Raw genomic sequence first — 120,407 nt, forward strand, 5'->3', positions numbered from 1 at the left:
GAAGAATACCTCTTCCAAGTGTTCAAGGATAATGGATATCCAAAGAACTGGGTCAGGAGATGCCTACAGGAACAGCATCAGAAAGATTCTACATGCCCCGACACGCTCATCACGCTACCCTGCATCAGGAACACGTCAGAACTGACCACAAGACTTCTCCGACCACTGGGCATCAGAGTGGCACACAAACCCACGTCAACCCTACGACAGGTGCTCACCCAAACTAAAGGCCAACTACCCGCCACGGACAGGACCAATGTCATCTACAAGGTCCCCTGCAGAGACTGTGAGAAACACTACATCGGGCAAACAGGAAGAAAACTAACAACAAGAGTACCTGAACACCAACTGGCGACAAAAAGACACGACCAATACTCACTCATCTCAATCCACATGGACAAGGAGAACCACAACTTCGACTGGGACAACACCACGATCCTGAGATAGGATAAGCAGAGACATGCGTGAGAATTCCTGGAAGCATGGCACTCCACAAAGCAGGCTATTGATAAACACATTGAACTCGACCCCATATACATTCCACTGCGGAGGAAACCCGGAAGTGAGGCAACCCATCGCAACGGACCCCAGAGTTTAAAAACCTGGTGGCAAAACACACCGACGCTTCATCACAGGCGGCATTGAGGATGTTACCCAGCATGGTAATGAAATGTCTGCTGAACATCAAACCAGCTCAGCAAGCCAACTGACCTCGCTTTATAATACTTTGGTTAGGCCACACCAAGAGTATTGCGCTCAATTCTGTTCGCCACATTATAGGAAGGATGTGGAGGCTTTGGAGAGGGTGCGGAAGGGGTTTATCAGGTTGCTGCCTGGATTAGAGAGTATGAGCTATAAAGAGAGGCTAGAAAAACTTGGATTGTTTTCTCTGGAGCAGGGGAGGAAGAGGCGAGACTTGATAGAATTCTATAAAATTATGTGATGTATAGATAGAGTTGACAGTCTGATTTTTTTTTCCCCAGAGTTGAAACATCTAAAACTAGGGAGAATGCATATAAGATGAGAAAGGGAAAAGCTCAAAGGAGATGTGAGGGTCAAGAGTTTTACACAGAGAGTGGTGGGAGTCTGGAATGCACTGCCAGGGATGATTTTGGAGGCAGATACAATAGGGGTGTTTAAGAGAATTGTAGATAAGCACATGAATATGTAAGGAATGGAGGGATATGGACCAAGGGCAGGCAGAAAGGATTGAGCATTTGGCACAGCATTGTGGGCTGAAGGGCCTGCTCCTGTGCTGTACAGCTCTATGTTCTGAAAGTAAACTACAGCCTGCCTTTTCAAGGCCATATACACTGCTTCCTCCTCACTCAGGAAAGCCCAGTTTCTTCGACATTATGCCCCTTCTGAGATGGTTGAGCCTAAAGCCCGTCATCAATAGTCATTCCAGGTGCCTGAACCATCCAGGACTAATACAGCATGGAAAATTTTTCCAGACATGCTCGGAGTGGAGGACAGGTATATTCTTGCAGAATAAGCTGTTCCTAGACTACAAACAGGTACAATGTTGACCAATATCCCATAATGCGCAACAGTTACAGAAGGCTTCTTTCAGGTACAACATGAGGGCCAATATCTCCTTTAAAAAGGGTAATGGAACTAAAATTCTTTTCTCCATGGCACCTTTGTGCAAGACATAGCCAGGCAGGTTTAGAAGGCTCTCTCACTTCTGTCCTCCATTATCACTATAGCTACAGTACATGCTTCCACACTTTTTGGTCACATTTTATAGTGAGATACATTCTGCCAGAATCTGCAATGAAGAATAATGCATCCTAAAACTGTACTCTCAATCTAGCAGCTCTGCAAACTCAAGTCTCACAAGACCCATTCCCTCGTACTTTCAGAGATAGGTCGCAGAGGTTGGCTCATAAACATTCATTGTTTCAGGCCAGCACCCAAGAGATTTGGATCGCACGCCTCTGAAACGCATCTCCTCAGCTCTTCCTCCTGGGGTTTCTGAGTGAACATTTACACAATCAGAATGCAGCACCCCTTTGATAAATGTGGCAGTCACCCGAGCTGCCACCTACAGCCTCTCTCTTGCATAATGCTCACAGTTTCAACTTCAGTTCCCCATTCCTGTAGTTCACCATAGCAGAGAACTGGCATTCAGGAAGATTGTAATGATGGTGCTGAGGAGGTGAATCAGAGCTGTTCATTGTGATTCATGGGAACACCAAGACTGTGCAGGCTAACACTGACGTGGAAGAGGACATTCAACGTCAGGTTCAATTAGGAGTTACTTCGATTGATTTCTCTGCCACCAATTCTTCTCCTTTAGCCCCTGAATTGCTTACTTTCTTCCCTACCAGGAGCTAGTATGATAGGAACTAAATTGTGAGAAACAAAAGAACAGTAGAAATAGGAGCAGAAGCAGGCCATTCAGCCCTTCAGCCCTTCAACCTGCTCACCTGCCATTTCAACTGTTTCAACAAGATCATGATTGGTCTGTCCCAGGCTTTAAAGTATCTTTCATTCTGGCTCCTCATAGCCATTAACTCCCTGCAATTTCAAAAATATACCTATTTCCTCTCTGAAATATTTTCAGCGATCTAGCCTCTGTAACTCTCTGAGATGAGAATTCCAGAATTCACTCCCTCTGGAAGAAGAAATTCTTTCCCGTCACAATATTAAGTAAGTATCATTAAAGAATGGTACTGAACAGAGTGCGATCATCGGCAAACATCCCCACTTCTGAGTAACTCACTTCTCGACTTTCCAAAGCCTGTTGACTATCTACCAGGCGCTAGTCAGGAGTGTGATGGAATACTCGCGCCTTGCCTGGACGAGTGCTGCTCCAACAACACTCAAGAAGCTCTACCTCCATAAACATCCACTTCTTCCACCATCAACGCTTAGTAGAAGCATCTAGAAGAGGCACTGCAGAAACTCACCAATTCTTAGACAGCACCTTCCAAACTCACAACAACTTCCATCTAGAAGGACAAAGGCAGCAGATACATGGGAACACAACCACTTTCAAGTGCTCCTCCAAGCGACTCACCAAGCATATCACCTTTCTTTCAGTCACTGGATCAAAATGCTGGAAATCCTTCCCTAAGGGCATTGTGGGTCAACCTACAACACATGGACTCCAGCAGTTCAAGATGACAGCTCACCATCATCTTCTCAAGGGCAGCTAGGGATGGGCAATAAATGCTGACCCATATCTCACAATAAATTCTTTAAAAATCTGCTGGATTCCGCCTGATATCCAGTGACATGCCCAATGCCTCCACTATCTCCTCTAATTTCTTTCAAATCTTTTGATGCAGGCCATCAGGTCCTGGTGACTTGTCTGTCTTTAGTCCCTATAGTTTTTCAAATACTTTGTCCCTTGTGATAGAAATGGCTACAAGATTGTTACTCCAATTATCTTGCTTATCTATTATCTTTGTGATGTTCATAGTGACCTCCACTGTGAAGACTAATGCAAAACATTAGCTTAAATTACCTGTCATTTCTCTGTTCCACAATATCAATTCCCCAGTTGCATCCTCCAAGAGTGTCCCTTTCTTTTTACATATCCATTGGATCTGTTTGTTTTAATATAGTACTTCTTTTCAATTCATTTCATTAACAAATTTTCCCCATCTTTTAGGTGTCATCTGCTGTTGGTTCCTAAAAAAAAACCCAATCCTTTAGCCTACCACTAAACATCACTGCTTTGTATGCCCTTATTTTTGAATGAAGGGACAATAAGCCTGGGTGCCAAGTCAGCAAAAACAAATGACGGATGGATGGAAAGAAAACCATTCTACACAAAGACTAAGCACAGCTGGAGCAATGACCTAACACTATAGGCATTTCTTCTTTCAGATTTAAGAGTAGGTGTGTAGCTTGGGAATAGGAACCATGTATTTCTGGCATTGCAAACGTCATGTTTTATGTTGCAATGTGAACTAAATTAATTTGTCTACACAAGTTGCTAGGTGCTAGATGCTTTCTAATCAACCTGTTTGAAGGTGTTATGACACACCTCTGGGTAGATGAGACTTGAACCCAGGATCCCTGTCTCAGAGCTAGGGACAGTACCACTACATTCAAGAGCCCCACTGTGCATTACTTGCACTTTGATATCGCCCAGCTCCATTTAATTATGAGGAAGCACAATCACACATGAACCACTGCATACACCACCCACAGCAATTCTATTGAATGAGATCAACACCTAATTGCATATTGACGTTTTAAACATAGACACTTGCATTGCTATAGCACCTGTCATGACCACAGGACATCACAAACAGTCAATTAGGCAAATATGTAGGATGGGAGTGGAGGAAATGCACCAACCAAGTGTTATGACTGTGTGAGGATGAATGATAATCAAGACCCACTTACTCCAAAGTCACACCATTGGCATAAATATTGATTCATTTACCAAAACAGCAAATCAGTCTGCTTTTTGCATTCTCTATCACCCAGAATAAAAGAAACATCAACTAGGCTTCTTTAATTAGCTTGAGAATACGCTATTTGTTATGATAAGTACCTAAGCTGTGATCTACAAATAAAACTAAATCTCCTCAATCCCATGTACACAGACATTCATACAAACACTGAAAAATGAATCTTTACATAGATCATGGGCTTTTAAAATATGTAAATGCAAAGATGAGAAAAGAAAACTTCCCAACGATCAAAGTCCAGAAAGAAAAGATAAAATATGAAACAAAAAAATTGCTGGAGAAGCTCAGCAGGTCTGGTGGCATCTGTGGAGAGAGAAACAGAGATAACAGTTCATGCTCAGTGGCCGTTTGTCAGAACCGAATAAAATGTGACAACGCTTCATATCCACTGAAATTTCCTGTTGACAAAGCAGACAGGTATAGCTTCATGGTAATTGGTCAGCTCTGATCCTAATCAACTTGGATTTGAGTTTTTGAGAATCGGTCACAATGGATGACTTCCACTTTCACCAGGCAGTCAGAAATACTGGACTTTGGGAAACTCTTAAGTTCCCAGGGTCTTCTCTTAAAAAACAGGAAAGAGACTGCAGCTTCTGGGTCTCTTCTTTGCTCATTGATTTCTAGTTCTGCAGAAGACAATTCTAAAGCCTGAGCTGCTATAGCAACCATATGGACAGGCCCCTGGCTGTAATAAATGCAAGGTGTTACATTTTAGTTAGACAAACCAGGGCAGGATTTATACCATTAGTGGTAGTGCCGTGGGGAGTGATGTCAATCAGATGGACCTAGGGTGTGGATACATAGTCCTTGAGAGTGACATCAGAGGTAGACAGTGTGGTGATGACGTTGTTTGGTATGTTTGCCTTCATTGGTCAGAACATTGAGCATAGGAATTAGGTCATCATATTACACTGTACAAGACATCAGTGAGGCCACTTTTGGAGTACTTTGGGCAGTTTTGATCATCTATTATAGGAGGAATATTATTATATTGGAAAAGGTACAGAAAAGATTTAGAAGGACTCTACTGGGGCTAGAGGGTTTGAGATATAAGGAGAGGCTGGATAGGTTGGGAGTTTTTTCACTGGATCACAGGAGGCTGAGGGGTGACCGTATAGACATTTATAAAATCACGAGGGGTATAGATAAGGTGAAAAACAAAGGTCTTCTCCCGAGGGTAGGGAGTTCAAAACTAGTTTTAAGGTGAAAGAGGAAAGGTTTAAAAGTGACCTGAGGGACAATTTTTTCACACAGAGGGTGTTGCATGTGTGGAATGAACTGCCAGAGGAAGTGGTCAAGGCAGGTACAATTACAACATTTAGAAGACACATGGACAGATATGTGAACAGGAAAGGTTTAGAGGGAGAGATAATGGGAACTGCAGATGCTGGAGAATCCAAGATAATAAAGTGTAAAGCTGGATGAACACAGCAGGCCCAGCAGCATCTCAGGAGCACAAAAGCTGACGTTTCGGGCCTAGACCCTTCATCAGAGAGGACGAAATGCCCTCTCTGATGAAGGGTTTAGGCCCGAAACGTCAGCTTTTGTGCTCCTGAGATGCTGCTTGGCCTGCTGTGTTCATCCAGCTTCATGCTTGATTATCAAGGTTTAGACGGTTATGGGCCAAATGCAGGCAAGTGGGATTAGTTTTGTTTGGGAAACTTTGGCATGGAGGAGTTGGACTGATGGGTCTATTTCTCTGCTGTGTGGTTCTATGACTCGCAAAGTCCATTTTTTTTAGTAAGTGCCACATTAAACCTCATTTCTTATCTGCTTTAAATCTATTCTTTTCTGCTCCCTCAAAGGCATTTGATTCCCCAGCAAGCAGCAGCTGCCTTACTGGACCTAAATTTTTCAATTCCCTAAGCAAAGCTCACATACTGCTGAAGGCAATTCCCAGAGATCCCATGATGTGTTCAATCTAGAAAATTGTCCAAATAATTCCATCTCTTCCACCTTCCTTCACTTTATTTTTAAATATAGAATCTTAATTGATGAATTTTCAATGCGTCTCAGTTACTGAATGTATAAATAATCTGTTTTAATGATAAGATTATGAAGTGGGTAGTGAACTTCTGATCTTCAAAGTGGTGCAGTGTGACCTTTCACATCTACCTGAGAGAACAAAGCCTCAATTAAATGTCTAATTAAATGTACATTTGGACGAGCATAGATTGTATGCTTTAGCAAGAGTCAGGCTGTGCAATGGTCATACCCCTGCCTCTGGGCTAGAAGGTCTAGTTCCAAGTCCCAATTACCCTGGAGAAGTGCCTGAACAAATAGATTAGATTAGATTTGGCTCCCTACAGTGTGGAAACAGGCCCTTCGGCCCAACAAATCCACACTGCCCCTTGGACCATCCCACCCAGACCCATCCCCCTATAACCCACACACCCCTGAACACTACAGGCAATTTAGCATGGCCAATCCACCTAGCCTGCACATCTTTGGACTGTGGGAGGAAACCGGAGCACCCGGAGGAAACCCACGCAGACACTGGGAGAATGTGCAAACTCCACATAAACAGTTACCCGAGGCTGGAATCGACCCCGGGTCCCGAGCGCTGTGAGGCTGCAGTGCTAACCACTGAGCCACCGAAGGCGGATCAAGATAGATTAAACATAATTTAAATTGCATGTTTATGTCACTTCGGTGGGACTATTACCCACAACCTTTTGATTCAGGTATAGGAGAAATAACAACCGAGCCACAGTTAACACTGCTTCTTACAAAGTTCTAAATAGCCTAAAGTTGTTGACTTGTTCTCGTTAGATGTTTCATCACCATACTGGGCGACATCATCAGGGGAGCCTCTAATGAAGCAATGTTATTGTACTCTGCTTGGAATTTATACTATCTGGTCCGTTATGGTGAGTACTGTCATTTCCAGCTTTGATTTGTATGGGTTTGTATATAGGGTCCAATTCTATGTGTTTGTTGATTGCATTATGGTTAGGAGGGGAAAACCTGGGAATGCCTGGTGAAACCTACTGAAAAATGCAAGATAAATAATTGTGATTTAAGGAACAGCTGTTGGACATGGAAACTCATTGTATAAGTTCTTGGAAATCAAACAGTTCATAGTTTCCACACAATGCAACGGGTCAGATTTTGCTGCTGACTTATCTCCTTCCCTGCTAATGATGGCAATCCGCCGCTGTTAAGAGACTTTCCTCATTATTGCTGTTGACATCTTTCTCCTGAAAGTAGTGAGTGAAACAACTTAACGTTTCCTTTCAAAAATCATATGAAGTCAGTGGGAAGATTAAAGACAGAGTAAACTAAAATCATAATTGGAAAAGTGACAAGGTTGAGGAGCCGAGCAGTGAGCTAGGTAAAAACAAGCAGTGCATTAGGAAAGGAGGAGATAGAGAGAAATGGGGCCATTTCTGAAGAAGGATCCCCACCTGGAACATCAACTTTCCTGCTCCTCTGATGCTGCCCGCCCTGCTGTGTTCTTCCAGCTCCACACTGTGTTAGCCCAGACTCCAGCATCAGCAGTTCCAACTATCTCAGAGGAATATTGTGCCTGGGAAATAGGGGTCAATAAACAGGGACACAGTATTCAGGAAAGGAGCAGGAGGATTAGAGGATTGAGGATGAGGGTGTCAGCATCTGGAACACACTGCCTAAAAGGATAGTAAAGGTGGGAATCATCCAGACATTTGAATGACAATTGGGGAGGCGATGGCCTAGTGGTGTTATCGCTGGGCTGTTCATCCAGAGACCCAGATAGTGTTCTGGGGACCTGGGTTCGAATCCCACCATGGCAGTTGGTGGAATTTAAATTCAATAAAAACATCTGGAATTAAGAATCTAATGATGACCATGAATCCGTTGTCGATTGTCATGGCGGGGAGGAAAATCTATCTGGTTCACTAATGGCCTTTAGGGGACTGAAACTACCATCCTTATCTGGTGTGGTCTACATGTGACTCCAGGTCCACAGCAATGTGGTTGACTCTGAACTGCCTCTGTGCAATTAAGGATGAATGCTGCCTAGCCAGCGACGCCCTCATCCTATGAATGAATAAAAAAAGAACTATGTAGATGAGTACTCAAAATGCCATAACATACAAGGTTGTTGGAAGATGGGAATTAGAATGGATGCATGATTTATGACTGACATGGAAACGATGGTCCTCTTTCCATGCTGTAAAAAGTCTATGGTTCTATTGAAGTTAAATAGTGACTTAGGTGATATTGGAGAAAAGCAGAAATAAGGATGAAACTGAAGACACTGCATTGAATCTAGGAAGAATTTACAACCAAATAGATGAATTACTAACACGGGCAGAAACGAGTGTCTTTGGCCCAGTGCAGACCGGAACATAGGACTCAGGAGCAGGAGAGGCAATTTGGACCTTCTAGTTTGCAGCTCCACTCTCCTATCTACCCTCCCAGAAGGCCCTCATGCCCCGCTCCCACCCCCACCCCCTGTATCTTTGAATACCTTAACATTCAAAATTGCACCTAACTCAGCTTTGAACACTGTGTACACCACCTTCTGAAGAGGATTCCATACTTTAACAACCTCCTGTAACATACTGCCCCTCATTTCTGTCTTAGCCTGTATCTTCATTTTTTAAACTAAGTGCTTTGTTTTAGTCTCCCCCACTAGAGGATGGCCAAAAATTCAGACTCCAAAGGGCATGCCCATCAGTAATTAACTTCTAGTTGTCAGTGTCAATGTCTTAGTTTCTTTATTTATTGTCATGTGTAAAAGAGTGAAAAGTATTGTACGGTGTTGCTACTCATTGGCCCCATCTTAAAACACAGAAAAATAAACCAAAACATGACACAAAGACAGAAAAATAAAGAAGTAGTGTTTAACTTTACAGACTTTCTTGTTAAGTGCTCCACCATGCGACATCAATAAGCCCCCTTCTCTGAACCAATGGTACAAGAGTCACCACACTTTGGTGCCATCTTGCCTTTGCTGCCATCCTAACCATGAAGAGTCCTTGCTGGACCTTGCCAATGCAGATGCCACCAATGTTGCTGGGTACCATACAGGCCCAAACCCACCTCCACTGCCAACGTGTGTCCGCTTTGGGTTCACCACACCGATGCAACCGCTACCGATGCCACCAGGTCTTGTACTGGGCCCAAACTCACCTCCACCATCGCCTCTGTGAATCTGAACTGGATGGTGATGCTGCCTGGAACCCAAATTCATCTCCACCGCCATGGGTCAGCACCAGGACAGCCTCCTCAATACAGAAGCTCTGGACTCACTTCAAGTCCACACTGGGCCCACTCACCAACCACCACAAAACTACACTGGGACCACTCACCAACCACCATGGGACCACACTGGGCCCACTCACCAACCACCACAAGGCCACACTGGGCCCACTCACCAACCATCACAAGGCCACACTGGGACCACTCACCAACCACCACGGGACCACACTGGGCCCACTCACCAACCACCACAAGGCCACACTGGGCCCACTCACCAACCACCACAAGGCCACACTGGGCCCACTGGCCAACCACCATGACACTACACTGGGCCCACTCACCAACCACCACAAGGCCACACTGGGCCCACTCACCAACCATCACAAGGCCACACTGGGCCCACTCACCAACCATCACAAGGCCACATTAGGCCCACTGGCCAACCACCACAAGGCCACACTGGGCCCACTGGCCAACCACCATGAGACCACACTGGGCCTACTCACCAACCACCACAAGGCCACACTGGGCCCTCTCGCCAACCACCACGGGACCACACTGGGCATACTCACTGCCATCAATCCTGTCACTGCAAACAAGCTCTTCAACAAGAGGTAAGTAAAAGAAAAGAAAAAAGAAAAGAGAAAAAAAATGAAAGAAATGGAAAGGTAAGTGGTTGGAGTAGATGAGCCCCAGGATCAGGGTCTATCATTTTCATATCTCATTTGCATGTGACATAACAATGAAGGATACCGTGCAAGTCATACGGAGAGAGCAAGAACTGCAGAGGCTGGAGTCAGAGTCGAAACAGTGTGGAGCTGGAGGAACACAGCAGGCCAGGCAACATCAGAGGAGCAGAACAGTCAATGTTTCAGACCTAGACCCTTCATCAGGACTGGGGAGGAGGAAGGGAGCTGGGAAATAAATTGAGGGAAGGCTGTAGGGTGGTGGGAAGGTAGGTGGGATGGCAATAGGTGGATGCAGGTAGGGGCAGTGGGGATTGGTCAGTGGGAAGGGTGGGGCAGATAGGTGGGGAAGAAGATGGACAGATTGTGACAGGCCAAGGAGGCGGGGATGCGAGAGAATGAGGCCAGGGGTGGGGAGATTGTAAAACTGTGTGAATTTCATGCTTAGGCCATCAGGCTGTAGGCTCCCAAGTCGGAATATGAAGTGTTGCTCCTCCAGTTTGCATGTGGCATCACCGTGGCACTGGAGGCGGCCCAGAATGGACATTTCACCCGGGGAGTGGGAGAGGGAATTAAAATGGTTGGCAATCGGAAGATGGTGTTGATTGTGGTGTACAGAGCGCGGGTACTCCGCAAATCTATCACTAAGTCTACGTTTGGTCTCACCGATGTAGAAGAGACCACATTCAGGAGTAACAGATACAGTAGACCAGGTGGGAGGATTATATGTTTATTGAGATCTGTCTCCTGGTTAAATTTTAAAGACAAAATAAAGGTACAAAGTTGATATGGAGCAGTGTTTTTAGAGCAGTAAGGCTGGACCTTTTTCTGGGTTTGTAGATTAAGTTCCAAGGATAGCCTTTAGTAGAGTGATGTGTTCTTCCTGTCAGATGTGGGAGATTAGGGAAAGTTCCATGTTACTGATAGCTATGTCTGCAGAAAGTGTGTTTGGTTGCGATTCCCATTGTATTGCAAGGATCGGATGGAGCAGCAGCAGTTAGAGGAAGTGTGGAATTTACAGGAGCTGGGGCTGTGATGGATGGCAGTTGCAGAAAGGGAGCTAAACCACAGGTACAGTCAGGGTTACCTCCAGGAAAGGTAGGAGAGAGAGGGAGGCAGGTAGTGCAGGAGTGTCCTGTGGCTATCCACATCACAAACAAGTGTGCTGTTTTGCAAAATGTAGGGAGTTACGGACTGTCAGGGGAATGTAGCACGGACAGCCGGGATTCTGGTACCAAGACTGGCTCTAATGTAATGAGGGGTATGTCAGGTTCCAAGTGGTCGATTGTGATAGGGGTCTCTGTAGTCAGAGGCACAGACAGATGTTTCTGTGGCCAACAGTGAGGCATCAAAATGGTGTGTTGCCTCCCTGGTGTCAGGATCAAGGCCATCTCGGAGACGGTGCAGAATATTCTCAAAGGGGACCTGCAGGGCTTTGTTATACGTAATGGAACAAATGACACTGGACAAGAAAAGGATGAGGTTCTCAGGGAGTTAGACAGGAATTTAAAAAGGATGTCCTCAAGAGTGGTAATACCCAGGTTACTCCCGGTGCCATAAGTTAGTGAGGATAGGAATAGGAGGATAGCGCAGATGAATGTGTGGCTGAGGAGCTGGTGCAGGGAAGAAGGATTCACATTTTTGGATCTTTGGAATGTCTCCTGGGGTAGTAGTGACCGTATAGGAAGGACGGATTGCACCTGAATCGGAAGGAGACTAATATACTGTGGGGAGATTTACTCAAGGTACCTGGGAGTGTTTAAACTAGCAAGGTGTGTGAGACCCAGACAGACAGTGAGAAAAGAGATGAGTCTGACGCTGGTGCAGTTGGGAAAAGGAGCAAGACAAACAGTCAGGGCAGGCAGGAACAAAGGAGGACTGATAAATGTAACTGCATTTATTTCAGTGCAAGAGGCCTAACAGTTAAGGCAGATGAACACAGGGCATGGTTGGGAACATGGGACTGGGATATCATAGCTATTACAAAGATGTGGCTCAGGGATGGACAGGACTGGCAGCTTAATGCTCCAGGGTACAGATGCAAGATGAAGGATATGGGGTTCTAGTTGGCATTTTTGGCCAGGGATGACATTACTGCAGTACTAAGGGAGGGTATTCCTGGGAATACATCCAGGGAAGTTACTTAAGTGGTACTGAGAAGTAAGAGAAGGATGATCACCTTATTGGGATCGTACTATAGACTCTAGCAACCCCCCGCCCCGCCCAAGCCCACCACCCCCAACCAGAGCAGTCACCAGAAAATTGAGAAACAAGTTTGTGAGGAGGTCGTAGTTATCTGGGAGAATAAGATGGTGGTTCTGGTAGGAGTTTTTAACTTTCCAAACGTAGACTGCGAGTGCCATGGTGTTAAGGGCCAGGAAAGGATGGAGATTGAGAGGAATTTGTTAAGTGCCAATAAAATAAATTTCTGATCCAGTATGTGGATGTATCTACTAGAGAAGGAGTAAAACTTGACCTACTCGTGGGAAATAAGGCAGGTGACTGAGGTGTCAGGCGGCACTGACCATAACTCTATTCATTTCAAAATGTTGGTGGAAAAGGATAGACTGGATCTAAAAGTTAAAGTTCTAAATTCAAGGAAGGCCAATTTTGATGGTATTAGGCAAGAACTTTCAGAAGTTGATTGGGAGCGGATATGCTTAGGGAAAGCTAGAAAATGGGAAAGCTTCAAAAATGAGATAACGAGAATCCAGAGACAGTATGTTCCTGATTGGGTGAAGGGCAAAGCTGTTAGTTGTAGGAAATGCTGGATGACTAGAGAAGTTGAGGCTTTGATCACAAATAAGAAGGAAGCATTTGTCAAGTATAGACAGCAGAGATCAAATGAATCCCTGGAAGAGTATAAGGGCAGTAGAAGTATACTTAAGAGGGAAGTCAGAGGAAAAAAAGGGGACATGAGATAGCTTTGACAAATAGGGTTAAGGAAAATTCAAAGGGATTCTACAAACACATTAAGGACAAAAGAATGATGAGAGAGAGAATAGGGACCCTTGAATATCGACCAGGTCACCTAGGTGTGGAACCACAGGAGATGGGGGAGATACTAATTGAGTATTTTACATCAATGTTTACTGCGGAGAAGGATATGGAAGATACAGGACATGGGGAAATAAATAGCGACATCTTGAAAACTGTCCATGTTGCAGAGGAGGAGGTGCTGGACATCTTAAAGGTGGATAAATCCCTGGGACATGATCAAGTGTATCCTAGATCTCATGGGAAACTAGGGATGTGATTTTTGTCCCCTTGCTGAGATATTTGTGTCAGCGATAGCCATCGTTAAGGTGCCGGAACATTGGAGGTTGGCTAACATTGTGTCACTATTTAAGAATGGTGGTAAGGAAAAACCAGGGAACTATAGACCAGTGAGCCTGACATTGGTGGTGGACAAGTTGTTGGAGGGAATCCTGAGGGACAGAATTTACATGTATATGGAAAGGCAAGGACTGATTAGGGATAGTCAACATGGCTTTGAGCATGGGAAATCATGTCTTACTAACTTGATTGGGAGTTTTGAAGAAGTAACAAAGAGGATTGTTGAGGGCAGAGCAGTTGATGTTGTCTATATGGACTTCATTAAGGCATTCAACAAGGTTTCTCATGGTAGACTGCTTAGCAAGATTAGATTGTTTTTCTATTCACTGTGGGATGTGGGTGTCGCTGACTGGCCAGTATTTCTTGCCCATCCCTAGTTGTTCTTGAGAAGGTGGTGGTGAGCTGCCTTCTTGAACCGCTGCAGTCCATCATCTGCTGCCCTTGTCCTTCTAGATGGAAATGGATGTGGGTTTAGAAGGTGCTGTCTAAGGGTCTTTGGCGAATTTCTGCACTGAGTGTAAGTGGTGGAGGGATTGGATACTTGTGGATGTAGTGCCAATCAAGCGGGCTGCTGTGACCTGGATGGTGTCAAGTTTCTTGAGTGTTGTTCAGGCTGCACTCTTCCAGGCAAGTGGGGAATATTCCATCACACTCCTGACTTGTGCCTTGTAGATGGTAGACAGGCTTTGAAGAGTCAGGAGGTGAATTACTTGCTGCAGTATTCTTATCTTCAGGCCTGCTCTTGTAGCCGGTGTGTTTATGTGGTGAGTCCAGTTGAGTTTCTGGTTAATGATAACCCCCAGGATGTTGATAGTGAGGGGATTCAGTGATGGTAACACCATTCAATGTCAAGGGGCGGTGGTCAAATTGTCTCTTATTGGTGATGGTCATAACCTGGCATTTGTGTGGTGTGAATGTCTCTTGCACTTGTCAGCCCAAGCCTTGGTATTGCCCAGATCTTATTGCATTTGAACACAGGCTGCTTCAGTATCTGAGATTAGATTAGATTAGATTCCCTACAGTGTGCAAACGGGCCCTTCGGCCCAACAAGTCCACACCGCCCCTTGAAGCATCCCACTCTATAACCCACACTCCCCTGAGCACTACGGGCAATTTAGCATGGCCAATCCACCTAGCCTGCACATCTTTGGACTGTGGAAGGAAACTGGAGCATCCGGAGGAAACCCACGCAGACACGGGGAGAATGTGCAAACTCTGCACAGACGGTCACCCGAGGCTGGAATCGAACCCGGGTCCCTGGCACTGTGAGGCTGCAGTGCTAACCACTGAGCCACCGTGCCGTTCAGGAGTCACAAATGATGCTGAACATTGTGCAATCATCGGCGAACTTCCCCACTTCTGATCTTATGATGGAGGGAAGACAATTGATGAAGCAGCTAAAGACGGTTGGGCCTAGGGGTCTACCCTGATGAACTCCTGCAGAGATGTCCTGGAGCTGAGGCGATTAACCTCCAACAACCACCACCATCTTCCTATGTGTAAGGTATGAGTCCAACCACTGGAGCACTTTCCCCCTGATACCCACTGATTCCAGTTTTGCTCAGGCTTCTTGATGCCACACTCGGTCAAATGCAGCCTTGATGTCAAGGGCTGTCACTCTTACCTTACCTCTGGAATTTACCTCTTTTGTCCTTGTTTAAACCAAAACTGTAATGAGGTCAGGAGCTGAGTGGCCCTGGCCGAACCCAAACTGGGTGTCGCTGAGCAGGTTATTGCTGAGCAGGTGCTGTTTGATAGCGCTGTTACTGACACCTTCCATCACTTTACTGATGATCAAGAGTAGGCTGATGGGGCAGTAATTAGCTGGGTTGGATTTGTCCTGCTTTTTGTGTACAGGACATATTGGGCAATTTTCCACATTGTCAGGTAGATAGCGGTGTTGTAACTGTATTGGAACAGCTTGGCTAGGGGACAGGCAGTTCTGGGGCACAAGTCTTCAGTACTGTTGCCGGAATGTTGTCAGGGCCCATAGCCGTTGCAGTAACCAGTGTCTCCAACTGCTTCTCGATTTTACATGGAGTGAATCAAATTGGCTGAAGACTGGTATCTATAATGCTGGGGACCACTGGATCAGGCTGAGCTGGATCATCCACTCGGCACTTCTGGCTGAAGACTGCTGCAAATACTTCAGCCTTATCTTTTACATTGATGTGCTGGGCTCTTCCATCATTGAAGATGGGGATATTTGTGGAGCCTCGTCCTCCAGTGAGTTGTTTAATTGACCTATCTGCTCTACTATCCACCTTCTATCACTGCCTCCCCCTGTCTCTGTTTATTTCAGAGCCCCCTTCCCCTCCCCCATTTCTGAAGACTCGATACGTCAGCTTTCCTGCTCCTCTGATGCTGCCTGGTCTGCTGTGTTCCTCCAGCTCCCACACATTGTTATTCTCAAATATATAATTCCCTCCTCGCGCCATCTGCCTCTTGTAGTCACTCTGCGACTCCCTCGTCCGCTCCACACTCCCCACTCACCCCACCACCCCCCAGTATCTTTCCCTGCAACTACAGAAAGTCCACACCTGCCCTAAACCTCCCCCCTCACCTCCAATCAAGGCACTAAACAAACCTTTCATATCAGACAGGGCATCACCTGCACATCCGCCAACTTAGTTTACTGTATCCACTGCTGCCAATGTGGGCCTTCTCTACATCAGTGAGACAAAGCATAAACTTGGAGACCATTTTGTAGAGCATCTGCACTCTGTATGTGACAAACAACAACACCTTCCAGTCATCAACCATTTTAACTCCCCCTCCCAGTCCCTAGTGACACGTCCATCCTGGGCCTCCTCCAGGGTCACAAAAACACCACCCGCAAACGGGAGGAGTAGCACCTCATATTCTTCCTCGGTAGCCTACAGACTGATGGTCTGAACATAGAATTCACCAGTTTTAAAATCTCCCCACCCCGGCCTCATCCCTTGTCCAACACTCCCCCTCATTACCACCTCCTTGACCTGACACAACCTTTCCATCTTCTCTCCCACTCATCCGCCCCTCCCACCTCACTGGCCAATCCACACCACTCCCTACCCGCACTCACCTATCGCCATCCCACCTATCTTCCCCAGCCCCACCCCTCCTCTCTCTATTTCTGAGCTCTCTTCACCCTCCATTAAACATCAACTTTCCTGCTCATCCGATGCTGCCTGGCCTGCTGTGTTCCACCAGCTCCACACTGTGTTATAACAAAGTGTGGAGCTGGATTAACACAGCAGGCCAAGCAGCATTTCAGGACCACAAAAGCTGACGTTTTGGGTCTAGACCCTTCATCAGAAATGGGGGATGGGGAGAGGATTCTGAAATAAATAGGGAGAGAGGGGGAGGCGGACCGAAGATGGATAGAGGAGAAGATAGGTGGAGAGGACAGTAGGGGTAGGGAGGTAGGGAGGGGATTGGTCAGTCCGGGGTGGATGGGCAGGTCAAGGGGGCGGGATGAGGTTAGAAGGTAGGAAATGGAGGTGCGGCTTGAGGTGGGAGAGGGGATAGGTGAGAGGAATAACAGGTTAGGGAGGCGGGGAAGAGCTGGGCTGGTTTTGGGATGCAGTGGGGGGAGGGGAGATTTTGAAGTTGGTGAAATCCACATTGATACCATTAGGCTGCAGGGTTCCCAAGCGGAATATGAGTTGCTGTTCCTGCAACCTATGGGTGGCATCATTATGACACTGCAGGAGGCCCAGGATGGACATGTCGTCTGAGGAATGGGAGGGCGAGTGAAAATGGTTTGCGACTGGGAGTTGCAGTTGTTTATTGCGAACCGAGCGGAGGTGTTCTGCAAAGCGGTCCCCAAGCCTCCGCTTGGTTTCCCCAATGTAGAGGAAGCCACACCGGGTTCAATGGATACAGTATACCACATTGGCAGATGTGCAGGTGAACCTCTGCTTAATATGGAAAGTCATCTTGGGACCTGGGATGGGGTGAGGGAGGAGGTGTGGGGCAGGTGTAGCATTTCCTGCGTTTGCAGGGTAAGGTGCCGGGTGTGGTGGGGTTGGAGGGGAGTGTGGAGCAGACAAGGGAGTCACGGAGAGAGTGATCTCTCCGGAAGGCAGAAAAGGATGGGGTGGGAAAAATGTCTTTAGTGGTGGAGTCGGATTGTAGATGATGGAAGTGTCGGAGGATGAGGCGTTGTACCCGGAGGTTGGTGGGGTGGTATGTGAGGACGAGGGGGAATTCTCTTTTGGTGGTTATTGCGGGGAAGGGGTATGAGGGATGAGTTGCAGGAAATGCGGGAGACACGGTCGTGGGCGTTCTCGACCGCTGCAGGGAGGTGTTGCGGTCCTTAAAGAACGAGGACATCTGGGATGTGCAGGAGTGGAATGCCTCATCCTGGGAGCAGATGCGGCGGAGGCGGAGGAATTGGGAATAGGGGATGGAATTTTTGCAGGAATGTGGGCTGGAGGAGGTGTATTCCAGGTAGCTGTGGGAGTCGGTGGGCTTGAAATGGACATCGGTTTGTAGGTGGTAGTGCCTCTGATTCCAACATCTGTAGTTCCTGCTATTCCAACAGGTTTATTTGAAAACACATGAGCCTATGTGTGTGTTTGCTTTGTTGTAAAATTTCCTATGGGTTTAACAACTTCTGGTGTTGCATTGCCCCAGGTAACAAGATGAAAGTGCACTGTTGTCAAAGGTAAAGTCTTTTTGTTACAGCTGGATATTCTCTCTTAATCCTTTTTTGAGCTGACTGCTGATTTATTTGCTTTTATGCAATGATTTTATTACTTTATTACTGGTTGTAGCTTACTGGGTACCAGTTGTGAATCCAGCTCTAAAACTGCGATGTGACCAATTGTCTAGTCTCTAATCTGCTGTTTTTTTTTAAAGAAGCGAATTTTTTTTGTTGATATGGTGCAGGAGGTTGCATTCAATAAAATTAAGAAGAGATGGGATCCTTTTTTCTTCTCAAATTGGAAAGCATTGAACACTGTATACTCTGTAGCCTCAAGTTTAAACTGTAGAATTTAAGTTGTCATTTTTCAGAGCCCGAAATCAGACAGGGGGTGGGATTAAGCTGTGGTCACATGGGGATAGGGGATGGCTTTGGAAGCAAATATTTTGTAAATCATGTCCAGTTAGTTTCCAACATGTGGGAAAATAGCCAATGTAATTGCCTTCAATTACAATGCCATTGATGAATTTGCCATTATTAACCCGAGGGTTACTAATGCGTAGGAACTGACTGAGCCAGCCAGATAAACTGCCTGCAACAGCAGGTCAGAGGTTAGGAATTCTGTGGTGAGTAACTCTCCGCTGTCTCCCCAAAAGCCTTGATGTGGAGGTGCTAGTGTCGGACTGCCATGGACAAGGTCAGAAATGACATGACGCTAGGTGATATTCCAACAGGTTTATTTGAAAACACAAGCTTTCTGAGCCTCACTCCTTCTTCAGGTGTTAGTGACAGTATGGCCTTCAACTTTTTACTTGTAAATCCTGTGAATGATACTACCTCTCTCATTAACACCTGAAGGAGGAGAGAGGCTATAAAAGCTTGTGTTTTCAAATAAACCTGTTGGACTATAACCTAGTGTTGTGACATTTCTGACTTTCCCCAAAAGCCTGCCCACCAACTACAAGGCACACAGTCAGAAGATTGCTGAAATACTTTCTATCTGCCTGCAGTTCCTACAGCACCCAAGAAACCCTACACCATCGAGGATGAAGCAGCCCAGTTGATTGACACTCCCTTCGACTTACAGAGGCAGTCAGTGTACACCATCTGAAAGGTGCACAGCAGTGACTCACTAAGGATCCTCTGACAACATTTTCAATCCTAAAACCTTTGCCACCAGCAGGGTAAGGGCTGCAGATGCATGGGATCACCTGCACATGCAAGTTTCACTACAAGCCACACTCCATCCTCACTTGGACGTATGTCTCCGAACTTTCACTGTCACTGGGTCAAAATCCTGGAGCTCTCTTCCTGTCAGCACTGTGGGTGACCCTACATCCAAGGACTGTAGCAGTTCAAGAAGGCAGCTCACCCCTACCTTCTCAAGGGGAGATAGGCTTGGGCCATAACATGTTGGCCACCAGCAACGTCTACGCCCCACAAGCAAACAAAATTATGGACCAGACTAGACCCTCTCAAAATATATTAACAAGACCCTAAATTTTTCTTATTTTAAAAGGTAAATGTGAGGTCTTGTGTTCCAGATGCAATTTGATTCATCAAACAATTCAATATTGAGCAAAACACAATTTATTCAAGCAACATAATTATAATACACCAAAAGAAAGAAGAACTTGAAATAACTTAACTCTGCTGGAAAATGTAATAGAATAATAGATTATTTTACTACTAAACAGCAACATCCCATAAACACACTCTTGGCAGATTCAGAAAAGAGATTGTCTCACATGCAGTTCTCTAACACAAGAGGAAATAACATCAATAGACAATTCTGAGAAAGAGAACTCCAGATTTCAGCCTTAACCAAGAGAGGGAATAAAAAAAACAGCTTTCACTTCTTCAAGACCTCAATGGTAACAGTTGAAAGCTAAACCTAAAATCCCTGCTTCTATGGGTGGGAGCTTGACCACACCCATTCAGGCTGCTTCTATTGTTCCAGCTTTTAAAAAAAGCACAATGCATCACAAGGTATTTTCTCAGCCTGCTTGTTACCTGTCCTCCAAGCTTTCTCTAAAAGAAACCAAGACAAAACACACTTCTTAAAGTCACAGCATTGTCATATTCTGTTCATGGAGAACAGTTCCCCACTTCTCCAAACTTTTCTCGTGTCTAAAATTTCTCATCCTTGAATCCAGTCTTGGGAACCTCTCCTGCACTCTTGCAATACATTTCTAATGGGGAGCCCAGAACTATATAAAGTACCCCAACTAATGTCTAACTTGTGTCTTATACAAGCTCAAAGTACCCTCCTTGATCTTGTACTTTATGCCCATATTTATAAACATCAGGATAAAATATGCTTTATTAACTTCTCCGTCCACCACCAATTTCAATGATTGGTATGTGTGTATACCAAGGTCCTTTATAAACATTGCCTGTCCATATTGTTCTTACCAAAATGCATTATCTCACACTACTTCTCAAACATTTTTTTCCACCTATCTGTCCACTCCACCAACTTGTTTACTGTTTACTTCTTATCGTCTGCAATCTTTGAAAATTGTCCCCTGTACCCCAAGATTTGGAATTCTCCAGTCCTCTGTCACCTCCTCTGAGTCTCCAGAAGACTGATATACAATGGCCAGTGGCTGTACAACTTCTATTCTCACTTCCTTTAATGCCCTTGAATGCATCTTATCCAGTCCTGTTGGTTGTAAACTTCAAGTGTTAAAAGTCTATCCAATACTTCTGCCTTACTAATTTTGAAAATTTTTAGTGACAGAGTTTCTTCATCTGTTACCAGGACCGAGATAGAATCCACCTCCTTGGTAAAGGCAGATGCAAAGTGTTCATCAAGACCTCAGGTATGTAAGAGATAATGGGCACCCGAAGGTTGCAGGAACAGCAACTCATATTCCACTTGGGAACCCTGCAGCCCAATGGTATCAATGTGGACTTCACAAGCTTCAAAATCTCCCCTTCCCCCACCGCATCCCACAACCAGCCCAGTTCGTCCCCTCCCCCCACTGCATCCCACACCCAGCCCAGCTCTTCCCCTCCACCCACTGCATCCCAAAACCAGTCCAACCTGTCTCTGCCTCCCTAACCTGTTCTTCCTCTCACCCATCCCTTCCTCCCACCTCAAGCCGCACCTCCATTTCCAACCTAATAACCTCATCCCACCTCCTTGACCTGTCCGTCTTCCCTGGACTGACCTATCCCCTCCCTTCCTCCCCACCTACACTGTCTCCACCTATCTTCTTTTCTCTCCATCTTCGGTCCGCCTCCCCCTCTCTCCCTATTTATTCCAGAACCCTCTCCCCATCCCCCTCTCTGAAGAAGGGTCTAGGCCCAAAACGTCAGCTTTTGTGCTCCTGAGATGCTGCTTGGCCTGTTGTGTTCATCCTGCTCCACACTTTGTTATCTCAGGTATGTCCTTGGCTTTAAGTGTAAATTCCCTTTTTAGTCCCTAACTGGTTCTCCCCTTTCTTTTACCACTTTTGGGAATTCACCTTTGGATTGCATTTTGTCCTTTACGATTGTCATTTGAAAGCTTACGATACAAAATCCACTGCCTCCTAAATGTTCCTTTACTGACTCTTGGCCTGCTTGGTCCACCTCATTTCCAAAAGCCAGATCCAAACGTGCGTCATTTCTTGTTGGACTGGGCACATAATGCAGTAGGAAATTCCCTGAACATTATCCAGGAACATTTTCACCTCTCCACCCATTATGCCACCATTGTCCCACTCTACATTTTGGTTGTTTTAATCCCCCATTATAATTATTAATAATGTTTGGTTCCCTTCATAGATTTCCTGCAGATTTGTTCCCTTAGATCTCCCTACTAGTTAGTGGTCTATATATTACAACAAGAATATGTTTGCACTCTAGACTTTAATTTGAACTAAATTAATTCTGTTATTGAATCTCTGTGAGCTTCCCTTTTTCTTGCACTGCAATGTTCTTCTTAAACAATATGGCCTTCCCCATGCTCCCACTTATCCTTCCTTTCTCCTTTTGGTTTCCTTCAGACTTAATTCTCTGCATTATTGATTTACACACTTTGTGCAAATTGGGAATGCACTTTACACCACAATTCATTTCCATCAGTTCTCTTTGTCTTTTATAACTCCATGGATAACCTAAGATCTTGTTAAACATCAAGATATATTGGAACTGTCATTAAGTCAGCAAATTACTTTGATTTGCAAGTGATATTTTTATATCACACTTGCACTGCAGCTGACTACATCATTGTTAATGGACATTCATTAAACCTAGCCTTTCCTCCTTTAAACCCAGCCACAGATGTCTGCTCACCATCCATAGAGAATTTAATCCCCATTGCAGGTCCTGAGGCAGAGCTGCCTGCTCTGTAGGAGGGTTGTGATAGTTAGCAAACATCCTTTGAATTAATTATTAAAAACTGACAATATACAGCAAAATTAGAAAAACCCTTAATTATTTTCCTTAATAGTATCTTTCAGTTTACTTGTTAGCTATTGTTGGGCAACTTTTCCACGGACCTTTTTAATTCTGTTAGGGTATGTAGATTAATTAGGATTTTTGAAATATTAGAGTCATCGGTCCAATTCATCCACGCTGACCAGATATCCTAAATTAATTTGCAAGCATTTAGCCCATATCCCTCAAAACTGTTCCAGCTCATATTGTGTTGTGTGGCACTATCGCCATGCGAAATGGGACAGACTTTGCACAGGCCTAGCAACTCAAGGCTGTGGGCCATCAACAGCAGCAGTGTTGTACTCCAGCACAATCGAACCTCATGACCCAGCATATCCCTCAGCCATTGCCATCAAGCCAAGGGATAGACAATGGTTCAATGGAGACTACAGGAGGGCATGCCAGGAGCAGCACCAGGTATACCTGAAGATGAGATATCAACCAGGTGAAGCCACCAAACAGGACTACTTGCATCCCGAACAGTGAAGCAGCAAGTGATAGACAGAGCTAAGCGATCCCACAACCAACAGGTCAGATCTAAACTCTGCAGTCCTATCACACCCAGTGGTGGGTGAAGGAGTCCAACACCTCCCCACAGCCCTACAGCACCTTCCCCTGCAACTGGTGAAGGGGCAACACTTGCACATTTACCTCCTCCCTCCCCAGTATCCAAGGGCCCAAACATACCTTCCAGGTGAAGCAACACTTCACCTGCATTTCCCAGAATCTAGTCTACTGCATTCGCTGCTCACAGTGTGATCTCCTCTACACTGGGGAAACAAAGCGTAGACTTGGCATCCGCTTCGCAGAACATCTACGTTCCGCTCGCACAAAAGACTCTGAACTACCTGTTGCCTGCCACTTCAACACACCACCTTGCTTCCTGGTCAACATCTCTGTCTCTGGCTTGCTCGTGTTCCAGTGAAGCCCAGCGCAAGCTGGAGGAATAACACCTCATCTTCTGCTTGGGGACCCTACAGCTCTCCAGACTCAATGTTGAGTTCAATAATTTTAGGGCCTAAACTCTGCCATGTCCCAGCCCCCCATCCCACACACCAGGCCTTGTTACCACACAGCCTGCCATTACACACCCCCTGTTGTTAGTCACTAACAGTCCCCATTAACCACTATTCACCCTCCCAGCCTGATCATTAGCAAATCCTTTGTCTGTCCATCTGTCTTTCTCACTCTCTTTGGGATCTATCCTATCGTTTACTCCCTACCCCACCCACCTCCCTATTTTCTGTACATAAACTGACATTTTCCCAGCCACCATCAGTTCTGAGGAAGGGTCATCGGGTCACCAAAACATTAACTCTGTTTTCTCCTTCACAGACCTGCTGAGCTTTTCCAGCAACTTCGTTTTTGTTCCAGATTTACAGCATCTGCGGTATTTTTGGTTTTTAATTGGAAGCTGAGTCACTTTTACAGACAGATGGACCAAATGTATTTTTCTGACAATGGTTTCATAGTTATTGTTAGATTCTTCATTCCAGATTTTTATTGAATTCAATCTCCGTCATCTGCCATAGTGGGATTCAAACCCAGGTCTCCAGAACCTTACCTGAATCTCTGCATTGATAGTCTAGAGGTAACACCACTATCATGCCTACATCCCATAGATGAATAATTAAAAGAAGACAGCTTTGTGCAGGCAGACATTATTAAAATTACCCCAAAATTTCCTGAAATACCTAGAAAGTGAAAAAGACTAATATCAGCCAGATCTCTTGCTCCCCTGTGTTATCCTGTCACAAAAATAAAATACTGCTGACTCTGGAAATTCAAAATAAAATCAGAAAATGCCAGAAAACACATACTAGGTTCCACAGCCTCTTGGATGAAGGAACCATTTCACGTCAATGACCCACCCTTGCTGGAAAAGTGCGCAGATATTTACATCTCATAAGAAAAATTAAACTCATGAAGGATGACCGCAGGACTTCCTGTGACGCCATAGCCTAGTCTAAGACATTTTTGACCAAAGACAACTGGTTGTGTAAAAATATATTGGATCATTACGAAAGGAGTGCTTGGGTGAAAACAAAAACTTTTACACAAAGGAGTGAAACATTATCAGGGGCTGGCGGGAATGTGGAGTAAGCCATGATCTTATTAGAACATAGGACATAGAAAAGTACAGCACAGTACAGGACCTTCGGCCCACGATGTTGTGCCGTGGAATAATCCTAATCCAAAAATAAAGTAACCCAACCTACATTCCCCTCAATTCACTGCTGTCCATGTGCATGTCCAGCAGTCGCTTAAATGTCACTAATGACTCCGCTTCCACGACTACCACTGGCAAACTATTCCATGCGCATGAATGGCAGTACAGGCTCAAAAGGCCGAGTGGCCTACTTCTGCTGTGAATTCATTTTTTCAGATGTTGCCACACTACAGGGGAGGTGATGGTGTCGTGGTATTATCGCTAGACTTTAACCAGAGACCCACGCAATGTTCTTTATTTTTCTATTCATTTGTGGGATGTGGGCATCGCTGGCTGGCCAGCAGTTCTTGCCCTAGTTGCCCTTGAGAAGGTGGTGGCGAGCTCCCTTCTTGAACCTGCTGTGGGTTGACCCACAATGCCATTAGGAAGGAAATTCCAGGATTTTGACCCAGCAACAGTAAAGGAACGGTGATATATTTCCAAGTCAGGAAAGTGAGTGACTTGGAGATGGTGGTGTTCCCATATGACTGTTGCCCTCGTCCTTCTAGATGGAAGTTTTGTGGGTTTTGAAGGTGCTGCCTGAGGATCTTTGGTGAATTTCTGCGGTGAGCATTGGTGGTGGAGGGAGTGGATGCTTGTGGATGTAGTACCAATCAAGCGGGCTGCTTTGTCCTGGATGGTGTCAAGCTTCTTGAGTGTTGTTGGGGCTGCACTCATCCAGGCAAGAGGGGAGTATTCCATCACATTCCTGACTTGTGCCTTGTAGATGGTGGACAGGCTTTGAGGAGTCAGGAGGTGAGTTACTCACCATAGTATTCGTAGCTTCTGGCCTGCTCTTATAGCCACTGTGTTTATGTGGTGGGTCCATTTGAGTTTCTGGTCAATGATAACCCCCAGGATGTTGATAGTCAGGTATTCATTGATGGTAACACCATTCAATGTCTAGGAATGGTGGTTAGATTTTCTCTTATTCGTGATGATCATAGCCTGGCATTTGTGTGGCATGAATGTCACTTGCCACTTGTCTCCACAAGCCTGGATATTGTCCAGATCTGAGATAATAGGAACTGCAGATGCTGGAGAATCCGAGATAACAAGGTGTGGAGATGGATTAACACAGCAGGCCAAGCAGCATCTTAGGAGCAGGAAAGCTGATGCTTCGGGCCTAGACCTGTCATCAGAAAAAAAACGATCTTGTTGCATTTGAACATGGACTGCTTCAGTTTCTGAGGAGTCACAAATGGTGCTGAACAGTGTGCAACATCAGCAAACATCCCCACTTCTGACCTTATTGATGAAGCAGCTGAAGATGGTTGGGCTGAGGACACTTCCCTGAGGAACTCCTGCAGAGATGTCCTGGAGCTGAGATGATTTACCTCCAACAACCACCACCATCTTCCTATGTGTAAGGTATGAGTCCAACTACCAGAGGGTTTGCCCCCGAAACCCACTGATCCCAGTTTTGCTCAGGCTCCTTGATGCCACACTCGGCCAAATGCAGCCTTGATGTCAAGGGCTGTCACTCTCACCTTACCTCTGGAATTCAAGTCATCTGCCCATGTTTGAACCAGGGCCGTAATGAGGTCAGGAGCTGAGTGGCCCTGGCAGAACTCAAACTGGGCATCGCTGAGCAGGTTATTGCTGAGCAGGTGCCTGCTTGATAGCGCTGTTGATGACATTTTCCATCACTTTACTGATGATTGAGAGTAGGCTGATGGGGTGGTAATTGACCGGGTTGGATTTGTCCTGCTTTTTGTGTACAGGACAGTGGGGGATATGCCAGGCCATGACATCACGTTATGCTGTAGTACAATTCTGCTTCTGTTGATGGAAAACCAGCCCAGCCTGTCTCGGCTTCCCTAACCTGTTCTTCCTCTCACCCATCCCTTCCTCCCACCTCAGGCCGCACCTCCATTTCCTACCTACCACCTCATCCCGCCTCCTTGACCTGTCCGTCTTCCCTGGACTGACCTATCCCCTCTCCACCTCCTCACCACCTATCTTCTTTTCTCTCCATCTTCGGTCCGCCTCCCGCTCTCTACCTATTTATTCCAGAACCCTCTCCCCATCCCCCTCTCTGATGAAAGGTCTAGGCCCGAAACGTCAGCTTTTGTGCTCCTGAAATGTTGCTTGGCCTGCTGTGTTCATCCAGCTCCACTTTATTATCTTAGATTCTCCAGCATCTGTAGTTCCCATTATCACTGACATAGTAAAGCAGATGGGTTTTTCCAACAATCAGCAATAATTTCATGGTGATCAGTAAATTCTTAACTCCAGACTTTTTGAAAAAATTAATGAATTCAAATTACACCATCTGCCATGGTGGGATTCAAACCCAGGTCTGCACCCTCCAGTTGCGAACCATTTCAACTCCCCCTCCCATTCTTTCGATGACATGTCCATCATGGGCCTCCTGCAGTGCCACAATGATGCCACCCGAAGGTTGCTTGGGAACCCTGCAGCCCAATGGTATCAATGTGGACTTCACCAGCTTCAACATCTCCCCTTCCCCCACCGCATCCCAAAACCAGCCCAGTTCTTCCCCTCCCCCCACTGCATCACAAAACCAGCCCAACTCTTCCCCGCCTCCCTAACCTGTTCCTCCTCTCACCCATCCCCTCCTGTCACCTCAAGCCGCACCTCCATTTCCCACCTACCAACCTCATCCTGCCTCCTTGACCTGTCCATCCTCCCCAGACTGACCTATCCCCTCCCTACCTCCCCACCTATACTCTCCTCTCCACCTATCTTTTCCTCTATCCATCTTTGGTCCGCCTCCCCCTCTCTCCCTATTTATTTGAGAACCCTCGCCCCATCCCCCTCTCTGATGAAGGGTCAGGGCACAAAACATCAGCTTTTGCGCTCCTGAGATGCTGCTTGGCCTGCTGTGTTCATCCAGCCTCACACTTTGTTATCCCCAGAACATTAGCTGGGTTTCTGGATTAATAGTCTAGCGATAATACCACTGGCCATCGCCCACCATAGAAACTGGGATTCAAATCTGTGATGGCAGATGGTGGAAACTGAATTCATTTTTTAAAAAATCTGGAATTGACTGAAATCTGAAACAATGACCATAAAATTATTGGTGAGTATTCAGAAAAATCCATCTGATTCACTGGCAGCCTTTGGGGAAAGAAACTGCCATCGTTACCTGTTCTGGCCCACATTTGACTCGAGACACACAGTAACACGGTTACTCCAGGGCAACTAGAGATCGGCAATAAATACTGTCTTAGCCAATGACAACCATATCCCATGACTAAAGAAGATGACCGCAAAATTAATTTCATTCCCTGCCTAGGAAAATATTGTCACCTCATTGGAGCTCAAAAACAACGTACACCCAACTTTAGATTTAGCCAGGAAATTAGTTTTGGAACAATAAAGTGAAATGCTTTGAACAAGAAATAAATAATTTTAAACAATCCTGGTCTAGTTTTAACTTTCTGTGGTGGCTCAGTGGTTAGCACTGCTGCCTCTCACTGCCAGGGACCCGGGTTCGTCTCCTGCCTCAGGTGATTGACTGTGGAGTGTATATGTTCTCCCCCGTCTGCATGCTCCACTTTCTCTCAGTTCGAAAACGTGCGGATAAGGTGGCTTGGCTAAGCTACAGTGTCGAGGTGAGTGCAGTCTACGTAGATTAACCATGGGAAATGTAGGGTTGCAGGGATGGATCTGGATGGGATGCTCTTGGGAGAGTTAGTATGGACTCAATGGTTTGAATGACCATAAGACATAGGAGTGGAAGTAAGGCCATTTCGGCCATCAAGTCCACTTCGCCATTTAATCATGGCTGATGAGCATTTCAACTCCATTTCCCAGCGCTCTCCCCGTAGCTGTTAATTCCTTGTGATATCAAGAATTTATCGATCTCTGCCTTGAAGACATTTAACGACCCGGCCTCCACTGCACTCCGTGGCAATGAATTCCACAGGCCCACCACACTGTGGCTGAAGAAATGTCTCATTTCCGTTTTAAATTTACCCCCTCTAATTTTAAGGCTGTGCCCACGGGTCCTAGTCTCCCCGCCTAACGGAAACAACTTCTCAGCGTTCACGTTTTCTAAGCCATACATTATCTTGTAAGTTTCTATTAGATCTCCCCTCAACGTTCTAAACTCTAATGAACACAATCCCAGGATCCTCAGCCATTCATCATACGTTAAGCCTACCATTCCAGGGATCATCCGTGTGGATCTCCGTTGGACACGCTCCAGTGCCAGTATGTCCTTCCTGAGGTGTGGGGCCCAAAATTGGACACAGTATTCTAAATGGGGCCTAACTAGAGCTTTATAAAGTCTCAATATGGTTGTAGGGATTCTATAAACTGGTACCACAGTGATTAATTGGTCATTACACACCCACCTGAGTTACTTTCTGTTGATTTCTAAAAGAGAGCTTCTTTAAATAGTCTGTTCCTGTTAATTCACAAGCTTCTATGACAATACAGTGCCCTTTATAATTGGATGGCCCAATGGACATTCCAGCCAATGAAATTCTTTTTTAATATAGTTTCTGTTGTAAATTAGGAAGGCAATAGCCAATTTTCTCCCCGGAAATAGTAACATGATAATGGCCAGGTAATCGGTTTTCAGTGATGCTGATTCAGGGACAAATGGTACTCAGGGCATTAGAGAGAATTTCCTGCTCTTTTCCAAAATAGAATCTAAGCAAAAATAAAGAAAGTTATGTAATGGGACACATCCCATCTCATCAGCAAAAGAAAGCAAATGTTTGTGTGTGATAAAGACAACTAAGCTAATACTTCCTGCTATTACAGGAATGATCTGAAGTTCTCTTTGCACAGAACAGGCCTGTATTTCACGCTGAAAGGTTTTAAGAGATTTACACAGCTTTTAAAGGGTGAGTTCCAGATTGAATCAAAGTTTTGCTGTGACAATAGTTACAATGCAACTTGATAAGAAGTTTTCAAGTTAAGGTGAATAGGGGAGATGGAAAAATTATTACGAATGCCAAGACTAAGCAAAACAGGCTAAACACCAGAACTTGTAGGGGTAAAATTCAAAAACTGAAAAAAAAAACTGATATTGGGTCAATCGTTAATTTTTTAAAACAAGATTGATAAACCATATTATCCAATAGTAGTACATGCTAGACCAAAGGCACCTATCTGGCCACAGATCAGTCATGGTCTGTTGAACTGCAGAACAGGCTCCAAAAATTTAATTACCTATTCCTGTCCTATATGGGCATCTATTGTAAACAAGACCTATACGTTCAGGTACATAGTTCTTTGAAACTGGAGTCATAGTTAGACAGGGTGGTAAGGAGGCGTTTGGCACCCCCTGCCTTCACTGTTCAGGCCTTTTGAGTGTAGGAGTTGGGGCACCATGTTGAGGTTGAACAGGACATTGGTGAGGCCTCTTCTGGAGTTCTGGTCACCCTGTTATAGGAAGGATATTATTAAACTGGAGTTCAGAAAAAATTTACCAGGATATTGCTGTGAAAAGAGGGTTTAAATTTTAAAAGTAGGTTGGGATTCTTTTTTCCCCCCAGGTGTGTAGATAAGGTGAATAGAAAAGTTATTTTCCCTAAGGTGGGGGAGTTCAAAACTAGGGAGCATATTTTAAGGTGAGAGGAGAAAGATGTTATTAAAAAGGACATGAGGGGCAACCTTTTTTTCTAAAAAAAAAAGTTCACGTATGAAATGATGTGCCAGAGGATGTGGTGGATGCAGGTACAATTACATTTAAAGGCATTTGGAGGGATAAAGGCCAAACACAGGCAGATGGGGTTAGTTTGGTTTGGGAGCATGGTCAATGTGGGCTACTGGGGCTGCTTCCATATTGTATGATGCCATAAGATGCACGAAAGAATCTAAATTATTCATTGATTATAAAGCCCATTGTAACATTCAACGGACGTGATAGGGTGCTACCTTAATGGTTGCTAAGGTAGTAGCAATGGGCCTTCACCGTGGACCACTCAAAATTTGTTAAAACCAAACGGTCTACTGCATCACTTCAGAAAGCAGTTAAGAATCAATTATATCAATATGAAACTAAAGTCAGAACAATTCTTGAACAAATTTACAGCATTGTTCCATGTTTCACAATTTTTATTCATGACTTTCAGATATTTTTATACGGTCAATTTGGGATGGATGAGAATGCACAACTGGTATAAGCACTTGATTGCTAAGTCCACTGAGATAAAAGCAAATGCAGAGAATTCTCAAATTTGATGTGACCTTACGGTTTGACTCGCATCCCTGATCTTTTTTTTTCTTTCATAGCTGTCAAATTAACCTTAAATTGCTGTTGCCTATTTACTATCCCAGATTGAGGAAACAATCCTCCTTTCGTGTTAATTCTGTTGCCCTGGCCTGAGGTTGGGAGGCCAGTATCACTAGGTCTTCCAGAGATAATTCTGTCTTTGTATGATGGCATAGATTTGCCATGAGTATTATGACTATCCATTATAACTTTCATTTTTATTACATTTAGATATTGAATTTTGCTGAATGCATAATATTTAATATCAAACACCCAAAGTCAAATTCACCCTCGCTGTTGAGTATGTTTGCAGGGCACTGAGCGAAAGGAAGTGAATCTGAGTCACCTACTTGGCTACATGTGAAATACTGTACACACCCATATCCTGAAAACAAACTGTTTTCTGAAAAAAACACTGCTTACAACATGTAGTCGTGAGAACAGCTGCTGTGTTGTTCACAACTTTCTCAGGTTCATCAGTTGGTGCCTGCATCTGGCCTCTTTGAAACCTAAGTCCAATTTCTCTCACCTGTTTATGCAGGAGGCTTCAGTTCAAGGGTCTTGCAGAGTTATTTCCACCTCCCTGTAAGATTTCATAGTCCAATGAATGTGGAGTGTTACATCTTCTTAATGTGGTGAGATACTGCTCTTCAACTTTCTCTGAAGAGAGCTGTGGGCCAATATGCGATCAGCATTGTTTGCAGAGCACGGTAAATTCCAAGTCAAATTTAACCCTACATCAGATAACTCATCAATAAGAAGTGACTCTCACAACCCAATTAATTAAATAGCCCTATGACTGCCACTGACCATAAACTGAACTAGCCATATCAACCTATTCCCAATTCCTCCGCCTCCGCCGCATCTGCTCCCACGATAAGACATTCCACTCCCGCACATCCAGATGTCCAAGTTCTTTAAGGACCGCAACTTCCCCCCCACGGTGATTGAGAACGCCCTTGACCGCGTCTCCCGCATTTCCCGCGACACATCCCTCACACCCCGCCCCCGCCACAACCGCCCCACGAGGATCCCCCTCGTTCTCACACACCACCCTACCAACCTCCGGATACAACGCATTATCCTCCGACACTTCCGCCATTTACAATCCGACCCCACCACCCAAGACATTTTTCCATCCCCACCCCTGTCTGCTTTCCGGAGAGACCACTCTCTCCGTGACTCCCTTGTTCGCTCCACACTGCCCTCCAACCCCACCACACCCGGCACCTTCCCCTGCAACCGCAGGAAATGCTACACTTGTCCCCACACCTCCTCCCTCACCCCCATCCCAGGCCCCAAGATGACATTCCACATTAAGCAGAGGTTCACCTGCACATCTGCCAATGTGGTATACTGCATCCACTGTACCCGGTGCGGCTTTCTCTACATTGGGGAAACCAAGCGGAGGCTTGGGGACCACTTTGCAGAACACCTCCGCTCAGTTCGCAACAAACAACTGCACCTCCCAGTCGCAAACCATTTCCACTCCCCCTCCCATTCTCTTGATGACATGTCCATCATGGGCCTCCTGCACTGCCACCATGATGCCACCCGAAGGTTGCAGGAACAGCAACTCATATTCCGCCTGGGAACCCTGCAGCCATATGGTATCAATGTGGACTTCACCAGTTTCAAAATCTCCCCTTCCCCCACTGCATCCCTCAACCAGCCCAGTTCATCCCCTCCCCCCACTGCACCACACAACCAGCCCAGCTCTTCCCCCCCACCCACTGCATCCCAAAACCAGTCCAACCTGTCTCTGCCTCCCTAACCGGTTCTTCCTCTCACCCATCCCTTCCTCCCACCCCAAGCCGCACCCCCAGCTACCTACTAACCTCATCCCACCTCCTTGACCTGTCCGTCTTCCCTGGACTGACCTATCCCCTCCCTACCTCCCCACCTACACCCTCTCCACCTATCTTCTTTACTCTCCATCTTCGGTCCGCCTCCCCCTCTCTCCCTATTTATTCCAGTTCCCTCCCCCCATCCCCCTCTCTGATGAAGGGTCTAGGCCCGAAACGTCAGCTTTTGTGCTCCTGAGATGCTGCTTGGCCTGCTGTGTTCATCCAGCCTCACATTTTATTATCTTGGAATCTCCAGCATCTGCAGTTCCCATTATCTCTAGCCATATCAATACAGTGGCTACAAGATCAGCTCAGGATAGAAATTCTGGGGCTAGTAACTCACATCCTGACTCCCCAAAATTTGTCTAAGTATATGGTACAAGGCAACAGCATGCTTTGCTTACTTTCCCCTTTTACAAGATAGTACCATATTCCTCAAACACCACCATTACTGTAATTTAAACTCCCATTTGCATGTTCTTTTCTCCCAAATCACTGGGAACAGGTAAAGCAATCCACTCCGCCTCTTAGATGGCAGCTCTGAAAGCAGCCGAGAACAAGTGGCCAGTATAAAGTGAGAATAAAATCACCGTCCACTACCTTAAACTATCCTCATTGTATCCTCCTTATTACACATAGAATCTACACACAGAAAATGCATGACAATGTCAAACATTTCAAATGGGAGCATGGCTTGATTTCACTCATTTAGCAAGCAGGTTAGTTGTTTGTTCGACATTCTACTTGCTGTGCAGAAAGTGGTTGAAACACTAAGTCACTCCACTTCAAGCACATGTGCAACACGAAGGATATTTGGGCTGTGATATGGGAGCTACATCAAGTTGAATCCTTTAGGGACTGGAATATCAAGTGCACATTTCAATCAACAACAACAGAAAACACTTTTAATTTTAAGACATAATTGGTACTACTTTGTACAACGATTAACTAAAACAGGACTATTCACATTTAGAAACAGCCTAATGTCACCAATACCAAGAAGGCGAAAGGATAACTTGTAACAAAAAGAACAACAAAATTAAGAGGTGCTTTACACTGTAACTTCCAACTCGCATATACATCTACACACTGCGGCAAAACTGATCACACTGCAGAATTTTATACAAAGTACATGTTTTTAAAAAGTTCTCAGCAATGTTCATTTGTCCCTCCTGCAATCATTATTTGTTTTCAGATTATCCGTGGGACTGATGCTCTGTTTATCATCAATCCTCGAACGTTTAGCATCTGGGGACTTGCATGAAGAATCATAGGAAGGAGAAGGTCTCTCTAAAACATAAAACAGTGTTTAATTTATAAAATGTAGTTTTGCTCAACTAAACTATACACAAATATTGGATAGGGACCGAAGGCTACATAATTGCTATGCCTCAACAAGTTGAGTAACCCAGCAACACACTGTTCAAGGTCAAAAAATTTAGAAAAGAGTGGTCACTTCAGAGAACCAGGTGAGCAGTCTGCACCAGCAGAGCCATCCTGCAAAGAGACAATGGCCTCAAGGTCGTGGAGAATCCTCAAAAATAACATTTATTCACACAAATGTTTTATTTGCACATTTTATTTGGACATACCTTTTGCTGAAACCACCAGTGTCTTCCAGCAGCTGTTAAAACAAACTGCTTCAGCAGCAATTTGGATTAGTAGAACATCTCTGAAATGATCCAAGGTCCTCCCTACAGAAAGTGTAAGTGGAGTGGAGGATCATCAGATCAGCCATGATCTCACTGACTGATGCAGAAGGGCTGAATGGCCTGCCTCTGACCCTGCAGCTTACACTGCCTGGAGGGCTTCAGGCAGTATTCATTTATCCACATCTAATTACTCAAAACATGCATTTCACCAAATTTCTCCGACCAACACAAATTTGTTGCACCAAATCCTCCTCTGCTTGTCCTTAGTCACACAGCAGAACAAAACACCAGCTACACTGCAGGATCTTACTGCCTACAGGAATCCTGACCACAGCCTGATCTTATTCTCATTTGAAATACACTCAAGCTCATCACAGCAGCAAACAGCAATCCTGGGTTCAAACATTTCTCCTTTCGTGGCTGAGGCCAATGGTGCCAGTCACACTGTGCCACCACCCAGCCGAGAGTGGCTCAGCAGCGAAAACCAGAGAGTGAAACTGAATATAACCAAAAGAAAACCAGAGAATGCTGGAGAAACTTAGCAAGTCAAGCAGCATCTGTGCAGGCAGCATTTATTGCCCATCCCGAATTGCCCAGAGGGCAGTTAAGAGTCAAACACATTACTATGGGTCTGCAGTCACATGCAGGCCAGATCAGGTAAGGATGGCAGTTTCCTTCCCTAAAGGACATTAGTGAACCAAATGGGTTCTTCTGACAATCTACAATGGATTCACAGTCATCATTAGATTCTTAATTCCACATATTTATTGAATTCAAATTCCAGCACGTGCTGAGACGGGATTCGAACCTGGGTCCCCAGGTTAACAGTCCAGCAATAATATCACTAGGCCATTGCCTCCCATTTTATTTTGGTTCATCATCAGCGATAGTCTCCTACCAGGTGGTGGGGATGTTTGATCTCCTCAGTGATGCTTTAAGGACATTCCTGAAGTGTTTCCCCATTCTTTCTAAGGCACTGACTATACCCTATTGTTCATTTACTAGCATTGCAATGACTATTACCCACCCTTCTGAGTCTCAAAGTCAGTATCAGAAAAAGTTTTTATTTTCCAAACATTAAAAATAGCAAGTAAATATAATTACGTAACTGGATGTGAGCGCTATCAGGAACTGTTCATGGTCTGTCCTCAAACACTAATGAAAATAGTGAGCTCCAAATCCAATAAACTATTCCAATAGAATACAGATTCCACATGTATTTCACAGAAGACTAATAAGACAGAAATAGTAGGGAAACTGAACTACTCAAATGTTAACTGGAGAAGTTCTGGTGTGCAAGGTAGGGAGAGAGTAAAATTGTAAAATCAATCAAGGAAAAATTTTTCAGCTATTACATAGAAAGCCTTACAAGGGAAGGGACAGCTCTGGAACTAATATTCGTGAGTGAGAGGGTGGGAGAGAGCGGGCAAGAGAAAGGACGAGAATGCAGAGGATATAATTAGGAAATCTGTCAATTACAGGAAAATTGAGACATGGATAGCCATAAATTGCAGGAGAATATAGTAGGGCCGATCAGGGATAGCATAGGGAACTTGTGTGTGGAGCCTGAGGAGGTAGGGGAAGCCCTAAATGAGTTTTTTGCTTCTGTCTTTACGAAAGAATCGAACTGTGTAGTGAATGAAACCTTTGAAGAGCAGGTGTGCATGCTGGAATGGATAGAGATAGAGGAAGCTGATGTACTGAAAATTTTGTCAAACATTAAGATTGACAAGTCGCCAGGCCCGGATCAGATTTGTCCTCGGCTGCTTTGGGAAGCGAGAAATGCAATTGCTTCGCCACTTGCGAAGATCTTTGCATCCTCGCTCTCCACTGGAGTCGTACCTGAGGACTGGAGAGAGGCAAATGTAATTCCTCTCTTCAAGAAAGGAAATAGGGAAATCCCCGGCAATTATAGACCGGTAAGTCTCACGTCTGTCGTCTGCAAGGTGTTAGAAAGGATTCTGAGGGATAAGATTTATGACCATCTGGAAGAGCATGGCTTGATCAAATACAGTCAACACGGCTTTGTGAGGGGTAGGTCATGCCTTACAAACCTTATCGAGTTTTTTGAGGATGTGACTAGTAAGGTTGATGAGGGTCGAGCTGTGGATGTGGTGTATATGGACTTCAGTAAGGCATTTGATAAGGTTCCCCATGGAAGGCTCATTCAGAAGGTCAGGAGGAATGGGATACAGGGGAACTTAGCTGCTTGGATACAGAATTGGCTGGCCAACAGAAGACAGCGTGTGGTAGTAGAAGGAAAATATTCTGCCTGGAAGTCAGTGGTGAGTGGGGTTCCACAGGGCTCTGTCCTTGGGCCTCTACTGTTTGTAATTTTTATTAATGACTTGGACGAGGGAATTGAAGGATGGGTCAGCAAGTTTGCAGACGACACAAAGGTCGGAGGTGTCGTTGACAGTGTAGAGGGCTGTTGTAGGCTGCAGCGGGACATTGACAGGATGCAGAGATGGGCTGAGAGGTGGCAGATGGAGTTCAACCTGGATAAATGCGAGGTGATGCATTTTGGAAGGTCGAATCTGAAAGCTGAGTACAGGATTAAGGATAGGATTCTTGGCAGCGTGGAGGAACAGAGGGATCTTGGTGTGCAGATACATAGATCCCTTAAAATGGCCACCCAAGTGGACAGGGTTGTTAAGAAAGCATATGGTGTTTTGGCTTTCATTAACAGGGGGATTGAGTTTAAGAGTCGTGAGATCTTGTTGCAGCTCTATAAAACTTTGGTTAGACCGCACTTGGAATACTGCGTCCAGTTCTGGGCGCCCTATTATAGGAAAGATGTGGATGCTTTGGAGAGGGTTCAGAGGAGGTTTACCAGGATGCTGCCTGGACTGGAGGGCTTATCTTATGAAGAGAGGTTGACTGAGCTCGGTCTCTTTTCATTGGAGAAAAGGAGGAGGAGAGGGGACCTAATTGAGGTATACAAGATAATGAGAGGCATAGATAGAGTCGATAGCCAGAGACTATTTCCCAGGGCAGAAATGGCTAGCACGAGGGGTCATAGTTTTAAGCTGGTTGGTGGAAAGTATAGAGGGGATGTCAGAGGCAGGTTCTTTACGCAGAGAGTTGTGAGAGCATGGAATGCGTTGCCAGCAGCAGTTGTGGAAGCAAGGTCATTGGGGTCATTTAAGAGACTGCTGGACATGCATATGGTCACAGAAATTTGAGGGTGCATCCATGAGGATCAATGGTCGGCACAACATTGTGGGCTGAAGGGCCTGTTCTGTGCTGTACTGTTCTATGTTCTATGTTCTAATATCTATGAACTGGTCACGTAGGCAGAGCAGTGACAAAAGGAACTCATCCAGAAAAAGAGTGAAGTAATGCACTTCACAGGGTGTAACAAGAACAGAGATTACACAATGAAAGGTGGGACCCTGGTAATTACTGAAGATCAAGGGGCCTTGGTGACCAGGTGGATAAGGTACTTACCAGCAGAAATGGGACACTTGACCTATAACAGTGATGGAACCGAATAGAAGAGCAAGATGGTTATACTGAAACCATATAGGCCACATGGTTCCGGTCATATTATAGGAAGGATGTAACTGCATTAGAGAGGATACACAGAAAATTTACCAGGATGCTACCTAGACTGAGTTATGAGGAAAGATTGGCTACAGTGGGATTGGGTTTCTTTGTTCAGCAAAGGTTGGGCGGGGTGGAGGGGGGTGTTGTCCTGCTAGAGGTGTACAAGATTATGAGGGGGACAGACAGGATGGACAGGAAAGCTCATTTTCCATTGCTGGATAGGTCAATAAGCAGGGAACAAAGATTTCTATCTTTTCTCTTAAATCCACGGAGAGTTGAGGAGAAATGTTATCACTCAAGCGTGAGGGGAGTCTGGAACTCACTGCCTAAAATATGGTCGAGTCAAAAACTCTAGTAGCATTTAAGCAGTATTTAGATCTTCACTTGTGTTACCATAACCTTCACGGCTATGGGCCAAGAGCTGGAAAATGGGAATTATGGCAGTCAGATCTTTATTGACCTGCGCAGACACAAATCGGCCAAATGGCCTCCTTCGCAATGTAACTCTCGATGAGTCACTCTGGCCAACAGAAACTAGCTTCCATCGGAGACACAAACACACCTTCATCTGCTGGACTTATATTGTCGCCTCAGCCTTTCTTAATTCATGTTACTGCTTTCAATCTCAAAAAATGTGAACAAGACTGATGAAGAACAAGGCTCAAATTTGGTTAATTGACGGTCAGATAGCACATACTCACCGTGTGCTATTTTTTCTGCTTGGGTTGTGGCTGGTGTCGATGTCACCTGGGAAGAACTTGAGTTCAGAGCAGTCAGCGAGATTCGCCTAGAAAAAGCCCCAAAACAGCTTGTTACTCAAAGTCCCCAATCACACAAAGGATAGGATACCCAAGGCATTGCAGCACAAAATTCACACAACTGTAAGACCAAATTCCCTGCTCTCGTCAGCTTCCAAGCAAGGGCCAGCTACATACAAGCATGGGAGATGGAATTCCTCCCGTGTAAACATGCAAAATGGAAAAGAGCAGATTGTCATCTTTTTTACACTCGACCTGGTTTTCCTTTCTCACTGACCACAAATGACTAGAAAATGTGGCAGACTATAAGCCAGGCTGCCAAGGTATTACCTCCTGCTTGGTGCTACTGATCAAGGTGATTTCAGTCTCTAACATTAACTTATTCAGTAGGCTGGCCACTTAATATTGTCACATCATCGACTCTATGACAAGGCTAAATTAATCAGAACGTATATAATGTTAAAACTGGCAAGCAGTGAACAGAATTAATGCAGCTTAACTGAACAGCTTTTAAAAACCACCCATCAATTAAACCTGTCGTCAACTTCAATGGCACATCCAATGGGCAAAAGCTGCTGGCCTTACTTCTAAAGTAGATGAGCAATTGTTAGCTCAGGTCTGACCCTTTGATAATAGTCTAGGTTAACCCTCACTCAGTAGTCTGCATGGATCCTGTTGAGAAATCAGAAATGTAAATACTAACATAATCCAAACTGGCATAGCAGCAGGACAAGCCAAACATTGTATCAATAATTCTTGGGCACAGACTGGTCAGAAAGAGTGTGATAAGTTATTTTTCAGTGTGTTTGTATTGCATGTGCTACACACAGCTGCTCTCTGGCCAGTTAGCAGCATGATCATGATGCCCTATTAGCACAGTTATACTCTTTGCAGTGAGTTCTGTGTCCCCTGACTCTATATGCAGTCTTCATGTGGTGTGGAGTGCTTAAAACAGCAGGCGGCACCGTTCTATTTCAACATGAGATGTTGAGTAAGGTGTGTTCCTGTCTCTGATGGATTGTTTGCTCCCAGGCAGTTTTTCCACCTCAACAGCAACACACAATGTGAGCAATGTACAGCACCACCATTTCTTTAATCCTTTGATGGAAGTTAACAGCTCAGCCATTTGTTGCCCACCCCTAACTGCCCTTGAAGAGGAGACAGTGATCTAACCACTTCAGCCCACGTGGTGTTGTGTTGTTACTCCTGTAGTGCTGTCAAGTAGGGAGTTTCAGATTTTTGATCCAGTAGCAGTGAAAGAAGAGTAGCATATTTGCAAGTCAGGACAGTGTGCTGCCCTATGGAGGGCTCCCTGCCAGAGGTGCTGTTTCCATATATCTCTTTCTCTGAGTGGTACAGGTAATGAATTTGCAAGGCGTCATCTCAAGATTTGAAGGAAGTTTGGTGAGCTACTGCCATGTGTATAGTTTATTGTGCACTCTGTCATCAGTAATGGAAGCAGTGAACGTTAGTACCTCTCCTACTCTCGAGCCTCCAAATTCTGGCTTTTCTTCCGAAACCAACCTCACATTTGGACCCACTCGTGACTTCCCTCTCCTGGACTTCCATTTCCCACTCACTGCCTAGATTTAATCCAAATTTTCAGCTCCACTTTGTGGGGAAGTGAGAGTCTCAACGGCTCAGAGGTGCCATGGCTTTTACAATCCAAGGTTTCTTTTTCTCCTAATGACTGTCAAAGCTGCTGCTGCTGCCTCACTGTTCTCCCCCCAAAGTTCTCACAAACAGTGAGTGTTCAAGAGAAGAAACGTTTTTAAAAAGCTGTTTCATTTACCCATTTTTGAATGCAGGAGTTTAACAACATAAATCATTTCAGCTTAGGAGCTTCCGATGTTCTAATTTTTTTTCCCCTGAAACAGAAGGTCCACAAAATCCAACTGCATGTTTAACTCTGGTTTTCATCAGCACCAATATCTCATCTAATGCTGTGACTTTCAGGAACACAACCACAAGTGAGGTCTTAGTATATCTGAAGAATGGCGAATGATGCTGAACACTGTTCTCTGATCATCGCATACCAACAGTTCTAACTGCGTAACAGAAGGAAGGTCATTGATGAGGCTGCTGAAGATGGTGGGGTCTAGAACACTACCCTAAAAATCTCCTGCAGACACACCCTGGCATTGAAATGACTAGCCTCCAACAACTATCCTTCTTAATGCCAGACATAATTTCAGACAGCAGGAAGTTTTAGATACAAATGTTTTGCGAAGGAGGCATACCTGGGTGATCCTCCATGTTACTGGGTAGATGTTAGTGTTGCAGTAGGAATAGATTGGCAAGGATGCCACTAGTTCTGGAGCACAACTCTGCTGTACTATTGTCAGAATGTTGTCAGGGCCCACAACCCATGCAGTGCCCATTGCCTCAGCCATTTTTGATGTCACATGGAGTGGAGGTGGTGGAGATGGATCATTCAACTAATACTTCAGTCTGGTGTTTTGCACTGATGTATCAGGTTTCCCCCTTCATCCTGCTAGATGTTTAATTGTCTACCGCCATTCACAATTAGATGTACCAGAGTTTAGATCTGATCGCTTAGTGTGGGATTGCCTTGCCCTATCTGTTGCTGAAGCGTGCAGCTTCCATAGTTGAGAACACAAAGATGTCCTACGTTCAGCTTAATTGTGTTGACACCCCATTTTTACATCTGCCTGGTTCAGCTCCTGATATGCAAGGGATGATCCTTTGGTTTGATGGTAATGGCAAGGGGGGAGATATGCCAGGACACAAGGTTACATTTCTGCAGCGAATAACTGTCATGAAAATATAAATAGATGTGATCATTTATTTATTCATCATTTTCAAGAATTTCCCCTTCCTGGACTGGAGGGAGCAGGCTGGAAATCTGAAAATCTTTCATTGCAGTTCTACCAGTGACTGTCATAGAGGCTATCACTGGACTCCATGAGGTATCTGGCCTTGAAAAACCTTCTCATTAAAAAAATGTCAGGTGTGGACATTAATATTCACTTAACATTTAAGAGTTATATTTTACTTTTCAAATATCTGAAATCACCTTAAGCTTTTTCTGAACCAACTGCAAGCTAAGAGGGGCAACCATTGGAGCGATTAAGGAATTGACAGTAGATGTGAGGTTCAACTTTACCTGGGCACAGGGGCTTTGCTGGGTTTGCTCCAGGCCTCCAACGTACTCAAGGTGATCCTCCGGGGCTGAGAAGCCTTGCTGCCCTGTACAACAGTATCTGACAAGGATGGGGAGGCTTTGGTTGCGATGGGAGTACCGGGCACCTCTTTCGCAGGGGGTGTCGCTGCACTGAGCATGTTTGGCTGAGCAAGGGCAGAATGGTCCTGCTGATCCACAGTCCGAGCAGTGGCGCCGCTCTCGGTCAGTTTTGGGGTGCCAGCAGATAGCCGGTTTGCTTGGCCCTTTTTCAGTCTTTTCTCCGAGATGCCAGGACTCTGGATGGAGAGCACTGGCTTTTCTTTCAAAGGTACACCCAATTCATCTTTCTCGAATGTGACAAAGGAACAATATCCATCTGTGGATGATATAGTGAGGAACATCCCATCTCGTGACCTATTTGAAAGGATACATGTGACACAATTCAGCAAGGATTCCTGAAACTTTACTCAGAAGTAGTCTATTTGAAACATTCACAGTTCAGCGAAGGGGAGGCAAAACTGCAAACATCTCCATTTAGACACATCGGGACAACTCGGACCATCAAGTAAAAGCTGCAAACAAGCATCCCAAAATAGCAACATATTCCACTCAAATAAATATTTACAATCTCAGTAATATATCCCTGACCAATTTCATTACTTAAGCTCTAATTACAAGAAGCATTCTCATTTGGTCCAGTGGGATTAGATTAGATTAGATTAGATTAGATTAGATTCCCTACAGTGTGGAAACAGGCCCTTCGGCCCAACAAGTCCACACTGCCCTTTGGAGCATCCCACCCAGACCCAGCCCCCTATAACCCGCACACCCCTGAACACTATGGGCAATTTATCATGGCCGATCCACCTAGCCTGCTCATCTTTGGACTGTGGGAGGAAACTGGAGCACCCGGAGGAAACCCACACAGACATGGGGAGAATGTGCAAACTCCACACGAACAGTTACCCAAGGCCGGAATCGACTTTGGGTCCCTAGCGCTGTGAGGCTGCAGTGCTAACCACTGAGTCACCGTGCCGGATGTTCACACTGATAGCGGATCAAGCTGATGTAATGAGAGGTTGGCATAGCACAAGGTTGGGGCTCACCACATTACAGTACTATCAGCACACAGTTTAAGAGCAGGGAAGTTATGCTGGAACTGTTAAAAAAAATGTTGTTTAGACCACGTCTAGAGTATAGTGTGCAATTCTGGAATCCACGTTATAGGAAAGATGGTACTGCCCTTAAGAGGGTTCAGAGGAGGTTTTACTATAGACCTTTATGACTTTCTGACTAACACAGCTATTTTCCCCACAATCAGCAGCTCCAAGTCCTTTATGGACAGAAATACGGTAACTAAATTAACTGCAGACAAGTCATCTAAGGCCACAGATTATATTAGATGTCAAAATGGGACTTACAGGATCTGAAAGCAGGTTAACCACACTTTAACAGTTGAAGATGGATGCCCCACCAGATGTTGCTTGGCAGAAGACAACCGGTAAATAGGGATTCAGGAGGGCAATATTCCAACTTAAAATGAAAGGCATTGGGATTTCTTCCCAACAATGTACAATCTTATACAATGATTCCTAAGAATTACGATTGTCCTTTTTTTTTCAACATTGCTTTGGAATCCCAGTCCTTAGGGCAAGTGGTGACTCACATTAATGAGGACTCTCACATCATTCAATCTTCATTCCTAATAACAAACCTTCCATTTTCGCAAAACAGCACATACAAAATATATTCAAATTATGGTCATAAGTTTACTAAGATGGCTTATTCTTAAAACAAAAAATTTATTTAGCATATTTAACATCTACATTTGACAAAATAATCAGCAGGTGTGATTTGATCCACAGAAAACAACTTGTGTATTTCCTGGTATAAACATGGTTAACTATTTAGCATTATTAGGCCACTTCTTTTTGCCTCTCGTCACAAACATTAAGCAACATTTAGGTGAAAATCTTAGAGATGGATGCTATTTGCCTGAACAATATTTTAAACATGCCAATCTGCCAGGTCACACAGGTACAACTTCAAAGTTATGCAAATTAAGAATGGGTCATCAATCAGCAGATGCTTTATACTCAGATACAAAAGAGACACACAGACACACGTTTAAACCTAAGTAATGAATAGCCTCAAGAACAGACAATGTGCACAGGCAATACAGAGGTAGACAAAGCTTAAACATAACTATACTTAAATCAGAACAAAACAGCTCAACCTCACAGGTGTAAAGTCCAAAGCGGAACAGTGCATTAGTGGAACTAATCTAGTTGCCAATTGAAGCCGAGACACTACCCTAATTTAAAATTGCTGAATTGCAACAATGGAAGGTTGGTTATCAGGAACAAATAAGATTGAATGATAAGAAAGTCCTCATGAATGTGAATCACCACTTGTCATAAGGACTGGGATTCCAAAGCAATGTGTACACAATGGAAAATTCAAAGCAAGCACATTTAGGGATCTTCCTTTGTAAATCTTTTCTTACCAGGTTATATCACTCAGGGTGTGATAATGGATATTTGAGATATAACCAAAGGGCATAGTCTGTTGAGTGTCATACAAGAGAACGGAATCTTCTGAAGCTACAGCAAACACCAGCCGATATGGCAACTTAAAAATATTCATCTTCTTATGTGACTCATCTAAATATGAAATCAAAACTTGAATTAAGATTCTTTTGGGGAGGGTACAACAATTATTATAACAGATAAAAAGACAGTTTCGATTGTATTAAGACACAATCTAAGAAGCATTCTACTTCAATAGGACACAGCAGCTAGCTCAACTGAGAAACAGAAAATACCAATGAACGCTTCAGTCAAGCCCAAGTTCAGATGAAGGTCTGAACCAGAAAAGAAAAAAACAAAACAAAATCTCTCTTCCATATCCGTTGTTGAATTTACAAATCCTATTATTTTACTTTAATCTTTCCAAAAATATTGCTTGTTCATTAGTATCCATGCTCTTCCTGTATACATTATTGTAACAAAAATAATGACATTGAAAACCTTCCATTATATAAAGTCAGAAAATAGGAGCACTAGGCCATTTGGCCAGTAAACTTTCTCTTCCATTCACTACAACCACAACTGAGCATCCAAATCAATAACCTGTTCCTGTTTCTCCCCATACCATATGATCCCTTTGGCCCCAAGAACTATATCTCACTCCTTCCTGAAAACATACATTGTTTTGGCCTCAACTGCTTCCTGTGGCAGAAAATTCCATAGGCTCAAAACTCAGTGCGTGAAGAAATTTCTCTTCATGTCAGTCCTAAGTGGCCTACTCTTAGACTGTGACCCACTGGTTCTGGGCTCCAAGGTCACTGGGAACATTCTCCCTGCATTTACCTTGTTTAGTACAGTCAGAATTTTATAGGTTTCTATGATAACACCTCTCATTCTTTTAAACTCCAGTAAAACATAATCCTAACTAATCTGGTCTCTCTTCATACATCAGTCGTGCCATCCCAGGAATCAGTCTGGTAAACCCTACGTTAAGCAAATGAAAAAGATATTTTTTGAAGCATCTCTGCTTGTACGCGTCAGGACGTGTCAGGAAAATGCCTATTCGAGGAGAAAAGCAGCAGTTACACTGCATCAGAAAAGGTACTGATTGGTTGGCAAGTGGACTCTGATTGTAAGAAACATTACCATGGAAAATACACCTATTAATGCTGCTTGACAGTTAAGTACCACTCTTTCTTTAAATTTTAACCCAGGCAACAGCCTGGCTAGCAAACGTTCTTCAGAGATAGTAAGAACTGCCGATGCTGGAGTCAGAGGTAACAGTGTGGAGCTGAAGGAACACAGCAGGCCAGGCAGCAACAGAGGAGCAGAAAAGCTGATGTTTCAGGTCAGGGCCCTTCTTCAGAATCTGATGTTACCTATTTTTGCTGGGTTGAAATGGGAGCAGTGCATGCACGTTCTGTCTGTCTGTAAAGAACAGGGCCCTGTGCATTAATATATGTAGCTTCTAGTACTGCCGCACAGTCTGATTTTCAAACAATTTTAGGTTGTTAAAGCAATTCTTCACACATTCAGGATTATTTACCAAATGTTGTCCGACTGCAAGATTACATTTGATATTAGATACTGGAAGCGTGAACTAGGTTGGAATCATTCAGTACTGTACTTGTAACCAGCCAAAGGGACAGTCTGCTTGATTTTGAAATGTATGGCCTACTTAGCTCATCACACCAGCACTAAAATTCATATATCACACTCATTTCATTTGTCAGATAAGCAGATTTTCTTTTTGGGTTTTAGTGCAGCATCCAGTTACTGATGAACAGCATTCATGTTGGTACTGCATAGTAGCAACGTGAAACAGCTCACTTCACTGTTGATCAAACATCCAAGATCCCTCACCCATCCAGAGTGACTGAGATACACTAGATCCAGGATCAGGAGGGACTGCTGAGGGACAGTCCAGGAGTTTGCTTGATGTGCAGTGAGAAACCTGATTGGGGTGTCCATTATCCAATAGAGTGGCTTTGATACACTATATTTCAGCATCAAACATGCATGACAATCAAATGGTACAGATTTATGAGATTTTCAGTGAACACAATCTTATAGCACGTGAAACTGAGCTATGTTTTTCGAGGGAGAATACTTGAGTCGAAAATTTCTCTCAAACTGTGCATCATCAGTATTGAATATTCAAACGATTTGACATCTGACCTGACCATATTTTATAATTACAACCTCTTGTTAAATGGTTCGTCACATTAATTAATTAAGTGTTCCTCTCTCGCTCTCTCCTTGAGGCACACTGCTCTTAACAACAGCTCTCCTGTAGAGTGTCAGCACTGAACAAAACCATACATTTTCTGTTCATATTTGACAAGAAAACAAGATCTTTCCAGTTCTCTTTGTTTTTGTCAAACAGTGTTAGCCTCAAATTACAAGCTCAGCCACATATCAGTGTCATAAACTTGATGTGAGGCCACTACTAAGTGGCAGCAGTGACAAAAACGTAGGGATAACTTCATCTTATCTGAAGTGCTCTCGGATAACTTTATGAATATAGTTACCAAAATGCAAATCTTCCCTACCCTTACATACTGTGATTATAGGGACAGGACTTCAGGAAACAAAATTAGTCAGGGCACTTTGTCTGACTATCACTAAATGACCTACTCCCCACCACGAGTATAACATGCGGGGAAGGAAGTGGCAGACACTGAATCCCACCTTCATCTGTCAGAGACATTACCTAAGGAGTATGTACTTGAAGCAGAGCTGGTCATTAGGCCAAACATCAGGAAAGAAGAGTGCTACTCCTAATTAAATGACAAAGGGCCATATCTTCCTCAAGGAGATCAGCCATCACTGCTGTGGCCCAGGAGATAGCTCATGACAGAGGATGTAAAAATATCCTGGTTTATCTGGACCTCTTTCAGACTCTTTCTGGACCAAAGTTCAGGGAGTAAATGTTATGCCTGGAAACTGGTGATTCATTGAGTTGGAGGTCAAGGGTAAAACATGACACTATGAAATGATTTAAATATGCCAGTTTTCTCTGGAGCCAACAGGAAGTAAGATTTAAGCTAGTTAACACAGGTAGTAAACTTACCCTGGAGTAGAGGACCTTCGAAGTACAGACAGCACCACTACAGATCATCTGTTGAGCATCTCAAAATTTAACAGCATTCTCCATCAGCAAAGTAAGGCAATAGTTTACCCATGACCCTTTGTAAAGTTCAGTATATACAAACTCAAGAAACACTGATACAGTTATCAGGGTGAAAGTCATCACAGTATACAGATGAGAGCAGATTGGTATCTGTTTGACATTTTGACCAAATTTTATTTCCTTCGACGTCAAGGGAAACAGAAGTTCAGCTGCCGGTTTGGTGCTGCTGTCCGAGATGAATTTAGTTCACTGACTTTAATCTATTGAGTTAGTTGGTCACTTAGTATCATCATATTGTCAGCTTCATGAAGTTTATCCTAAATTTCTCTCACCAATTTACATCAATCTTATACACTGATCTCAACTGCAACTTCAAAATCAACATGCAATTAATTCTGAATTACATGGGAATAACTGAACTGCCTATTTGTAAATTCTGTTTTGCTTTAATATTCAATGTGTAAATACTGGAAATGATTTGCAACTTATTAAACAATGATCAGTGCATGACTTTTGTTTTCCAACCTTCTTCAACCAGGGCCCAGATTAACACAGTCAGTACACAATAGTTCGTAAAAGTCTTGATGGGAAATCAGGAATGTAAATGCAAATATAATCCAGGCTGGGACTGATGTGACAGTTCGTAGCTGGGCACAATTAGATTCAGGGCAGAAAGTCTTAGGCATTCCTGGATGACAGGCACAGAGTCCTGCAGCACGGAGGCAGGCCCATTGGCCCAAACTGGTCCATGCCAACCAAAATGTCTATCCATGTTAAGCCCATTTTGCTGCACTTGGCTGATATCTTTCTAAACTTTTCCTATCCATGTATTTGACCAAATAGATAAAGGACTCACTTAAAGCCTTCGATAATTATTCCCAATTTCAGTGCTCCTATCAATTGGATGGCATGGCGATGCCTCTTGTCGAGTTGTACACATGATATAATAGATAACTAACAAGAGGAGATTCTTGACACCAATCAGATCATCTCTCTGCATGAATAAGACTAGACAGGACAAAAGAAAAGCACTGAGGCAGCGGCAGTAAAGAGAAATAATTAAACTCCATGCTCCTTGACAGCTGTTATACATCATCAGATTCAATGTCAACAAGTGTTCACACCACTGCATCAGACTCACCTTCGACCTTTGGTTGCCTTAGCTCAAAAAATACCGGGCAGCAGCGAACAGCCAGAGTAGCTTTAGCAGGACAAGGTAGATGGGCTATGGGCCTTCAAATAAAAGATACACCGGTGAAGATAACTCGCAAATTTCACACAAGTATTTAACATTGTAATAATACAGGAAAGGTCCTACCTTTTCAGATTTTTCCTGGAAAACACATAGGTTGTGTTTGTAACGTTCTCTCCAGCTTCAACACAACCAGCTGAAAGAGGAGTCACAGAGTCAATAAGAAGGTGCTGCGCAGCCACATATGCAAACATGAAACACAAAACCCAAACAAACAACAATGGGAACGCATCTGGAAGGGATTGGGGTGTGATTTTCAGATAGGTCTATAGATCAGAACCAGATCCAATTAAAAATTGAAGCCAATTTCTGCTTCTATATCAGCAGTTAATTGAAACAGCAGCCACAATGTCCCCAAAACAGATACAGATCGGAAAAGTCTTGCTTAGTTACCAGTGTGGAATGAGGCCATTTGGTCCACACTGACCTTCCTAACAGCATCACACCCAGATTTGGACCCTTCACCCTATCCCCATACTACACTTCCCTTTGCTATTCCACGTAGTCTGCACAGCCCTGAACACTACGGGCAATTTCGCATGGCCAATCCACCTAACTTGCACACCTTTGGACAGTGGGAGGAAACCGGAGCACCCGGAGTCAACCCATGCTGAAACAGGGAGAATGTGCAAACTCCACACAGACACCAAGTCTGGAACCAAGCCCAGGTTGCTGGTGCCATGAGGCAGTAGCGCTAACCACTGAGCCACCGGGAATGTCTTCCTGAATCATTCTCACAAACTGAAGTAATTGCACAAAACTACCACCGTTGGCTTCGAGTTATGGGAATAAACACTGGGGAAAGTGGGAAAAGAAAAGTGACAGATATTTCCACAAAACAGAAAGTCATCGAGTCAGTTTTCGGAACCGATAAACTCATCCTTGAAAGAAACAAACAGCAGCACAGTTTTCATTTCAAAAACTCCTCTCATCCAACCACTTCTATGTTTTAATGTCGGCCTTCCAAACAGGGCATCAAATTTAAAATCATTGTTTAATTCTTTGTAACTTTAATAATAATGGCAATACTCAATTCAACCAAAGATTAGATTGGTTGCTGTTTAAATATTTATTCAATTGCAGAGAATGTACCACGGGGAGCAAGCTCAGCAAAGCAGAAAATAAACAGTCTGTGTTTCTGGATTGCTGCAAAACAACTGTTTTAATAGCGGCTATACATAAATATTAGCACAGCATTTCATGGGGACATTGGTATGGGATTACAGTTCCATATGAACTAAACTCCAGAGGCACTTTACAGCTGGAATAACAGCAGATACTAGCTCACCTAGAAGTTACATCCCAGCAAGAACTAACACACACAAAGCTAAGCATCTAGGCAGAGCAGTAGTTTGGAGCAGATAATGATTCTTTCAGCACAAAACCCATTTCAGACATAACCAAAGAAACTCCACCTCTGTAAGCACATTAAGTGATACATTTCTGAACTTCAGGGCTGAGCTAAGACACAATAAACTAACAAAGTAGAAATACTACAAACTTCTTTTTATTATCCATCACCTATGAGACCTCGGATATGCCAGTTGATCAAATATTCTGGATAATCAAGAGGTCTACATCATCAAGTAAAAATACAAACTAAATATAATGCGGGAGGTATACACGTCATTGTTTACTTTATTTACAACATAAATTACAAATAATAACATAACTTTGCCTGAGATAAAACTTACCAGGAGGGAGCTTTCTCACTCGAGCCTTTAACTGACTACTTGGGCATTGCAGAGATCGCAATCATACAGTGAGCTTTTGGTATTGGAAGTATTTAGTTATTGCTGGTTTATCAATAGTTCTGGCTCGAGGTGCCGTTTAAAACAAAGCTTGTTGTAGTTTTGCTTTACTTGATGTCCCTAGAACTTCAGGACATCTCAAACCAGTTCCACTTTAAACCAAACCAATTCCTACTGTACAGGAATCTAATTTCTGTGGGACATTGCTATGCATTTTAACAGATACTTAGACATAAAATGTAACTGCGACATTAATCTTCAGAAAAAAATTCAACTATTAATGCATTCGAACATTAACTCAAACAAACAATAGCATGCAAATTGTGATTATTTCAGATTAAACATTTGGCCAATTATTTTCATCAGCCTTCTGTGCTCATTCCAAATGTACATACTATTCCCAGGAAAGACCAGCATGTTTTTGCTTGGCACAGACACAAAGGAACACTAACATTCAAGGGCTGTCCTTGGAGTGGATCCTTCTCCGAGCGCAGTGGTTGTTTTTTTTTAAGTATACTGGATGTCTACTCAGCAACAGCAGCAGAATTCTAACACTTGGCAATGAAGACATCTTCCAAACATTTGCAGCTACCTGGACAGATTTCTCAGAAGCAGCAACAAGGTCCAGGAGATGTGCAAGATTATTAATTTTGAAACCGTTATTATGCAGTCCTTAGAGAGCACAATATTTGCTCTCACTCATGTAGGAGATATTGTTTGTTTAATAAACCATTCCCACCCCCTTCAAGTAACATGATAATATTTCACTGAAACACAAGTAACCTACTCTGGTACTACACATCGGAGAAAAAAAAAACTTCTTTCTTTACAAAGTCAATTTACTCATCCAATGCTGTCCACCCCGACCAAGGCAGGCACCAAATCAAGAATATTTCTGCATATTTTCAACTGCAAACATCCACTGAATCTCCTCTTCATCTGTTAAACGCACATCGGACTTTACTCAATGCCTGCAGGGAAGGGACAGTCTCTGCTGTTGTTTGACATGGATTTGTGCAGGACACTCTTTATTCTCTTAAATCATTCTTCAGCAACATTTTCACAGAATTCTGCGGAAGCCCGGGTTCTCCATTTGTAGCGATTGTCTGAAACAATGGCACCATAGCACGTATCTCCTAATACCACACAGCAAAGTACTACAGTGCCCTTCTCCTTGTTTGTTGGAAAAGGAATGATCTGTGACTGATTTGTGAGCATCATCTACTTGAGTGATGTGCAGAAGTTTGCTCCTGGCTGTAGTTTGATACCAAACTCAAAAGGAGACCTCGAGCAGTAACATAACGGAGCAATCACTGAACCACAGTGATCAGAATGCAGTGCCCCCTTGAAACTAGCCTATCCCTGATCTCTCAATTCTAAAGCCAAGTTTTGTTAACGACGCAAAAGTAAGTTCAACTTGGTTTTGTACAACTGGACTCGAGAATGTACATTCAAAACAGTTCCCACCAACAGGCATGAACAGAAATTAAAACGTCCTCTCAAAAACAAGCTCCTAGTTTAAATTAGCAACAAGACAGCAAACAAAAAATACCAATCCTATTACAGGGAACCTTATTCAAACACATACAAGAGCCAGTTTGCAAGGCTTCAACCCCTCTGCTGAGCGTCATGTCCTGAACAAACAGCTCAGATAATCAGACACTGAGATCAAACCACTCCATTTGTGAAAAGTACCTGCTTTTAACTGAAACCAGAAGGGCTTCCTCTTGCATCAGATTGTCCAAACCATGGAAACCTCATGGGGCTCCAAACTAAGATATTTCAACATCACATTGAATCTGACAATGCGTCTCAGGCTAGGCCTAGAACAGGGCAGGGCGTGGGCAATGTCAATGGCGGATGTAGAATGTGTAATCTATGGAGTGTGTCCAATGCCTGACCCATTCATCACAATAACTGGCAAATTAAAAAGTTCACAATTGACACCAGCAAGGAGCTCGATACTGGTGTTTGGTATGTCCTTAGGAAGCCAGGGAAAGCGGGATGTAAAACCAGCAATAGAACCCATATTTGTGCAGATGAAGCATAGGCTATTCCTGTCCCAGATTCACCCTCTAAATTCAGGTTGTGAGGTTCAGTAAACAGCTCAGAGAATCAGACACTGAGATCAAACCACTCCATTTGTGAAAGTCCCTGCTTTTACAGAAACCAAAAGGACTTCCTCTCACAACAATTTTCCAAACCATGGAAACCTCATGAGCTCCAAATCCTGTTTTGCATCCAAAGAACAACTTAAAAGCACAGCGACAAGTACACCACAGTGTTCCATCCTGTTCTAAATTTATGTACCCATGAACCTACGGTAAGGTATTTCTGGCATCATTCCTCTCACTAGTCTTAATGGTTTGTTAGAATAACTTGACAAAGTCTGACGTGGTATTTCAAGGTGAGTTTATCTACACCAGTTCATATCTTCTATAATTCTACAGGGTCTTTTCTCTATCAAGCTAAGACTGAACAGCATCAGTCTCCCAAGTCTTTGCTCATACATGTTAGGATTGAAACTCAGAAACTCTTATTGCTTCTCAACATGCCTTGTCTAACTCACTGAAAAAACTCAAGATAACCTATGGTTTTACTGTGATAGTTTCTAACTATTCTCTGTTGACACAAAATTCAACAATCTATTAAACATTGTCTCTCACAGTGATTTAACATCTATCACAAGAAAACTTTGTTTGAACTTTGGCTGAATCTACATCATATGTAATGTGCAAGGACCTTGTCAATATGTTGTATCCTGTGCTCCCTCAGCAAAAAGTGCACAGCAACCCGTAGTTACCATGAACTGTCCTGTTTAAGGTAATACAGCTGTAATGTGGTCCCACATGTTGAAATAAACACACAACAGCAGAAAGGAGGAGGATCGCTTGTATTCCACAATTAACTCTTCTTACTTTTATTGCACTGATTTAACCAAGTGTTAATTTTATACTTTTTGTTTTCAGTTTTTGCCTGCTTCATACTTTAGTTCCACCCCTATTTTCTGTGAACTTGACTAGTTTAACTGGGCACCCTAATCAGGAATATACAGGGTCTCCTGACCAATCCATGAACATCCCACTCAGACCCTCTCACTTAAACAATCACTCTCTCTCATCAATTAACTCACCATTTTCTTTCTTGAGCCAATTTCACATTCAACTGTTGCTTCTCTTGAAGCTTCCATTTTAGAGGTGGTGGTTGTTTTAATGGTCACGTCACTGGAATCATAATTTGTGATCATGGGTTCAAATCTTAACATGGTAATTGACGAAATTTGAATTCAGTAAAATTCTGGAACTAAAATGATGAGCATGCTACCGCAATCACGTGTCATAAAAGCTCATCTGGTTCACTAATGTCCTTTATTTAGAATCCCTACAGTGTGGAAACAGGCCCTTCAGCCCAACAAGTCCACACCGAACCTTGGAGTATCCCACCCAGACCCATCCCCCTAAAGCCCACCTAATCTACATCTCCATGAACACTACAGCCAATTTAGCACGGTCAATCCACCTAACCTGCACATCTTTGGACTGTGGGAGGAAACCCACGCAGACATGGGAAGAATGTGCAAACTCCACACAGACCGTCGCGTAAGGCTGGAATTGAACCCAGATCCCTGGCACTGTGAGGCAGCAGTGCTAACCACTGAGACACAGTGCCGCCCCTTTAGGAAAGGAAATCTGCTAACCTTACCCAGTTTGGCTTACAGGTGTCTCCAGACCTAGAGAAATAGTCTGACATTTGATTTATTACTGTCACATGTACCTGGGTACAGTGAAAAGTTTTGTTTTATGTACAGTATAGGCAGGTCATGCTATACACAGTGCATTAGGGTAATATAACACAGAGTGAGGAATACATTGCAACGGCTGCAGAGATGCACAGAGTAAGATCAACATTAAATCTGAAATTTGAGGGGCCCATTCAGAAGTCTAATAAAAGCAGAGAAGATGCTGTTCTTGAATCTATTCATACACATATACAAACTTTTATATGTCCCGCTCAATGGAAGGTGGTGGAAGAGAGCATTACCAGGGTGGAAGGAGTTTTCGATTATGTTGACTGCTTTCCCAAAAGAGCAGGAAATATAGATGGACAATTCCAGACAATTAGGAATGGCAATAAATTAGCAATAAATGCTGGCCTTGCCAATGACCCCCATATCCCAATAAACAAAATTCCTCTCAAATCTCCACATCTTCACTTTAAGTAACAACACCCTTTTCAAGGGCACATGGGATTTTTATCCAATTGCTCTCTGACAGGATTCCTTACATTTGTTCTTGATAATCACTTCTATATTTTACGACAATGCTAATTTTAAGACGATGATCAGTCATTGCCAAGATTAGAACCATCTTGCATTCTTGAACCAGAGTGCTATCCTTTTTTGCTAATCTGCCTTCAACAACCATCGACTTTCTCAAGATGTCTGCTGGCACTATACCTGACCTCGAGAAGGAAACATACCCTCCATCAGAATCCAACGACTAACACTGCTCTGATGGCATCTGTTTTTGTTACATTGGCTGTCTTGGAAATGCTTATTGCAAGAAAATAAGATTGGTAATTCAAACATTTCTCAGCTTCCATTGTCTGTCCCTCGCAAAGGGGACAGTGCTACCACCTGCTGGTTGCTGCAAGTTTTGTAACATCAGCAGCAGAGCTTACACAAAGGTTCTTATCGTGGCATCATGTGACTGATACATCAGACTGTAGATATACTGCAGGGAACTCTGGGAGTGCAAGTTGGGACAGGGTGAGGCAACAGCTTTAGAGGAGCGTAACTCAGATCAATAAGTTGAAGGATACGTGTGGTTTAGAAAACAATTTGCATAGACTTTTGAAAGGGTATCTGAATTCTACAGCTTTGTGATTCAAAGCAGTTTTTTAACACTTCAATCCACAACTGAAACCACTTGTGATTAAGAGTTCTACACCAGTTAGCTAACGTTTTAAAAATCAATTCTCTCCTTTGAAATCACTGGAGAGTGACATACCAACAACGTGTGATAAAGTGTAGAACTGGATGAACACAGCAGGCCAAGCAGTGTCATAGGAGCAGGAGAGCTGATGTTTTGGGCCTAGACCCTTCTTGAGAAACCGGTCTAGGCCCAAAACGTCAGCTTTCCTGCTCTTATGACGCTGCTCGGCCTGCTGTGTTCATCCAGCTCTACACCTTGTTATCTCGGAGTCTCCAGCATCTGCAGTTCCTACCATCTCTACCAGCAACTTGTAGCAGTTCCCACATGCAGACTGCACTGGAAAAGGCAGGGAGAGGCAGTCAAGTAATATATTCCCCCAAAATGCAGAAATGTCCAGTCTACAAGCCAGATCATTAGGGGCTCCTCTGGTAGAGTGGTAGCATACCTACCTCTGAGGTAGGAGGCCTAGGTTTTATCTCTGAACAAGTTAGAGAGTCAGAGTTGTACAGCACAGAATCAGACCAGTCGGTCCAACTTGCTCATATCAACCAGATTTCCTAAATTATTCCGGTTCCATTTACCAGCATTTGGCCCATACCACTCTGATCCCTTCCTATTCATGTACCCATCCAGATGCCTTTTAAATGTTGTAATTGACCAGCCTCCACCACTTCCTCCGGTAGCTTGTTCCATACACACACCACCCTCCGCATGAAAAATGTTGCCCCTCAGGTCCCTTTTAAATCTTTCCCCTTTCACCTTAAACCCATGACCTCGAGTTTTGCACTCTCCCACCCTGGGGAAAAGAGCTTGACTATTCACTACAACACCTGCTTTTGGAGCGATCTGCAAATTCACTAACCTTGCCTCCGGTATTCATATCCAGATCATTTATAAAAATGACGAAACGCAGTGGGCCCAGCACACCGCTGGTCACAGGCCTCCAGTCTAAAAATAAACTCTCTACCTCACTGTGTCTTCTACCTTCAAGTCAATTGTGTATCCAGCTGGCCAGCTTCCCCTGGATCCCACATGATCTAACCTTACCAACTAGTCTACCATGTGGAACTTTGTCGAATGCCTCACTGAAATCTAAATAGATAGTGTCTACCATTCTTCTTTCAATCAATCAATCTTCTTTGTCACCTCTTCAAAAAACACAATCAAATTTGAGAGACATGATTTTTCAAACACAAAGCAATTGAAGGCTCTCTCTAATCAGTTGATTGGAAAGCATCCACAACACAGATCACTGAAGTGCTGTCAGAAACTGAAGTCCTGAATTACTTTTCTCCTCCTGCCCTCAAAAGTATCAGAGCAACCATTACTGTTGCCTTGGCTAAGATCAAGTATCTCACTGCTGACCAGGGAGGCATGGAAACCAGGGCTTTCCAACTCTGATGCACCTCTATCACTGACTCATCAAGTTCCTCAACTTTGCTGTCCAAAAGAGAAAACAGAGTTAAGTTACACTGGACGTGAAAACAAACCTGTAAATATCACCACTTTTTCTGAAACAAATGCTTGGGTATTTCCCATATATCCTAAAACCAATATTTTAAAATTGCTGAAGATCATCAAAATAAACACAAGGATTCCAAAAGTTTAAACTCTCTCAACAATTCATACCACAGGAAGAAGTGGTGCTGTTTGTCTGGCAAGAGGAATTTTGACAGCCTGAGAGGTCACTGCGGAGAAAGGAAGTAGGGAAATTACTGGTTCCACAAGTTCTCAGGTGAAATCAAAATGGCCCGGCCATCACTCTACGGAAGAAGGATCAAAGCATCAGAAATCTGCTTACCTGGAATGAGCAGCAAAGAGCCATCTGGTGTGAAGGTGAGTCGGCGGAAAAAAGACTTCATGCCATCATCATGAAACATTCGATAACTCTTGGTCTGTCATCAGTTCAAAATATGAAATACGAAGGAATGAGTTCTAATTCCAGCAATTGAGTGCTCCGAAGTTTCCATATTTCACAATTGCAACAGGATTCCTACTCACAAAGATTCACTTTAAGCACACGAGTGGACAGCTAGTAAGTGGAGACCGGGTTAAATAGAATACAAAAAAAAAAGGTTCAAAAGGTTTCTTTGGATTCTTCTGCAGGCAGAAAGGAAGGTGGAAAATCACAGTGTAACAGTACAGAATTAGCTAGGGACACAGCAGGTTGAAGGTATCACAGTCATGAATATGGCTGCAAAAGCCATGATGGGCAGTGAGAGAGGTAAGCTATGAGTTGCAAATTACTGCGCACTGCAAAGTAGGTTATGTCACTCTGCCATCAGCCTTGTACCAACCGTCACTTGCAGCCAACCCCCTCGTGTCAGGGATTGCTACAGCTCAGCTGTAACTGGAGCAGAACATTCCATTCAGCCCGACTCGTCATCCCAGAAAGGGTCGGTCAATGGGCAATTTTTGCTGCTTGGCTGCCACACGAGCTTGCAGTGATGAAAAGCAAGCAACTGAAACTACGGAATACGAAACTCACCACGGCAGGTAGCAAATTACTCCGAAGGAATTTCTTTTAAGAACAAACTTTTGCTTTTCCTTTCCATCTCCAACTTCCTCTCTCTCAATTCGATCTTACTAAAAAGTGAGATGCTCAGAGCTTTTTGTTTTTGACCTGATGGTCAAACACAAGGATACCAAGTCTCACACTACCACAACAATTTACACAAGAGAACAGGTGGGTGAACTCCGGTAGACTGAAAATTTCCACAGAGATAGCAGAGAACTTAATCTACTCTTTACTCTCTATTCCTTTCAATACTTTGTGTTTCTTCCTCAATCACTAAGTTTTGCTGACAGTGAGAAAGACCCAATCTTAAAGGGGACTCCCAGTTACCCTCCAAACGTCTACCTGAAAATAACATGATTCGAAACGTGAGGCAAACAACATCCGATTCACACTATATGCCACAAGCTGCACAGCTCCCACTGTTCCTGGAGTGTAGAGGGGTACACTGAAGCTGAAGAAGCAACGAGCAATGCTGGAGCAAATCACACTGACAGGCAAGGACAAGGCCACAACTAAACTCGTAAACAAGGCTGTAAAGCATAAGATACAGCAACAGAATTAGGCTATTTGGCCCATCAGGTCTGCTCTGCCAATCAATCATGGCTGACATGTTTCTCAACCTCATCCTCCAGCCTTTTACTGGAACCCTGGATGCACTTACTCATCAAGTCCCTGACTGTGTCTTAAAAGCACTCATGGCCTCCAAACCTTCTGTGGTAATGAGTTCCAGAGATTCACCACTCTTTAGCCGAACAAATTCCCTATCTCAGTTCTAAAGAGCCATCCCTTCACTCTGGGGCTATGTCCTCGGGTTCTAGACTTCTTCTGTGGAAATATCTTCTCCACATCCACTCTGTCCAGGCCTCTCAATATTGTGTAAATTTCAATCAGATTCCCCCCTCATCCTTCTCAACTCCATCAAGTACAGACCCAAGCTCCTCATAAGACAAGCCCTTCATCCTGTGAATCATCCTTGAGGACCTCCTCCAATGCCACCATATCCTTCCTGGGATACAGGGCCCAAAACTGCTCACAATATTCCAAATGGAGTCTGACCAGAGCCTTATACAATCTCAGCAGTATATCCCTGCTCTGATATTCTAGTCCTCTTGAAAGAATGCTAATATTGCATCTGCATTTCTAACTGCCAAGTGAACCCGTATGTTCATCTTAAGAAAATCCTGAAGTAGGACTAAGCCCCTTTGTGCTTCAGATTTCCGAAATCTTTCCTCATTTATGCCTCAATTCTTCTGAACAAAGTGCATAACCTCACACTTTCCAACACTGAACTGCAGTCAGTTCCTTTCCCACTCTCCTAGCCTGTCCAAGACCTTCCGTAGCCATCCTGCTCCCCCAACACTAATCGGTCCCTCCACCTATCTTTGCGTCATCTGTAAACTGAGCAACAACCCTCAGCTCCTTCATCTAGATCAGAAATGTATAACGTGAATAGTAATGTTGACTGTTATTCTCACATGGGCTGTAGCAACTGCTGGCAGTGGCAGGATTTCTTCACAGGTGACCTTTCCACCTTTGCAGCATTGTGCTGACAAAAGGATGTAATCAGTTTCAAACAGGCGAGGCAGGGCAGAACAGGATAGAACAAAAGGTTTATGATGGAGTGGAAGTCAGGGAGCAATGAAAGAGCTGGTGGGACAGAGTCAAATGGTGCAGTAAAGTGGCAAATAAAGGCGTGTCTGAATGACGTGGGAATGGCCGGGCATGAACAGCTGCTGCCCAACAATGTGACAGAAACTGCAGTAAAATTAAAACCAACAAAGCAAAAGGAAACAAAATACGGGGCAGTTTACAGTGTGAAATTGGTGAACTGAATGGTGAGTCTGGAAGGCTGAGAAGTGACTAACTGAATGGTGAGGTGCTGCTTCGCAAGCTTACATTGAACTTCACCAAAATTGTGCAACGGGCCAAGGGCAGAGATATCGGTGTGATAGCAAGGTGAAGAATTAACAAGACTCGCAACTGCCAGTTTGTGCTGGGCCAACGGTTGGGGTCTTCCACTAAGTAGCATTTAACCTGAAGAAGGGGGTCACTGAACATGAAACATTAACTCTGCTGTCTCTCTACAGACGCTGCCAGGCCTGCCAAGTACAATTTAACTTGCATTTGATCTGTCTGACAGACAGCAGATCACATTGTGAGCAGCATTTACGAAATTAAAAATAATTACACACAAGTAACCCTATAATTTGGAGGGAGTGTTTGGACAAAGAGAAGCCAGGAGGGAAAAGGATAGGTGTCACAGTGGACATGAGATACTTTGGGAAGAGCAGGCACACCGGGAGATGTTTAAGGAATGAACTAGGCAGGCACAGGAGAAGCAATCCCTGCAGAATGCTGACAAAGGAGCGGAGAGAAGGATGCATTCAACAGCGGAATCATACTGGATGTGGTAGGTGTGATCAAATGTAATTTGTTGGCCATGAAAGGCTGGCAAGGACAGCAGGAACCCTACCAAGATTCTGATAGGAAAAAGGGTGCGAACAAAAGATCAGCAAATGGGACAAATACAGTCAAGGGTCCTGTCAATGATGATTAGGAGGAATCCTTTGATGATGTAGAAGGAACATATCAGATGGGCTGCATCATCAAAAACAATGCCATGAAGACAGAGAAACTGGGAAAACGGGTCAACACCTCATCTTTTAATTAGACATTTTATGGTCTTCAGGATCCAATGCAGACATTTTCAAACCATAACCGTTCACCCCATTGTGTGTCTTTTATCTGTGCTGACATTGAAGAAATGCTTGTTGTCCCCCTTGCTCTCGGGTAGCACCTGTTCAGCATCGTGCCCCACACACATACCCCTCCTATAAACACACATCTTTAGTTTTGTACTTGTCCCATGACTAATCCTTTTTGCCCTGCACCAATTCTTTCATTTTTCCACTCATCTTCCACCATATCACTGACTTCCTTTTATGTCCGAACCTATTACATTTTCTGAACTTTTGCAGTTTCAGCTCACAACTCCATGAGCTGAAATGTCAGCATTGTTGCTTGCTTGACCTGTTCCGTATTTCCAGCATTTTCTCTTTTTAAACTCATTACCTGCAACCTCCGCAATATTTTGCTTTTGCATGGTGTGAATCACGTGTCTACTTTAGACAGATGGGAACCCAACATGTTCCTATAACCTCAATTCTTGCGTCTTTGGACCAATGATGGGAAAGGGAAACTGGCTCCAGAATGGCCAACCAGAAGCTGAAATCTCAAAATTATTTTATATCACAGGAAAGATATATTAAAGTTAATTATCAAAGACCGATAAACCTAAATACAGTATCCCAGTTTGCAAGTGGCAGGCCAACACGTTTTGATAAAGCGGCTTGATACTTCTATAGCACCGTTCACCAATTCCAGGCATCTCAAAGCACTTTACAGAAAAAGTGCTTTTGAAATACCATGATTGTCAAGCTATGGTAAATGAGGACAGTACCTTTATGCACAGAAACATCCCACAACAGAGATGAAAGCCACAAAATCTATTTTCCTTACTCTTGATAGTTGGCAAACAGAGAATACTAAACTTGCTGCCACAGCTTGTCAAAATAGTATATCAGGGCTTCTTTTACTTTGACTAGAGAAGGCAGGTAAGATTTCAGTTTCAAGTCTCATCTGGAGGGTGGCATCTTCCACAGTGGCCACCCCCAGAAGGAGAATTTGTTCAGACCCAGCAACTCGTCCATTGGAAGTGATAGGCTGCAGTGCTAGCTTTCTGCCATGAGAGGTCAATGCAGGCACAGAGCTGTCAGCCACGGGGCTCATGGTTAAAAAGCAGGTTGTGTTAACATTCAAATAATCCCCTGAATTTGCAGGTTTGATGAAGTTCACTAAAAAAACCCAAGAAAAGATCTACATTTATAAAAGCAGTTTTCTAAAGCACTTGACAGCTGAGATGAAGTACTTCTTGAAGTGTTGTTAGTGCTGTTGTGTGGGACTTGCTGAAAGCAAACTCCTGCAAACAAGGTGAAAATGAGCGGGGATAGTAGGAACTGCCGAGGCTGGAGAATCTGAGATAACAAGGTGTAGAGTTGGATGAACACAGCAGGCAAAGCAGCATCAGAGGAGTAGGAAGGGTGATGTTTCGGGTCTGGACCCTTCTTCAGAAATGGGGGAGAGGAAGGGGATTCTGAAATAAAGTGAGAGGGAGGGAAGCGGATGGAAGATGGATAAAGAACCAGATAGGTGGGAGACGGACAGGTCAAGGAGGTGGAGATGGAGCCAGTAAGGGTGAGTGTAGGTGGGGAGTTGGGACGGGAGTTGGTCAGTCAAGGGAAGACGGACAGGTCAAGGAGGTGGAGATGGAGCCAGTAAGGGTGAGTGTAGGTGGGGAGTTAGGATGGGAGTTGGTCAGTCAAGGGAAGACGGACAGGTCAAGGAGGTGGGGGATGAGGCTGGTAGGTAAGAGGTGGGGGGTGGGTGTTGAGGTGAGAGAGCAGCTAGGTGGGAGAAAAGACAGACAGGTCAAGGAGGTGGGGACGAGCTGGGCTGGTTGTGGGATGCAGTGGGGGGAGGGGACGAACTGGGCTGGTTTTGGGATGCAGTGGGGGAAGGGGAGATTTTGAAGCTGGTGAAGTCCACGTTGATACCATTGGGCTGCAGGGTTCCCAAGCGGAATATGAGTTGCTGTTCCTGCAACCTTCGGGTGGCATCATTGTGGCACTGCAGGAGGCCCAGGATGGACATGTCGTCCAAGGAGTGGGAGGGGGAGTTGAAACGGTTCACGACTGGGAGATGCAGTCATTTGTCGCGAACCGAGTATAGGTGCTCCACAAAGTGGCTTCCAAGCCTCCGCTTGGTTTCCCCGACATAGAAGGAACCACAACGGGAACAGCGGATACAATATACCATGTTGGCAAATATGCAGGTTGTTAAACATCTGTTTATGTGGAAGTTTTTCTTATGCTGGGAACCTGTCTTCATCATACCAACTGTGGTGAGGAAAGGGAGATTAACTCCTCTATTCTCCTCTGAACTACTGCCAGGGGTGGGGGGGGGGGGGGGGGGGGGGGAAGAGTATTTTGCATCCACCTGAAAAGACTGAGAGGAAATCACATTCACATCTTGTCCAAAAAAAAAACCACCACTTCAGCCAGTGTGGTATTTCATGGGACCCGTGGTCTTTCAATTCAGTGTTGATTCTCACCAATGGAGCTGCGGGTGTTAATACTTACCTACAGCTAGTGTCATTGCAGAGTCACTGAGTCGAGCGTTTCCCAAAGCTGGGAACTGCCGACAAACACAGTCGGAATTTTCACTGGGGCTCCCAATCTCCCAGCATCGATTCGGCAAAAACTCCAAAGAAATGGCCAGTAACACCAAATCATCTGGGACCTCTGCCTAAGTCAGGTTAGAAGAGTGACCTCAGGAATCAGAGGTGTTACGCATCCAACAATGAAGGGATGGACAGACATATGGCTTCATAATAAGACAGGATTGCACCCAGCATAGTCTCAGCTGGTGCCATACAGAAGAGAGTGGCAGAAAGAAAGGAAAACATATTGCTAAAAGCTTTGGCCATCATTCCCAAGGCTCTACAGGATAGTTATAAACAGTCCACCTCTCTTGCAGTATTGCTTACCTCCCCTTCACAACCAGATGACATCTTGCTGACATTAAATGCCACCCGCCTGGTCTGTGTGCTATACACCCGCATAACCCTGTGAAACAAAATACAAAGTGACACTTTAAATACCTCGCATTTGTTCAGAGATTGATTAGAACTACAATGCTGCTATGTACATAATGAGAATGCAATTCCTGTTCGATTGTATAGGCTTCCATAAGATGTGGGACACTGAATCAGGCCATTTCAGCCCAACCACTCCATGCTAATGTTTAGCATCCAATCATACCTCCTCCAATCGTCCTCAATTAAATCTAATATCGTAATCGTCCATTCTCCCTCATTTCCTTTAAATGTATCAATGTAATTCTTGTGGTTGCAAGTTTCACATTTTCACCATTCTTTGAGTGCAAAAGCTTCCTGTGAATTCCGGATTGATTTCTTGGTGACTATCCTACATGGATGACCTTAAATTTATGATTTTCCCCACAAAAAGGAACTATTTCTCTATAACCGCTCAATCAAAACCTCACAATTTTAGATATATTTTCCTCCTGGGGAAGAGATTCAGATTGATCCTTTCCTGAAGTACATACCCATACATGTCCAGGATCAGGCAAATTAAATAAAATGAACATATTGAAACCACATTCGCAAGCAGCAAAAACAAAAAATGATATCAAACAGCACATAACATAAATTTGTTTAGATAATTGCCAAAATTAATTAACATTAATTAACTCCTCTTTGAAATTTAGTTTAGTCTGCCATCAGAATATATAATTATGGAAATACATGGTCATTAACAATGAAAAAAATTAACAATGTACTGTAAACCAAAGCTAACCAGATAATGGGACTCTAGGGAAAATTGTCTAATGTTTTACCTGTACTCCTCATTTAGAAACCTATTGGACATTGCCTTCGGCCACTGGATCGAAGGTCTGCGCTGCCTGAATAAATTAGCTGTTCGCTCTAAACCCACTTTTTAGCATCTTATCTGTGGCTTTGCAAGTCATAGCATTTCAGGTGCACATCCAGGTTCCTTTTACATGTGAAGGCAGCTTCAGCTTCAACTACCGAACTGGGCAGTGAATTCCAGACACTCACCATTCTCTGGGCTTTTCTTCATGTCCCCTCTAACCCTTCTATCAATCATATCAAGTCTGTAATCCCCGAGAACAGAATTCTCTGCTGGGGGACACAGATCTCCTCTGTCCACTTTGTCCAGGACGCTCTTGTTCACCTCCATTAAGATAGCCATCAGCTCCTCTGTAACTAAAGCAGACCCTAACATTTCCAACCTTCCCCCATACCTACAATTTTCACACCCTGGCAACATACTCCTCCTGCACTGTCTCTGCAACAATTATGCCCTTCCTGGAATGTGGTGACCGGACCTGTATACAAAAATCCCAGATGTGGCTGAACCATAACATTCCAGCATTACATCTGGTCAGAGAGTCATGGGCATGCACAGCACAGAAACAGACCCTTCAGTCCAATGCATCCACGTCGACCATATATCCTAAACTGATCAAGTCCCCAGCATTTGGCTAATACATCTCTAAGCCCTTCCTATTCATGTACACATCCAGACACATCTTAAATGTTGTAGCCCCCACCATTTCCTCTGGCAGCTCATTCCATACAAGCACCATCCTCTGTGTGACAAGGTTACCCCTCAAGTCTCTTTTAAATCTTTCTTCTCACCTTAAACCTATGCCTATTAGTTTCAGGCTACCCCACTCTGGGAAAAAGACCTTGGCTCCTTGCCCTATCTATGTGGCTCATGGCTTTATTAACCCCTATAAGGTCACCCCTCAGCCTCTGACACTCCAGGGAAAATAGCCCCAGCCTATTCAGCCTCTCCCTACAGCTCAAACCCTCCAGTCCCAGCTACTTCCTTGTAAATTTTTCTGCATCCTCTCCAGTTTAGCAACATCCTTCTTATAGCAGGGAGACCATAATTGTACACAGTATACTAAAAGTCTTCATTCGATACCTTATCAAACAAAGAAAAGCTTCCATATGCTTTCTTCATCATCATGTGTACTGTGCCATCTCCTTCAGGGCCATGTGGACACATTCCCAGGTCTCTCATTTCTTCTGCCCCATCTCAATCCCTCCATATATTTTGTGTTCCCTCCCTTTGCTAGCCACCCCAATCCATAATACATTACTCTGGATTTACTTCTGTTTGCTCCTTATCCACCCACTCAACTAAACCACTGATATCATGTTGCCAACCTTTTCATTACCTGGTTAATTACTGTGCCTTCTGCATAATTTGCAACCACGACTCCCAAAGCTAAATCTAAACCTAAACCTAAAACTGAATCTGTGGAAGACCACAGGAAACTGATGTCTATTCACAAAACAACATTGTTTCCTGTTACTGAACCTATGATCCAACTCACCACATTCCCCTGTCTCCCACAGTCTTTAGATTTTCTCAACAATGTGGGACCTTGTCAAACACCTTACTGAAATCCATGTAGGCAACATCCATTGCACTACCCTCACTGATGCTCCACATTATTTCCTCAGAAAATTCAGTTAGTAAGGCACAAGCTTCCTTCAACCGAACTCTGGAGCTCCCTCGATCACAGCTCTGTGAAAATGGGTTGCAGCAGTCAAGAGAGCAGCTGTCTCTTTCTCAAGGGAACCGAGGTGCCAGGAAGACAAAATATGACCAATAGCCCACCAAAAAATAAATAAAAACTCAAGAGGACATTTTGAACAAGCTGGATCAACTCCCAAATGTAAATGTAAAAATTATTAGAAATTTACTTCTAAGGAGAATAGTGTTGAAACTTTCAGTCACCTTACCGATCACAACTGAGTGTGGCAATGTATTGCCCCAGAGGGTCCCAAGTCACACCTTGTACATAGCTCTTGTGTTCATTGAAGATTGACAGCTTTACGCCTGAAAATATTGAAACAACCACTTGGAATACAAAGTAATAATTCAGCGCTTGTATAAAGTAATAAGTTTTACAATCGCAGCAATCATTTCAAGTGGAGTTTTAGAATTAACACACTGTAACTATGTACTGATCGTATGGTTTCAAGCCTGAGATACATTTTGAGCACATATATTAGGGAAACTCAGGGCATAACAAAAACAACAGCAGGCCCTTCAGCCTGAAGCTGCTTCATCACTCAGGAAGATCACGGTTGATCCCATTACAACCTCTAATCTACCTTCCTGCATTTCCCTGATAACCTTTCACCACAAGAAGGGTCACCGGACCCAAAAATGTTAACTCTGCTTTCTCCTTCATAGATGCTGCCAGACCTGCTGAGCTTTTCCAGCAATTTTGTTTTTGTTCCCGATTCACAGCATCTGCAGTTCTTTTGGTTTTTATTCAGAATCTATCTCCCTCTGCTTTATAAGTATGCAAAACCTCTACTTCTACCAACGTTTCAGGAAGAGAGTTGCAAAGACGCTCAAACCTCAGATTAAGCAAATGCTTTTTTCTAAGTGGGTGACCCCTGATGTTTGAATGTTTGAAACTGATACGCACCCCCACAGTTCTGAAGAAGGGTTACCAGACTCAAAACATTAACTCTGCTTTCTCTCCACCTGTGCTGCCAGAACTGCTGAGTTTCTCTAACCATTTGTTTTTTGAGTCAGATCTCCAGTATCCACATTGCTTTGCTTCATATCATTATCCCCCAGTATCTCCCATCTAGGACTATTATGAGTCCTAGGCTCCAAGAGGAAACATCCTCGTTGCCTCAGGATCTTATGTACGTCTCAAACAAGTTACTAGTCAGAGCTTTCAAGACCTTCAGGACACTATACCCAAAGTGCAACATATAATTTTCACACAGCCAGTTCTTCATCAAAAACATCTTGTCAGGACATGTCAATGAGGAGGGGCAGTGAATCATCCAAACACAAGTAAAGAAACAATATGTTAATTAATGTGTGCCATGAAGGAAAAGTTGCATGATCGATTTGTTACTTCTGACTTTCATTCAGCAAATCTGTCACTGCAGCAGGCAGTGAAGGTAGCCACTGGAGCGCTGTAACTCACTCAGTGATAATCAGAACTGCCGATGCTACAGTCTGAGATAACACAGAATGGAGCTGGAGGAACACAGCAGGCCAGGCAGCATCAGAGGAGCAGGGAAGCTGATGTTTCGAGTCGGGATCTTCTTCAGAAATGGAAATTAAAACTAAAAATCTGGAATTACGACTCTAATGATGACTGTAAATGCAGAAAGCAGTTTCTGAAGAAGGGTCCCAACCCGAAACATCAGCTTTCCTGTTTCTCTGCTGCTGCCTGGCCTGCTGTGTTCCTTCATCTCCACACTATGTTACCAATGAAGTGCTGGCCTTCATAATGACAGGATTCAAATATAGGAGCAGGGATATCTCCCTGCAATTATACAGGGCCTTGGTGAGACCACGCCTGGAGTATCATGTGCAGTTTTGGTCTTGTTTTCTGAGGAAGGATGCTGGAGCTAAGGAGGGAGAGCAACTAAGGTTTACCAGTCTGATTCCCGGGATGGCAGGTCTATGGTGACAAGGAGAGGCAGATCAGTTTAGGTATTTTTTTTAAAAATTCATTCATAGGATGCAGGTGTCACTGGCTAGACCAGCATTTATTGCCCATCCCAGAGGACTGTTAGGAGTCAACCTCACTGCTGCGTGTCTGGAGTCACATGTAGACCAGACTAGATGGCAGTTTCCTTCCTTAAAGGACATTAGCAAACAAGATGGGTTTTTCCAACAATCGACAATGCATTTATGGTCATCATCTGAGTCGTAATTCCAGATTTTTAATTTTAATTTCCAGATTTACAGTAGAATGGGGATTCTTCACACAAATCTATAAAATTCTAAGGAGGACTAAACAGGGTAACACAGGAAGGATGCTCTCAAAGTCCAGGAGATCCCAAACCAGTGGTCACAGTAAGAGAAAGAAGAGAGGAGCAGGAGGAAGTGGTATCACAGCTTCTGGTGAGCATTCCATTTGGTGAGGTCCAGAAATTTCACCTGTTACTGTACTTAGTGCTACGTAAATTTAATAAGTGCATATTCACCTTTATTAACGTCCCACATGATGGCAGTGTTATCAACTGATCCGGATACCATGTAATTTCCATCAAGCGTCCAGCAGATATCATACACATCCTCTATGTGTCCCCTGCCAATAACATTCACGCATAACAAAGGATGTTCAGGAGAACAAATTATGGGCAAATCAAAACAAGATTTAAACAGTCGTAAGAAAAATTCTTCATCTTGAACATCAGGACCAAATCCCCCACCCTCGGGCCTGTAACCCCACATCTAGCACAGCCAATCCACGTGCACACCTTTGCACTGTAGGGGGAAACTGGAGTAACGACAGGAAATCCACACATACACAGGGAGAACGTGCAAACTCCACACTGCAGCTGGTGGAGCTTGGATTGAGTTAACACATCTGGAATTGCAAATTGGTCTCCATGATGATGGCAGGCAACTGTTTTAAAAATACATCTGGTTTGCTGAAGTCCTTTTGGGAAGGAAACCTGCCATCCTGACCCAAATCTGGCTGAGGTGTGACTCCAGACCCACAGCAATATGGCTGATTCCACGACTGCCCGCTGAATTAATGTGGCAAGTTGATCAGTTCAAGGATAAAATCAGGAAATAGGCAACAAATGCTGATCATCAGTGACATCCATATCCCATAAAATAACTTCTTTTAAAAAAAAGTCCATTTTAGTCCCCATAAAAAGATACATTTTCATCAGAAAGACAGAGAAAGCATCAGCAAGCATAAAGGTTGGGGGGTGGGGGAAACATCGTTAAATTTACCAAAATACAGATTGAGATAGACTAAGAATAAAGTTTTGAATGAAATATGACAGCTTTTACTAAGCTGAGATATGATGTGATTTGCTACAGACCGGTAAAAGCTTCTTAAAAAGTTGATGTCTCAAAGACGTTAAGTATTCAAGCTGATACAGAGGAAAAGAAAGAGATGGGAACTCCAAATCTCAAGGTTTGGAAGCCGAGCAGCGCACAGCACAGGACTAGTCGAAATAGGGAGGCTCATGTCAGATGGAAAGAGCTCAATACTGCAGAAAGTCTACAGCAGCACAAATAAGAGTGGATAAATTTTAATAAAAGAATGCAAACAAAAAGCATGAATTAATATTGGCCAGTAAAATCAAGGAAAACTTAAGTATGTTTATCACACAAACAGCAAGAGAATCACTGAGGAGAGAGCAGAGCTGATCAGACACAAAACTGTTAATGTCTACGAGGAAGCAGAGGATTTTGGCACAGTTCTTAATGAATTCTTTACATCTGTCTTCACAACATGGTGATAAAACAGACACTGTGGAAGTGTGAAAGACTGGGTGAGATAAACACTGGGAGAGGAACACTTGAGGCTTTAGTGCTTTTGAAAAGTAGATACATTGGCAGGTCTGGATGCAAGGTATTCCAAGTTGTGAAGAGAAGCAAGGGAAGAAATAGGAAAAGGTTCTAACCACTATTTCCCAATCCCTCCAGCTCCAGGCATCGAGAACTGGAAGACAACAAACAACAAATTTGAGTACACCAACCTAACATCAATGGTGAGAAAATTATTGATAAAAATTCTGAGGAAAATAGTGGTTAGAACCTTTTACTATAAATCATAATGATAAATCATCAAGTGACAGACAGACCTAAGCATTCGCACAACCAAGGGATCAGTTCTAAGCTCTGCAGTCCTGCCACATCCAGTCGTGAATGGTGGTGGGCAATTAAACAACTCACTGAAGGAGGAGTCTCCACAGATATCCCCATCCTCAACGATGGAAGAGCCCACGACATCACTGCAAAGGATGAGGCTGAAGCATTTGCAGCAATTTTCAGCCAGATGTGCCAAGTGGATGATCCATATCAGCCTCCTCCAGTGATCCACAGCATTACAGATACCAGTTTTCACACAAATGCCAGGCAGCGACCTTCTCCAAAGAGAGACAATTGAACTACGGCCCTTTGACACTGAAAAAATATTACCATCACTGAATCCCCCTCGTGGTAACCATTGGCCAGAAACTCAAATGGACTTGCAGCATTCCTACAGCTGCTACAACAGCAAGTCAGAGGTAGGAATATTCACACCCTGACTCCCCGAAGCCTATCCACCATCTACAAGCCACAAGTCAGGAGTGTGATGGAATACTCCCCATTTGCTTGGATGGGTGCAGCTCCAACAACACTCAAGAAGCTTGACGCCATCCAGGATAAAAGCAGCCTGTTTCATTGGCATCACATCCACAGGCATTCTCTCCCTCTACCACCAATGCTCAGTGGCAGCAGTGTGTACTATCTACAAGGTGCACAAAAAAAATTCACCAAAGATCCTCAGACAACACCTTCCAAACCCACAAACACTTCCATCTAGAAGGACGAGGGCAGCAGATACATAGGAACACCTACCAGCTCCAAGTTCCCCTCCAAGTCACTCACCATCCTGACTCGGAAATATACTGCCAATCCTTCACCGTCACTGGGGCAAAATCTTGGAATTCCCTCCCTAATAGAATTATGGATCAAGCCGCAGCAGGAGGAATGCAGCAGTTCAAGAAGGCGGTTCACCACCACCTTCTCAAGGGTAACTAGGGATGGACAAGAAATGCTGACCAGCTGGCAACGCCCACATCCCAAGAGTGAATTAATTAAAAAAAAACCAAACTTACAGAAGACACAAATTAACCAAGAACAGTCAGCATGGTGACAAGGAAAGATCACATCAGATTGCTTTGATTATTTTTTTTTGATGAGGTAACAAGACGACGTAACGAGGGTGACATGCCTGATATAATCTAGGAGGATTTTAGTCGATCCCATACCACAGGCTGACAAAGAAAGTAAAAGGCCACAGATTCAAAGGCCCAGGTCTAAATATTGGCTCATTGGCAGGAGGCAAACGGGCGTGACTGATGTCTGAAGAAGGTTAGTTCCAGTGGGAATCCATAGGGGCCCCATACTGAGTCCCTTGATTCTGACGGTTAAAATCCAGTCAGTTAGGCATAAATATAAGGGCATGACTAAGAAGTTCGCAGCGGATGCAAAAAATTGGTCATGTGGTTGACAAGTCAAAAACAAAACTGGAGATGGCAGGAAGCAGTGAAGTGACTGATCAGTGGGTAGAATAAGGAGCAAACAAAAGTCAATCCGGATCAGCATGAACACATTTGTGAGGACAAACAACATGAGGGAATATGCAATAACTGGAAAGTTCCTTAGATGGATAAAACAGAGGATCTAGGAGGGCATGTCCACCAATCCCCGAAAGTAGGAGGGCAGGTAGATGTTGCAATTAAGCTGGCACACACAGGACATGGTCCCTTATTATGCAGGAGCAGGGTAGGTACATGTAGAAACTACTAGCTAGGCCACAGCTAGAGCACTGTGTACAGCTTTGGTCCCTGCATTGCAGGAAGGACATGGTCAAACTGGAGATGGCAGCAAGGAGATTTGCGTAAATATGGCCGCAGGAGGAGAACTGTAGCGATGGGGAAAGGCTGAAGAGACTGGAGTGTTTTTCTTTGCAGCAGAAGTGATTGAGGGGAAGTATAATTGAGATGAATAAAATTATGGAGGGCTCGTGCAGAGTAAATAGAAGGACCAAATTCCCTTAAGCAGAGGAGGCAATAACCATTGCGGGTGGAGGTGCAGCTGGAGGAAGATTTAAAATAACCAGCTGAAGAATTGGAGGGGAATTGAAGAGGCATCTTTCACTCTAAGGGTGATGGAAGTCTGGAGATCATGCTGGAGTGATTGGATGATCCACATTAGTTTCACAAATACTTTGCAACGTTACTGAAAAGGCATAACCAATGGTCCTAATGACCAAGAGACAGAAAGTGGGGTCTATACTGTCAGAGTCAAATAGGCAAATTGGGCTGTTTTTGTACAAATATACAAGATTTCTGAGTGGAAGAAACAGGTTAGCCGATTCAAAAAAAAATCCAGGGTAGTCGTGAGTGTCAGAGGCAGATATAATATCACTTCCAATTAAGAGTCAAAATCATGGCAATTTTCAATTTCTATTCCACTCAGCTGTACTATCCCCACATCCCTTGTTTCTGTTTGTATTTAAAAATCTATCTCAGAGCTGAATGCACTCAACAACTGAATATCCCATTGCTCTTTGGAGTAGACCATTATAAATATTCACAAGCCTCTGATTAAAGACAGTTCTCCTACTTCCCGTCTTAACTGGACATCCCCTTGTTCTCGGCCTGTGGCCTTCTAATCTGGTATTCCATTGTTTGGGGAAGTATTCTTGCTAGGTAAGTTCCACAAGATGCTCTATTTTTCAGTGAGACATTATTCACATTTAGCCAACAGTTTTGCATTTCTCCAATTTCTCAAACCCACTGACTAACGCTAACTTTCTTTATAGGGTGAAAGTAAATTACATTTTCACCATAAACTGAGTCCTCCCTTTAATCCCACCCTGATTGTACATTATGTACCACAGTTTACAAAAGGCTATGTTGTCATAAAAGTGACGAAAAGGGCTGGAAGAATTTTCCCTACCGTAAAGTTCTGAGTACTGTCCAGTTCTCCTTATTTAACTGAGCATCCTCTTCAAAAAGGTTTTGTTCAGATTCTTTGATGTCCTTGCTGTCATTCAGTTTCCACAACAATATTAGCGCATCTGCGGAAGAAGGACAGAGGGTCCGACCATTAAAACATAAAACAGAAAGCATTTTGGTCATTTTAAATCACTTCAGTGAGCAAAAAGCCGAGCAACTAATGAGTATCTGGTTTCTGGGACGGATTAGAAACTCTTTCCCAACCCTCCACACGGTACCACATCAAGCAACACAGATTGGGGCACTCCTACACAATCGCTGGTCTGATCGAGGTTGCTACAGCAACAGAATTCTCAAGTCTCTGTTGACGAGTGATAATGCACAGATTTCTTTCCTAAAACAGACCTGGTGGATCCTGACACTGTGCAGGATTGAGCAATTTCTCAGCAAACATTCCAACTCTCTATCCATTGTCTCAGGCTGAAGGATTCCTGAAGGTATCGCTCCTGTTAGAAAGTTGTCAAGAAACCAGAACACTCAATGTTCTTGAGTGCATTCTGGCTGCATCCAGGTATTGCAAACATATATTCTGGGCAAAGATCAAAACTTTGGTCACTGACTGAGACATTTCCTTCTGAACCTCGCCCCTTACCCATGGCAATGGTGACCCTTGATTTAAACCATTCCATGAGTCATCCCTTTCCAATAGGAGAGCAGCCCTATGGTCCAGGAAGACCATAGCAACTTTACCTTTACATTTTCACCCATGTAAGTGGCCACGACAACATTCAAATGGTCAAGGAACTATTATAAAAAGTTTGGCAAAGCAATGTTAGTTATGCCAAACTTTCCAATCAGTTACAAGTACGCTATTTTAGCACTTCATTGAGATTATGCAATTTCATAATTCCTGTTTTTTTTAAGAAGATAACCATTAATTTTCAATGTAGATAATGGAATCAAAAGATTACGTAACCAGCAAATAACCACAAACTAAGCGCAATTCATTGTCCTGGGGTTATTAACTGACCAACAGCCCCTCGATACAATGAGGACGCTTGCCATGAGTCCAAGTGAGGGAAAGACCGAGAGACACGTAACCTTCCATAGTGGCATCAGTCAGTTCATTGGTCAACGAAGGGTCGTGCAACTTCTTGAGCTTTGTCCTTGCTCTCATCCCTTTGTTCTTCATCAATTGTCCTATTTCAAAAGCTGCACCACCTTCGTGAAACAGGGCTCACAATGAGGGCAGTCCAGATCACAGCAGAGGACATCAAAGCCAATTTTCTTCAAGCAGAACTAAAGGGTGTCGCTGAAGTATTTCCTCAAGCCAACCTGAGACTCCAATGTTGTGCAGTGCAGTTGCCACTCAAGAATGGATACAACACTCACGATGACCCGTCCAGATGCGCCAGGGGATCTTCTGTAAGCAATGGTAATGTTAAGAGTCAAGCTTTCTCAGGTATCGGCAATATACCACCCTGGTTTCGTATCCAGAGTGCAGCAGCAGGAGGAGGAGTATTTTGCGGATTGCAACCTTTCTGTACAGCCAGGGGTGACGGTTAGTGAAGAGTCTTCTGAACAGTTTCCCAAGGATAGTAATTTCGCTACAAAGAAGTAAAATTTTTCTTGCATTTCTGAGATAATGGAAAAATAATTCAATCTAGCATTACATTTCTAAACTAGACTTGTTTGCAGAAGCCAGTTTAAGACATCTCAAAAATGTTTCAGAGTATAAGCTAAGGAGATCTGAATTACTCATGGGTTGTCACCAAATAAAAGCTAAAAAGGAACTTGTAATCACTGAATTTCTTGACAAAAACAGTACAGCATATAAAACAGACGTTACCTCAATTAGAGTAACAGAGCAGTACAGCATGGAAACAGACCCTTCTGTCCAACTCATCCACACTGACCAGATATCCTGAATTAATCTAGCCCCATTTGCCAGGATTTGGCCCATATCTCTCTAAACTCCTCCTATGTATATACGCATCCATGTGTCTTTTAAACATTGTAATTGTACCAGGCTCGAACACTTCCCCCGGGCAGCTCATTCCGTACACACACCACCCTCTGCATGAAAATGTTACCCCTGAGTTTCCTTTTAAATCCTTCCCCTCTCACATCAAACCTATGCCCTCTAGTTTTGGACTCCCTCACTCCAGGGAAAAGACCTTGTCCATCCACCCTTTTCGTGCTCCTCACGATTTTATAACTTCTATAATTTCATCCCTCAGCCTCCGACACTCCAGGAAAAACAGCCCCAGGCTATTCAGCTTCTCCCTACAGCTCAAAGCCTTCAATCCTGGCGCCAACCTTGTAAATTTTTTTTGAACCTACCCCTTTCAAATTTCACAACATCCTTCCAATAGCAGGAACACCAGAACTGAACGCAGTACTCCAAAAGTGGCCTAACCAATGTCCTGTACAGCCGCAACATGACCTCCCAATTCAGATACTCAATGCACTGACCAATAAAGGTAAGCATACCAAATGCCTTCTTCACTTTTCTGTCAACCTGCAACTCCACTTTCAAGAAAATATGAACCTGCACTCCAAGGTGTCTTTGCACACCAACACTGCCCAGGACCTTACCGTTAAGAGTATAAGTCCTGCCCTGATTTGCCTTTAAAGTGCAGCAACTCATGTTTATCAAAATTAAACTCCATGTACCACTTCTCGGCCCATTGGCCCATCTGACTGACCTTTTTTGCTGTTCACTACACCTCCAATTTTGTTGTCATCTGCAAACTTACCAACCATACCATCTATGTTCACATCCAAATCATTTATATAAATGACAAAAAGCAGTGGACCCAGCACTGATCCTTTTGACACACTGACGGTCACGGGCCTCCCATCTGAAAAGCAACCCTCCAGCACCACCCTCTGTCTTCTACCTTCAAGCCAGTTCTGTAACCAAATGGCTTGTTCTCCCAGTATTCCACTTGAGCTAACCAGTTTACCATGAGTTTTACTGAAGTCCATATAGATCACGTCCACCGCTCTGCCCTCATCAATCCTCTTTGTTACTTCTTCAAAAAAATTCAATCAAGTTACTGAGACATGATTTCCCACATATAATGCCACGTTGACTTTCCAAATACATGTAAATCCTGCCCCTCAGGATTCCCTCCGACAACTTGCCCACCACTAACGTCAGGCTCACTGATCTATAGTTCCCTGGCTTTTCCTTACCACCTTTCTTAAATAGTGGCAATACATTAGCCAACCTCCAGTCTTCCAGCATCTCACCTGTGACTATCGATGACATATAGATTTGGTCAAAATCCTACGATTCTCTCCCTAAAAGCATTGTGGATCTACCTGCAGGACACAGACTGTAACATTTCAAGGCGACAATTGACCACTACCTTCTCAAGGGCAACTAGGAACAGCCAGCAACACTCACATCTCAAGACTAAATGAAAAAAATTATTTGTGAGAAGCCTATAATCTAAAGGTTACTCTGAAGGTAAAAAGGTAAACAATTGACATTTCTATGGCAAACATCCAAGTATGCCACATTGCTTGGGAGATCAGTATTATCCTTTTTAGTACTCTGTGTTCAAAGCTTATTGGTCCTTTTTTTCAAACAGATACAGGCAATAAGACAGAAAGATGCCAGGAGTCAGCTCGGAAGAGCTATGCAACAACAGGCCAGAGAAAGGAGCTTTCGACCACTAATCAAGAAGGCTTTGAGACCCATTTTTAAGGTGGGGATACACATTTGTGAGGTGCTTAAAACAGAGTTAAAGGATTGCCTGGCTGAACGCTAGCAGAAGGATTCCAAGGTCTCTCACGCTTCAAAGAATGGCAGCAAAGTGAAAAGAATCAGTGAATTCCTGGGATCTGTGGCATGCCTTGATTTGGTTTCAAGCGAATTGACTCTCAGATTCGGTATAAGAGAAACAGTTTGGTAGGAACTGAAACGTAGCAGGAAGTAATCTGATGAAATTTTGGAATTTTCAGTAAGTGCTTGAAAAACGTTAAGCTAATAGACTTTGCTTTGCTTAATTCTCGCACAATAAAAGTATACTTTCATTTAAAAGATGAAATCTTTCAGTGTAGTTATTTGAGGTAATAACCAAGAGTTCCATTTTGCATTTACAAAGCCAATGATTTCCCTCAACCATAATTATCCAAAAGTTTCACTTACCATCTCCTCCTGATGCAAGAACCTCACCATTCGGGGAGAATCGTACAACATTCACAGCTTTCGTATGACGGACCAGATTGGATAAAATATCCACCACCGCTTTTCCATCCTGGCCTTCGTCTACCTTCCATATCTGCAAGAAAGCAATGGTGATGAAGCAGGTTTAGATGCTCAATCACAGCCAGTGCTTACAATGAGCATTAACCCCTCCCTCCTCCCGAACCAAGACGACCCTGGGTTAAATCCTGACAGCTGTGTTAAATTGAGAGTGTTATATTGTGCTGCTGTGTCGCAGTCAGAGTAAGGGAAACTGTCAAGCCTTTTTAGTGTCTACTTGTGAACAAGACGACAGTCTGACTGGAGATCTCACAATGACCTTATAAGCACTAAAGTTCACAAATAAACAAGGATCCCTTTGTCATGAGCAAAGGGGGTTCAGACAATAAGGCACCATCCCCAAACTGAGGAGAAGAGAGAAAACAGACATGGAGAATTTTTTTTTAAATGAATAAATGAGGTAATGGTGCTGTAGGCTTTAAAAAAGTTTGCAATGGCTTCTACCTGCCAGCTTTCTCTGGGTGAGCTACAACGATTGACACAGAGATGACAGGGATGGTTCATGTTCACAGACTTGTGGTCTATCTTGTTACCAACTTTACAGCAGAACAGTACCTCTGCATAACAGGAAGCTAACTGCATCAGCATGTAAATAATCAAAGCAGTCTTCAACACAATGAAACACAATTCAGATAAAGCTACCTCAGTATTAATGTTTCAAGTTGCCAGCATCAGCAAGGTATGGCAGCATAGTGCTTGTTGCTGGGCTAGTAACACAGAGGGCTGTATTCATAATCCAGAAATTCAGGTTTAAACACCCAATTAACTCTTTTTATTAAATAGAACTGGAATAAAAATTAAGTCCATTTAGAAACAACCTGCTCATTAATACCCTGAATTCAAACATACTAAAAATGAGGCTAATCCTTAACTGTCCTTTAAATAGCTAGCAAGCCACTCGATTCTATCAAAATTTGACACTACAAGATGAAACTTTGAGGATCACTCAACACTGACTTAGGCTTAGCATTCAGACACACCCTAACCAGTCGACGCAGCGAAGTCTTCTGTACACACATATGGGACTCCTGTGCCTGAAGTGGCAGAGCTGTCTCACAGACTGGACAAACTACAGCCCGACATAGTCAAACTCACTGAATCTGAGTGAAGACTGCAGAAGGGTATGCCAAAAGCAGCACTAAGCACACCTAAGAATGATTTGCCAAACTGGTGACGCTGAATACAGGTGTTACAAGTACAACTGAAGTGGGAGCAGTATGGGATAGATAGAGCCAAGCAATCTCACAACCAGATCAGATCAGAGCTGTAATGTCCTATGACATCCGGTTACGAGCGGTAGTACACACGTACAACATAGCCAAGGAGACGGTTCCACAACTATCACCATCCTCAAAGACAGGGGAGACCAGCAGATCACAGCACAAGCCTATGATGAAACACATTTGAAGAAACCATGCTAGTGTCTGCCTGAGGCTCCCGGCAGCCAAACATCAAACTCTTCAGTTCATCATATGGTATGAGAATATTGTCAGACCAAGCTTGGGCTGATAAGTGGCAAGTAACAATCACAAGAGACAAATGACAGGCAATGTCTATCTCTAACCAGAGAGACCTAACCATCTTTTCTTGACATTCAATCCCATTACCACTGCTGAATTACCAATATTCAGGCAGTAACTAATGGGGTGCCACAGGGATTGGTGCTGGGACCCTAGCTGCTCACAATATATATTAATGATTTGGATGAGGGGACAAAATGTAACATCTCCAGGTTTGCAGATGATACCAAGTTGGGTGAACTGTGATGAGGATACACAGATCTTCCAGCATGATCTGGACAGGATGGGTAAGTTGGCAAATCAATGGTAGATGCAGCATTGTCTGGATAAATGTGAGGTTATTCACTTCAGAAGCAAAAACAAGAAAGCAGGTTACTATCTGAATGGCTGTAAATTGGGAGAGGGGACTGTACAGTGGGATCTGGGTGTCCTTGTGCACCAGTCGCTGTAAGGTAAGCATGCTGGTGCAGCAGGCACTAACAAAGACAAATGTTACGTTGACCTTCAATGCGAGAGGTTTTGAGTACAGGACCAGTGATGTGGTGTTGCAGTTATACAGGGCCTTGGAGAGACCACACCTGGAGTGCAGTTTTGGTCTCCTATTCTGAGGTGCTCTCTCTCTCACACACACACACACACACACACACACACACAGAGAGAGCGAGAGAGAGAGAGAGCGAGAGAGAGAGAGAGAGAGCGCGAGGGGGGGAGAGAGAGAGAGAGAGAGAGAGAGAGAGAGAGAGAGAGAGAGAGAGAGAGAGAGAGAGAGAGAGAGAGAGAGAGAGAGAGAGAGAGAAGCGAAGGTTTACCAGGCTGATTCTGGGGATGGTGGGTCTGACGTATGAGGAGAGATTGACTAGGCTGGGATTGTTTTTGCTGGAGTTCAGGTGAATGAGATGCGGGTGGTCTCACAGAGACTTATAAAATTCTAACAGGACTGCACAGGGTAGATGCAGGGAGGATATTCCTGATGGCGGGTGTGTCCAGAACTATAGTCTGAAGATTTAGGGGGAGACCATTTAGGACGGAGATGAGGAAACATTTCTTCACCCAAAGAATGGTGAGTCTGTGGAATTCATTACTGCAGGAAGTAGTTGATGCCAAAACAGTGAATGTATTCTAGAAGTGACTAGATATAGCACTTGGGGCAAATGGGATCAAAGGTTACGCTGAGAAAGCAGGATTAGGCTACTGAGCTGGACAATCAGCTACGATTGTGATGAATGACAGATTAGGCTCAAAGGGCCAAATAGGCTTCTTTAATAGCACCTTCCAAACTAGCAATCCACTGCAAGGGCAGCAGATACATGGGAGCCTGCAAGTTTTCCTCCAATCCACTCACCATCCTGACTTGTAAATATATTGTCGTTCCTCCACCATTGCTGGGTCAAAATCCTGGAATTCATTCCCTGACATGATTGCGGTCCATCTTGCTTTCATTGATTCAGTTTGTGCACATCACTGGTAAGGTCAACATTTATTGAAGCAATTAAGAGAGTATTCAATAAATGTTGGCCTTACCAGCAATGTGCACAAACTGAAACAACCAAAGCCAAGTAAACTCCGTTGCGATGCTGCAGAACAAACTGTTTACAAAAACAGCATTTTGAGGGAGAGGGGAACAAGATTTCTCATTCTTTCTTTGGGTGATGCGCATTTAAACAAAGGGTGCCATCTGTCCAAAACCTCTTTAATTACAGCCCAACATCCCAAATTCCAACTTGTTCTCCGGCAAAAATATTCAAATCAGCAGCAATCCAAGTCCTTACCCGAACTGCACTGTCTACCCCTGCGGAGGCCAATCGATCAGTTCTTCCATCTGGTCCATGCTGAAAGTCAACACTGTATACAGGTTCTTTGTTGTGCCATGCTATTTCACACGTGACAAACTTCATGCTGCTCAAGCTGAGGGAGTGTGGGAGGGGAGAGCAAAGTTACCATTCAGCAATCATTACACATTACAACAGAAAACGTGAGCTGCTTGGAGACTCCCAGTCGGTTTCTCAGGGGCTTTCAGATTCCCACGGAGAGATTCCAGCAGTGACAAGTTTCCAGGATGCTTTTCTCCTGCCTTCATCACTGAACAACACCAACACTCAGAAAGGAAGAATTTGCGCAAACTCAGCATCAAGCACTCTCACGTGCATTGGCAACCAGAGAATAAACCTCTTTCTACTTAGCCCTCCATTCACTGCAAAGTTTACATTGAGCTGCTGCAACAAACTCAACACATCTTCCTCCGCCACTTTCACCATCTGCAATCCTAGCCCATCAAAGAGATATTTCCCTCCCCATCCCTATCTGCTTTCTGTAGGCACCGCGCTCTCCTAGACTCCCTCCCCACACCATCACCTGCACCTGCACAAAACGCTACACCTGCCCCTACACTCCCTCTCACCTCCAACCAAGCCCCAAACAATCATTCCAAATATGACAGGGATTCACCCGTACATCTTCTAATCTGGTCCACCACACCCATTGCTCCTGATGTGGTCCCCTCTATATCGGAGAGACCAAGCGTAGACTCGGTGACAGATTCATGGAGCATCTGCACTCTATGCTCCAATCAACACCACTGTCCTGTTGTCAGCCATTTCATCTCCTCTTCCCACTCCCACGGGGACATGTCCATCCTGGGCCTCTTCCACTGTCACAATGAGGCCACACATAAACTGGAGGAACACCACCTTATATCCTGCCTCGGGAGCTGACAGTCCAACAGCCTCAACACAGAGTTCACCAGCTTCAAAATGTCCTCACCCCCGACCTCATACTAGACCTGACAACCTGTCCAACTTCCTTTTCACCTGTCCACCCGCCCTTTCCCACTGACCAACTTCGGCAACCCACAACCTGCATCCACCAATCACCATTCCATCTACCTTCCCCCAGCCCAAACACCCACCCCCCCATTTATTTCTGAGCTCCCTTCCCCCTCCCCAGTCCTGATGAAGGGTCCCAACCTGAAACAGCAACTTTCCTTCTCCTTTGATGCTGCCTGAACTGCCATGTTCCTCCAACTCCACGCTGTACCAACACTGAGATGCTGCATTTTGTAAATATCAAATAAGTGCTAGTTTTGGATTTCTGGTTATTTCTCAATAACGAGCCAAACCATCCGGACTGAAAGGTGGTTACAATATAAAAATGCCGGAAACATTCAGAAAATCCAGAGACAAAAACAGAAGTTGCTGGAAAAGCTCAGGAGGTCTGACAGCATCAGTGAGGAAAAGATCAGAGTTAACGCTTCAGGTCCAGTGACCCTTCCTCAGCACTGATGGTAGCAGGGAAATATGCAGAAAATAGGGAGGGGAACTGGGTAGGGAGTAAACGATAGGATGGAGTCCGAAGAGAGAGAAGAGCACTTGGGTAGACAAAGGAGTTGATACCAACCTGGCTAGGAAGGTGAATATCTATCAATGGGGACTGTTAGTGACTAACAATAGGTAGTATGTAATGGCAGGCTATGTGGTAAAAGCCAGGAGCCTGAAATGGTAACCCTAGATGTAAGTTTGTTCGCTGAGCTGGAAGGTTAGTTTTCAGACGTTTCGTCACCATTCTAGGTAACATCATCAGTGAGCCTCCGACGAAGTGCTGGTGTTATGTCCCGCTTTCTATTTATCTGTTTAGGTTTCCTTGGGTTGGTGGTCATTTCCTGCGTTGGTGATGTCATTTCCTGTTCTTTTTCTCAGGGGATGGTAGATTGGCTCCAAATCAATGTGTTTGTTGATGGAGTTCCGGTTGGAATGCTATGCTTCTAGGAATTCTCGTGTGTGTCTCTGTTTGGCTTGTCCTAGGATGGATGTGTTGTCCCAATCAGAGTGGTGTCCTTCCTCATCTGTATGTAAGTTTATGAGTTATAGTGGGTCATGTCGTTTTGTGGCTAGTTGATGTTCATGTATCCTGGTGGCTAGCTTTCTGCCTGTTTGTCCAATGTAGTGTTTGTCACAGTTCTGGCAAGGTATTTTGTAGATGACGTTCGTTTTGCTTGTTGTCTGTATAGGGTCTTATAAGTTCATTAGCTGCTGTTTTAGTGTGTTGGTGGGTTTGTGGACTACCCTGATGCCTCTTGAACATCAACTGGCCAAAAAACGACATGACCCACTATCACTCGTATCCTTACATACAGATGAGGAAGGACAGCACTTTGATTGGGACAACACATCCATCCTAGGACAAGCCAAACAGAGACATGCACGAGAATTCCTAGAAGCATGGCATTCCAACCTGAACTCCATCAACAAGCACATTGGCTCCAAATCAATCTCCCATCCCCTGAGAAAAAGAACAGGAAATGACATCACCAACGCAGGAAATGACATCACCAACCCAAGGAAACCTAAAACAGATAAATAGAAAGCGGGACATAACACTAGCATTTTGTTGGAGGCTCACTGATGATGCTGCCTAGATTAGTGATGAAATGTCTGAAAACTAACCTTTCAGCTCAGTGAGCGAAGTTACATCCAGAACCTCAACCAGAGCTCCAAATCTTCTCAAAACTCGATGGTAACCCTACCTTCATCTCTGCACGGATACTGCCAAATCAGCTCAATATTTATGGTATTGCATCTTTACTCCGGACTTATCAATAGGCAGTAACCTGCTATTTGACTCTTGAGCAGTGGCAGTCATACTGTGTGTTAATGTTGCTGGGATGGTCAGAGTGTAATTTATTTTTATGCTTCTTACACACTGCTGTGACTGTTAAAAATTGAACGTGGAATTGGCATTATGCTTTGACTGACTGTGACCTTCATATCTGGAGGCCTACCTACCATCCTCCCATCACCTCCCTCACCACCAATTAGGGTCATAGAGCTGTACAGCATGGAAACCGACTCTTTGGTCAAACTCATTCATGCTGACCAGATTTGCTAATTTAATTAAGTCCCATTTGCCACCTTTTGGCCCAATTCCTTCCTATTCATATACCCAGCCAGATGCCTTTTAAATGTTGTAATTGTACCAGGCTCCACCCCATCTTCTGGCAACTCATTCTATACAAGCACCATCCTGTGAGGAAAAAGTTGTTCCTTAGGGCCCTTTTAAATCTTTCCCCTCATACCTCAAACCTATGCCCTCTAAGTTCTGGACTCTCCCAGCCTGGGAATAGATCTTGACTATCTGTGCCCCTCATGATTTTACGAACATCTATAAGGTCACTCCTCAGCCTCTAGCACTCCAGGGAAAATAGCCCCAGTCTATTCAGCCTCTTCCCCGTAGCTCAAACCCTCCAACCCTAGCAACATCAAGTTTCACAACAACCTGCTGTTCGCAGGGACACCAGAACTGATTGCAGAATTCCAAAAGTGGCCTAACCAATGTCCTATACAAACGCAACTTGACTTCCCACCTCCTATATTCAATGCAGTGACCAAGAAAGGCAAGCCTACCAAACATCATCTTTACTATCCTGCTTACTTGCAATGCCACTTACACGGAACTATGAACCTGCACTCCAAGGTCTCTTTGTTCAGCAACACTCCCAAGGACCTTACTGTTAAGTGTGTAAGTCCTGCCTTGATCTGCCTTTCCAAAATGAAGCACCTCACATTTATCTAAATTAAACTCCATCTACCCTCCTCGAACCATTGGTCCATCTGATCAAGATCCCACTGTAATCTGAGGCAATCTTCTTCGCCGTCTACTAGACCTCCAATCTTGATGTCATCTGCAAACTTACAAACCATAACTCAGACGATCATATCCAAATCATTTATTATGAATGATGAAAAGTAGTGGACACAGCAACAATTCTTGTGGCACACCACTGGTCACAGGCCTCCAATTTGAAAAGCAACCCCCCACCACCACGACCTGCCTTCTACCTTCAAGTCAGATCTGTAACCAAATGGCTAGTTCTCCCTGTATTCCATGTGATCTAACCTTGCTAACCAGTTTACCATGAGGAACCTTGTCAAACCTCTTACTGAAGGCCATATAGATCAGGTCCACCTCTCTGCCCTTATCAATGCTGTTCATTACTTCTTCAAAAAACTCAATCAAGTTAGAGAGATGCAATTTCCTACGCACAAAGCCATGTTGACTATCCCTAATCAGTCCTAGCTAAAGATCATTTGTTCCAATTCTAGCATAACCTTTATATGCTTCAGTTAACCGGAAAGAATTCCTTTCTACAATATACCCTCCCTGGACTACAGATCAACTGGTTTTAAAGAGATTGAAACGGAATATGTTATTGAGATTTGTGTGTGGTTTTAGTAACATTGAAATTGTTTCAATCAGATCTTAAGGCATCAAGAATGGCAGAGATTCATTAAATATTCTGGCACTCAGTGGGGAAATGTACCACCCGTTATGGTACCGAGTCAATTGATCCATGAGGTGCCAGATGTAATCCACAGACTGTGTTCTTTTGGCTGAAGTCAGCTAGCCTGAATATTGCCCCCCCCCAACCCCTTGTAAAAGAGAAGGGGGGAAACATACTGTGATCAGACAGGGAATCTGAATGCTATTTAGTGACACCCTGCTGGAACAAGTGTGCACTGAGTGAGAGAAACAGTTGCAATCTTCTCCACCGCCCTTCTCTTGGCGTGCACACAACAAACAAAGGTCAGAAACAGAAGCAAAAGACTGCGGATGCTGGAAAAATTTAAGACTCAAAGTATGCCTCAAGAAGAATCAGATCAGGTTCAAAATGTTAACTGTCTTTGTTTCTCTCCAGGTGCTGCAAGACTTGCTGAGTTTCACCAGTATTGTTTGTGCCAGGAATAAGTATTGGATGATTGTCAGTCTCATCACCTACAGCACTAAAAGAGGGCAGGGTCTAGGAAATATGAGATTGCAAGACTGTCTAAATGCACTTGCTCTTTCCTTACATGACATCTGACCCTTCTACACCCAATATATATCAGCATGCACCCGATTTTCACTTTGATTTATTATTGTCACACGTACCTAGGTATAGTGAAAAGTTTTGTTTTCCAAGCAGCACAGGCAGATCATACCATACAAATCATCAAGTGATAGAACAGTGAAGATCACAAAGTTACAGCTGCAAAGGTGCACGAAAAACTAGATCAACATTAGTTTTGAAATTCAAGAGGTCCATTCAGAAGTCTAATAACAGTGGGGAAGCTGTTCTTGAACCTGTTGGTACATGTATCTTCTGTCTGACAGAAGAGGTTGGAAGAGATTATAACCAGGATGGGAAGAGGTCTTTGATGGTGCTGGCAGCCTTCTGGCAGGAGTGCAAACATTAAATCAGTTCTATTCCAGATCTAGGTAATTTCTAACCAATGAGTTCAGTAATGTTATAAAAGATCCCTGCAGCAAATGCAACTTGAACTTGGGCTTCCTGGCTCAAAGGCCAAACTACCAAAGACCACACATGTGCTCTATTCCAGTTCGATAACTGAATAATTCTCTACACCTTATCTGAAGCACTTTATTGAATCCTTAATTCAAGCCTTTCAACAGTTCTCTTTGAATGCCCAGCTCCCTAAAAAAAAATCACCATCTCAGTAAATACATATGAAGTTGCTACCGCCAAAATAGCAACACGGGTTTGATTTCTACAGATCCTAACTGACCTGCTTTGTGCCTCCAATATAATACTCCTAATCACGTTTTGCTCAACCTTCATAAGGCTGACAATATTCGATGTCCAGCTCCTTAATTAAAATGCATCCTGCCGTCTAATTTCCTGATCAAAATTCCCAACGACATCTTGATATTTGCACAAATTTGCAATGATAAGGCCTACCAAGTGGAAAAAAAAGTGAGCTAAGAAAAATATCGACTGACACAAACGAGAAGTTAGCGGTAGTTTAGCAATATTGGCCTCAACAACATATTCTAGGCAACTGGGAAGAAGAAAAAAAGTTTGATACAGGGCAAACTTTGCAACAATCCCATAAAATCTATCTGCAAAAACAATCTGGAATGCAGTTTTGTGTCAATCGAACTCCAGAATAGGGTACACAAACTTTTTTAAAACTTTGAAAAAAGTTTCGGACAGACCTTATTAGAAAGGCTTAATAAATGACTGAGGGGAGGGCAATGATTACATTTAACAATGAGGGCTTTAAGAAGCAAGCCCTGAATATATTGCAGCAACCAGTGAATTGAATGACAAAGGGGTTCAAAACTGGAGCTGTTAGCTGCATCCCCCCTGAGCAAGTGAATATATATATTTACTATAGTATATATATGTGTGTTAAAAAGCAGGAAGTTAATGTAAAGATGAATGTTTCACACTGAGCAGTTGTGCAGCTACATCCCTAAGCATCCCCTTACCTGTCCCGGATCAACGTTCCTATTTCTGGAACAGTTCACTTTCCCGCGCGCGCTTCCCAGGTAACCACCCACCACACTCCTCCAACGCCAACAAGACCTGCATTCCTCCAAGGCCAAGAGGGATGCGACACGACGCTGTCGAGAAAAACACAGCGACCCTACGGCGCCACCACCAGGAGGGGAGGTTCAAATCGCAGCTTGGTTTTTGATTTGGCATAATGGGAACTGCAGATGCTGGAGAATTCCAAGATAATAAAATGTGAGGCTGGATGAACACAGCAGGCCAAGCAGCATCTCAGGAGCACAAAAGCTGACGTTTCGGGCCTAGACCCTTCATCAGAGAGGGGGATGGGGGGAGGGAACTGGAATAAATAGGGAGAGAGGGGGAGGCGGACCGAAGATGGAGAGTAAAGAAGATAGGTGGAGAGAGTGTAGGTGGGGAGGTAGGGAGGGGATAGGTCAGTCCAGGGAAGACGGACAGGTCAAGGAGGTGGGATGAGGTTAGTAGGTAGATGGGGGTGCGGCTTGGGGTGGGAGGAAGGGATGGGTGAGAGGAAGAACCGGTTAGGGAAGCAGAGACAGGTTGGACTGGTTTTGGGATGCAGTGGGTGGGGGGGAAGAGCTGGGCTGGTTGTGGGGGGAGGGGACGAACTGGGCTGGTTTTGGGATGCAGTAGGGGAAGGAGAGATTTTGAAACTGGTGAAGTCCACATTGATACCATTAGGCTGCAGGGTTCCCAGGCGGAATATGAGTTGCTGTTCCTGCAACCTTCGGGTGGCATCATTGTGGCACTGCAGGAGGCCCATGATGGACATGTCATCTAAAGAATGGGAGGGAGAGTGGAAATGGTTTGCGACTGGGAGGTGCAGTTTTTTATTGCGAACCGAGCGGAGGTGTTCTGCAAAGCGGTCCCCAAGCCTCTGCTTGGTTTCCCCAATGTAGAGGAAGCCACACTGGGTACAGTGGATGCAGTATACCACATTGGCAGATGTGCAGGTGAACCTCTGCTTGATGTGGAAAGTCATCTTGGGGCCTGGGATAGGGGTGAGGGTGGAGGTGTGGGGGCAAGTGTAGCATTTCATGCGGTTGCAGGGGAAGGTGCCGGGTGTGGTGGGGTTGGAGAGCAGTGTGGAGTGAACAAGGGAGTCACGGAGAGAGTGGTCTCTCCGGAAGGCAGACAGGGGTGGGGATGGAAAAACGTCGTGGGTGGTGGGGTCGGATTGTAGATGGCGGAAGTGTCGGAGGATGATGCATTGTATCCGGAGGTTGGTGGGGTGGTGTGTGAGAACGAGGGGGATCCTTTTTGGGCGGTTGTGGCGGGGGCGGGGTGTGAGGGATGTGTTGCGGGAGACGCGGTCAAGGTCGTTCTCGACCACTGGGGGGAAAGTTGCGGTCCTTGAAGAACTTGGACATCTGGGATGTGCGGGAGCGGAATACCTCATCGTGGGAGCAGATGCGGCGGAGGCTCCTCCTCCCACCCACCCTCCTGCAAAAATTCCATCCCCTATTCCCAATTCCTCCACCTCCGCCACATCTGCTCCCACGATGAGGCATTCCACTCCCGCACATCCCAGATGTCCAAGTTCTTCATGGACCGCAACTTTCCCCCCCTCAGTGGTCGAGAACGCCCTTGACCGCGTCTCCCGCATTTCCCGCAACACATCCCTCACACCCCGCCCCCGCCACAACCGTCCAAAGAGGATCCCCCTCATTCTCACACACCACCCCACCAACCTCCGGTTACAACGCATCATCCTCCGACACTTCCGCCATCTACAATCCGACCCCACCACCCAAGACGTTTTTCCATCCCTACCCCTGTCTGCTTTCCGGAGAGACCACTCTCTCCGTGACTCCCTTGTTCACTCCACACTGCCCTCCAACCCCACCACACCCGGCACCTTCCCCTGCAACCGCAGGAAATGCTACACTTGCCCCCACACCTCCTCCCTCACCCCTATCCCAGGCCCCAAGATGACTTTCCACATCAAGCAGAGGTTCACCTGCACATCTGCCAATGTGGTATACTGCATCCACTGTACCCAGTGTGGCCTCCTCTACATTGGGGAAACCAAGCGGAGGCTCAGGGACCGCTTTGCAGAACACCTCCGCTTGGTTCGCAATAAACAACTGCACCTCCCAGTCGCAAACCATTTCCACTCCCCCTCCCATTCTTTAGATGACATGTCTATCATGGGCCTCCTGCAGTGCCACAATGATGCCACCCGAAGGTTGCAGGAACAGCAACTCATATTCCGCTTGGGAACCCTGCAGCCCAATGGTATCAATGTGGACTTCACCAGCTTCAAAATCTCCCCTTCCCCCACCGCATCCCAAAACCAGCCCAGTTCGTCCCCTCCCCCCACTGCACCACATAACCAGCCCAGCTCTTCCCCTCCACCCACTGCATCCCAAAACCAGTCCAACCTGTCTCTGCCTCCCTAACCTGTTCTTCCTCTCACCCATCCCTTCCTCCCACCCCAAGCCGCACCTCCATCTCCTACCTACTAACCTCATCCCGCCTCCTTGACCTGTCCGTCTTCCCTGGACTGACCGATCCCCTCCCCACCTATACTCTCCTCTCCACCTATCTTCTTTTCTCTCCATCTTCGGTCCGCCTCCCCCTCTCTCCCTATTTATTCCAGAACCCTCACCCCATCCCCCTCTCTGATGAAGGGTCTAGGCCCGAAACGTCAGCTTTTGTGCTCCTGAGATGCTGCTGGGCCTGCTGTGTTCATCCAGCCTCACATTTTATTATCTTGGATTCGCCAGCATCTGCAGTTCCCATTATCACTGGCTTGACTCAGCCTGTGTTTGAGGCTAATTTCATTTTTAGGGTGTTCCAGCTGTTGTAATAATTGGTGTCTTTCAAAATCTTGAGGGTGCAGTTGTTGCCTTCATTTGTAAAAAATCCTCCTGTTTTTAATTATAGTATTCCTCTCCAGGATTCAAAAAGCACCAGAGCCTGCGATTATTTAGGTTATAGATTCATTGTCTCACTACACACGGACAAAGAAGGACATGAGTTTGACTGGGACAACACATCCATAATCGCAGAAGTCGAAAAGAGACATGCCAGGGAATTCCTGGAGGCCTGGTACTCTTACTGGAACTCCATTGACAAACACATTGAATTAGACCCTGTGTACAAACCACTGAGAAACAGAACCGGAAACACCCCAGCAAACCGAGGCATGTAAATAACAAGCAGGACAGAACACTGATGCTTCACCGGAGGCACACTGATGATGTTACCTAGCGCGGTGATGAAACATTTGCGACCAAACCCACCAGTTTGGCGAGCATGTTTACAAACTGTTTGGGGGTTTAGAAGATTGCGTGATGACTTTATTGAAACATACAAGATTCCTAGGAGACTTGAGAGGGCAGATGCAGAAGGGTTGTTTCCTCTTATGAGAGAGTCTAGGAACTGAGGGCATAATCTCAGAATGAGAGGTTGCTCTGTTAGGGCAGAGATGAGGAATTTTATGTCACAGAGGATAGTGAATCTGTGGAATTCTTCACCGCAGAGGGATGTTGATGCTAGGTCATTAGCTATGCTGAAGGCAGAGATAGACAGATTATTAAACAGGGATTAAAAGGTTATGGGAATAATGCAGTAAAGTGGACTTGAGGATTATCACATCAGCTGTGATTTCATTGGGCTGAATGGCCTACTTCTATTCCTACATAAGAACTAGGAACAGGATTCAGCAATTCAGCCCCTTGAGTCTGTTCCACCATTTAATACAATCGTGGCTGATCTCACTGCACTTTCCTGCCCACTCTCATAACCTTTAAACCCATTAATAATAAAAATCCTTCCACCTCCTCCTTAAATTAGTGTAATGTCTTGGCATCCAGCATACTCTCAGGCGAATGCCACAGCTTCGCTGACGTTTGAGAGAAGTAAGGTTCTCCTTGTCTGCTTTAAATCTGCCAGCTCTTACCTGAAAGATATGATCTCTCATCACACATAAGGAAACAGCCACTGTACATCTGCTTTGTCAATCCTCTTTAGCATCTTATATATCTCTTCTGAATTGATTGCTTTGTGAAATTGACTGGTTGGAAAGCATTTAAATACTGAAAAGTACAGCTACTTCTTTGCACAACCCTAACCCTAACCAATCCCCCTCCCATTCTTTAGATGACATGTCCATCATGGGCCTCCTGCAGTGCCACAATGATGCCACCCGAAGGTTGCAGGAACAGCAACTCATATTCTGCCTGGGAACCCTGCAGCCTAATGGTATCAATGTGGACTTCACCAGTTTCAAAATCTCCCCTTCCCCTACTGCATCCCTAAACCAGCCCAGTTCGTCCCCTCCTCCCACTGCACCACACAACCAGCCCAGCTCTTCCCCCCCACCCACTGCATCCCAATACCAGTCCAACCTGTCTCTGCCTCCCTAACCGGTTCTTCCTCTCACCCATCCCTTCCTCCCACCCCAAGCCGCACCCCCATCTACCTACTAAACTCATCCCACCTCCTTGACCTGTCTGTCTTCCCTGGACTGACCTATCCCCTCCCTACCTCCCCACCTATACTCTCTCCACCTATCTTCTTTTCTCTCCATCTTCGGTCCGCCTCCCCCTCTCTCCCTATTTATTCCAGTTCCCTCTCCCCATCCCCCTCTCTGATGAAGGGTCCAGGCCCGAAACGTCAGCTTTTGTGCTCCTGAGATGCTGCTTGGCCTGCTGTGTTCATCCAGCCTCACATTTTATTATCTTGGAATTCTCCAGCATCTGCAGTTCCCATTATCTCTGATACTATTTTGAGAAAGTCATCTTGATTGTGCACTGTTATCCTTTGTACTGCCTGGGAGGTGGTTATCAGCAGCAACTCTGCGACCAACTGCCATCTCTTCAGCTGCATGCCAGTCCATGGCGTGAATAAAAGGAACAGTTTGAGAAGAAAAAGACATCAATGATAATACACTTAATGCTAATTAAAGGCTTTCTACAAGAGACAAGCTTGATTGAAATCCTTTATTCCTATGATAAACACCCTTGTAGTCAAGTTGAAGAAAAGATCAATCATATATGAAAATGTTGCGCAGAGATTTCCTCAGAAAACAGCTGTGTGAACATGTAAAGCTTTTTGATAAAGTGTTCTGCTAACAATCTTATGTCAATCTCATTGAATAACCAAAGCATTTTCAAGCTAATATGAAGGAAAATTATTCAAATAAAGGACACTTATGCCATCAAGATGTGTACCCAGTAATTAGTCAGTTATCCTAATGTAATGCAGCTCTTTTTCAGCCTAATTCTAACAAACTGTGCAGGAGATAGGTCATTTGTACAGTTGAAGAACATCAAGAGTGAACTGCAGACGACAATGCTCTAAGTATAGCTGTCTGCATGAACCATGACGTACATAGAAATTGATAAACTTGCTTTTCACTGGGGGAGAAGTTTTTAAAAATCATGAAGGGACTGAGATATAGTTGATCAGGATAAACTGGACTGATCATCAAAAATGAGAGGTCACAGATTTAAAATGATGTATAAACAAAGCAAATCTGATGTGAGAAAATCTTTTTTCGCACAATGAGTCTGGAGTACACTGCCTAGAAATGTGGTGGAGCTAAATTCCGTTGAGGCTTTCAAAAGTACTATAGGGAAATGACACAAGGTCACAATGCACATTTGAAGAGTTAGTGTAGACACGATGGGCCAAATGGTCTCCCTACGTACTATAAAACTTCTGTGATTTTGTGATTTATCTGTGATTTTGCTATCCAAAATCACAAAAGAAAATGCTTTAACTTGTAATAACCAGGTGTAGAGCTGGATGAACACAGCAGGCCAAGCAGCATCATAGGAGCAGGAAAGCTGACGTTTCAGGCCTAGAGCCTTCTTCAGAAATGGGGGAGGGAGAGGAGTTCTGAAATAAATAGGGAGAGAGGGGGAAGGCGGATAGAAGATGGATAGAGGAGAAGATAGGTGGAGAGGAGACAACGCTTACTGCCTGAACTTGTATGCTGTTTCTGTTTAGCAAGTACAGCTCTTTAAAAGTACTGTCATTTTGCTGGAGATAAAAAGGTTTCCATGCATGTTAATTCAAAAAAAACTGTTTTCATTTGAAAGTAGTTTGTAATGCATTGTATTTCTTTTACTTTAAATATGCAACAATAAAACTTTGATATTTTTATTTTCAGTGTGTTTCCTGTTAGAACAATACACATTTTAAAATAATGCTATGGGGCTCTTAAGCTTGTCATAATTTAGTGACTCAGCATGTTATAATCCAGCCCTGACTGTGTGATTCTAAACATAAACATCATCAAATTGGCATGTATCTGTGGCCAATCCGTCACATGCAGCAGTGTTGTCCAAATCACTCAACATTATCACAATATTCTTGCTCGTTACATATGGACTCCGTCAGACTCCCAGGGAGAGAGAGACAGGAGAACAGGAGATGTAGACACCAGTACAGATAAACTTTCACTGTTAGCAATCAGGCAGAATGTAGTTGGGAGTTCATTTTCTGGTCAAACAGACAAGACCTGGCGTGAATTTAATGTCCCAAATAAGAGATTAGAATGTAACATTAAAGTGCATGGGAATGGGGGTGGCATACTGACATGTATATAGAAAAGGTTGGCAGGCAGGAACCAAACAGTAGGAATAAATGGGCCATTTTCTGATTGGCAGCCAGTGGTGTATCACAGAGTCCAGTGTTTAGATGCCAGCTATTCACAATATATGATCTAGATGAGGAATCTAATGTAATTTCTCCAAGTTTGCAGGTGACAAAAATGCTGGGTGCGGGGTGAGCTGTGAGGAGGATGCAGAGATGCTTCAGTGTGCCTGGGACAAGTGAATGTGTGGGTGAATGCATGGTATAAGGTGGATAAAGTGGAGCTATCGGCTTCAGTAGCAAAAACAGGAATGTAGATTATCTGAATGGCAATAGATTGGGAAAGGGGAAGGTTTAACAAGACCTGTATGTTTTTGCCCTCCAGTTGCTAAAAGTAAGCAAACAGGTGCAGCAGGCAGTGAAGAAGACAAATGGTATGTTAGCCCTGATAGTGAGAAGATTTGAGTACACAACTAGAGATGTTTTGCTGTAACTGTACAGGGCCTTTGTGCCTCTGCACGTGGAGTATTGTGTGCAGTTTTGGTCTGCTTATCTAAGGAAGGATGGTCTGGCTACAGAGAGAGTGCAACAAAGGATTACCAGACTGATTTCTGAGATGGCAGACTGGCATATAAAGAGAGAATGGATCGATTTGGACTATATTCACTGGAGGTTAGAAAAATGAGGGGGTGATTTTACAGAAACTGATAAAATTCTAATAGGACTAGAGAAGGTAAACACAGGAAGGATGTTCCCAATGATCAGGGAGCCCATCACTGAAGGTCATTATCTAAAGGTACAGGGTAGGCTACTCAGGATTGAAATGAGGAGAAATTTCTTCACCTAGAAAGAAGTGAGCCTGTGGAATTCTCTGCCACAGAAAGTGGTTGAGGCCAAAACATTGAATGTTTCCAAGAAGGAATTAGATATACATCTTAAGACAAAAGGGATCAAAGAATATGGAACAAAAGCAGGGACAGAACACCAAGTTGGATGATCAGACATGATCAGACTGAATAGCAGAAGAGGCTTGATGGGCCAAATGGCCAGCTCCTGCTCCTATTTACTATGTTTCTGTTAAGTGCAAGGAAATCTGTTGTAAAACAGTAAACAGACAATTAATAACAATAGAAGTTTCTCCATCCTTTACTGTTAACTCTTCTGTTCCTAATATGAGACTTCCTTCTGGAGTTGAAGATCCAGAGATTTTCATTTGAGTTGGAAATCTCAGAAAAGGTAGATTGTTTATGATTTCTGACTATTCTTTCTGTAGTACAGATGTAGGTGTGACCATACATTTGCTTTGTGCACTCTGTGTAATTTCCTGCTCGATCCCTCTGGCTACATATTTTAGGATCCAGTTAACTTTCCTTTCTGCTGCTGTATATTTCTGTGTTGGTCTCACTGAGTTATCTCCCTGTTGTTATGAGCCCTGTAACCTACAACCATTTAGTTTTTATAATACACAGTACCGCATATTTATTCCTAATCTTAATGCCCTGCACATGCCCACTTTAACCACAGCACCTTCCCCTGTAACCAGCGAAGGTGCAACGCCTGCCCAGTTACCTCCTCCCTCCCCAGTATCCAAGGGCCCAAACATACCTTCCAGGTGAAGTAACACTTCACCTGCATTTCCCAGAATCTAGTCTACTGCATTCACTGCTCACAACGTGGTCTCCTCTACACGGGGGAAATGAAGCGTAGACTGGGCAAGCACTTCACAGAACATCTGCAATCTGCTCACATAAAAGACCCTGAGCTACCTGTTGCCTGCTACTTTAACACACCACCCTGTTCCCTGGCCAACGTCTCTGCCTCTGGTTTGCCACAGTGTTCCAGTGAAGCTTAGCACAAGCTGGAAAAACAACACCTCATTTTCCACCTGGGGACCCTGCACCCCTCTGGACTCAATATCAAGTTCAATAATTTTAGGGCCTAAACTCCCCCATGTCCTAGTGCCCTACCCCACACACCAGGCCTCGTCATCACATAACCTGCCATTACACACTACCTGTTATTAGTCACTAACAGTCCCCATTAACAACTATTCACCCTCCTTTGTCGATCCAACTGCTCTTCTCTCTCTTCAGGCTCTATCCTTTGTCTTCTTGCCTACTCCTTACCCCATCCCCCTTCCTATTTCCTGCATAAAAACCCACATTTTCCCAGCCGCCATCAGTTCTAAGGAAGGATCACCGGACCTGAAACATTAACTCTGATTTATTCTTCACAGATGGTGCCAGACTTGCTGAGCTTTTAGACAATAGGCAATAGGTGCTGGAGTAGGCCATTTGGCCCTTCAAGCCAGCACCACCATTCAATAAGATCATGGCTGATCATCCACAATCAGTATCCTGTTCCTGCCTTATCCCCATAACCCTTGACGCCACTATCTTTAAGAGGTCTATCCATCTCTTTCTTGAAAGTATCCAGAGACTTGGCCTCCACTGCCTTCTGGGGCAGAGCATTCCATATATCCACCACTTTCTGGGTGAAGAAGTTTTTCCTCAATTCTGTTCTAAATGGCCAATCCCTTATTTTTAAACTGTGTCCTCTGGTTCTAGACTCACCTATCAGCGGAAACGTGCTTCCTACCTCCAAAGTGCCCAATCCCTTAATAATCTTATATGTCTCAATCAGATCCCTTCTCACCATTCTAAGCTCAAGTGTATACAAGCCCAGTCGCTCCAATCTTTCAACATATGATAGTCCCACCATTCTGGGAATTGACCTTGTGAACCTACGCTGCACTCCCTCAATAGCCAGAATGTCCTTCCTCAAATTTCAAGACCAAAACTGCACACAATACTCCAGGTGCGGTCTCACCAGGGCCCTGTACAGCTGCAGAAGGACCTCTTTGCTCCTATACTCAATTCCTCTTGTTATGAAGGCCAGCATGCCATTAGCTTTCTTCATTGCCTGCTGTACCTGCATGCTTGCTTTCACTGACTGATGTACAAGAACACCCAGATCTCGTTGTACTTCCCCTTTACCTAACTTGACTCCATTTAGGTAGTAATCTGCCTTCCTGTTCTTGCCACCAAAGTGGATAACCACACATTTATCCACATTAAACTGCATCTGCCATGCATCCGCCCACTCTCCTAGCCTGTCCAAGTCACCCTGTATTCTCGTAACATCCTCCTCACATTTCACACTGCCACCCAGCTTTGTGTCATCAGCAAATTTGCTGATATTACTTTTAATGCCTTCGTCTATATCATTCATATATATCGTAAACAGCTGCGGTCCCAACACTGAACCTTGTGGTACCCCACGGGTCACTGCCTGCCATTCCGAAAGGGACCCGTTTATCACTACTCTTTGCTTCCTGTCAGCCAGACAATTTTCAGTCAAAGTCAGTACTTTGCCCCCAATACCATGTGCCCTTTCCAGTAACTTGTGTTTTTGCTACCCAATTCTAAGTCCACTGCAGGAGCTTCCATCCAATGCTGCACTCATCAACTTGTTTCATCAAGTATATGGTGCAGAAACAGGTCAAATAGTCTCCGTAACTATTTATGCTCCATACAATATCCCTCACACCCCAATTCATCTAATCCTACATCTCTCGATTTTGTTCCCATTCATTTCCTCATCCACCATTCCCTGAAACACATCTATACCAATTGCCTTAACTAGTCGTTGTAGTAGCCCATTCAACATGCTGATCACCCTTTGGGTAATAATGCTCCTCCTGAGTTCCATTTTGAACTTATTAACAACTTATTTGTAATTGGGACCCACTGTTCTTGTCTCATCTGCGAGTGGAAAATAATTTCCCTTGACTACCCTCCAATCCTTTTGTTATCTTAAAGATCTCCATTGTTTCTCCAATCCTTTTGTTATCTTAAAGATCTCTACCATTATCCCTTAATGTTTTTCAATCCTATCCCTGTTAAAACAGACTAAGTGCTTGATTTGACTTTTAATGACCTTATTACCTATGCGACTATCCTAAGGATTTTTGCTCTTTGCTCCTGTGCCCCGTTCAGACTTTATTGTCCAAGCAATTCTTCCTCCTAAAATCCACCACCTCACACTTAATTACCTGAAATTAATTTGCTACTTACACACTCATTCTGTCAGTCTGTTAATGTTTCTTGAATTTTGTTTCAATCTCTCTTTGCATTAGCTACACCTTCCAATTTGGTTGTGCCCATGAATATTTGAATATGTTAATGTTAGTTGTAAGTAAAAGCAATTCTAGCAACAGTCTCGGTGGAACATCCCTTTCTCTACCTTTTACCCATTTGAGTAGCTACCCTAAACCCCTGTACTCCATTTTCTGTTTTGTAGCCAGATCTCTATTCAATTACCCTTTTGCTCTAATTCCACATGTTCTGATCTTAGTCAAGCAGAACCATGTTGAAGGGCTTTTGGAAAACTATTATATCGCATCTACTGCACAATCAAAAGTGACCCTGCAGAGATAATGAGATAACAAAGTGTGGAGCTGGATGAACACAACAGGCCCAGCAGCATCTCAGGAGCACAAAAGCTGACGTTTCGGGCCTAGATCCTTCATCAGAAAAGGGGGATGGGGAGAGGGTTCTGAAATAAATAGGGAGAGAGGGGGACGTTCCCAGTATCTCTTATACAATTTTAACCTCACTGCGACGCCTCTTCCAGGGATGCCTAACCTGAAGAAGTTACCCTCTTCCCTCCGGACAAATCTCAGGGGATCTCTCTCCCGCTGCAATTCTCTTGTCCTCTCCACCTATCTTCTCCTCAATCCATCTTTGACCCGCCTCCCCCTCTCTCCCTATTTATTTCAGAACCCTCTCCCCATCCCACTTTTCTGATGAAGGATCTAGGCCCAAAGCGTCAGCTTTTGTGCTCCAAGGATGCTGCTCGGCCTGCTGTGTTCATCCAGCTCCACACTTTGTTATCTCAGATTCTCCAGCATCTGCAGTTCCCATTATCTCTGCAGCGATAATGATCTTTTGGTAAATATATACACTGAATGTCACAGATACAAAGCCCCTACATTTCAATATGTGTTTAAATTTTTCGATTTTCTTGTGCTGACTAAAACAACTATCATCATTTCTTCGGGACGGCAGAACTTAAGTTTCCATGGCAATTGAGGATAGACGTGAAAAGATATACTGAACTTTGATTTCAAATCCACACCCCATTTCACCACCGAGCCACATTTCTCTTCTTCATTTTAAGGAAGATTAAAATATTCATGGTCTTGATATTGCCAGTGTATCAATGGAAATAAAGGCACCATCCCGTGCAGTTTCCAGCCACAGATCAGAAGTGATCTGCTGTAGGTTCCTGTCAGTTCTTAATTAGCTGATTTTGGCCAGGACGTCACTTGTGTTAACACAGTTGGTCCCTGATCACTTTCCATTGATCCCCGTGGGCAAGCACGTGTTTGGACATCGGGTGAGGCCAAGCAGATGTGAAACCTCTCTATAGATTAATAATTTATTGAAAGGTTCCATCTAGGTACTTGTGAAGAATGGTCAGTTAGGGCAATGTGTCAGAGAATGACGACTACCCCTGGAATGATATCTCAGCCTAACATTTGTTGTCAGAATCCAAAATAGTTGTGGTACACTATCAGGAAGCAGATAAATCTCCAAAGCAGGAACAAATATATCCCAGGCCATTGAGCGAGGCAAGGGAGGAAGTAATTTTTAATTCCTGTCTGGCCACAGGTGACAGAGAATTGGAGGACTGCCGTTATTCAAGAAGGGCGCAAGGGCTATGCCAGGAACCTACAGATCAGTCAGTGTAACCTAACTGGTGGGGTAACCATTGGAAGGAATTTTGATCTGAGAGAAGACTTAGAGAGGCATGGGTTAATCAAGAAAAGTCAACTTGGTTGTGTTAAGTGGAGGTCATGTTTGACCAGCTCGATTGAATTTTTCGAAGACATGGAGGCAATGCGTTCGTCTACTTGGACTTCAGCAAGATATTTGATACACTCCCAGATCTTATCAGGATCGGAGACCGACAGCAAAGGTAAAGCCCATGGGATCTGAGGAAATTTGGCTAATTTGGCCAAAGTTGCAGGAAGCGTAAGGCGATAGTCAAGGGCTAGGCCCGAAACGTCAGCTTTTGTGCTCCTAAGATGCTGCTTTGCCTGCTGTGTTCATCCAGCTCCACATTTTGTTATGTCAGTGAGGGGACGTTGTTGTGATTGGAAGCTTGTATGTATTGGGATCCTGTAGGAATCAGTGCTGAAGTTTTTGTTGTTTTTGGCTTACGCAAATGATTTAGACTTGAACATAGGAGGGTAGATCTGTAAGTTTTTGAATGATATAAAAATTACTGAGGCGGTAAATAGCAAGGTGAATAGCCACAGGTTACAGGAGAACATAGACTGCCTGGTCAGATGGGCTGATCTATGGCAAATGGAATTCAATATGGACAAGTGTGAGGGGATGCACTTTGGCAGGACAAACAAGGCAAAGGAATACAGGATGAACAGTTGGACTCCGGGATACACCGAAGATCGGAGGAACCTTGATGTACATGTCCATCAGTCACTTAAAGGAGCAGGACAGGAAGATAAAGTGGTTAAGAAGGCATTTGGGACACTTGTCTTTCCTATTCGAGGCACAGAGTTTAGGAGCAGGGAAATTATGCTGGAACTGTCTAAAATGTTGGTTAGTCCACAGCTAGAGTATTGTAGATAACAAGGTTTGGAGCTGGATGAACACAGCAGGCCGAACAGCATCTTAGGAACACAAAAGCTGACGTTTCGGGCCTAGACCGTTCATCAGAAATGGCGGGGGGGGGTTCTGAAATAAATAGGGAGGGAGGGGGAGGCGGCTCGAAGATGGATAGAGGAGAAGATAGGTGGAGCAGAGACAGACGACTTAAAGGGGCAGGAATGCAGCCAGTGGAGGGGAATGTAGGTCAGGAGGTAGGGAGGGGATAGGTCAGTCCGGGGAGGATGGACAGGTCAAGGGGGCGGGATGAGGTTAGTAGGTAGGAAATGGAGGTGCAGCTTGAGGTGGGAGGATGGGATAGGTGAGAGAAAAAACAGGTGGGGACGAGCTGGGCTGGTTTTGGGATGCAGTAGGGGGGAGGGGAGTTTTTGAAGCTGGTGAAATCCACATTGATACAAATGGACTGCAGCGTTCCCAAGTGGAATATGAGTTGCTGCTCCTGCAACCTTCGGGTAGCATCATTGTAGCACTGCAGGAGGCCCAGGATGGACATGTCATTTGAGGAATGGGAGGGGGAGTTGAATTGGTTCGCGACTGGGAGGTGCAGTTGTTTAGTGCGACCCGAGCGGAGGTGTTCTGCAAAGCAGTCCCCAAGCCTCCGCTTGGTTTCCCTGATGTAGAGGAGGCCACAATGGGTACAGTGAATACAATATACCACATTGGCAGATGTGCAGGTGAACCTCTGCTTGATGTGGAAAGTCTTCTTGGGGCCCGGGATGGGGGTGAGGGAGGGGGTGTGGGGGCAAGTGTAGCACTTCCTGCGGTTAGAGTATTGCGTCCAGTTCTGGAATCTACATTGTGGGAGGGGTGTGATTACATTGGAGAGGGTGCAGAGGAATTTATTCCAATGTTACATAGGCTGGAGAGTTTTACTTATGGAGAAAGATTGGATAGATTGTTGTTTTCCTTGGGGCAGAGGAGACTGAGGGGGAACATGATTGAGATGTAGAAAATTATGAGGGGCATAGACAGGAAAGAACAGGTGGAGGGATCAATGATGAGGGGACACAGATTTAAGATGAGGGTCAGGAGGTCTAGAAGTGATATGAGAAAGATATATTTTACCTGAAGCTTGGTGGAAATCTAGAACTCGCCACTTGGAAGGCTGGTAGAGACAGAAATTATCATAATGTTGAAGAAGTTTTCAAATGTGCACTTGCGATGCAAAGGCCTACAGAGCTGTGGGCCAAGCGCTGGAAAATGGATATAGAATTGTTAGGTGGTTGTTTTTGACCAGCACAGACTTGATGGTCTGATGGATCTTCTTCTGTGCTGTAGACTGTGACGACTAAAGACATATCCTCTGTACAAATTCTGAGCTTAACTAAATCTAGTATTAAAGAAATCTCAAAAGCAGCACTTTAATAGTTTCATTGCAAGGCATAGCAAAAGATTAGTCTTTTTAGAATTCAAAAGAAAACAGAATGAACACATGCAGCCAACTTATTGTGCTTTTTAAATTACTGTGTCAAATCTAATCCACTGCTTTATTTCTCAAAATCTACCCTTGTCTTCCAATGTTCATTTTGCATTAATGAGGTGGAAACAATTGAATGATGTTTCTTTTTAATATTGTTCATTCACAAGTGTATTTTGGAATTATTTTAACATTTTGATTGCCTTGAAATTAAAGAGCCTGAAGAACATCTCCCTTGAGGCTACACTGTGCTACTTCCAATGTGATTACTATGGCGTGAAGGTTGTTATAACCTCATTACTTTCTTTGCAAACTTTCATTTGCATTGCGGCAAAAACATCTGTAATTTTTAAGTCAGATGGGTAGAGGATGGTATGTTAAGATAGAAAAGCATCTCAAACATATTATTCTCTTAATATTAATATTCTCTCAATATTATTCTCTTCATTCCTTGCTCTGTTTCCAGCGGCGAGAAATTGGCATCACCCCATGTTCCAATTTATACTGCAGTGACAGTACATAATGAGTCAGATTTCCACTGATAATCCAGAACCTATATTTGTCCATGTACAGAAGCGATGCACAGAATTTGCTTTGCTCCAATGAACACATTCCCTTCTTAGGCAGTGCCTGGGAATAAATTTCTTCCAATCTGGTGTGAAGTGACTAAACAGCCTAGTGCTGGATCTGCACCCTCTGCCACTGATGTGGCAAGTGCTGTTTGAGAAGATGGCTTGGTGACATGCTCGGGACCTCACATGTTCCTTCTGTTGTTTGCACTTGACCCTCCTTGCCTACTGGAGACACTCAGAATGGTTGGCACCTTAGCGGATGCTTCCTCTTTAGTTTGGGGGAGGAGATCCGAACTACAGTTTCCCACGAGTTGATGTGGATATTACATTCTTTGTGGGAGACTTTAAGGAGGCACTTGAAATATTTCCCTGTCTTCCTTGACACAGATCCACCACAGACCCAGACCCAGACATAATCTGAAGGCCAGAGTAGACACCTTGTTTTGAATATCTTTTGTCAGGCATGCAAATGAGGAGAGACTTGCCTAATGATTAACTGCAACCAGTATCTCAATAGTAAGGATGTCAGCCCTAGAGAGGCCACCAACATGACTGATTTACTGAGTATTGTGGAGGCATCACTGTTGGTATTTCTCAAGGGGCTTGAGATATCGGGTGTACGTTGTGCATGTCTCCAGTGAATACAGGAGAGCTAGTAACTCAGCTATCTTTTCGACCACGAACATACTGTCAGGCTTGTGGTCTTTGTCATCATACACTTTGTGCCTCAAATAGCTAAATGCTGAACAGGAGGCAATGTTGAATTTTATTAATGTTTGACCTCTCTGTGGGGGGCCTCCCCGAAATAGGAATTAATCCACTTTGTCCAATGGCTCTGCCTAGATCGCGATAGTCAGGGAGCAGTGTTCTGCAATGGGAGCAGGCAGGTAGAAGACCTTTGTGTTCCAGATATTTAATTTAAGGCCTATTTGCTCATATGGCTCTGTGAATATGTGGACGGTAATTTGGAGTTCAACCTTTGAGTGTGCACGCACACTCCATTTCATCTCCATACTGTCGGTTGAATAGTTTCCTGCTTGACCTCTACCAAGGCTTCAATCCAACAGGAAGCTTCATGGAAATAGGTGGAATGTAGGGGCAAGGCAGAGTGAAAAGAGAATTGGTGGAATGACATGTCCTTTCTCTGTCCTAGTTTGTGCATGCAGCAAGTCTCTGGTGGATCTGTTTGTGTGAATGTAATCATACAGCAGGTTTGTACAGGACACTCCATATTCCTTTCAGATTGATAGACACATTAACTAAACACAACCAGTCACTTTTCCTGACATGTTATTGTCCTGGTTCATTTAATTCTAATTAGCTGCCATAATACTGACATAACTCTGATTTAAGAAATTAACGGCATATTACATCAAAGACATGGGTTAAGCCAATTCTTCCTAGAGTATGGGTAGATTATATCATTGTGCATTCTTGGAGTTTGTTTTACTCACGTCTTTCTATCAATTATAGGCTTTTTTGAAAGATATTCTGCTGAAATATATGAAATGTTGGACATGTGTTGGGTGCTGCCAGAGCGCAGGGAAGGACAGTCGTATTTAGTATTTCCCCCACGCTCCTTTGCTGACAAGGGCATGCTCAGGACTCTTGTGTTCCCCCATTTCTGTCTTTACATTATTAAATCTTTGCTAAATTACACAGTTCCACAGCTCCCAGTCCTTCCTTGAAATGTGTGTCATCCATGTCAGTCCTGATGGTGACAAGTAGTAGGCTGTTCAACCGCAAAGGCATCATAGTGCACACAAGCAGGTTCATCGAAGGTCACAGGATAGTGAATAGGCAGAAGAAGCCCATTAATCCTAGGGACACTGAAGCTCTAACCCCCAACTAATGATAAGCTGAGTTTACTCAGCGTACAACAGAATCAAAAGCCTTTTGTAGCTCTGAGCCAGGAAGCACAGGTTCAAGTCCCACCTGCTCCAGGTCTGCAAGCCAATTAATCCTGAAACTGAGGCTAAAAGCATTTTATTACACACACAAAGATTCAATTTCTTGCACACTTAAACATGTGAGCAACTTCAATTAGTAAAAATATTTTAATAAGCTTTTGACAATTTTACCCATCCATTCATAACAATACGGTGTCAGATATGCTAAGACATTTTTACTAAAACTTTTTGAAGAAGAAATACTCCAATAAGTTAAAATGCTTACTTACATAACACACAGTGAAGTTAGTGAAACATTTAACTTTATTGAAGTCAAATGCCCTCTGGAATGTGGCAAACGTTGTGCTAGTGAAGGATGTTGATGTTGGGAAATGAAGTGCATCCATTCCTGTGAGCCAGCCTTAACAGCAGCAAGCCTTCCCAGAGAACAGCACTTTGTGTCAAACAGATGTTCTGGACCTCAAACATGAAAGAGTATGCACTACTGCAGATTGTGACATGTTACATTTCCTGCAACAACTAGCCCATGACTTTCCTGATTAAAAGTGTCAGCTCATGTCATAATAATTGTCCTTGTGTTCTGGCAAGCGACCCTCAAAGATCCAGATTGAAAGTGCGCGAAATAATTTCACACAGGATCTTTGCAGCTAAGGGAAATTTGCATTCTTCAACAGAGACTTAATTAGCACCTAAGTATCCGAGGTGCAACGCTGACATCTTTGCACCAACCCTCTGTACTTGTGTTTTATGACATTTGTGCGTCATTTGTAAATCATGAAAAAGCTGGGTGATGCTTTTATCAATAATTCTGAAATAATTCCAAACACATTTCTTCATTTCAAACAAAATGTACACATGATAGTGTCCCTCATTTCAAAAGTGTAAAGGTGGCAGAACAGCTCTAATTAAAGTTTATCTCATCTGAACCATTAATTTTCTTTCTCTCTCCACAAATGCTGCCTGTTAGAATTTTCTGTTTTTATTTCAGATTTACAGCATCCAACATTTTTTTGCTGTATCAAACCTGAGTTCAAACATCATAAATAGTTTATCCAGCATGACAAAATGTAGCAGGTTTTCTTTCAACACAATATCAATAAGACGTCTTTCAAATCCGCACTAGCCAATAAATTACATTTGAATTATTGCAGCTACCTAATATTACAAACAGAAATGAGAAGAAAATCTCTCTTTCCCTTTAAACTGACGTACTGGGGCCAGTATCACATTTTGGCCCACAAATGCTAGAGTCAGTGCTATCTTAAATCACTTTAAGAACAGAGCAAAAATTTCTTCCATTTGGAGTTAAAACTGCCTGCACATCAGCCTCCCATCCATTGACTTAATTTACACTCCCCACTGCATTAGGAAAGTAAACAACATAAACAAAAGATCCCTCCCATCCCAGTTATGCTCTCTTCCAAACTCTTCTGTCAGGCAGAAGATCCAAAAATTTGTATACACATACAAACAGATTCAAGAACAGTGTTTTCCCTGTTATCAGACTTTTGAATGGACCCCTTCAATGCTAATGTTGATCTCGATCTGCACCTTCTCATCAGCTGTAAAATTGTATGCTGCACTCTGTCCTGTTACCTGATGCACTTGTATAGTACGACCTGCTTGTAAAGCACATAAGACAACATTTTTCACTATATGTCAGTACCTGTGACAGTAATAAATCAAATTCAATCACTCTTGGGTAAAGCAATGAATTGTGGGGAGCAGGAGGAATTTATTCTGAACCTTAAGCATTTGCGTGAAGGATTTTTCCTTTATTATGCCAACTAATCAAATTTTGCACCTGCTCCCCAAAGCAGTGCTCTCTTTACAGATTTCTACTCTTCTTCATCTCCCCTGTAATTTGAAATATATTTCTCTCAAACTCTGAAAAATTCTGAACAGTGGCAGCCGTCTATTTGCATCTCACTCAAACAGGAAGTTGACCCTTTTCTTTTAAAATGTAAATTAATTAAATACTATTTCCATTTTGACAAATAAATACTTGAAAAGAACCAAAATTAGGAACAAGCATGAAAACTCAGCAGGCAACATAAAAATAAACAAGCATTTCAAAACCTGTCTGCAAACGGATTTCAATGTTGCTGGAAAAGCTCAGCAGGTCTGGCAGCATCTGTGAAGAAGCAAAAAGAATCAGAGTTACTGTTTCGGGTCCGGTGACCCTCCCTTAGATCCCGCAGACCCTTTCTCAGAACTGAGGAATACAAATAACAAAACATTAAATCTATATATTTTCTTCACAGATGCTGCCAGACCTGGTGAGCTTTTCCAGCAACTTCTGTTTTTGTTCCTGATTTACAGCATCCACAGCTCTTTCGGTTTTTATTTGCTAACAGATTTTGCTAGAGGTGGTTGTGTTGTTGCTAATTAGCTTGAAGCCGGGCTGAGTCCACTTGTGACAAAGCTTCTTCTTGATATTCTTCTGTATAAGTTCAATAAGCTGATTCTCCAAACTGTGTATTCTTCTCAATAAAGAGTCATTTTGTGTTTTATAAACAGTCCCTTTCTTTAGTTGTTAGTTTTAACAAGGTTTTCAGGATCTTCAGTTGACTGTTACCTGGTGTGGAGTGAATGTCTTTGTACTAAGAAGCAGAATTGGAGAGGGGCTGTTGGAGCAGGGTGCTGGTGCGAGGGTTTCCATTCACAAAATCAGCCACATCGGCTTTCACTGTTTTTAGCAAAAACAACAGCACAATGTGCTGTGCAACAAGTGATTGTGGAGAATGTCCACTAAGTACATTTTCACTATCATGGGCGGAGCCTGTAGAACAATCCACAAGTTCAAACTTCACCCGTGACAAATCAACAGCCCTCTCAATTCTTTCCGTGTGCAGTTCTTGAAGGATAGTTGCATCATAGTCTTCCACATGTGTTTGTCCTACACTAGACTGTATGGACATTTCAATTTCTCTTTGTCCATATGAGATTACTGTTGTGGTCACAGCATGGTTAGATAGAATCTCACCAGCATCATCTACCTTTAATCCTTTCAAACTCTGATTTTTGGATTTTGTATTCATGCGGCTTCAAACATGAAACCAGAATAATTTAATCCGAAGACCAGTTTTGTTTTTGTGATGCTTTTGCCACAGTTAGCACAGCTCAGTTGATAACATTCTCACTCGAGTCAGGAAATTAGAGATATCAGTCCCATTTCAGGTCGTATGAACCTAACTTTATTTTATTAACCTATTTTTCTCATCAACCTGTTCAGAGATTTATTCTGCTCTGCTGGAGTGGGTGGGACTTGAATCTGGGCCTCCCAGTCCAGGAGGAGGGACACTATCTCAAGAGGTCTTAGTCTGACAATGCATGAGTTGGTAAATAAGCTGTGGAAAGTGAATACCACAGGCCTTACGGCATTGTTCAAGCAGGGTGTTCAGGCCAGCAACTTCCTTCAACCAACACTGCCAACATCATTGCTGGGTTTGGGACTGTGCCATTTGTGAAATAGGAACCACATTTGCCAACATCTAAACAGCACCCTTGCTACAGATTTTTGCAGGTGACAAGAATCAAGCCGTTTCTGAAGAACGTAATATCTCTTGTAAGAGAAGGTTCTACCAACAGATGGACACCAGCATCAGACAAAGTAACAGTTTGCATAGCAATCTAATACATACAGATGAAGCTCTGAGCCATACAAATTTTATGCCTTTACATTTCCAAAAATACTCATTAGACACCTTCAGACCCAGCAATGCTTACTTCTGTTTTGGGATTGAAGGAAATTCATGGAATATATTTCAGAAACCCTTCTCACACTCTGCCGCTCAGACTATTAGTTATTAACAAAGTTGGACAGTAAAATCCCACATATCACTACTCTAGTTATTCATCTCCAATACTTTCCTACAAAATTGCTCCACAGTATCTTTCCCTCATTCGTGACCTGTACAATACACCCCATAGTATGGTGTAGTGGTGCTTCTAATGTTTCTTAGCTCTAACCAAATAGATCTTTCTCTCTATGGGACACTGCAGTGCTAGACAGAGACAATGTTCTCCTTAATCAGTACAGCCAAACTCCTTTCTTCCAACACCATTTTTCTTGAAAATAACATATCCAGGAGGCTGGCAATGGCCTAGTGGTATCATCACTGGACTGTTAATCCAGAGACCCAGATAGTGTTCTGGGGACCTGGGTATGAATCCTGCCATGGCAGAAGGTGGAATCTAAATTCAGTAAATATCTGAAATTAAGAATCTAATGATGATCATGAATCCATTGTCAATTGTCCGGAAAACCCATCTGGTTCACTAATGTCCTTTAGGGTAGGAAACAGCCATCCTTACCTTGTCTGGTCTACATGTGACTCCAGACCCACAGCAATGCCCAGCCTTCCGGGAAATTAGAGATGGACAATAGATGTTGCCTGGCCAGTCTTGCTCTCATCCCATGAATAAATAATTTTTAAAAAGTACCCAGTTGTCCTTTATTGAGCAAAGTCTCAGGCATCACCCCATTACATTCCATGCGACTATACATTACTGCAGTACTTCATTTTAAAAGAAAATTAATTCATGGGATGTGGGCATCACTAGCTGGGCAAATATGTATTACCAATCCCTAACTGTGTCACAATCCAAGTGGCTTGCCAGGCCCATTGCAGAGAGACAACTACATTGCTGCCAGTCTGGAGTCATATGTAGGCAGAAAAGGCAAGGATGACAGATTTCTTTACCTAAAAGACACCAAAGAATCGCATGGATTTTTATGAGAATTGACAATGGTTTCATGGTCATTGTCAGTCGTCTAGTTCCAGACTTTTATTGAATGGAAAGTCCACCATCTGCCACGGTAGCATTCAAACCAATGCCCCAGAACATAATCCTGGGGTTCTGGATCACTGGCCAGTGACATTAGCACTGCCTCCCTGGATTTACTTTGTGATGTTCAGCATAAATTGCAGGTCCAGACAGAGATATATGCATTGCATACTAGATAAGAATTATGTCTAACTTGGTAGGAGGGCATTCCGAGAATTCCAGAGGATACAGACTGGTGTTCCCATACCTGGTGAGTGCTGGTTTGAAGCTGCTATTGAACTGTTGCCCGTGTTGGACACAGTTTTTTCCTGGTCACTGCCCATTTTGTAATGGTTGGGGTTATTGTCATTTCAGGTGGAGTGGGATTGGGCTGGCTGTACAACGCAATGTGAAATGCCTGAGACAGAAAAAAAACACTAGTAACATGCCATGCTAGGTACATTTTGTCAAATATCTATCAACGTGTTTGAGAATTTAAGCTTTCTAGATTATTTTCTTTTCTAAGTTTGTTCTCTTCATTGCTAAGATAGGTAAGGGAATGTTCTACAGGTGCTGGCAGATCGCTGGTACTCCAGCCAAGTGGCATTCTTTCAACTAAGGACACAGGTAGCAACTGCTCACTCCTTAACTTACAGTCAACAATTTGAACATTAGCTTGTCCTCACCCCGATTTTTCTTCAGTGAGCAGAGAGATTTGGGGTTGGTGGGTGCTGTGACACCCACATGTGAGAAACTCAACATCAGCAATGACTGCTTTTATTCACTGAAGGGCCCTATCTTGTAGTATTGGAGTTACAACTTTATTGGGAGGTCACAAATGTTCATGAAAGGGCAACCTCCCATCCATTAACTTCATCTGCACTTCCCACTGCATTGGGAAAGCAACCAACATGATCAAAGACACCTCCCACCCCGGTCATACTCTCTGCCACCTTCTTCTGATGAGCAGAAGATATCAAAGTTTGTATACATGTACAAACAGATTCAAGAATAGCTTCTTCCCCACTTGTATCAGACTTTTGAATGGACCTCTTTAACGTTAATGTTTATCTATCTCTCCACCTGCACTCTCTTTGCCACACTGATACACTTATTCGGTACAAGCTGCCTGTGACACACACAGGACACATTTTTCCCTGTGCCTTGGTACACGTGACAGTAATAAACCAAATCAAAACAAGGTCTGAAGAACTGTCAAGTCTTTTAAAAATTGATAAACTGCTTGCTGATGTTTGTAAATTGAAAGGTAATCATTCCAGCAATTTCAATAGCTGCTTGTGGATATAAACCTGAAAAGTGCCCCTCCTTTTCAGGACCTGCTTGGTGTCTCAGTGATTAGCACTACAGCCTCACAGCACAGGGTCCTGACTTCAATTCTAGCCTCTGGCAACTGTCTGTGTGGAATTTGCACGTTCTCTCCGTGTCTGTGTGGGCTTCCTCTGAGTGCTCCGGTTTCCTCTCTCAGTCCAAAGATGTGTAGGTTAGGGAAATTGGCCATGCTGAATTGCCCATAGTGTCCAGGGATGTAAGAGTTAGGTGGATTAGCCATGGGAAATGCAGGATCGCAGGGGTAGGGCAGGGGTGTCAGTCTGGGTGGAGAGTTGGTGTGGACCTGTTGAGCCAAATGGCCTGTTTCCACACTGTACAAGTTATGATTCTGAATCTATCATTATCACAGTTGAGGTCGTCAGTTTGGTCAGCAACTCAAAGAGATTATTAAAAATTAGCTATCTTCGATATGGCGTCTGAATGTAAACATTATTTTTTTAAAATTACCAGAATGATCTGGAGGATGAACAGCTTGTCTTATTAGGAACAGTTGAGGACTGCTGAGTTTAGAAGGCTGAGTGGGAGTTTGATGGAAGGTTACCAACTACTGAGAGGCCTGCATAGAGTGGACATGGAGAAGATGTTTCCACAAGGAGAGACTAGAATCCAACAGCACAGTTTCAGAGTGAAGGGATGGCCCTTTAGAACTGAGATAAGGAGAAACTTCTTCAGCCAGAGGGTGATAAATCTGTAGAACACATGGCCTCACAGCCTTCTGTGGCAACATCATTGAGTGTATTTAAGGCAGAGATAGATAAGTTCTTGATTAGTAAGGGCATCAAGGGTTACAGGAAGAAAACAGGAGAATGGAGTTGAGGAACACATCAGCCATGATCAAAAGGCAGAGTAGACACCTACCCAACCATCTCTTTCAACATTCCACCCCCCAAAAACTGACAGACGGTGTCTGCAGCGTGTGCAGTCCATCACACGCCCTACAACAATCCACCAGCAATTTCCAAACCTGCGACCTCTATTATCTAGAGGGACAAGGGCAGTAGATGCAACAGAAACACCACCAGCCTCAAGGTCCTCTCCAAATTACACACCATCCTGACTTGGAAATCTATTATCCCTGCCTTCTCTGTTGTTGGATTAAAATCTTGGATCTCCCTTCCTAACCACAATATGGCTATATGTATCCCATACTGTGGTTAGGAATTGCTCACTACCACCTTCTCAAGAGCACTTAGGGATGGGAAATGAATACTGGCCCAGCCTGTGACACCAATATTCCATGGATAAATAAGTAGTAAAGAGACTACCAGCAGATGGGCTGTCCAACAAAAGTCTTAAATAGGGAACTGGAAATCTGTCTATATAGCGGTGAGGTCTCATTGCCTAAATGGCATTGTAGGTGAGGTATGGTGTTCGCAGCAAACACTGGTTGGGAAATAGTGTGGATGTAGCCTGTAATTTCTGGCCTGGATCTCTTCACAGGGGCAATGTGACAAGGCAACTGCAGATCTGAAACTTGATCTTGAAGCTGATTATTACCTGGATACTGGTCATCACTGATACACATGTTCCCAACATCATCTGTGAGGTGAAGTTCTTCTGCATGGCTAACAAAGCAATCTTGGGTAGCTCCACCAAAAGACCAGCACAGGTAGGCTGGACCAAATGGTCTATTTTTGCACAGTATCAATTTATGATTCTTTGTTGCTGGAAAAGATGAGTCAGGGTCTGAATTTACCTTGTAAATTTACTGTTAAAGCCTTGACAATTCAAGCAGATTGTGCTGTATTTTTACTTTTTCACTTCCCCTTTCCACAGCTACATGAAGCAATTAGAAAGAAGAAACGTTAGGGATGTTCACCCTCAAACCACACAATCTGTCATTCAGTCAGAAACCATTACTGTAGGTACCCAAGAAATGGGTCATCACAGACCTCCCAACAGCCCGTAGGAGACAGGAGCAGATACGCAGTCAGATATTAGGAAGGTGAGAACAAAGCAGGCTAGTTGTGGTAGGTGACTTCAGCTTTCCTCTTATTGACTAGGACTCCCTTAGAGCCCGGAGTTCGGATGGAGAGCAATTCGTCAGATGTGACCAGGGGGACTTTTTGAGACAGTATGTTGACAATCCAGCCAGAGAGGAGGCCATACTAGATTTCCTATCAGGGAATGAGCCAGGACAGGAGATCTACGTTTCGGTAGGAGAACATTTTGGGCCGAGTGACCATAACTCCATAAGATTTCGATAGTCATGGACAAGGACAAGTATGGTCCTTGGGTTAGGGTGTTTAATTGCGCAAGCGCCAATTACATCCAAATTAGACAACAACTGGGAACTGGGGGCAGTTATTTAAAGGGTAAATCTACATCTGGCAAATCTGGTTTTTAAAGACCAGTTATTTAAAGGGTAAATCTACATCTGGCAACTCTGGTTTTTAAAGACCAGTTGATTCATGTGCAGGGCATGCATGACCCAGAAAACTGAAGGATAGAAACGGCAGGATCCAGGAACCATGGATAACAAGCGAAATTGTAAACTTAGTCAGATGGAAAAAGGAAGCGTACGATAGGTCGAGGCAGTTACAAACTGACAAGGACCTTGAGGAGTATAGAGAAGTTAGAAAGGAACTTCAACACAGAATTAGGAAGGCTAAAAGGGGCCACTAAACATCTTTAGCAAACAGGGTCAAGAAGAATCCCAAGGCTGTTTTATGCATATATTAGAAGAAAGAGGGTAGCAAGCAGGCCCCCTCAAGGACAAAGGAGGAAGGTTATGCGTGGAGCCACAGGAAGTGGGAGAGATTCTTAATGAATACTTTGTATCAGTATTCACCGAGGAGAAGAACATGACTGTAGAACAGGTCAGGGACGAGTGTGTGAATACTCCAAAGAATGTCAATATATTAAAGGAGGAAGTTTTGGGTATCCTAAATTGCATTAAGGTAGGCAAATATCCAGGGCCAGACGGGATCTATCCCTGGTTGCTGCAAGAGGCAAGGGAAGACATAGTTGGGGCATTAGCAAGTATCTTCACATTCTCTTTGACTAGGGTGAGGTTCCAGAGACCTGGAGGTTAGCCAGTGTTGTTCCTTTATTTAAGAAAGAAAACAGGGATAATTCAGGAAATTATAGGCTGGTGAGCCTGATGTCTGTGATGGGAAAGCAAGTGGAAAAGATACTGAGAGATGGGATATATGCACATTTGGAAGACAATGGGCTTATTAGTGACAGGCAGCATGGTTTTGTACAGGGAAGATCATGTCTCATCAACCTTACTGAATTTTTTGAAGAGGTGGCAAAGATAATTGGTGAGTGAAAGGCTTGTGGAAGTAGTTTATATGGACTTTCACAAGGCATTTGATAAAGTCCCACATGACAGATTAGTGCAAAAACTAAAATCACATGGGATTCAAGGTGGGCTGGCTAGATGGATACAATACTGGCTTAGTCATAGGCGACAGAGGGTAGTGGTGGAAGGGTGATTTTCAAAATGGGGACTGGTAGCTAGTGATGTTCCACAGGGATTAGTCTTGGGCCCTCTATTGTTTGTAGTATATATAAATGATCTGGAGGAAAATGTGGATGGTCTGATTAGTAAGTTTGCAGATGACACGAAGATTGGTGAAGTTGCAAATAGTGCCGATGATTGTAAAAGGATGCAACAGGAGATGGATAAGGTTGGTGACTTGGGCACAGAAATGGGAGATGGAGTTTAATCCAGACAAACGTGCGTTGATGCACTTTGGAGGGTCAAATTTAGGTACAAATTACACTATAAATGGCAGAACCCTTAGGACATTAATATTCAGTTGGATCTAGATGTACAGGTCCACAGTTCCCTAAAAGTGGTAACACAGGTGGTCAAAGTGATTAAGAAGGCACATGGCATGCTTGCTTTCATTGGCCAGGGCATGGAGTACAAGAGTCGGCAAAACACGTTGGAGCTATACAAAATCCTTGTTAGGCTGCATTTGGAGTATCGTGTACCGTTTTGGTCACCACACACGGACATGGAGAGTGTGCAGGGAAGGTTCACCAGGATGTCGCCTGATCTCCAGGGCATTGGCTATGAGAAAAGATTAAAAAGACTAGGATTGTTTTCACTGGAAAAACAGCGGCTGAGAAGACGTCTTCAAAATATGACAGGCATAGATAGGGTGGATAATCAGAGGCTTTTTCACAGGGTTGAAGTTTCAATTACAAAGGGGCACAGATTGAACGCGAGACGGCACTAGTTTAAGGGAGATGTGCAAGGGAGGTTTTTAATGCAGAGAGTGGTAGGAGCCTGGAATGTACTGCCAGAGGTGGTGGAAGCAGGCATTTGGTGACATTTAAAAAGCAGCTGGATGGTTACCTGAATAGTCAGGGGAATAGAGGGATATGGATTGAATAAGGGCAAAAGGTTTGCTTTTTAGCTTACTCAGGACATAATGATCAACACAGGCTTGGAGGGCTGAAGGGCCTATTCCTGTGCCACACTTCTCTTTTGTTCTTTTTTCTTTTGGCTTTATTTTGCATTTTATCTTTGAACTTCAGCAGTTGCTAAGGCCCTAAGCTCTAGAATTCCCATGCCAGAACTCTGTCTTTCTGTTTAGTATTCCTTAAAAACCATCTCTTTGGGCAGGATTTCAAACACCTGTAAAAAATCTCAAAACCTGGCCTGATGTTAAATTTTGTTGGGAGCACTCCTGTGATCTGCCTCTTTTAGAGGGAATCAAGAACTTAAAAGTTGCTTTACTATGTGAAAGGTGCTACATAATTGTAGGTTTTCACTTTTGTGAAATTGATGATTAACAGCAGTCGAGTTGGGGGAAAAGTCACGGCTTAAAGTCATCAAGAACCAAGTTGTTTTAGTTGGTGCCACAGGGGAGAAAGTGAATCACTAACAAGGCAATACGTATCAAGGCTAACAGGGTGTGGAGCTGGATGAACGCAGCAGGTCAAGCAGCATGATAGGAGCAGGAAACATGACATTTCAGGCCTCGACCCTCCTTCAGAAATGGTGGAGGGGAAGAGGGTTCTGAAATAAATGGGGGGGGGGGGGGGAGCAGATGGAAGATGGATAGAGGAGAAGATAGGTGGAGAGGAGACAGACAAGTCAAAGGGGCGGGGATGGAGCCTGTAAAGGTGAGTGTAGGTGGGGAGGTAGGGAGGGGATAGGTCAGTCCAGTGAGGGTGGGATGAGGCTAGTAGGTAGGAAATGGGGGTGTGGCTTGAGGTGGGAGGAGGAGATAGGTGGGAGGAAGAACAGGTTAGGGAGGCGGGGACAAGCTGGCTGGCTTTGGGATGCATTGCGGTCGGGGGGGGGGGGAGGGGGGGGGGATTTTGAAGCTTGTGAAATCCACATTGATACCATTGGGCTGCAGGGTTCCCTAGTGGAATATGAGTTGCTGTTCCTGCAACCTTCAGGTGGCATTGTTGTGGCACTGCAGGAGGCCCATGATGGACATGTCAATCTGACGAATGGAAGGCGGAGTTAAAATGGTTCGCGACTGGGAGGTGCAGTCGTTAATTGCAAACCGAGCGTAGGTGTTCTGCAAGGTGGTCCCCAAGCCTCCGCTTGGTTTCCCCAATGTAGAGGAGGCCACAACGGGAACAGCGGATGCAGTATCAATAAGTATCAAAAATAAGTATCAATATTGCACGCTACCTTTTTCTAGTGATGAGCAAAAAATCAAAAAAATGGCAATTCACAATTTAAGGAATAAAACCACATTTCTCTATTTAGGATCATTTCACAGTCATAATTTTTGCCTATCCTTGAAGTCCAGTTTTCAGACCTGCTCTTACACAATTACACTATCTTTCCCAAATACAATGCAAGCAAGATACACAGTAATGGTTTATAGGCTTACCAGTGTTTTTAACTGTGAAATACTCTTGTGATAATCATTTGAATCACTGGAAGTGATCAGAAAAGGATAATTTCAATATTGTTACCTCACTTCAATCTATTTTTGAATGGGAGAGCCATTAGATTACCCAATGCAGCTTTACGATCCAACAAAGGCAAGGTTTAGCTGATTAGAGGAAAGGATATACAGCAATTCTGGAATATTATTCTCTCATCACCTTACCCTCTTTCCATGTAAAAAGCAAAATGTTAGTTATCAACAGAAAGCAGTAAAGTAACAACATTAGCCAAATAACACAGCACTGCAGGCAAATGAGATGTGAATTTATACAGAATAAGCTCTGGGTCATTAAGGAGGAAATACAAATTTCCTCCAAATGGAAGCAGAGTCAGAGTGATCATCAACCAACCTCTGCACAGCTACAACTGCACCATTGGAATGTTAAATTTTCAAACACATTATGAAGCTTGCATTTTTAAATGGTCCCTTATTAAATGAAGTCAAGTGACCTCCTTCAGCCTTGCATCTGCACACATCCCCCAGTCAGCAATGCCAGTTTATTTTGCACTCTCTTATCCCTCCACTCCATGGTAGCCATTCCTTCAATCATTCCTTACTTTTGCTTGGCTGTCTTTCTACCTTTGTCCCTGCCTTCAAAAGTACAACGAAGATCTTTCCCTTTGAAGGGATTTTTTCTTCATCCTAACATTCCTCCCTTGCCCCTTCTCCGCTTAGACAATTATCCACTCATAAGACTTCATTGTACACAATAAACATTGTGGAACTGTAAGTTATTGAGATTCTGCTTTACTTAGTGTAGTTGTGCTTTTATTTAAATTCAAAACTAGTGGCAAAAGGAAAACTCAAGGTTGTGTCTTTTTATTAAAATGTTCATCTCCACACCTTGTCATGTACAGTGAGTACATTCACTATCAGGGTGATACCTCTGACGGCTGAATGTATGTGCATAGGTATTTTTAAATTAACCTGTTCAGTCACACCTATTGAGCAGGTAGGACTTGTACATGGGCCTTCTGGTTCAGAGGTAGTGTCATTATCACTACATCACAAGGGCTGATTGATTCGATTGGAGCAGTGTGGACCAGTGCTGTTGTGGTGTGCACCTACATGTTAGAAGGATAATTTGGAACGGTTGTGAGTTAATCACACACACCCAATTCTTGAGCCTAGGGTTGAACATACTGGCCAAGGTAAGGAACTATCAGGCTAAAAGGCAACACCAGTTTATACCAAACGGGTTCACAGTCTGTGGAAAGGAAGTCAGAACGAGTTAACAAGGGGCAGCACATTAAAAATAACATTTGTACATCTGAGGCAATTCTATTCTTCGACCGCATAAACCAGGATAAGGAGCTGCAAGAAAATCACAACCATAGAAATAGCCCATGTAACAGACCAACTCAGACAAGTTAGCAAAGCAGTGGTAATTGTTGCAGAGCACGTGATTATCACTTTCTTGATTCTGAGATTATCAATTTCTTATGCATTTGGATCTGTGAGATGCATTTTAATTGGATGCAACATGTTGCTTATGTTCCATACGAGAGAGTCAATTACCCTGATGGCCCCTGCTGATAATTTCAATTTTGTCATTTCAATTCCTATTTCTCCTTTTGATCCTCTTTCTCAGATCAGTGCTTTGCAGGAATCTTATTTGGCTAAGATAACAAGGTGTAGAGCAGGATGAACACAGCAGGCCAAGCAGCGTCAGAGGAGCAGGAAGGCTGACGTTTCAGACCTAGACCCTTCTTCAGAAATCTTATTTGGCTATTTGCTTGAAATCGTAGCATCCCTACAGTGTGGAAACAGGCTATTCGGCCCACCAAGTCCACATCACACATCCAAAGAGCATCCCACCCAGACCCGTTCTCCCACCCTTTACCCTATAACTTGGCATTTTCCATATCTAATCCACCTAATTACACACCCTTGGACACTATGGGCAATTTAGCATGGCCAACCCACCTAACCTGCACATCTTTTGACTGTGGAAACCAGAGCTCCCAGAGGAAACCCCCGCAGACATGGGGAGAATGTACAAACTCCACACAGACATTTGCACGAGGATGGAATTGAACCCAGGTTCCTGGCGCTTTGAGGCAGCAGTGCTAACCACTGAGCCACCGTGCCGCCCAAATCTTACTGGAAAGATAGGAAGACAGATAATTAGCATTGAGTAATCAGTCATGGTTAGTTCACAGCTATGTCCTGCTTCTCGGTAAATACTATTTGACCATTCAAGCTGGTGTGACATTTACATTCATGGCACAAAGCCTTCAATGAGGCTGCCAGAGTCATTATGTAATTCAATATGTTCACAGTTCAGTTACCTCTGGATTTGACAATGTTCTTAAGGTTGGTTTCCTACCCCTGTCCTAATGACCCGCCACACACATGCCCACTGATTTAGTGGCTCAGAGCCCAGCAACTCCTCAGTTTTAAAATCACTATCCATCTTTTCAAATCCTTCCAGGGCCTTGGCCCTCCTTCCCGCTCTATTCTCCTCCAATCCTACCACCGTCTGGGATCATTGTGTCCCTCTATTTCTACCTTATTGTGCACCTCTATAGCTCATCATTCCAGCAGTTACTAAAGCCCGAAGCTCTAGAATTCCCTTGTCAAAACTGTCACTCTCTCTCTGTAATGCTCCATTTTAACCACTTTTCTGACCAAAACTTCAATCATCTAATATCTCCAAACATGGCTCAGCGTTAAACTTTGTTTGAGAGCACTTCTGTGAAGTGCCTTGAACACAAGAACTTGGGATTTTTTATGCTGTTAAAGGTGCTCTGTTAATAGTAAGTTGAAGTTGAGGTGTATGACTTTTTAAAAATCCACTCATGGGATCTGGATGTCACTCACTTATTGCCTCTCCCTAATTCCAAGGATCATTTTAGGAACATGCCAAGGTTAAGAATCATTGTGGGAGCTCATGGGCAGACTTTTGGCACTTGAAGTTGGTTAATGTGAATACAGCATTGAATGGTGAATACAAATCCTTTCCCATGCTCTGGAAATTGCTGAATGCTGAGGTAGCAAACCATTCAGCTGATGCCACAGCGAGATCAGCCGAGCCAAGCACTGCTCATTTTCTGATCCAACCTCAACAGGAGAACCTGCATTTAGAGAAGATGAGGGCAGCACCACAGGAGAAGAGCTGGTATGTCCTGACAACTTTGCCTGAATCGTCTGTGAAAAGAACAAAAATGAAGTAAATCGATCACACTAGAGACAAAAATGGAAAGAACAGTCAATCCAGACCTGGTGCTAGGGAACTGAGGGATGATGAGGAGAATATCTTTCATGAATTCTTTGAAGCATGAAGGTCTGTTTAAATGCCCCTAACGTGGCTGAGTTAACTACATTGGCAGGCAGGGCGTTCCACAACCTTACCACTCTCTGAGTAAAGAACCTGCCTCTGACATCTGTCTTAAATCTATCACCCCTCAATTTGTAGCTATGCCCCCTTGTACAAGCTGAAGTCAACATCCTCAGAAAAAGACTCTCACTGTCTAAACTCTCCCATGTCCGAGCCCCCTACCCCATTCACCAGGCCTTGTTACCTCATTGCCTGCCAGTACACACCCCCTGTTGTTAGTTACTGACAATCCCCATTTAACAACTATTCACCCTCCCAGCCTGATCGTTAGCAACTCCTTTGTCTGTCCATTTGTCTTTCTCTCTTTTGGGATCACTGTCTAATCCTCTGATCATCTTGTTCGTCTCTATTAAATCTCCTCTTAGCCTCCTTCTCACCAATGAGAACAGACCCAAGTCCCTCAGACTTTCTTCATAAGGCCTGCGCTCCAGACCAGGCAACATCCTGGTAAATCTCCTCTGCACTGTTTCCAATGCTTCCACATCCTTCCTGTAATGGGGTGACCAGAACTGC

General features: G+C 43.9%; 1 protein-coding gene across 1 annotated transcript; it reads right to left on the reverse strand.

Moving 5' to 3' along the window:
• Positions 1 to 33,846: 33,846 nt before the first annotated feature.
• chaf1b (chromatin assembly factor 1, subunit B) lies at positions 33,847 to 87,458 on the reverse strand. The gene is made up of 14 exons (XM_048541502.2): positions 87,376 to 87,458; positions 80,883 to 81,018; positions 77,477 to 77,609; positions 73,316 to 73,436; positions 68,824 to 68,927; positions 66,598 to 66,694; positions 63,781 to 63,859; positions 57,459 to 57,552; positions 49,039 to 49,108; positions 48,862 to 48,953; positions 44,566 to 44,722; positions 42,042 to 42,473; positions 38,858 to 38,943; positions 33,847 to 34,245 (listed from the first exon to the last, which is right to left on the reverse strand). Exons 2-14 carry the CDS (start codon positions 81,006 to 81,008, stop codon positions 34,115 to 34,117), a joined length of 1,722 nt encoding a protein of 573 aa, XP_048397459.1. The 5' UTR covers positions 81,009 to 81,018; positions 87,376 to 87,458; the 3' UTR covers positions 33,847 to 34,114.
• Between the last annotated feature and the right edge of the window lie 32,949 nt (positions 87,459 to 120,407).

This window comes from Stegostoma tigrinum, chromosome 12 (genome assembly GCF_030684315.1).
Source record: "Stegostoma tigrinum isolate sSteTig4 chromosome 12, sSteTig4.hap1, whole genome shotgun sequence".
NCBI classification, from domain to species: domain Eukaryota; kingdom Metazoa; phylum Chordata; class Chondrichthyes; order Orectolobiformes; family Stegostomatidae; genus Stegostoma; species Stegostoma tigrinum.

What these genes read in the sequence shown, in the direction of transcription:
- chaf1b (XM_048541502.2), bottom strand. Translation starts at nt 81,008, where the DNA reads ATGAAGTTTGTCACGTGTGAAATAGCATGGCACAACAAAGAACCTGTA. An exon ending in GGGTAGACAGTGCAGTTCGG is followed by an intron (nt 77,610 to 80,882) that starts GTAAGGACTTGG and finishes GCTTTCTTGCAG; the next exon opens with ATATGGAAGGTAGACGAAGG. An exon ending in CATGTGGGACGTTAATAAAG is followed by an intron (nt 66,695 to 68,823) that starts GTGAATATGCAC and finishes CAATATTTTCAG; the next exon opens with GCGTAAAGCTGTCAATCTTC.